This window comes from Globicephala melas, chromosome 6, assembly GCF_963455315.2.
Source record: "Globicephala melas chromosome 6, mGloMel1.2, whole genome shotgun sequence".
NCBI lineage: Eukaryota > Metazoa > Chordata > Mammalia > Artiodactyla > Delphinidae > Globicephala > Globicephala melas.
Window position 1 is genome coordinate 107911863 of NC_083319.1, and position 142414 is coordinate 108054276.

Consider the following 142414-nt stretch of genomic DNA (forward strand, 5'->3'; position numbering starts at 1 on the left):
TGCTAGTTCTGGGAATACAATGATAAACAAGGAAACTTCTGTACTAGTAGGAGGAGGCGGGCTTGTTACAACAGAGTGTTAGAAGCACTTTAGTAGGTTATTGTAAAGTGCTTTTTTGTGGGGGGGGCGGGGGATTGGATAGGTGACTGCCTGTCTGTGTTCTAAAAGTTCCAGTACAGTCCCTATTTCAAGCCCTGATACTTAATAAGAAGTAATGGAGACTTCTTAAGTGGCAAGTACTGTGCCAGGTACCCTGTTTAGACACTGTCCCTGACCTTGAGGGGTTCAAGGTGAGGTGAAGAGTCAGACAAGGGATAATTAACATACAGAAAGTTCAGGATGAGAGTGACCGCTGAACATCATTGAAGTACTGAGGTTTGTGGAAATAAAGACCACCAAAATAAGAATAAGCAAGTGAGGCCCTTTATTCAGAGCTTGCTATAGCAAGGGCATCAGCCCCCACCACTTGCATGTGGCAGAAACTCAGAGGCAGGCAGGGAGTGGGAAAACTTTATCAAAAAAGAAAAAATGAACTCATCATTGTGCTCTGATGGGAGGAAGTTGGCAAGGGGATGCTGGAAGCAGACTAACTCGAAGTGGGCTGTCTTACGTGATTGGTTTGGGGAGCATGTTTGGCTTTCTGTGGTTGGTCCTGAGTTGGAAGTGGAGGCAAAGAATACAGAAGCAATTGATCAAGACCTGACTATTCCAGGCCAGTTGGTGCAGAGGCTGTGGGACAGAACTGTGATACTGTATATGGTCTGGTCACTGTCTGTCTGTCCATTCCCACAGTCTCTGGCTGGGCACCTGGACCCGACTGCGGAGCTGAGGGAGGCTCCAGCTGTGCCTAGTAAACAGCAGCACCGTGCCAGATGCTTCTGTCTCTCCCTCTTTGGGAGGGAGATGGAACCTCACCTACTTTGTCTCTGTTATTTCCAGTGTCTGCCACATTGTTGTCGGTGCTCAGTGGGTGTTTGTTAAATCTGAAGAACAGATAAAGGAGAGGCCAGGGAGCTTCAGAAGAGGGTTCCTGAAGCAGGGGAGTCCACCTGAGCTGTAATGAAGGCGTGGCAGGTAACTTGGTGAGGACGGAGGAAGGGCATTCAGGGCAGGTGAATTACTTGAGTCCTGGGGTATGAACTACTGTGGCCTGTGTGGTGAGTGCTGCCAGGGCTGGATCAGGGTTTGAGAGTTGTCGAGTGACTGAATAGGAGGCTGAAATCCAAAGGGAATGTAGGTGACAAATGATGGGAGGATTTTTATTCTATGCCAGAATTCTCAGATTTTATCTTGAAAGGCATTTCCTTTGTGCAATTTAAAATAGAAAGAAGGGCATGTTTTTTCTACAGGGTCCTTTTAACAGGCAGGGGAGTGCTAAAACTCTTAGCTTTATGTCTTCTGGCCAAAAGCAGTATGCAAGTAGAGATATAAAGTTATAACTTGACAGAGTTTAAAAAAGGACCAAACATCAGATACAACGCAAAGAAATTGTAGGTAAATGAGTCAGTTCTCAGCGAAGCTCCCTTCAGTCTGTTTTTCTGTGTTGCCAGACTGGACTCGTGGAACCAAAGTCAAGAAGCCCACAGGGTCTCACCTTAAGCTAATTAAAATCATAATACCTTATAAAATAAAACTGAAAGATTGAGATTACTCAAGCTGTTACATGGGAATGGATAGAGAGAGAGAGATGGTAAACTGACCTGTAACAGTTTGAGAGAGAAGGTGGGGCTTGAACCTCGCCGGAGCAGAGAGGAAAGATTAAGAGGAGAGATGTTTGTTTCTTGGATTCCAGAGAACTGTTGAATGACTTACAAAGGGCAGGTGTAGGGAGAGAAAGGAGGAGTTAGGGATGACATTTGGATTTTATAATTAGGCAACTGGGAGGCGGTTAGTGCCATTCACAGGAGAAGCAGTCTCAATGGGAGAGAGAGTCCAGTTAGGGCAATGTTAAGTTTGCAATGCTGAGGGGACATCAAAGAGTTGCACTGTTCTGGAGGCTTGGGGGTATGTGAGCAAACAAAACAAAGTCTGTCGTCATTGAACTTATATTCTAGCAAGGAAAAACAGACACTAAACATCGTAAGTAAACTATGTATTTTATATCAGAACGTGATCAGTGCTGAGATAGGCTGGGACCTGAGACCCTTTCCTGTAGTGCTTGCACCCGGACAAATGAGCAACAGAATACAAAGAAACTATAAGGGACTAAAAATAACTGCGTGGGCAGTTGGGGCAAATCCTGAACAATAAGATACAAAAAGACCAAAACCCAACTGGCACTTCTGAGGCGCCAGGAACAAAAGCAGGTACTACATGATCCCTGCACACAGTACCACCGAAGGGGTGGGCAGACCACCTAAGCCGCCCCTCCGGCCCCACCCACCACCCACTGATCTGCCTCTACCTCCCCCCCATTTAAGGAACAAGCTCTCCCCCCTTCAGAGAGTGAGCAGGGGTACCGGTTACTTGTCTTCACTCCTTGGAGTCCCAGTAACGCCTTGCCTGAATTCCTGATCTGGCTTCATCAATTTCTATTGACTAAAGAGTCCAAAGACCTTAGTAACACTAGGACGGGAAAGACTAGAGCAGGCCGGGGAGTCGGCAGTGGTGAGGGTGGGGCAAGCTGTAGTATAAAACAGTGTGATGGGATGGGCCTAAATGAGGTGAGGGTTCAGCGAAGACTTGAAGGAGGCGAGCGAGTTAGCCAATTGCATATCCGGGGGAAAAAATATTACAGGAAGAAGGAAGTGTAGACAAGTCCTGGGGCCAAGGAGGGAGGGGTTTGAAAATGCAGGTGAGACGTAATGGGGATGGAGGGCTATTCGTGCAGAGCTTTTAGACCCTCATGGGGACTTTGGCTTTTACCGAGTAAAATGGACAGATACTGCAGGGTTTTTAGGCAGTGATGAGAGCTGCCTTAATTTTTAAAAGGATCACTGATTGCGGTGTTAAAATAGATTTGGTGGTTGGGGTAGCACGTGTTTTTCCAGGGCTTGTGAGTGCTCTAGGATCGAGATAAAAATTTCCACATCACCCTTTGATAGGCCGTAGAAACGCTTCAGATCCTTTTTTGGGACAAAATTTACGTGCTCGAAGCCTCAGGCTGATTGCACCCATTCGAGGCGCGGCTGTGAGCCGAGCGCGTCCCGGAAGAGCTAATCTGCCTGGCAGGACAAACACGTGGAGGGCTTAGCGGGCTCTGGCCCGCTGGGCTCTCAGCTAAAGCCCGTTCGGAGCCAGCCTCCCACGCACTGAGCTCCACCTCGGGGGGCTTCTCAAAGTCTCGGTTCGCTCCTCCAGCCCTGCACTGGGAAAACAGAGGAAAGCAAAGGCCCGCCCCCATTAGGAGCACCAATCCCGCTCGCCTGCCTCTTTCTCTCCCTCCAATTAGCTTCTAGGATGTGGTCCTCACGCCAGACACATCCCGCCGCCGATTGGCCGGCATCTTGCTGGTGCGAGCGGCCCAGGCCAATCAGCGCTCGCCAGTCCACCCCGCGAGCCCACGGGCAGCGACGCGAGAGACCGAGGCCAATTGAAGTTGGTTGGGAAGTGGGCGTGGCGCCGCCGCGCGGGGCTCGCCTTCGCCGCGCTGGGCCCGCCTCCGCCCCGCCCCAACCGCCGACTAATCCTTCTTTGGTTGCGGGTAGGGGCCATCCCGAGGTATCCGCGAGGTGAGCTCCGAGGTCCGACAGTTCGCCGCAGCCAGCATGGAGTTCGTGAAGTGCTTGGGGCACCCCGAGGAGTTCTACAACCTGCTGCGCTTCCAGATGGGGGGCCGGCGGAAGGTGATGCCCAAGATGGACCAGGTGGGCCGAGCATCCCTGCATCCCGGCGGAGCCGGGAGGCTGCGCGCGACCGCCGGCTTCTGGGCCTGGCCGGCAGGGCCCAGAATCGAGGGCCAGGGTTGCGGCCAATGGGTGCCAAGCGCCTCGGGCTCCCTCCTTCCCTCGGGGGAGCAACCCCCTGACCCCTGTCAGGCGGCCCTGCCCTTCCAGCCTGGTTCCCCTCTCCTTAATCAGATGTCGGGCCCAGCTGCCCTTGGTCTCCTAGGCATCCGCCCCCATCCCCAAGTTGTCTTGCTGCCTAAAATGTTAATTTTCGTTCACGACATTGGTTTTCAAGTAGTTTTGCTTCATATTGCGTTCTGTCCCTGAGATAGATGTTTTTCTGGGTTCTAATATGTGGGTTACAAAACTGAGACTGCATGGGTAGATTAAGTGGGAGAGGACGTGTGAAAGAATTTTGTGAACGTAATGAACTATGCAAATGTCACGAATACCTTTTCTGGAATGAAACCTTACTCATCCTTCCAGTTTTCAGTTACACCACCTCCATAAGCTTCTCCCCCTTTCCTGCAGTCTGATCAAGCCCTTCTTCCTCAGTGCTCCCTGAGGTTTTTAGAATACTTGTCTACTTTTGCAAGTTCTTATTAATTTTCTCTATATCTGTCGATTAGTTACCCTGTTGGCTGCTTGAAGGCCAGACTTGGTTTTATTTATATTTCACCTTCCTCACTCCTGTACCCTTTGTTAAATGAATACTTACAAAGGTATTTATTCCAACAAGAAAATCATTAAGTGATTATTGAATAAATAGACACATTCAACTGAATTAGTGGGGTTATATCAAAAGTTCTAAATTCTTTTCCCCAATGGAAGTAACACAAAACCGTCCTGTGTTTATACTCTTAGTTGTTGTTCTTTATTAAAACACTTCAGTTTCTCATCAGAAAGAAAAGTTTTCCCTTTGCCTTATAACTCAGAATCCTTCTCATCCTTCAAGGTCTGGCTTCTATGAATACCACCTCTGTTGACCATTCAGCAGATATTTATTAAACATCTGTTCTGCTTTAGGCTTTATACTGGGTGCAGAAGGGCAGGATAACATGTATAGACAAATAAGACACCCAAAGAGCTCATTGTCTTGTCAGGTCGATAAAATGTTATAAAATTGTTCATAGAAAGCTTAGGAAGTCACCATAACGAGATGCCTTTTAATGTTACCTGTGACCCTCCCTCGACCATTTTCTCTAGCACTGTTTCACCTTATATCAGTCCCATAGTCTTGTATTGCTGTTATTTGTCTATGGGTTTTATGTTCCCAAAGTACCTTTCAGATTTAAGATTCTATGTTTGATTCTGGACTTTAAGCTATTTGAAAACAGGAGTCTTGTTTGATGTACCTTTAGTGAATTAATGAACAAAAGGTGGATGCAATGCCCTCAAGATACCTCTAGGTTTTTAAACAAGAGAAACTTAAGTAACTGTGGCAGAATATAGTAAATGCCATAAGGAAATTCACAGAAGGGAAAAATCACCGCTGGCTGGGATAGGGGATTAATCTTTTGAGGGATGCCTAAAGGAAATACAGCCTTAAATTTCTCCTGTGTCTTGATCAATAGATATTTGTTTAATTAGGAGATTCTGGCTAAGAGTTCTTACTTGGCCCTTTCCTGAAATTATTTGCAGATACTTATGTTACTGTATATTTGTGTGTTTTGGGGGAAAAAGAATTCTGTTCACTATTATTAGATGCTTCCAGGGATCTGTGACCCAAAACAGAAAAATAGTCACTGCTTTACAATCCAGGATATACAGTTTCCTGAACACCTCCTGTGACAGGTAATTCACTACCTCTGGAGACTGCCCATCTCCAGAGAGTTCTGGTTTTTAGGAGGTGTTATCTTACAGTGAGGGAGGGAGCCTGATTCCTCCAGCTCCATTTTTCTTTCTCAAGATTGCTTTGGCTATTCAGGGTCTTTTGTGTTTCCATACAAATTGTAAAATTTTTTGTTCTAGTTCTGTGAAAAATGCCAGTGGTAGTTTGATAGGGATTGCATTGAATCTGTTGATTGCTTTGTGTAGTATGGTCATTTTCACAATATTGAGTCTTCCAATCCAAGAACATGGTATATCTCTTCATCTGTTTATGTCATCTTTGATTTCTTTCATCAGTGTTCTACAGTTTTCTGAGGACAGGTCTTTTGCCTCCTTAGGTAGGTTTGTTCCTAGGTATTTTATTCTTTTTGTTGCAGTGGTAAATGGGATTGTTTCCTTAATTTCTGTTTCTGCCCTTTCGTTGTTAGTGTATAGGAATGGAAGAGATTTCTGTGTATTTTGTATTCTGCAACTTTACCAGATTCATTGATTAGCTCTAGTAGTTTTCTGGTTGCATCTTTAGGATTTTCTCTGGATAGTATCATGTCATCTGCAAAGTGACAGTTTTACTTCTTTTCCAATTTGTATCCCTTTTATCTCTTTTTCTTCTCTGATTGCCATGGCTAGGACTTCCAAAACTATGTTGAATAATAGTGGCGAGAGTGGACACCCTTGGCTTGTTCCTGATCTTAGAGGAATTGCTTTCAGTTTTTCACCATTATGAATGATGTTTGCTGTGGGTTTGTCATATATGGCCTTTATTATGTTGAGGTAGGTTCCCTCTATGCCCACTTTCTGGAGAGTTTTTATCGTAAATGGGTATTGAATTTTGTTGAAAGCTTTTTCTATATCTATTGAGATGATCATATGGTTTTTATTCTTTAATTTATTAATATGGTGTATCACATTAATTGATTTGTGTATATTGAAGAATCCTTGCATCCCTGGAATAAATCCCACTTGATCATGGTGTATGATCCTTTTAATCTGTTGTTGGATTCTGTTTGCTAGTATTTTGTTGAGGATTTTTGCATCTATTTTCATCAGTGATATTAACCTGTAATTTTCTTTTTTTGTGATATCTTGGACTGGTTTTGGTATCAGGGTGATGGTAGCCTCATAGAATGAGTTTGGGAGTGTTCCACCCTCTGCAATTTTTTGGAAGAGTTTGAGAAGGATAGGCGTTAGCTCTTCTCTAAATGTTTGATAGCATTCACCTGTGAAGCCATCTGGTCCTGGACTTTTGTTTGCTGGAAGATTTTTAATCACAGTTTCAATTTCATTACTTGTGATTGGTCTGTTCATATTTTCTATTTCTTCTTGGTTCAGTCTTGAAAGGTACTTTTCTCAGAATTTGTCCATTTCATCCAGGTTGTCCAGTTTATTGGCATATAGTTGCTTGTATAGTCTCTTATGAGCCTTTGTATTTTTGTGATGTCAGTTGTAAATTCTCCTTTTTCATTTCTAATTTTGCTGATTTGAGTCCTCTCCCTTTTTTTCTTAATAAGTCTGGCTAAAGGTTTATCAATTTCGTTTATCTTCTCAAAGAACCAACTTTTAGTTTTATTGATCTTTGCTATTGTTTTCTTTGTTTCTATTTCATTTATTTCTGCTCTGATCTTTATGATTTCTTTCCTACTACTAACTTTGGGTTTTGTTTGTTCTTTCTCTGGCTGCTTTAGGTGTAAGGTTAGGTTGTTTATTTGAGATTTTTCTTGTTTCTTGAGGTAGGATTGTATTGCTATAAACTTCCCTCTTAGAACTGCTTTTCCTGCGTGCCATAGGTTTTGGGTTGTCGTGTTTTCATTGTCATTTGTTTCTAGGTATTTTTTTTATTTCCTCTTTAATTTCTTCAGTGATCTCTTGGTTATTTAGTAGCGTATTGTTTAGCCTTCATGTGTTTGTATTTTTTACAATTTTTTTCCTGTAATTGATTTCTAATCTCATGGTGTTGTGGTTTGAAAAAGATACTTGATACGATTTCAATTTTCTTAAATTTACAGAGGCTTGGTTTGTGACCCAAGAGGTGATCTATCCTGGAGAATATTCTGTGAGTACTTGAGAGGAAAGTGTATCCTGCCACTTTAATTATATAAATATCAATTAAGTCTGTTTGGTTCATTGACTTTTTTAGGCAGTCTCACCATGCTGTGGACTTAGAACCATGGTCAGCCCAGATCCCTTCAAGGTCTGTTCTTCCATCTTGATGTCCTCCTGAAAGACTTTTTAAACCTAGATCTTTACCTTTTAGGTAAAGGGTGTCATAATAATGGCTAACATTTATTGTGCTCTTACTGTGTGCCCAGTGCCTCCTAACGTGTATTATTTAAACCTTCCAGTAACCCTGTGAGGAAGCTACTATTATTTTTCCTGTTTTTATAGATGAAAAAAAAGGCACAGAGAGGTTAGTTATTGCCTGAGGTCCCACAGCTGTTCACTGGTGGAGACTGCCTTTGACCCTGGCAGTCTGAGTCCAGAGCTCACTCTCTTGACCCCATCATGCTGCTGGTCATTAAGGTGATGGGCCAGAGAGTCACATTAAGCAGAGGGTCGTCCAGATTCAGCTAAAAGCTGAACACGCTTTGTGTGATGGACACAGACTGGAAACCGTGTATCCTCAGTCGGTTCCCAGCCTGATGGAGAGCAGGTGTACAAAAGATACCTAGGAAGTGCCAAGTCATCTTAAGTACATTGAGATTTCAGGAAATTTTAGTGAAGTAGAACTGTTTTACAGTGAAAAGTTTTTAAAAAACACAGAAGTGCTTTGCAAAGTGTAGGGCCTTGAAAAGAGGTATTAGATTTAGATTAGTGGGGGAGGATCCTCTGTGGGGAAAGCCAGTATGAGCCAGTCATGTAGGTAGGACTAAGCACAGTGTGTGTGGCTGGAATTGAGTGCAAAGTGCAGTGGGTACATGTGGGAGTCCAGGAGCTGAGCTGTATTCCGTGAAGCAGGCAATGGTCAGATGCACCTGTGGCACTATGAAAGCAGTAGTTTTGGAACAGTAGTTTGGCAGGTGAATGGAATTAGGGGATTAAACTGTGAGAATAATCAAATTAATAACGATAATAGTAATATTAATAGACAGCATTTATTGAGTTCTGTGTTCCAGGCACTGGAGAAGCTCTTGAAGTCTGTTATGTCAGTGTTATCAGTTAGCTTTCGTTGGGTAACCACCCCAAAACGGAGTGGCTTAATTCTGGAGACTGGGTGCACAACAGTGTGACTTAGCACTCCTGAAGTGCACGCTCACAAATGGTCAAGATGGTCAATTTCATGTTATGTATATTTTACCACAAGTAAAAAACCAAACTCAGTGACTTAAAATAACAACTGTTACTTAGTTCACAGTTCTCTTGGAGAGCTGGGGTGTCCTGGTCTGGGCCAACTTGAGTGATTTCTACTGGGTTTGCTCAGCTGGCTGGTTGGCATGTGGCTGGACCATCTGATTAGCAGGCTGTAGGCCGGAACATTGAGGGGAGGCTGGGCCCTGTGTGTCTCATCCAGCAGGCTAGCCTGGGAACTCTGCTCTATTGACTAGAATCATGCAAACCCCAGTGTGCACGCACTCTTCCGCTTTCTGCTTGACTCACAGTTGCTACTGTCTTCTTGGCTAAAAAAAGTCACAAGGGGAGCCCAGGTGCGAAGAGGTGGAGATAGACTCCACCTCCTGATGGGAAGAGCCACAAACTTTGGCCATTTTGTAACTTACCATACTTAGTCGATCTTGATGACAACGCTAAAGAGGTAAGTGCTATTGTTACTGCCAGTTTACACATCAGGAAACTGTGGCGTAAAGGAGTTGAATTTGGAAGCTCTCGAGTGGTGGTTCCATGATGCCATCCCTGGCCTGTCTGAAGACCTTCATGCTTCCACTCTGGAGGCCACCCAGAATAAAGAGCACAGGCTTTGACTGGTCCCAGAGAGCTGATCACATTCCAGTGCTGTCACGTGTGCACCAGACACTTCACGGGCACACAGCAATTTCTGGCTTCTATCTGCCCTTCCCAATTCTGTTGTGCATTTCCTCCCTCCCTCCCTCCTTCCTATCCTTCCTATATTCATTTAACAAACATCTGGCCGCCGGTTGCATGCTTGATATTATTCTGGGTGCTGGGATAAAACGGTGAACCAAATAGGTGAAGACCTTGCTTTTGCGAATCGTACATTCTAATAGAAGAGAGAGAGAAGGGAAAAAAAAGCAAATATACAATATTTCAGGTGGAGAGAAGTACTACAAAGGAAAATGATAGAAGGGCAAGGGAGCTGAGTGTCTGAAGTCAGGGGACACAATTTATAGGGTTGTGATTTGGGTCCAGAGACTTCTCTGTGTCACATTTTCTTCTCTATGAAATAAGACTTGGAAAAAATGGTAGCATTGGATACCTCTAGAGAGGCAAATGGGTGGCCACAGTAAGGGGTAGGGGTAAGACTTTTCACAGTATAATCTTTTAAATTTTTTAAAAAGTGAGACCTGGGCTATTTCCTCTCCTAGCTCTAAGATTTGATGAGCAATGCAGTACAGTACTATTTTGTTAGTTGTAGTTTTCCTGAGCCGTTTTTAACCCCCATGAACCATTTTTAAAATATAGCTGAGTATACCTCTAGTTAGAGGAAACATAGGAAAAACCATTTTCCTTCACTTAACATTACCTTAGTTTCTCTCTTGGGTAACGAAGAAGCTGGGGGAAAAAAATTACACTTAGCAGACATGGAGGGCTGAGATTATTTCAGTCACAGAAGGATTTGGCTGTAGGAGTTCAGGGTTCCCTAAATTGACTTATCCTGAATTTTTAGGAGCATATAAGTAAATCTGGCATCATACTACCACCTGCAAGTTATGTGACATCACTAAGAGAGCACATAATGGAAAAACTCAGTGTTTTGTAATCATGCAGTTCTGGCTTCTATCAAGTCTAAATCCTATTACTTAGACTAATGTCTATGAAGTTTAATCCTGACTCTATTCCTTTTGGTGATTTAACGTCCAGCAACAGGTTCTTCCTCCGTATAATAGAGACAGTGGATCACAATCTGTCAATCACAATTTCCCAACTCCAAAATGGTCTGAAAACAAAGAGGTTTTTAATAAGTCTGGCTCAAGGTCACTTGGCAGTACAGTGTGCTCTGATATATGATAAAGTGATCCCACTTAGTATAACTATTCAAAATGTTTTGCTGAGGAAGTGTCGATAATCAGTTACAGGGAGCCATTCCACAATGACAGGCTGTATGTGCATTTCATTGCCTGTCTTCTAAAACACTCCAGATTCTGAATTGTGCTACACATCTGGCCATGAAGACCTTGGGTGGACTGCAGGTCTGTATCACGTCATCTTTAAAAGGTTGCGTAATGTTTGTATTGTGCTTGGCATGTAGTAGCTGCCCAGCAAGCGGCAGGTATTACTCTTGCTGTACGTAACTTCATTTCTCAAGTTTGTGAGGTTTTCCCTCCCTTCTCAGGGAGCCTGTGTTACTTAATCTGAATGGAAGGCCGTGGGGCGGGTTGGTTTCCGTCCACTTGTGGAACTGTCTTTCAGGTGGAGCCCCAGTCGTGGGAGGACAGTCCTGTCCTTCTCACCACTGCACACTCTTCCTCTCAATGCCCTTCATCCCTGTTTTCTCTCACTGGAGAGTTCTTGTGAGCACGCTCATCTCAGCAAAGAAAAACATCAGGAGGCTCTAGGGACAGGCCACAGTAGCTTTAGCTTTTTATTTAAAAAATTTTTTTTTCCGTTAGCTCATGGGAAGCAAGCAATGGAAATATTTTTAACAGTGGTGTTTTCCATAGTGTGTTTCATAGTTATATCTCCCTGTATGTTCTTGGCAATTTGAGGAAATTATTGTTACAGAATGAGGTATTGACACAAATAGGTGCCAGGAAAAAAGAATGATGGGGTAAGGAGATGCGAAGTGATTTCGTGACCTCGCTCCAGTGGTTAAGAACCCGCCTGCCGATGCAGGGGACATGGGTTCAAGCCCTGGTCCGGGAAGATCCCACATGCCGCGGAGCAACTAAGCCCGTACGCCACAACTACTGAGGCTGTGCTCTGGACCCTGTGAGCCACAACTACTGAGTCCACGTGCCACAACTACTGAAGCCCGCGCACCTAGAGCCCGTGCTCCGCAACAAGAGAAGCCCCCGCAATAAGAAGCCCGCGCACCGCAACGAAGAGTAGCCCCCGCTCATCGCAACTAGTGAAAGCCTGCGAGCAGCAACGAAGAGCCAACGCAGCCAAAAATAAAATAAATAAATTTATATTAAAAAAAAAAGACAAGGATGACTGCTTTAAAAAAAGAAGAGTGGAGAAGGTGTGTTGGAAAGGAGGGGGGACACCTTCAAGATTGTTGCTCTTCAGAACGAGTGCGACGATCCTTTTTTTGTTAATATGTAAATTTATTTATTTATTTTTGGCTGTGTTGGGTCTTCGTTGCTTCGCGCGGGCTTTCTCCAGTTGCAGCGAGCAGGGGCTGCTCTTCGTTGCGGTGCGCGGGCTTCTCATTGCGGTGGCTTCTCTTGTTGCAGAGCACGGGCTCTAGGCATGGGGGCTTCAGTAGTTGTGGTGCGTGGCCTCAGTAGTTGCGGCTTGCAGGCTCTAGAGCGCAGGCTCAGTAGTTGTGGCGCACGGGCTTAGCTGCTCCGTGGCATGTGGGATCTTCCTGGACCAGAGCTCCAACCTGTGTCCCCTGCATTAGCAGGTGGATTCTTAACCACTGCGCCACCAGGGAAGTCCCAATGTGTGATGCACCTTTGACATCAGCCCCCAAACCCTTAGTTGTATCCGGGGATTAAAACATTTGGCAGTGCAGTGAAAGGAATCATTGTGGCCTGATAACAACAGTTGTATGTGAAGAGCTGGCTTAGAGGTCAGAAAAGAGCTGTTATTCTGTTCCTTCTATTTTATTGTGAAGTCTTGCCTCTCCACATTTTGATAGGGAAGGAGTTGGTGAATTGTTTTTAAATACTCTTTGAACTTATTCATTTACTCATCCGACCTTCACTGAGTATTTTTATATGCCAGACTGTATGTACGAAATGATTTTACTAATATATGGTGCTTAGTAAATGTTAATTTTTACTATTTTTTTAATTGAACTTGGCAATAATTTCTCATGGTTATGTGATTTAAAAAGAAAAGCTTTATTCTCTTGACAGAAGAACATGTATCCATGGTAGGAAATAAACACATATGAAAAGAAGATAGTTCACCTGGACCCCAGCAGGGTCCCAAGGTTCACTGTTGACATTCCCAAGTGACTATGGGATTTCCATATACATACATATATATATGTATATATACACATGTATATGTGTGTACATATATTTATTTTAAACCATCCCCCCTGTTGTTAGATATTGCAAATGTTTCCCGCTTCTCTCAAAAAGAGAGTGGGGGAGACTTGGGGGGGTGGTATATGGGGACTCTGTATTTTCCACTCAATTTTCCCTGAACCTAAAACTGCTCTAAAATATAAAGTCTCCATAAAAAAATATACAAAACAGCCAGCAATTCTTTCTGATATGCTTGCATATCAGAACATGGCTTTTTTTTTTTCTGGAAAAACAGTTTTTGTCTTCCTTAGGGAAGAGTTAATAAGATTCATAAAGATCGTTACAGCTCACTGATTTGAAAGGGAAAGATGATTAGAAATCTTAAAAGGAATAGCTAGCTTTCCAGAGGATAACAGAGGTTTAACAGGTGTTAAAGGAAAACCAGAACTGGACAGTAGTTAAAGGGGTGAAATCAGATTTCATTCAGAAAAGCAACTGCAATAGAGGAAAGAGACCTCAGTATAGAACTGGGCTCGGTTCCGAATACAACAAGGAGCAGAGTGTGGGTGTGGGTGGATGGAAAAGTACTAAGAGGAAACCTCTGGGGTAAGGGGCATTCTGCTGAAACGACCTACCGGGATTCTTGCTGGAGGCAGGTCAGGGCGCCGGGATGGTGGGGGAAGAGGAACGGGTCAGATGGTGCAGTGATCATACATGACGGATGAGGGATTCTGGCTAAACCAATTTAGCAGAGTTCTTGCTAAAGCTGAGCGACGCAAAAGATAAACATAGAAGTACAAAGGTGGAGGATTGAGGAGCCTGACTAAAGTTTGGCCGAGGAGAGATTGGGGTTCTGTCAACAGCCTGCGGGTTCTGGGCAGAAGGGGAACAAGGTGAGGAAGGCGCGGGTGGTGAGCCATAGGCCGCGAGGCGGGGCTGGCCGCGGGGCGTGTGGGGCGGTGCTCGGCTCGCACGTGGGCGGGCGGGGCGGTGGACGTCAGCTCACTGCTCCGCCTCCCCAAGCCTATTGCGGTGGAGCAAGAGCCGGTCCCGCCCTTCGGTGGGCGCCCCTCCGCTCCTCTCGGGTCTATGGAGGAAAAACGGCGCTGGCCCCGCGGTTCCCATGGCCGCAGTCGCCTGCGGCACCAAGGCCATGTCCCTTTTCAAGCGGACCTTGGTGCTGAGCCCCGGCGCGGCGCCCAGGGGCGCGGGCACTCCGCCGCGCGGCTGCCCCTTGCCCCCCGCCGCTTGGCCCACCAAGGACCGGCCGCGGGGAGAGGGCGTGTGCGGCCGGCTGCGGAGCCCCGCGGTAGCCGGCCGCTCAACCCAACCCCACTCCAGCCCCTCCGCGTCTCCCACCGCCGTGTGTCTCCTCTGCACGCAGGACTCGCTCAGCAGCAGCTTGAAAACTTGTTACAAGTACTTGAATCAGACCAGTCGCAGTTTCGCAGCTGTTATCCAGGCGCTGGATGGGGAAATGCGGTGAGTGGCGCAGGCAGCTCTTTGTGACCTGGGGGAAGAAAACTGCTACGGGCCATTCGAAGCCACTTTTTGACACGGCCCCTCGCGTGGCTGTCGCCGTGCTTGTGGCGTAGCCTGAACAGGCCCCGGTGGGTGAAGGAAATGTTCGGGGTTGAAACACGCCTGTGTTTACTTTAGAATGCCCTTCCAGGCACCTGGCCATCTCATAGCTTCCCTGCAGGCCCAGCTCTTTCAGGGAGGGGGAGGGGATGTTTATTAACTTTTTTTAGTGCTGGCAGCTGGACCTGTCTCTAAGCGGCTCATGCATTTTCCTTGGCTTCGCTTATGCTACTTTGCATTTCTAGTATATTGGGTTAATTCTTCTGAAGTTGCCTCTGTGCAGATTATGTATATGACTTAGCCGTTAGGTATGATAGTATTGATAGGGAGAAGTTATTGTGTCTTTTGACTTTATTTTATCTGCAAAATAATAGTTCCTTCCAAATGGTCTGCTGGTCTTTCTACAGTTGTGCTGCATTAGTTAAATGTTTACTCATTGTGGGAGTAGTAGTGACGTGCAGCTGGCAGGTTCTTTCTTTATTTTTATAAATAAACTACAGAAGTCCATTGCTCCCATCTGAGAAAGAGAAGCCAAGAAGTTGCATTAAGTACGAAAAGTTTTGGATATCCTTTCATAGTTCTGTAGAGTTAAGGGTGTAGGAGGGTTTAGAAAATGGCCCAGCAAAAATGAGATGTGATTTTAAAACAAATATCTTTGAACGTTTGTTCCAATGTATTGATAGTTATTCCTTTCTTACAGCCATGCAGTATGCATATTTTATCTGGTTCTCCGAGCGCTGGACACTCTGGAAGATGACATGACCATCAGTATAGAAAGAAAGGTCCCCCTGTTACACAACTTCCACTCGTACCTTTATGAGCCCGACTGGCGGTTCACGGAGAGCAAGGAGAAGGACCGACAAGTCCTGGAGGACTTTCCAACGGTAGCGGGACTAACGGGATGCAGTCGTGCGCATGATTGGTGGGGTGGCCGTCAGCTGGCCCGTGTGCCTGGCGGGAACTGCAAAACCATCAGTTTCAGGGCAGTGTAGCATAATGTGGCAATGGTGCGTCTCAAGCCAGACTGCCTGGGTTGGCGGCCCCATGCTCCCACTCGTTAACTGGTGCTGCATTACATAGCCTGCCTGTGCCTCTGTTTCTTCATCGGTAAGACAGAGAGAATAATGGTCCCTGCCTCCCAGTGTGGTTGTGAGGATGGAAAGAGTTAACGTAGGTGGAGCTCTTAGGTGTTAGCTGCTACTGTCATTACCAGGATGTTGTTGGGAAGTCCAGCCTTCCTTCCTGTGGAAAGAGTACTCCAGTGCCAGTGTCGTGAAAGATGGGTTCTCCAGCCAGTGCACCCGAGAACGCAGCCTAGGTGTGTCGCGCTGCTGGCCTCTGGGGCACCCTGAACCTGGTGGTGTGCTGTGCAGCTGCAGCTCATGATGGGTGGCAGCTGTGGGGTAGGGCGTGGGCTCTTCACAGCTGAGCTGAGGACTGAAGCAGGATGATCTCTGCCACCCGCAGCTGTGTGAGCCTGGACACACCCCTTAATTTCCTTGTGCCTCAGTTTCCTCATTTGTAAAGTTAGAGCTGCGAGGCCTGAATGAGTTCATACATGTAGAGTACTTAGAATAGTGTTCTGTAAATATTGGGTATTTAGTCCACTCAGTTGGAGTTAAGTGGGTTCTAATTAAAATCTTGAGCTTTAGAAGATCCCACAAATTCCGGTTGCTGAGGGTTAGGTGTACAGTGAGTGGGTTTGGGGCGAGGGCCTCCCTCACACAGCACTGCTCTCAGATAGGGGCAAGAAGGGCTCTTCCCCCTCCCCTCACTTATTTATTTTTCTTAAGTCCATCTTTTTTTTTTTTTTTTTTGGCCGCGCGGTGTGGCATGCGAGATCTTAGTTCCCCAACCAGGGTTCGAACCTGTGCCCCCTGCATTGGGAGCCCAGAATCGTAACCACTGGACCGCCAGGGAAGTCCCTTCCTGCCCCTCACTTTAGAGGGCCCCCCTCTGGGCCACCTCACCCTCAAGGGGGGCCGTGGGAGCGTGCCTGCCCCGAGCTTGTGCAGCTCCCCTTGTAGACCATCTTCTGGGGGTCTGGGGTTGCGTGCCCCTAATTCCCTGAGACACCCCACACACACACCGACTTGCAGTCCATTTCCTGGGGCCCATTTCCTCCAGGGTGTACTGTGCACCAGTGACCGTGACCCTTGGCCTGAGGGTGGCTCTTCAGGAGGGTCGTGGGTGAAGCTTGACCCTGCTGTCTGGGGTGTCCTTACACACGAGTGTGAGATTCCTCCTCCTGGCAGTCTCTGCACTATTTAATTTTGGAACAGAAGCCTGAGGGGCCAAGAATTGTAAATTCACACCCGAGTCCTCCAGGTGGTTGTGAAGGTATGTTTGTCAGGGTGGGAGAAGAGAACATACTGCACTTGGTAAGTTACTAGCTCGCTTGATGGTTTAAGATTTTGAGCCACATGGCGTGTGGCCACCGTTGTGCTCTTGCCCCAGGCCCGGTGGAAGGTGGGGCTGAGCCTCCACGGGGCCTTCTAACCGAGTGAAGCGGCTGAAGGCTTCCTCTGGTCAGCATTGACATGGGACCTGGGGCTGTAATAAGGCTTCAGTGCTCATTAGTTGATACCAGGCTTTCTAGAACACTCATTGTATATTAGGGGTTAAATTAGAGTGCATCTTTTTCACCTGGTACTAGTGGAGACTGGTAGTCTTAGAGATCTACCTCCAAACACAGCTTGAGAAATAAGAAAGGGTTACTTTTAAATGATAATGGCAATAATAGCGTACATTTATTGAGTTATGAGTTACGAAATGTATTTCGTTATTGGTTTATCATTTGCTTTATTTAATATTAATATAGTTTTAACATGTAATGGACGTGATACACTGTTAACCACGTGTGTATAGATAAGGAAACTGAGACATAGAGATTTAAGCCCCTTGCCTCAAATCACCTGTGAAGTTAAGTGGCAGAACCAGGATTCAAACACAAAAGGCCTACATCCAGAACCCTTGTGCTTAATCCCTGGCACACTCTACTGCCCCTTTAAAAAATGGTTAAAAATAAAACTGCATATAGGTGAAGGTAGCATCACCCAGTGTTTTGGTGGTTTTTTTTTTTTCCTTTGGCTGTGTTGGCTCTTCATTGCTGCGCGTGGGCTTTCTCTAGTTGTAGCGAGCAGGGGCTACTCTTTGTTGCTGTGCACGGGCTTCTCACTGCGGTGGCTTCTCTTGTTGTGGAGCACAGGCTCTAGGCACACGGGCTTCAGTAGTTGTGGCTTGCAGGCTCAGTAGTTGTGGCACATGGGCTTAGTGGCAGTTCTTTTAATATTAGGAATATTAATTCTTTATCTGCAGTGTAAATTCCAAATATTTTTTCCACCTTTTCACCTGCCTTTTTTCACCTTAAAAGCACTTGGTTCTAGGAAACCATTTTTTTAAAAATATTTTTTTAAACTAAATAAATAAATTTATTTATTTACTTTTGGCTGCGTTGGGCCTTCATTGCTGTGTGTGGGCTTTCTCTAGTTGTGGCGAGCAGGGGCTACTCTCTGTTGCGGTGCGCGGGCTTCTCATTGCGGTGGCTTCTCTTGTTGAGGAGCATGGGCTCTAGGCACACGGGCTTCAGTAGTTGTGGCACGCGGGCTCAGTAGTTGTGACTTGTGGGCTCTGGAGCGCAGGCTCAGTAGTTGTGGTGCACAGGCTTAGTTGCTCTGCGGCGTGTGGGATCTTCCTGGACCAGGGCTCTAACCCGTGTCCCCTGCACTGGCAGGTGGATTCTTATCCACTGTGCCACCAGGGAAGCCCCACCCAGTGTTTTGATCATAACACCCCAAAGTTTATAATCAGGGAGATTTCTGTGTACATGCTCCCCTTGCCCCTGCTTCGGGGCTGGCCTTTCTCCATTGTACCAGTGGACTCCCCGTGGTGTCCTTCCTTCTCGTACTTGGAATCACTAGAGAGTGACCCCGGGACCTAGAAGTGTACTGTAGCTGGGAAACAGAATTCCCTGGAGGGACAAGGAAAAGCCCCTCCTGGCTGACCTCGCGGGCAGAGCTGCCTGGGGGAGTCGGGCCCCTCCCTCCCCACCCTCCCTCAGGTTTCTGGGAGAACGTAGAGCTCTTCATGGTCACTCCTCCCTAGATATTTTTGTTTTCATGTTTTGAATTATATAATGATGTAGTAAGTACCAAGGAGTTGAAGTTGGTTCACATCCAGCAGTGAAGTGTTTATTTTGGAGCCTTTGTTTTCAAGCCTGAGCTGCTCCTCCCCCAGCTCGCTGGCCTTTCCCCTCTTATAAATAGAACTGACCCAGCCTGGGATCTGTTGAAAGACCAGGTCCTTGGGAGATTCAGGGATTCACATGACCTTTGGTAGAGCTGTTCGTTTGCTTCAGTCCACGTGGGAATTACCTTTTGGCTCTGTCTTGGAACAGCTGTTCTGTAGAGAAGAGTTCTGGAGAGATCAGTTTGGTTTTATGGAATTGGGGGGTTTAACAGTTTATGTTTATCAGAATAATCCTAAAGGATCTTAGACTTCTGAACCCCTTCAGTGCCCTGCAACCCTCTGGGTTCTCTCAGGCCCTTAAATTTAGGTGCTCCTTGAGGGAGTTTTTCTAACCTTTCTGTAAACATAGGCCAGGTATTTCTCACACTGCGGAAGCTTAGCAACGTCTGTTCACTGTTCGCAGTATTGTGTGTTGATAGCATGTTATTTGAGAAGTTTCATGGTGTTTTATTGGGTTGGCTAAAAAGTTCGTTCTGGTTTTTCTGTAAGATGGGATGAAAACCCGAACAAACTTTTTGCCCAACCCAGTATATTCTATTTTGATAACCTACAGACACTTCTTTGAACTTAAGCAAGATACTTGTACAGTAGCAGTGACTTTTAAGAACATCAGTAGTACTTTTCGACATTAAAGCTTGGGCTATGAAAAATAAATGTTGGATAGCCTGCTGCAGATTGAACGAAACTGAGTTGTTTAAGGAATTAGAAAGTGTAGCCTTATAGTAGGGAGACACTGTAGCTTCATGGTATGAATTCGGGAACTGAGGATAGACAGTGGTTGGCTGGTCTCCTTGCTAGAACATAAGCTCTGGGGGCGGAGTTTCTGGTCATCTCCCGGCTGTGCATTCCCAGTGCCCACAACAGTGCTTGTTGCATAGGAAGTGGCCAAGACATGTTTGCACAAATGAATCTTCATTATCATGAGGCTTGTCTGAAAATGAGGCATTCTTCCTAAAATTCTTACACATATGTCCAGTTTTATGTTGAATTATCTCATTGCTCATTAGGTGGGAAGATGAGCGTATAATAAGACTATGAATCTTCTTTTTTTGGGGTGGGGGGGCCTTGCCCCGAGGCTTGTGGGATCTTAGTTCCCTGACTAGGGGTTGAACCCGGGCCCTCAGCAGTGAGAGCTCAGAGTCCTAACCCCTGGACCACCAGGGAATTCCCTGAATCTTATTTTGAGTCTAGAAACTTTAGCATTTCTGTACCCTTCTATTTTAATATTTATGAAATTTGCCGAACTTATTCTATATGTAGAAAGCTAGCATAACCTAGATGTTAGACTTACAGCTGGATCGTTTGGGAGTCTTCCCTAACGCGTTCTGTTGGTGCTTTGCTTTATGATCTGTAGGTACCCTGTTGGTGCCCAGTTTTAATACGTGTTTCAAATTTTCTGTTTTTTTATGACCTCCATTTCAGATCTCCCTGGAGTTTCGAAATCTGGCTGAGAAATACCAAACAGTGATTGTTGACATTTGCCGGAAGATGGGATTTGGGATGGCAGAGTTTCTGGATAAGCGTGTGATGTCTGAACGGGAGTGGGACAAGGTTAGTGTCCCTGTGGAGCCTTGTCGGTGTGAGTGGCACTGATGAACTGGCAGTGCTCACCATGACATTCGGGCCGAGGGACAAGGGATGGTTTCACAGCCCAGCTGTAATGTCTCCACATAAACACTTAATAGGGGCTTACGTGTCATCATACCTGGAATAATCGTTGCTCTGGGGAGTTTATTGTCAAGTTAGGCCAGGGGTCCCCAACCCCTGGGCCATGGACCGGTACAGGTCCACAGCCCGTTAGGAACCGGGCCACACAGCAGGAGGTGCACGGTGGGCGAGCGAGCGAAGCTTCATCTGCCGCTCCCCGTCGCTTGCATTAGCCATCCCCCACACCCCCACTCTGTCCGTGGAAAAACTGTCTTCCACGAAACTGGTCCCTGGTGCCAAATAGGTTGGGGACCACTGAGTTAGGCCAAAGCAGATACAACTCGTCCCAGAGGTGCAGACATTAAGCTGATGAAAGTGTCTCTGACTTGCTGTGAAATTTGAGGTTAATGACCAAATTATTGCATGTAATATAGAGACATCAATAGTTTTCACATCTTAAAATGTGTCTTCTATGTTTTTTTCCTTTACTGAGCACGTGTGTGTGTTTCTGAGTCATTTCCAGTTCCTTCATAACACAAGCTTACTTTTTTTTAAATGAAATTTGGGTTTCTTTTCGGTTTTTTGGGTTTTTTTTGTTTTTTTTTTGTTTTTTTTGAGGTACGCGGGCCTCTCACTGTTGTGGCTTCTCCCGTCGCGGAGCACAGGCTCCGGATGCGCAGGCTCAACGGCCATGGCTCACGGGCCTGGCCGTTCCGCGGCATGTGGGATCTTCCCGGACCACGGCACGAACCCGCGTCCCCTGCATCGGCAGGCGAACTCTCAACCACCGCGCCACCAGGGAAGCCCCTCTTTTCGTTTTTAACATTTCTTTATTTAGGCTGTGCTGGGTCTTACTTGCGGAATGCTGGGTCTTCAGTTGTGGCATGCGGGATCTAGTTCCTCAACCAGGGATTGAGCTCAAGCCCCTTGCATTGGGAGTGCAGAGTCTTAGCCACTGGACCACCAGGGAGTCCCCACGAGCTTACTTTTAAATTCAGGGCCACCTTGGCCCCATTTACTTAGGAGTAGGTATCAGACTGTTAAATTGTATTCTGTGTCTGTTTCCTCAGAAACAAAACGGTTCACGAGGATCCCAAGGCATTAACTTGGATCATAGTTGCATTACGCTGAGGAGTGAGTGCCTTTCTAATACCCACACCTCCTTCCCCATCATCTTTTCATAGAAATAAGATGATGCGAGAGGTTCCAGGTTTCTCGACGTCCACCTACCTCTTCTTATGGTGCTTGTAGATGCACATACATGGAGGTACACGAAGGAGCCCTGGGGGGGCCCAGGTTGTCTTCCTCTAGGGACAGAGCAGCTGGAAAGGGCTGTGAGAGCAGATGATGTGGCAGATACAATTATACTGGCTTTCATTTGGCCAGAGGTTATCCCTGACCAGCAGCTGTGAAGGATGTTGGCCAGGGGTTGGGGAGAGCTTGCTTCTGTGGACAAAGTGACGTAATTGACTACGGGGACTAAACTTGACTCAAAATACAAGATAGGAGGGGAGGGGGTCTTGCCCATTTTCCATAGGAATGGCCTCTGTGAGACTTACTCATCACCTCAGTGGAAGCAGAGACATTTTAAACGTCTAAACTGCGTACATATTTTGTGTCTCTAATAGTGTTTAGGTTAGGATCCCAAAAGAGATGCTACTGCATATTCATCGAGTGAGTGTAGGTCCAAGGTCTGGCCTCCTCATTTTTCACGACTCAAAACTTGATGACAGCATCTTTGGAACTGGTGGTTTATGCTCCACAAGTTAGTGTGAGTGTGGCTGCTGCTAGAATATCAGTTTATGAATTTAAAGTTAAAGCTGAAACTCCTGGCCATGAACCAGCGCTGGTTATCAGCACAGTAACTTCCTTTTCTGCCATGCAGATCTATTCAGGAAACTTAATTACAGGCTGTTGAGTAGAAGTTCGGATCAGATAAAACTGAATACTTGTAAATATTTTTCTTTTCCTTCAACTTGAGAGGAAAATGAATACCTCCATTCTAGGAGTATTTCTACCCAAAGAACTGTTATCTTAAAATATACTTTTCCTTGGACAGCAATATGGATGTTGTAATGTAATATGTAATGTTTTTTATTAATTTCTAATAAGTCTTTTAAAAATTTCTTGTAGTTGTCCACAGCTGCTTTCTCTCTGATTTCAGCATATCTTTACTCTTTCCAGATCCTTCCTCTCCTGGAACATATTTCAAGTGCTTTTTCTACCATTTCATCGTACCCCTTGATTAGTCAGTGACTTTGTATTACTTTCTTTTTTAAAAAAAATTAATTAGTTACTTAATTTTTGGCTGCGTTGGGTCATCGTTGCTGCGCACGGGCTTTCTCTAGTTGCGGCGAGCGGGGGCTACTCTTCATTGTGGTGCGCGGGCTTCTCATTGCGGTGGCTTCTCTTGTTGCAGAGCACGGGCTCTAGGCATGCGGGCTTCAGTAGCCATAGCACACGGGCTCAGTGGTTGTGGCGCATGGGCTTAGTTGCTCCGTGGCGTGTGGATCTTCCCAGACCAGGGCTCGAACGCTTGTCCCCTGCATTGGAAGGCAGATTCTTAACCACTGCACCACCAGGGAAGCCCTGTATTACTTTAAACCAGAGACACTCTCTACTCTGGTCTTCCCCTAACTCTGCTGCAGAGGGTACCTTCATTAACTCTTCTTCACTTCTTAAGTTGTCTAGTGGACATTCATTTTATAAACGTATTGCTTTAAGTAATACAATATTGTAAATCAACTATATTTCAATTTAAAAACAAAGAGTATTCCAGTGAGTTGTCTTGGAATACTCTTCTCCGGGGAGGACAGCTTTGACAAACCACTTGTATAGAAAGAAACTTCTCTGACAATTAAGATTTACATTTACTCAGACTTCATTTGAGAGAAAGGCAGAGTTTTAGCAAAGTTGTTCAACCTGCCTCTGAAGCCGTATGGCTTGGCTGAGAATCCCTGGCCTCTGACGCGCCAGATGAGTGATCTTGTGCAAGTGAAGTGACGTCTCTGTGCCTCAGTTTCTACATCTGCACAATGGTGATAATTAGTGAATGTGCCCCAGAAGATGTTTGTGAGGACCGAATATGCAGCATGCTTAAAACACATCATTGAGGACTTCCCTGGTGGTCCAGTGGGTAAGACTCCGCGCTCCCACTGTAAGAGACCTGGGTTCGAACTCTGGTAAGGAGCTAGATCCCACATGCATGCCGCAACTAAGAAATCTGCATGCCTCAACCAAAGATCTTACATGCCACAACTGAAGATCCCGAGTGTCGCAACTAAGACCCAGCACAGCCTAAATAAATGAATTTAAAAAACTTTAAAAAAATGAGTGAAAAACTTAGGAAAGTATATTTAAAAAATAAATAAAACACATCCTTGTTATGTAAAAAAAACAAAGTAGTACCACTACGTTCTTTTACTTAATGAGGATTTTGAGACACTGCAAGATCTTAAAATGTCTTCAAGATTAAATTCTGCTTGGTATTCTAGTTTCTGTTAGAATATTCCTTATTCCCTCAAGGCCTTCACTCCCAATTTGGGATATCAAAAAGTTTACTGTACTAGTTTATTTTTTCAATAACCTTTTATTCTAGAAGCAGTGCATGTGCATTGTACAGATATAGAAAATACAGTAAAAAATAAAATAAAAAAAATAGAAACATCACATGAGCCAGAGATCACTTTTGTTAAGTCTTTTGTGCACATCCTTCTTGGAATGTTTTTTGCTCTTTACATGTACATGGTGTATAATGTGGTTGTTTTAAGCAAAATGAGATCTTTTACGTTCTTTTTGGAACCTGGTTTTTATAGCTAATCTGTAGCATTTCTGTTTTAGTAAAAGTTTCATTATTAAAGTACTTGAAAAATCATCTTTTACAGTACTGTCACTATGTTGCTGGGCTGGTGGGAATTGGCCTTTCTCGTCTGTTCTCGGCCTCAGAGTTAGAAGATCCCTTAATTGGTGAAGACACAGAGCTTGCCAACTCTATGGGCCTGTTTCTGCAGAAAACAAACATCATCCGTGATTATCTGGAAGACCAGCGAGAAGGAAGAGAGTTTTGGCCTCAAGAGGTAATAGGTTCAGGGGATTTGGGGAGAAATAATTTTGAATGCTCTCTGACAACAAAACATTAAACCCTTTTGGTTGCAAGTGACAGAAACACAAATCAAGCTCCCTTAGACAGCATAGGAGACGGTGTAGACTAGGTTAGGATTTAGTTTGCTTCAGGGGGACGGGCTGCATCCAGGGATTCAGACTGTGTAATAAGACTTTGTCCCCTTTCTACCTCTTGGACAGGCTTTGTCCAGTGGTGGGTATAACGTCCCATGACTCACTCATAGGCTTGGTTCCTATGCCCATCCTTTAATCAGTTAGTAGCCAGAGCGTTGAGCACTCAGTCTAGACCTGGAGTATGTCTGCCCACACATGTAGAATGGATTTCCTCCAAGAAAGAAGGACTCGGTGGCAAGAAGGGGCACCAGATGGGCACCCACTACAGATGTTCATTATCAGAGACAAGAGTGGATCTTTGACTTAATTTAAAATGGACAGGGAAAGGAAGGGCTTTGACATTGATTTTATTCAGAAGGAAAGCTAGGAAATCTTATGACTATCTCCTGATTTTACTCCAGCATTTACCTTTTGTTTTAATCCATCAAATGGTATCCTAGGGACTTCCCAGGTGGCGCAGTGGTTAAGAATCCGCCTGCCAGTGCAGGGGACACGGGTTTGAGCCCTGGTCCGGGAAGATCCCACATGCCGCGGAGCAACTAAGCCCGTGCGCTACAACTACTGAGCCTGCGCTCTAGAGCCTGTGCTCCTCAACGAGAGAAGCCACCGCAATGAGAAGCCCACGCACCACAACCAAGAGTAGCCCCCGCTCTCTGCAACTAGAGAAAGCCCACGCACAGCAATGAAGACCCAACGCAGCCAAAAATAAATAAATTTATTTATTATTTTTAAAAAAAGATAAAAAAAACGGTTTCCTAGAACCAAGTGCTTTTAAGGTGAAAAAAGGCAGGTGAGAAGGTGGAAAAGATATTTGGAATTTATACTGCAGATAAAGAGTTAATATTCCTAATATTAAAAGAACTGCCAAAAGTTAAGTAAAAGACCAGCTGCACAGAAAAAATGGGTAAAGGGATAAGAACAGGTAGTTCACAGAAAGAAAGATGGAAATGATCCTTAAATATCTGGGAAGTGATCAACCTTACTCCTGATAGGTGAAATTCACATTAAACCTCCCCTGACCTCAGACATCATAGGTTTTCAAGCCTCCCAGGTGACTGTGGTGTGCAGCGAGGTCGAGAAACAGCTCTTGACGACCCTCCTTTGACACCAAGGCTCAGAGAAGGGAAGGGGCTTGTCTCAGGACTCCCAGAAGGGGAGCTTCTGTCTCCTGGGTCTCAGCCCGGTGCCTGTCCAGGAAACCACACCGCCTTTCAGACGAGGCTCTGCATCCCTGCAGGTGCCTCACTGCCCACTCTTCTGTAAAATAGAATAGTTTATACCACCAGGCAGTGGTGCGAATAAAATGAGAAAAACTTCTAGCGCAGAGTGCTTAGTAAACGTCAGTTCAAGCAGCTTAACGACCACAAAAAACAGTCGTGAGATACTATTTCCTGCATCAGATTGGCAAAGTGTCGGAAGTTTGGTAAGCCGTAAGCCATGCTGGGGAAATGGGTGCTCCCGTGCGGGTGGTGAGCGCAAGCTTGGCCAGTGACGGCTGTGGGAGGTTACTGACCGCAGCCACTGTTTGTAATAGTTACGTTTATAAACAACTCAGATGTCCGTCCGTACGGGACGGAGGGAATGAACTATGGTCTATCCACGCAGTGGAGCACCAAAAGAGCGATCCTCCTGTGGAGTGAGCTCCAGGTTATATTACTAAGTGAAAAAAGCAAGGTGCGTAACAGTATGTGTAGTTCCAAAGGAAGGATAAACCAGAAAGGAATAAAGTTTTCAGTAATTATATTGTGAATAATAATATTGAAACTATTATAGAAACTTTACAGCTTAAAGAAAATAGGTAATTTTGTTCGTATCATTAGGAAGCAAGATTTTCAGTCTAAAATAAAAGTTGCAAAGATAGAAAACACTGAAGTTAAGCAAAAACTCCAGTGATCCTAAACTGGATTGGAAATACCGGTATGAACTCATGATATCGTTTCTCTTAGAAAATTCTAGCTCCATCCACTAAGAGTTGTATTGTAGAAAGAGGTTCAAGTGGCTCCTCAGTCCCCTTGATGGGACCCTAATAGTCTTTGATAGCTGCCGTGCCATTTGGTGGTATGTCAAGATGTTCCAAGCTCATTTTGTACATTTTTTGACTGGGATTTGGACTCACCCAGCTCTTCAGGAAGCCTAAGCTTTCTGTTAATGGGAAATGGGGCCTCCAGACCACACTTGGGCACTCGGGGTGGTCATTGCTCTTGGAGTAGTCGTCGTGTATATTTAGTTTTAAATCTAAAATTTTTACCTTGTAGTTTATATTGATATTTCCAATTCAAACTCAGGACTGTTACCTAGTCTCTTCTGTATTACATCTCTACCTCTTCCTCATCCACAGTCGTATTTCTCAAGGAAAATAGGAGATGATAGAATTAGTATATCCCATAATGACTCACTTGCTTTTTTCCCACATTACAGATGTAATTACACATTACCGCAGTCTCTGAATAGTGACTCTAGTGCTACTGCTACCAAGTGTGACTACTGAGCACAGTTGAAAATATGTTTTCGCATATGCTAGCTAATTCCCTATTTTTATATTGTATTTATATCTAAATTGTCAGATCAGATAGCCATTAAGACTGGACTTCCCTGGTGACACAGTGGTTAAGAATCCACCTGCCAACGCAGGAGACACGGGTTTGAGCCCTGGTCCGGGAAGATCCCACATGCCGCGGGGCAACTAAGCCCGTGCACCACAACTACTGAGCCTGTGCTCTAGAGCCCACGTGCCACAACTACTGAAGCCTGTGTGCCTAAAGCCTGTGCTCCACAACAAGAGAAGCCACCGCAATGAGAAGCCCACACACCATAATGAAGAGTAGCCTCTACTCATTGCAACTAGAGAAAGTTGTGGCTCACGGGGTCTAGAGCGCAGGCTCAGTAGTTGTGGCGCACGGGCTTAGTTGCTCCGTGGCATGTGGGATCTTCTCGGACCAGGGCTTGAACCCATGTCCCCTGCATTGGCAGGTGGATTCTTAACCACTGCACCACCAGGGAAGTCCATTAATATTTATGAATTTTGAAGAAAAAAAAGAACGATACTTCCCTATGTTTATACATGTTGGTAATAGTTTGTCCTTTATACTTCAAGGTCACTTTTTCTGGATGTAAAGTTTTTATCTCACATTTTCGAGTTTCTTAAACGTGTTACTCCATGTTCTCCCTCTTTAGGACTGGCTGTTGAAAATCTAATTCTTTTCCGTATACGTTATGGGTTCTTTTTCTCCTCCTTGGTGGTCACTGCCTAGATCCATTATCAATGGAGATGCTAAATGGTGCTATCTTAATTCTGTCATCCTTTCTGCATTTATTAGCTGGAATTTTGGATTTTGCAAAACTGTGATGATGGTAGCATCATAGTGTTTGGATTTTCCCAGAGTCTCACCCCCCCAAAAAAAAAAAGTGACAAAAACTCAACCAAAAAACTGAAACAGATGTATCCAAAACAATGGATAGCATGTCCAGAAGCACAAGTGACAAAGCACCCCCAGGAACTCCAAAACACAGATGGGTGCAGACAAAACAGCAGCTCCAAAAACAAAACCTGCAAAACCTGTGCAGGACAAAGCCAAGGTGCTACAGGTGTCTCAGACCCGAGAGCGGGAGTGGACAGTGGGATGGACCCATTTGAGAAGAGCAGGTGAAACAGGAATGGGTGTTCCTTCTCTGGCTGTGGGTGAGTCCACGGGGGCCAAGGGGGAGCCTGGAGGAGCTGGAGTGCATTGGCCCCCTTGAACTGGATGTGGACACAGACCAGTCAGGATTCTCTTCCAGGATTGGGCCCACCTTGAGGGGTGAAATAAAAACTGAGCAGCGAGACCTATGTGACATCAACCAGATGCAACATATGAATCTTGTTTAGGTACTTACTGGAAGAAACCAAGTGGAAAAAAAATTAGTGGGATAATACAACTGCTAATTGGATAATTTGTATTAAATATTTATCGTTAACTTTTAGTTGTGATAAGATATATGTACAAGAAAGGTTCCTAGTCTTTTAGATATTCATAATGAAGTATTTGTGGATAAAATGATATCTTAGGGCTTTAATTTAGAATAATTTGGGGGCTGGGGCCATATAGCTGGAACAAGATTGGCCAAGTGTCAGTAACTGTTGAAGCTGGTGGATGGATATGTAGGCGCCCATTAGCGTTTTTCTCCAGGTTCTGCAGGACAGTCTAGTACCAGCAATCTGAGTGGGTTTAGGTGCAAATTAAGAATGGATAGCAAACATGACTTACCATAGAATCTCTGAGTCCTTTTAGGCCTAGTCATTTATTTTGGGGAGTGTATAAAGTTACAATAAGCGTTATTCTTTAGGAAGCTTAAGAATACCCAAGGATAAAAGTAAGTTATTTGCTAGCTTCAGAGAATCCTCTAAATACTATTAAAGATCATCAAACCAATTCTGTTGTTGGAGTTGAGGCTGTTATTTCATTTTCAGGTCACTAAGGTCAAGGAGGTAATGTTCTTACAGTAGAGACTCAGCTCATTTCCCCAGATACGCTTGTTCAGCAGTGTTCTTATCAGAACTGGGAATGTAATGTTAATCATTAATTATTTTGACGCCTTGGCCATCTTGAGAATGTTTAGTGTTCAGCTTGTAGTGCTGTTGTAGCTGATTTTGTTAAAGCTGGTTATCTTTACAGGAACAGACCCATGCCTTGCACATAACAGGAGGCCTCTTTGGCCTGAGGTCATCAAAGTATTGCTTAGTACATGCTGCACTAATTGTCCCAAAGGGACACTTTCCCAAATACTTAACTGACTCTTGATTATGACTAGATCTTGATTGTAGTCATAATAGACATTGCATAGAGGTTAAAACGGACTTGGTCTTGGTGAAAGATGAGGCAGCAGCTAAGAAAGGCTTTGTATATCATAGTTCTTATACACAAAGATCCTTTCATGTGACTTGTACACTGTTCCCCTGTGCATGTGCTGACTCGTCTTTCGATCTTATCTGCCTAGGCTTGGAGCAAGTATGTGAACAAGCTGGGTGACTTTGCCAAGCCAGAGAACATGGACTTGGCCGTGCAGTGCCTGAATGAGCTCATAGCTAGCACGCTGCACCACATCCCTGACGTCATCACTTACCTTTCACGACTCAGAAACCAGAGCATATTCAACTTCTGTGCTATTCCACAGGTGTGGATCAGGGAGGCCGAGGGGTCGGGGTGGTGTGCTGGGAAGGGCATGCCTGGAATGCGTGTACTGTTTTGGTCTGCGTATTCCGGAATGTGGTTCCTCAAAAAAATGACTCTAGTGTATTTTCTTCTGCCAGGGGCAGGCACGTTCACAACACCTCCCCTCTGCCCCATGGCCATCACACTCAGGTCAGCCTTGAGGTTAAGCCTGCTTCTTTCCAGAACCTTCTAGAACCCTTTTTTCTAAACGAGCTAGTTTGATGTTTATCCTCACAATTAAATCTAGGGCTTTGAGTCAGATTTATGAGGAGTGCTGGGTGAAACACAGGTGAAGCTGTTACTAAAAAGTCTTATTTAAGCACCTAATTTTGGCTCTCCTTTCCCAGATCTTGGGATAACAGAACCTGGTCCTGTGGACCTAGGAGCTTATACTTTTTAAATGCCTTTACCAGTTATTTCCGTTTTTAACTCAAATAAAATGAAGAAAGTTACAAGATTTAACTGATTTGGAAGCATGGTTTCGTCTTGTTCTAATGACCAATCTGACCAGTTGACGGAACTAAACTCTTTATGCCAGACTTATGTTTCCATCTATCCTAGAAATAATTTACCTTTGAGCATGGGAAACTACACGGCCCCCTTTCTTTTGTCCCCTGCCACCCCCATGCTACTTTTTTTTTGAATGTATAATGATTATGTTCATTGTAGGAAAAATGGGGAGAAAAAACAAAATAGATATTATTTTGGATATTTCCAGATATTATTTTGGAATATCTGTTGTTCAGACCTAATAACCTATTGCCCCAGCATGGAAAATGTTACATTGGCTTGTGTTTGTTTTTTCCAAATAAAAAGGAAATACCGTGACTAAACTATAGAATTACTCAAGACTGCAAAGGGCACTTGATTCTGTGTTTTGCTGAGAAGGGGAAACATGGGAAAGGGAGAGGTCTTGACATGCTTTCTTTATGGGTCTTTTCTCTTGGTTAGTTGCATCTTAGCCCTTCGGCACTTTCTGCCGAAGGTTCTCTTCCCTTCTCATGATGATTGCTTACCGTGCAGTTTCTCACTTCTTTTCATGAAATGAGATGAATTAGTGTTTCCTCTCTCTCTCCTTATCTGTAGGTCATGGCCATTGCCACTTTGGCCGCCTGTTATAATAATCAACAGGTATTCAAAGGGGTGGTGAAGATACGAAAAGGGCAAGCAGTCACCCTGATGATGGATGCCACCAACATGCCCTCTGTAAAAGCTATAATACACCAGTACATGGAAGAGGTGGGCTTTCATTTAATAATATCACTATTTAAACATTTCGTATTTGGATATTAGATGATCTTAACAGCTCACAGTGTTACGGTACGGCATTGGTGTTTGACGGGTTGGTGTCCTTTATTTGGAAGAATAGGCACAGAGCGCCGAGTGTTGGGAGCTGCCCGGTACCCTGGTCAGAGGGGATAAAGGAAGCCAGGCCTTAGGATGGAGCTCCCAGGAGAATCCTATTTTTCGAGCTGGAAGATGAAGTTAGAGGCCAACCAGGCTTCTTGTCTCACGGCTGAGGCGTGTGAAGCCAAGGCTGTGGCTGCTGACGCAGCATCTGACTGAATGGATCCAGGACCCCAGGCCACACTCCCGACTCCCGGTCCAGTACTTTCCACTATGGCAGGGACCTCAGTTGAGAAACCATTGTGGGGGATTCAGCAAAGGAAAACCATCAAGCTGCAACTGTTTCTAAATTTTCTAATGCAGATCCCATTTCAGATGCCCAAACCCATCCTGTAAAACAACATGCTTGTTCTAGTCAAATCTCCAACTCTGGAGGGTGTAATCCATGACTTGGTTCAAAAGAACTTTTTCTTAGAGCCTAGAACTCTACTTGCCAGGCCCTGGAGTAAGGCTTCTCAAATGGAGGTGGTCTGGCTTCCCCCTCCCCTGGGGGACACTTGGCAATGTGTGGAGACATTTTTGATTGTCACGCTGGGGTGTGAGTGGCTACTACCATCTGGTGCGTAGACACCCGAGATCCTTAGGTTGTTTCTTAGTGATGACACCCCCCCCCCCCCACCGCGCACAGATCTCATGAGCACTTTCTTTACTCTTCGCTGATCCCACTGTATCCACTGTGGGTCTCTCTCCTTGAAGCCCTTTCCTTTTTTGGCTTCTGTGACACTTGACCCCAGTTCAACCTCTTACCCCTCTGCCTGCTCCTTTCTCCTCTGGCTCCTGGTGCTGGTGTTTCCTGGGGTTCGTTCTTGATTTTCGTGTTTCCTCACCACATAAGGGCTCTCCAGCTCCCCCAGCTCTGGCCTTGGTCATTAACTTCTTTTTGCTGTCTGATGACATTACCTTTCACCTAATCGTGGAATCCAGGTAGCCTGGAGGCTGTTGCATGTCCTCCTCTGTTCTCCCTAACCCGCCTCAGGAATCTCCACGTCCTGGCTGTTCTGGTTATGCTTTCATACTTGTCACAATTTTGTGCGCATTACCCTCTGACCGAGCACTTCTAGAACTTTACCTACAAAAAAATAACCAGAAAATGTGCAGCAATGCTTATTGGAGCATTTTGTCCTCATGCCTCGTTGGGAATGAATTGATTAAATTGTACATTCATACTATGCAGCTTGTGTTTAAAAAAAGAATGACATAATTTTGTGGGTGCTAGCGTTAAAAAATGTCCATAAAAAATCGTGTGAGTGAAGGAAGTCAAATTATAGAACAATATGTTTGTAACCTATTAATTTAATAGGTTTACAATTTAAATAAAATTTAAAATACGTATACAATTTAAATAAAATTGTGTGTATGTATAACTTAGTATGGATAATATAGAATGATATATATTTGTATATCATATAATCATATATAGTACGTATAATATATAACACATCTCTATGACATTTTGTGTTTGTATAGAGGCTTATATGGGTGTAGCAAGAGGTATAAAAGGAACTACACCAGTATATCATATTACATTAATGTATGTATTAATATGTGACGGTTTGTACATTTATATGTATAGGCTAAGAAGGACAAAGCGAGGGGGAATAATGTAAGGGAATTTTGATTTCTTTATTTTTGTTTTGCCTATTTTTATAAGCATAATTCCATCATCTACAATTTTTTCTTTTCTTTTTTTTTTTTTTTACTCTGTTTCATTAACTCTCTCTTCTTTTCCCCTCACACCCCTACAACACCCCTTATTCTAACCACCATTTGCACAGAAAAATACCATGAGTATTCTTTCTCCTGCTTTTACAGCAGAGGTTAATAAAATGTCACGATTACAGGGTATTCCCAGCTGATACTGATGAGGCAGGTACAGAAGTAAACTATTGGGTTATTTCCTATAAAAGCACTACTCTGGGGTAAAGTAGATTTAGTTTTTTCAAGCCTGCTAAGATAGAAGTTGCGGGGTGGGGGAGGACAAAGAATAAAATAATTAAACTATAAACAACTATAGGATTGTTTTTTGGTTTTTTTTACATCATGCAATAAGTGTTTTTTTTTAATTAAAATATTTTTAAATTTTATATTGGATTATAGTTGATTTACAATGTTGTGTTAACTTCAGGTGTACAGAAAAGTGATTCATTTATACAAATACATATATCCATTCTTTTAGATTCTTGTCCTATATAGGTTATTACAGAATACTGAGAAGAGTTCCCTGTGCTATACAGTAGGTCCTTGTTGATAACCTATTTTTTTTCAGAGATTATTTTTTTAACATCTTTATTGAGGTATAATTGCTTTACAATGGTGTGTTAGTTTCTGCTTTATAACTAAGTGAATCAGGTATACATATACTTATGTTTCCATATCTCTTCCCTCTTGCGTCTCCCTCCCTCCCGCCCTCCCTATCCCACCCCTCCAGGCGGTGACAAAGCACCGAGCTCATCTCCCTGTGCTATGCGGCTGCTTCCTACTAGCTACCTCCCTTACGTTTGGTAGTGTATATATGTCCATGCCTCTCCTTGCTTTATCACATCTCACCCTTCCCCCTCCCCATGTCCTCAAGTCCGTTCTCTAGTAGGTCTGTGGCTTTATTCCTGTCTTACACCTAGGTTCTTCATGACATTTTTTTTTCTTAAATTCCATATATATGTGTTAGCATATGGTATTTGTCTTTCCCTTTCTGACTTACTTCACTCTGTATGACAGACTCTAGGTCTATACACCTCATTACAAATAGCTCAATTTCATTTCTTTTTATGGCTGAGTAATATTCCATTGTATATATGTGCCACATCTGCTTTATACATTCATCCGAAGATGGGCACTTAGGTTGTTTCCATCTCCGGGCTATTGTATATAGAGCTGCAATGAACATTTTGGTACGTGACTCTTTGAATTATGGTTTTCTCAGGGTATATGCCCAGTAGTGGCATTGCTGGGTCATATGGTAGTTCTGTTTGTAGGTTTTTAAGGAACCTCCATACTGTACTCCACAGTGGCTGTATCAATTTACATTCCCACCAGCAGTGCAAGAGGGTTCCCTTCTCTCCACAGTCTCTCCAGCATTTATTATTTCTAGATTTTTTGATGATGGCCATTCTGACCGGTGTGAGATGATATCTCATTGTACTTTTGATTTGCATTTCTCTAATGATTAATGATGTTGAGCATTCTTTCATGTGTTTGTTGGCAGTCTGTATATCTTCTTTGGAGAAACGTGTATTGAGGTCTTCTGCCCATTTTTGGGTTGGGTTGTTTGTTTTTGTGTTATTGAGCTGCATGAGCTGCTTGTAAATTGTGGAGATTAATCCTTTGTCAGTTGCTTCACTTGCAGATATTTTCTCCCATTCTGAGGGTTGTCTTTTGGTCTTGTTCATGGTTTCCTTTTTCATGCAAAAGCTTTGAAGCTTCATTAGGTCTCATTTGTTTATTTTTGTTTTTATTTCCATTTCTCCAGGAGGTGGGTCAAAAAGGCTCTTGCTGTGATTTATGTCATAGTGTTCTGCCTATGTTTTCCTCTGAGGGTTTGATAGTTTCTGGCCTTACGTTTAGGCCTTTAATCCATTTTGAGCTTATTTTTGTGTATGGTGTTAGGGAGTGATCTAATCTCAAACTTTTTACATGTACCTGTCCCGTTCTCCCAGCACCACTTACTGAAGAGGCGGTCCTTTCTCCACTCTACATTCCTGCCTCCTGTATCAAAGATAAGGTGACCGTATGTTCGTGGGTTTATCTGTGTGCTTTCTTTCCTGTTCCATTGATCTATCTTTCTGTTTTTGTGCCAGTACCATACTGTCTTGATTACTGTAGCTTTGTAGTATAGTCTGAAGTCAGGGATCCTGATTCCTCCAGCTCCGTTTTTCGATCTCAAGATTGCTTTGGCTCTTCGGGGTCTGTTGTTTTTCCATACAAACTGTGAAAATTTTTGTTCTACTTCTGTGAAAAATGCCAGTGGTAGTTTGATAGGGATTGCATTGAATCTGTAGATTGCTTTGGGTAGTAGAGTCATTTTCACCATGTTGATTCTTCCAATCCAAGAACATGTTATGTCTCTCCATCTGTTTGTATCATCTTTCATTTCTTTCATCAGTGTCATAATTTTCTGCATACACGTCTTTTGTCTCCTTAGGTAGGTTTATTCCTAGATATTTTATTCTTTTTGTTCCAGTGGTAAATGGGAGTGTTTCCTTGCTTTCACCTTCAGATTTTTCATCATTAGTGTATAGGAATGCCAGAGATTTCTGTGCATTAATTTTTTATGCTGCTACTTTTCCAAATTCATTGATAAGCTCTAGTAGTTTTTTGGTAGCATCTTTAGGATTCTCTCTGTATAGTATCATGTCATGTGCAAACAGTGACAGCTTTACTTCTTCTTTTCCGACTTGGATTCGTTTTATTTCCTCTTCTTCTCTGATTGCTGTGGCTAAAACTTCCAAAACTGTGTTGAATAAGAGTGGTGAGAGTGGGCAACCTTGTCTTGTTCCTGATCTTACTGGAAATGCTTTCAGTTTTTCACCATTGAGGACGATGTTGGCTGTGGGTCTGTCATATATGGCCTTTATTATGTTGAGGAAAGTTCTCTCTATGCCTACTTTCTGCAGGGTTTTTATCATAAGTGGGTGTTGAATTTTGTCGAAAGCTTTCTGTGCGTCTATTGAGATGATCATATGGTTTTTCTCCTTCAGTTTGTTAATATGGTGTATCACGTTGATTGATTCGCGTATATTGAAGAATCCTTGCATTACTGGAATAAACCCAGGAATCAACTACACCAGTATATCATATTACATTAATGTATGTATTAATATGTGACTGTTTGTACATTTATATGTATAGGCTAATAAGGACAAAGCGAGGGGGGATAATGTAAGGGAATTTTGATTTATTTTTGTTTTTCCTATTTTTGTAAGTATAATTCCATTATCTACAGTGTTTTGAGAAGACACTATAGTTTCTCTCCGTGTGGTCTTCTCTCTGTAGCTGTGCTTCGTAGTACCGCGTTAGATGTTAGATGTCATTGGCGTGTTCCTGTCAGCATGTTCTTTTATTTCCTCGCTATACTAAATTGTAGCTGTGCTTTTTGGGGTTACGGGGGCAAGAATATAAGAGAACGTTTGTGGGAAAAACATACCCATTGTGTAATGGAAAAATTGAAGATAATAATTTTATAGATGCTTGCTCTGTCCTCTTCATCCACTTTGCCTCCGTCTGGGCTCAGGTCCCCATCGCTTCCCACCTTAATGACCTCTGGGTCGGTTGGTTTGAGGCAGGAAACGTTGATCGAGGGCCTGCTCTGTGCCGGGCACAGGGCTGGGCCGGAGATGGAAAGGCAAGTAAGCCACGGTGCCTTCAGGTCTTCGGTCCATTTAGGGCGACGTGCAGATGGTGGCCCGGCGTGGGCGACGGGGAGAGAGTATATACCCGAGGGGGCCCTCAGCCCGACCCAGGCATTCGGGCCGCGTGACATGGAAGACAGCTACCTAGGCCGAGACTTGGGTGGAGGTGGGACTCAGCCCGGCGACGGCACGTGGGAGGAGCGTTCCCGGGGGCAGAGGGAATGGTGTGAGCGGGGAGGGAACAGAAACAGCAGCATCGCACACGGAAGACGATCACCGGCAACTGTTGCTGGCATGCGCGGGGTCCTGGGCAGGGCCAGGTGCACGCTCAGGAGCTCAGGCCTCGCGCGGCCGGGGATAGGGAACCCCCGAGGCTGTCACGCCGAAGGGGTTGTGTGTCTCTTTGGTGACAGCGTGGTGGGGCAGGTGAGTGGCTTTAGGGTTCGAGCACAGAGGCAGGAGCTCGATTTGGAAGCTCCGGTGGGAGGGCCTGACCTAAGCAGGAGCAGTGTTTGCAGGCCTGGGTTCAGCGCGGATTCTGGAGCTTTCGGAGGGGAGGGTGTGCAGGGACTGGGAGGCCTCCAGGGTGACTCTCGGGGGCCCTGCTTTGTTCTCGCCTGCTGCGCACACCTCACGGTCCATCGCGTTCTCCTGAGTGCCCGTGCCCGGTCTCTGCAGTGTGTTTCCTCCTCCGTGTGGCTCTGCTGTAGCCTCAGCGAGCAACGTGGATGTCACTGGCTCTGCGAGGTTCTGAGGGTGGGGCTCTTGGGGGCCACCCTGCTGCTCCGGGATGGCCCGTGGGATCACACAGGCCCCGCTGACATCCTGCCTTATTAGTGGAGTGACTTGGGGTTATTGCTTTTGTGTTCTCTGAGCCTCAGTTTTTCTCATTGGTAAAATGGGCGTAAAATGCCTACCTGTTTCAGGTTGTGGTAAGAAGTGAACAGAGATGTTTATAAAGTTCCTAGGACTTACTATTTTCTTCTCTTTCTTCCACAGATTTATCACAGAATCCCCAACTCCGACCCATGTTCTACTAAAACAAGGCAGATCATCTCCACGATCAGGTCACAGAATCTTCCCAACTGTCAGCTCATCTCTCGGAGCCACTACTCACCCATTTACCTGTCGTTTGTCATGCTCCTGGCGGCCCTGAGCTGGCAGTATCTGAGCACCCTGTCCCAGGTCACAGAGGACTATGTTCAGACCGGAGAACGCTGACTGGGCTTGGTCGGGAGACAGAACACCCTGGGGAATGGACTGACCTTCTCTTCAGGGATGGATGTGGGCTTCCCCCCTTTTTTCCCTCCTGCTTTAATTCCTCAAGGAACTCTGTGGGCCTAGAACTTTAGAAACTGTGACATGTGGTGAAGATAAGATTAAAGGGAAAGGACACTTCAGCCTTGGCCACCTGTGTTCACCTGTGCCCACCTGGGCGGGGTGACTGAGGGCTGAGCATCCACTGCTGTGGGTCACAGTCAGGGCTGCATCCAGGCCTGCAGAGAGATCATGCTTAATGTGAATACGGGCTAGAATTAAATGTATTTAATTTGAAGCAACCTTTGAATACCTATCCTAGTAGAAAGTGAAGTGCATTTTCTTTCTGTTCTGTTCCTGTTTTTCTCATCCTTTTGTTTTCTTCAGTGGACTTGAATGTAGTAGATGTGAATGTTTAGAGTTCTAGGAATATTCCCCCGTTTCCTAAGGATGCAGACTGTCTTCCGCACGTGAAGGCTAGGAAGTAACTTCTGGGTGGGGTTAGCATTATTTCCTCATTTAAAAGTTGAGGTTTCAGGATCGCCTTTGGTCCCATCGTAGCAGGTTGGTTTCCAGTTCAGGCTGACGTTTTTGAGACTTTTATAATAAAGAACTGAATTACTCGGCATTTGTCAAGGGCAGTTCACTTGAAGCCTGGGTGAGCGTGGCAGGTACGGAACTCCAGGCTGGAGTTACTGGTTGAGGGACGGTGGCCACTGCTGCCACTGGGAAGCAGGGACCCGGCCTCCCCACCCTGCGCTGTGCCTGCCGGGAAGGGAGCAAGGGCATCACCTCCGCCAGCCTGCTCTACTTCTAGCTGATTCTCTTAGCTGCATTCAGAAGTTTTATTGCATTCGGACGGTATTTTCAGCTTTGGGGGTTTTTTCTGTTTGTTTCTCAAGAAAGGCAGATGTTTTCGGGTGATTGGCTTGAAAGCCAAGTGGCACTTAGCCCAGTTCCCCCAGCACGGTGGTCCACCTCCCTCTTCCCCCCAGCATCGCCGAGGTTTGGGCTGTGCCCACCCAGTGACTCCCTAAGAGTCTCAGCTCAGAGGGGTGTTTGAAAAAGCCCCTCGGGCCGAGAATCCCTGTCGCAGGGCATTACAGTACTTTCCCGAAGCTGTGCTCTTGGTGTGTAGTGTATTGTCAGTCCTCTTTTGCTGCAGCTGTGTGTGACTTAGTCACTGAAGGAGCTATGTTCCAGCAGTAACGTTGGGTTTGCACTGTGACAAACGTACCCACACTGATTGTTCTCGTGTGGGCCGCCGCCTGACCGTGGACTGTTTTGGTTCATTTGAGACTCAGTCCTGGATGAACCAGTCACCACATTGAAGCCAAAGTCACTTACCACTTAGAGCCCAGCTGTAAGCCAGACTCAGCAGTGAGTAATTTAAGCATCAAAACTTGGTTTGCGATTCCAAGGTAGGTGTTAAGATTTGTGTGTTGAAATCTATTAGTTCTGCTGCAGTTCACGTAGGACACGGGACAACCCGCTGGAAAGAGCCTTGGTCTGAGGTGGATGCGTTGGAAGCTTCTCTCCTGGCTCAGCTGTGGGGCTTTCTGAGCTTCTGGTGGTTTGTATGATCTTTTAGGTCCCTCCCAGCTGTAAAGCTATAAAGGTCTTAGCTCGCATGCCCACTCCTTTGGAAGAACATTTCCCTTCTAAATGTTTTCTCTACTGCAATTGCCAGATAATACAGGATACCCAGTTAAACTTGAATTTCGGATAAAATGGTTTTTTAGTATAATTATGTCCCAAATACTGCACAGGACATATTTATACTAAAAAATGACTTCTGAAATTCAAATCTGATTTGGCATCCTGTATTTTTTTTTTTTTTTTCCTTTTTGCGGTACGCGGGCCTCTCACTGTTGAGGCCTCTCCCGTTGCAGAGTACAGGCTCTGGATGCACAGGCTCAGCGGCCATGGCTCACGCACCCAGCCGCTCTGCGGCATGTGGGATCTTTCCGGACCGGGGCACGAACCCGTGTCCCCTGCATCGGCAGGCGGACTCTCAACCACTGCGCCACCAGGGAAGCCCTGGCATCCTGTATTTTTACTTGCTTAATCTGGCAACCCCACCGTCTACTCCACACTTTTAAGGTAAGTAATTAAATGTACAGCATCCCTGGCATAGTCTACGTGACTCATACAGTGGGAGATTTTAAGTTTTCCTCAGAGGAATATCTGACCTATCTGAATCCAGGGCTTTAAATCAAGAAACTTAACAGAGCCCAACCCCATTTGGGGAACTTTCTCTGGAGCCCTAGCTGAGACCTGCACACACACCCACACCCTGCCCTGGGAAACAACTACCTGCAAGCGCCACTCTTCTATCTACTGAGCCCCTTCTCTGTGGCCGCGGGTGTAGGGGGAGGAGGAGGGGTGGCTAGACATTTGTTAATTAACAGGCATTCTAGATTATTCTTTTTTTTTTTAATTTATTTTTGGCTGCATTGGGTCTTCGTTGCTGCGTGTAGGCTTCTCATTGTGGTGGCTTCTTGTTGCAGGGCACGGGCTGTAGAGCGCAGGCTCAGCAGTTGTGGCGCACGGGCCCAGCCATTCCGCGGCATGTGGGATCTTCCCGGACCAGGGCTCGAACCTGTGTCCCCTGCATTGGCAGGCGGATTCTTAACCACCAGGGAAGCCCTAGGTTATTCTTAGTTTTGGAAACAGAGCTCTAAGGCTGGTTCTTAAACTTTAGTGAACTGCTTGAAGGTTCCAGATTGCTAGATTTCTCAGTGGATCTGGGGAGGTGCCCCTAAACCTATGTTTTTAACAAGTTCCCTGGTGACACAAATGTTGCTGGTCAGGAGACCAGCTTGGGAACCACTGCTCTAAGGCGTTCCTCAAACCATAGTGAACGTGTCACCTGGAGTCTTGGTTAACTACAGATGCAGATTCAGGTCTGTCCCCAAATTGTGCATTTCTTGCAAGAACCTCGGAGATGGCAATGCTGTTGGTCCATGGACCACTCCTGAGGCTCCCAAGTACAGTTTCTGATGCCTATTAAAGGAACGGGAAAGGTTGGACTACCTTTGCTCACCCTTCTAAATCTGAACAAAAATACGCCCTTCTCCATGTAAACGAAAAGGCACTGTCACTTCCAACTGTCATCTTGTTTGGGGGCACCCAAGAAAAACTTCCCACCTACTGAACTGAGGCAATGAGGTGGTGGTAGTGGGGTAGTGTGTCCTGAAGTAGTGGCGGCAATCCCAATCGTAAACATTGCTTTCTGTTTTCTAACAGACTCCTCAGGCCAAGCACGAAGATGCCCCGAGGTCCAGTTCGGTTCACTTAGTGTATCTCTGCTGGCATTCGGGTGAGGATGGAGGTGGGTAAGGGGAGAAAGTAGTAATTGGAGGAAGTAGTAAACAGAATTATTCAACGCAGTTTGGGAGTGGGTAGAAAATGTTAGGACTTCACTGAGCTTATGAATGTATCCTAGCTGAAATTGTACAGATACTGCAACGAAGAATTTGTAGCTTTAACCCTTGTTAAACATTCTGTAAGTACTATGAGTTTCACCAGTTTTTCCTGCAGTGATGTTCACCAGGTGTTCAAGAGCGTATCTGAGGTAGTTCTGATCCTAATTTCTGGGGCACATCGGAAGTTAAACCTCCTGTGCTTCTGGAAAGAGCTGGTTCCACTCCCAGTTGTGGAAGGGAAATGACTTGGGGTATTGACAGGCCGGGGTGCGGGTAGAGGTGGAGATTCAGCCTCCTGTTCCCTGGAGAACTAACTGGGGTCCTCCCGTTGTGTACGGGTAATTAGGATGATGCAAAGCAGCAGTTCTTAACGAGCGTCCCAAGAGGCAGGAGCTCATAACTGCACACGGGCTCTGCCCCGACCCGGGAAGCTGGTCTTCCAGCAGGACTGGTTACACCACCAGCACACCACGCCTGCAGGAACCCTCAGGTCACTGCTGGTGTGCAGTTGGTAAAATAAAAAAAAGAGGTAAGAGTTCTTACCTCTTTAATTAAGCAGGCACAGAGTTCATCGAGGGTTGGGGCAGTGTGGGGCGGTAGATTTATAGAGAAGGGTTGTGAGAATGACAGGAAAGTAAGAAGAGAGGAGGTGCTGTGGTTTGAAGGTATGGCTGCAGCAGTGAAGTTAAAATTAGGTATTTATTTTGTTCCACTCAACCCAGGCAAGATATCCCTGGTTAGAGGTTCAAGGGCACCCAGATCCATGAGGAGAGACAGCAGCTAAATGTCTACAGACAGTGACAAACAATCTTCGAGATGCCACCAGGACGCAGACTTCACATTGAAGAAGAGGCATTTTATTGGCAGTCATTCTTTTCTTTGTTATATTAACAGGGTGAAGCAGTGATTTCAAAACAGTAAAAGCCGGCTTCTCCCCAGACTGTGGCATCAGAGGGCTATCAGAGAGCAGCAGGTAAGAGAAATCTCAACCACTGAGTTTGAAGGAGACAATCTGTACCACTAGTACAGCTCTTCCAACCAGCAGACTCTCATCCACCTGATCAGCCGAGGAGCACACAACAGAAAACCTAAGACTCATGCCAAGGACAAGACCGGCGAGGGTTAGCAGCGCTGCAGACCTCGACAGACGCAGGGGCCCTGGGAGAACGTGGCTTTCTCCAAAGGGCTGCCCCCACTATCTATCTATCTCTTCTCAACCTATTCCGGATCCAGAAAGCTGCCTGCTTGGGTGGGAATCCATCTAGCTAGGAGAGCGCTGCTTCCCACTCCTTTGGGAAACTACAAACCCTTCCGGTCTGTCCTGCTCCCTGGTGACGCAGAGGCGGGGGCAGCAGGCACTACACAGCTGGTCTACAGCAGAGGCTCGCTCTGCTTCGGCAGACGCTTACTTGCCTAAGTGCTTGCGTCGTGACAGCAGCCCGTCCGCTGGGCTGGCCTTGGCTGCGTCTCCTTGGAAGACAGTGCGGATGGCAGACATGAGGCTCGGCCTGACCCAGTCCTTCAGGCCCTGGCTAAAACTCAGACATTCCTACCCCTGCATCTCATCCCCAGTCTGAATGGCGGTATTTAGGGAAAAACTGCCCCAGGGCCGGCGGACAGGCCCACAGGAGTTACATCTTCTAGTACTGACGAGTGCATGGGATTCCAGCCACAATTTCCGATTCGATTCCACAGTGATCCTCTCCTCTGAGGATTTTAAAGAAGCCTAGAGAGCAGAAGACGCCTTTAGAGAGTGCTTGGCTTTTGCCGACATATCCAGACCCACCCCTGAAAAACGGGGAAACGGAAGTCACAAACCAGCCCCAAAGCTGTCACCAGCCGGCCCACAAGGTGCTCTGCCGGCTTCCGTTCAGCCCGCATCCGGCCCCTGCACCTGGTGCCATGGGGACCCAGGCCCAGCACACACCCTCCCGGGATCAGAGGCTGCCCTCGTGGAAGCCCCGGCTCCCTGGCACCTGCGCAGCTGGCGGAGCAGGACAGGACGCCCGCTGTGCCCTGCTCAGGGGGCCCTGCTCTCAGCAGGAAGGGGCTGCGCTCACCATTGTCACCCCAGTCAGTGTTCCAGGAGTTGCCGACCAGCCAGTAGGGGGTGCCGTTCTCCACTCCCCAGCCCAGGATGCGGATGGCATGGCCTCCCATCATCTCTCCTGTGACGTGCTGGTACACCCCTGGGAAAGGAGACAGCGCTCAGGCCGGGCAGCCGCCCCATCTGCCACAGCACCCCTCCAGCTCACTGGTCACCCCGGGCAGGACGGACGGGGCCGGAGGAAAGGACCGGCCCTGGCGTTCCACAAGAAGCTCCAGGGGTTCCCACAACATTTTGGAATTACTTATTTTGAAAGCCTAACAAACACACTATAGGAGGTAAATATTAAGATGGAGGCCAATCAAATGTGTTTGTTGGTTCCCTTTAAAACTAAAGTTGTAAATTCTAATAAAAATACCAACAGTTAACTGTGTTACATACAGTGACTTCACGTAATGATGTGTCGAAAGGGTTCCGTGGCTTAGTTTCACTGCTGCTCTGGGGCACACCCTGCAGAGGTGCTGTGGGAGAGGGGCTGGGCTGGCAGTGCTGATGACCCAGAAAGATGCTGGCTAAGGTGCTCTGAGGACCCCCAGGCTACCGCCTCACTGGTGAATCACTTCGTCGAACTGGAAATGCGTCCTCTCATATAATACTGGTGGAGACTGTTAAGAACTACCAACTTTATCATTTTTCTTGCCAGGCACCTTGGTTTTTTTTCTATAAGATTGGAGAGCTTTGGAGTTTTCGATCTAGCAGCATATAAAATGAGACAGAAGCCCTCAGCACAGACTGTTCGTCTGGAATGGGGGATTTCTAAGCTCTCAGGCGGGGACCATCCTGTCCCCGGCCGTTTGAATCCCCACAGCAAGGTGCTCCCTCTTTCCTCATCCACTGGGTGCTGGGCATGACGCTTAGACTCTGCCAAGGCCAACGTGAATGCGATGAGGAAGCAATGGAGGCGGGGATGGAAAGGCTCCCCAAGGAGAGATGTGAGCTGGCCTTTCCGCTGCGGAGAGCTCTACCACCAGCCAAGGAGCAGCCAGGGGCGTGTGGCCCCACCTCCGCCTGGAGGCCCACCTCCCCCCAGGAGGTCCTGCCAGCCGGGAACCCAGCCCTCCCTCCCCCTCCAGCTGCCACCAGGGGTCGAGACCCACCAGACTTGTACAGCAGGAAGTCCGAATACACAGAGAAGGCCCCCTCGACTGGGCCGTTTTTGTAGATCTCCGCCATGATCTCCTTCTCGCTACCGGAGACGCTGTAGGAACTGCATCCTGCAAAGAGACCGGCCAAGTCAGGCAGGGCGCCTCCCACAGAGGGTCGCACGGGGCCTGAGACCCTGGAAACAGGGCAGGCAGCACCCAGAAGGATTCTAGGGCAGACTACTCCCCCCATGAAATGAGACCTTTGGTCTCTTCCTTCCTAGGCTGGAGTTCTAAGACACCATTCCGCAGACTTCAGGGTGGAAACGGGCAGAATGCAGTGTGCTGCTCCCTCCCGTAAGATAGGCCCCATTCTGTGTTCCTGACCTAAGACCCCAAAGCCCTGGTCTTCCCTCCTTGGCTTCCCCCGGCCGGTGCACTGGGGGCGCCCGCCCCGCTTACCAAAGTGCTTGTCTTCTTTGTAGGATGGGGTGTAGCCGGGCTCACAGATCTTGCTGCACTTGGGGGTGTCGCCCTCCCCCGTGCACGGGGGCCGGGAGCCGTTCACGTGGTGCTCGCAGGGGGGGATGGAGTAGGGCCTGCAGCCTGAAGGGCCAAGGACAAAGGTGGGTGTCAGGAGGAGGCCCGTCGAGGCCAGAGTGAAGAATCGGGGCGACGGCTCGCGGGAACAGAAGCCTCAAGTCTGCGGCACTGACCCTGTCCTCCTGTTGCTAACTGCCATACACAAGGCTGCCTTGTCTTTCGACCTGGATTTTCAGCCCAGCATTCCTGCCCTCAACCCTTAACCTCTAACTTTATAGGGGAAAATGAGACCACTATTATTCCTGCATATAAAATCTATCTGGCCAGATGGGGGCTGAGGGCAGACACTCACCCACATGTGAGTTATAGAGGCCCCCGGACACCAGGCCTTGTTTCGTCCAGAAGTTCCAGGCTCCAGCGGGGAAGCCGCCATTACAGCTGAGAAAAGAACCACTGGTTAAACTTATGGTGAGAGTGGTTCTCGCTGCTCCCAGACCACAGCCCAGTGCACCACCACTGCCTTTGGCAACTGGCGCGACAGTTCTCCCAGACCCCCAAATGCCCCATTCATCCTCCCGACAGCCACTTGTTGCAGGGACTCGCCCCCAGCAGACAGGAAGTACTTTCATAATCAGGCTCTGTCTTCTGTCTAGACAGCGGTTCTCGAAGGGCAGTACGTTAGAATCCCCTGGGGCTCTTACAGAACACCAATGCCAGGGATTCCCATTTCATTGCTGTGGGGTGAGACCTGGGCATTTTTTTTTAAACTCTCAGGTATTGCTAATCCGCAGCCGCATCTGAGAACCACTGTTGCAGAAGCAAGGGCAGAGTTGGCAGAAGACAGGATCTGGTTACGAACGTGGCTTATCTGGGAGCCCACCACCCTTAATTACAGAGGAGACAGGCCCCAGAGACCACTACATTTCCTCAAGCAGGAAGGGAACCAGCACGACAAAACCCAGAAGCTAAGCCGCCTGTGCGGAGAACCTGTGTCTGGCCCCCATGGCCCACACCCAGCTCTGCGCGGCCGGCCTGGTTTCCGACGCCCCGGGTCCCCATCGTGTCTCAGCAGAGGCGTCATCCTGCCTGAGGGAGCGGCGCTCCCACCCGCAGGGAGCCCCCCGGCCAGCGCCCACCCGCAGGTCTGCTGGGCGGCTTCGAGGGCCTCCGACTCACCCCTCCCCACACTCGTCGCCACAGCAGGTCAGCATGTCCTCGGCGGACACCTCCACGTTGACACGTCCATTGCTGCGGATGCAGAGCCGGTCAGAGATGGCTTCCACCGCCCCGAACGCCTGCAAGAACCGGCACACTGAGCCCCATCCTGCACTGCGGGCCCTCCAGCCTCCACCCGGGGGGCGACGTCAGGCACCCCGTGCCTTCCTGGTGGCTGGTCCCTCTCCACGGCAGCGGAGGGGCCTGGTACTCAAGCTGGGCATTAAATCAAGAGACAAGTCCACCCCAAACCTCTACCTGGGCATTCAGTTCGCTGCTGAAACATGCGGTCTTTGGTTTCTGACATAAAAATATAGCTTGTACAAAGGACGAATACTGTATGAATCTACTTACATATGAGGTACCCAGACTAGTTAAAATAGTGAGAGACCAAAAAAAAAAAGGGGGGGTGGAGCACAGAGCTGTTAGCGTGACCGATTCCCCCTTGGGCCCTTACAGTTCCTCCGATTCTTCTGCTGACCCTACCCAGGAATGCACGGTGCAGTCAATCACTTCTGTGTCATCAAAGGTTTTAGTATTTACTAGATTTTAATAATCACTAGGGCCTGGTAGCCTCTATGTTCTGTTAGTCCCCAAACGATGATGAAAACCTTCGCTGACATATTCCTGGTACCCACGAAACAGACCAGTTACCCATTCATGAATCTTAAGAATGTACTTTCCCTTTCCAAGCACCTACCTACCCCCCCATACCCTGGGTGAGCTATAAAACTGTCCCAGGGAGGGGCTTCCCTGGTGGCACAGTGGTTGAGAGTCTGCCTGCCGATGCAGGGGAACACGGGTTCGTGCCCCGGTCCGGGAAGATCCCACATGCCGCGGAGCGGCTGGGCCCGTGAGCCATGGCCGCTGAGCCTGCGCGTCCGGAGCCTGTGCTCCGCAACGGGAGAGGCCACAACAGTGAGAGGCCCGCGTACCGCAAAAAAAAAAAAAAAAAAGTCCCAGGGGCTCCTCAGCAGTGCAGAATGTGACTGTACATGCTTCCGGACTGCCGTCCCCACTCAACCCCTCCTCCCAATCCCACCCTGCGAGTTACCCTGGAATAAAACCACAAGAGACAGAAAGCAGAAGAGTGGTTGTTGAGGGTTGGTGAGAGGGGAATGGGAGTTAGTGTTTCGTGGGGACAGAGTCTCAGTTTTGCACAATGAAGGGCTCTGTGGACAGAGGTGGTGATACCTGCACAGCAACCCGAATGGACCCAACGCCACTGGGTGGTACATTTAATGATTAAGATGGTTAAATTTATGTCGTGTATTTTACCCAAACAAACACAATTAAGGTAGCCATTGATACAGATGGGATGCTTCTTCAAAGTTAATGGTATTTGCTGATGGCCTGGGACAGTGTGTCAAACAGAAATAAAAACTGCTTCACAACCCATACGTGGGACACGCCCTGTACAGGGCATTCTGCATGTACTGATTCTTCCGCCTGGTCCTGCAATGATTCACGACCTTAGGGATCCTTCTTGTTTTTATACTGGTGGAGATTGAGACTTGGGAACCTTCTGTGACTTGCCTAGTCACAGCTGGTCTAACCTCAACTCCCCTGGTCTCTCCCACCCCAACCTGTCCCCTGGCCCCAGCCCTCCCGGCCAGCAGGGTACTCACCCAGCAGGAGCCACAGGAACCCTGGTCTCTGATCTCTCTGATGGTCGGGCAGTTTGGCCACTGTTCCCGGGCATCGAAGCTTTCAGGCAGAATCATGCCCTCAGCAAAGGCAGCTCTGGAAAAAGGAAGGTCTCTGTCACAAGCTGTCACCTTAGAACCCACTCTCCTATCCCCGCAAAGGTCACCTAGAAGGGGCCAGGCACAAGGACATGCAAAGGAGGGCGTATGCAAGGGTGTCCCCTTGGAATTTTATTTATTTAAACACAATTTTTTTTTTTTTTTTTTGGCTGTGCCGTGCAGCTTGCAGGATCTTAGTTCCCCAACCAGGGATCGAACCCGGGCCCTCAGCAGTGAGAGCGTGGAGTCCTAACCACCGGACCACCAGGGAATTCCCCCCTTGGAATTTCTAAAACAAAATAGGTTCTACTGCTCCACATAACTTACTCTTCTGTACGTTTCTTACTACACCCATTTTATGGATATCTTTGAAGAGTTTTCGCCACAGGGTCCAGATAATTGTATCTCTTGCTTCCCCAACCCGACCCCGAATCAAACATCTGCCCAGGTTCATCATTTTTTAAATACCTTCACAACTGTGTAATGATCCCCATAACGTAACTATCCCATCCTATTAGGTTTTTCTAACACTTCCTTCAAGAGTAGTATCTACATGAAAACAGAAACTGCAGACTTTTCCAGAAAAAAAAAAAACATTAACAGCAGATCATATGGCTTTTCTTAGATTTTCCTTAAATTATTCAAGATTGGGTCCATTCAGATCTTGGAGACCCAGACCTGGGGCCTTTCCCACTGCAGCTGGGACGCCTGGAGAAGCACCGTAGGCAACTCTGGCATCGGTGGCTAGCCCCTGTACCTCAGGCAGAGTCCCTGCAGCTCTGGGGGCAGTGAGGCCTACAGATGCCAGGGAAGCCTTCTTGCCTCCCCCTACCCTCTGTGCCAAGCATCTCTGCTGCCATGGCAGCAGTGCTGGTGTAGCTGTGCGTCCTCCCCAGTAGTGGGCACTCACCTCTGGGGCAGCTTGGGCCCGCCCAGGAAGGTGCCACACAGCTTCTTCACGTAGCTCAGGTCCACGTTGTAGAAGTTGTGTCCAGCCTGGAAGACAGCCGCACCCATAGCAGTCACCCACCAACACGGGGCGGCAGCGGGGTGGGGATGTTTCCAGAGACGGGGTGGAGCACGCACACCACCCACACAAGCCCTGACAAGGCCGGGGGCCCCTCCACCTCCGCAGAGCAAGGGGGTTGGGGCACTGCTACAGAACAAATGTGTGTCCCCCCCAAAATTCATGTTGCAACCTAACCCCAATGTGATGGTGTTAAGAAGTGGGGCCTTTGGAGGTGCTTAGGTCATGAGGGCGGAGCCCCCATGAATGGGATCGTGCCCTTTTATAAGGCGACTCCAGAAAGCTAGCTTACCCCTCAGGCTAAGTGAGGGCACAAGAGGTCAGCCACCTGCAACCCGGAAGAGGGCCCCCCCCAGAACCCGACCGTGCCAACACCCTGATCTTGGACCTCCAGCCTCCAGAACTGCAAGCAACACATTCCGGTTTACAGGCACTGACCTCTGCGCTTTTGTTACAGCCGTCTGAATGGATTAAGACAGGCATCTGCAGAGCAGGCGGGGAGCGGCCCAGAGTGACCGCACGGGCAGTGGGCAGCTCTCAGACCAGTGGGGATCTCCCCCAAGCTGTACCACTTGCTGACGTCACGAGAGACCCTCCAATGCCCTGAACATGGCTTATCCCTCATCCCTCTGTTCCTGTAGCCTCGGGCCTCAGGGCTGGGCAGAATCACGGAGTTGGTGGTACTGATGGGCTGTGACACCTACCACGGTGGGGTTACAGTGTCTACCCGGTGGTGAACTCTTCCAGAGCTGGTTTTCCCCCATGCACCTTCACACACTCTCACACACGGACAACACATACACCAGGGAAGGGGACAGGGCGGTGCGCGTGGGCCTCAGTGGCCAGGTCTATGAATCAGATCAACTGTCTAGGACACGCTGTCCCGTGGGCCACAGCTGCAGCCCCTCCCTCAGGAGTCAGAGTACACAGAAGGGGCTCCCAGCCCACCTTCCACGTAGTGTTCTGCTTGTTAACAAAGTTGACCAGCTCATCTGACAGAGGCGGGAAATGCACATTGCTCCAGGCACTGGTCAACACCACCAGGCAGCTGAGTGTGGCCAGGAGCCGCCACATTTTGGAAACTGGATCCTAGATTAACCTGGGAAGGAAAGGACACAAGACATCAGGACGCTTCTTCCCTCAGTTCAAGTGCTTGACACACACAGGGTGTCGCCTCAGGTAGCACTGTTCTGGGGCCACAAACAACCCAGTGGTCAAAGGGATCCCATTCCGTCCTGGCTCTACCACCTGCCCCCTTGTGCTCCTCAGTTTCCTCTTCTGGAACTGAGGTGTCAGCAGAGAGCCTTCAAGCCTCGGTGACCATGTGCTCTCAGGCCTTGTCTCAAAGTCCCAGCCCCTGCCCATAGCATGCAGGACTGTGAAATGGACTCATGTTTGTGTCCCACGCCCCCAAATTCAAGTTGAAATCCTACCCCCCAAGGTGATGGTGTTAGGACGTGGGGCCTTTGGGGAATGATGAGGGTGGAGCCCTCATGAATGGGATTACTGCCCTTATTATAAAAGAGCTCCTACAGAGCTCGCTGGCCCCCCTTCCTCCATGTGAGGACACAGGGGAAGTCTGAGCAGGCAGGGGGTCCTCACTGGCCGATGCTGGCCTCTGATCTGGGGCTCCCAGTCTCCAGAACTGTGAGCAGTAAGTTTGTTTGGAAGCCACCGTCTGTAGCATTCTGTTGTAATGGCCTGAATGGCTAAGACAGACTGTGTGCTTCTCCTCCAGGTGGCTGGGAGCATGCACGAGAGAGAAAGCCAAGAAAGGGCTGTGCTGTGTGCGTGAGGCCTCCTTGGATGCTGGCAGGACGCCACGTCACCCGGTCTCTAGAGCTGCTGCAGGGCCAGGGCAGGGCTCACAGTCTGAAATGATGCTGGTCACTGCATGGTTTGTAGATCAACTATCTCGTGAGCTGGGAGGTCGGGGCCGAGGCCGCTCTGCTATCTGTCAGAACCCACCCCAGGGCCCAGGCGACAAGCACTTTCAACAAGTCCATCCCAAACAAATGGGCAAACCCGGACCTTCAGGCAAAGTCGAATCCAGTGCCCTCCCCACTGTGGTCAACCTGCCTCTCCATGGGTTCCTGGAACAACGTTTGTGACTTCTCCCAAGTTTGTGCTCCCAAGGAATAAATAGCCTTTCCCCGTGATCATGTCTCAAGTGGAAGACCAGTGGGATGACAAACACGCGAGAGAAGATCGATCTCATGAGCCACATTCTGGACACCAAACAAGCAAACACAAGCCCACCTCCAGCCCCGCGCGTGCCGTCTCGAGAGCTGGGAAACAGCTGCTTTGGCCGGTGGCACAGGCCTCCCGGAACTGTCCGTGGCTTTTCCAGTCAGCCAAGGGCTCTGCTTCGAGTTTCAGAGACGGGGCTCCCGAGAAGGGAAGCCATCCCATCACCACCAAGGCCTTAGCTCTTGGATTGGCCTGCAGGTCAGGAGACTGCCAACTTCCAGCTCAGCCTCTGAGGCACACTCTTAGGCAAGAAGCTCTGATGAGAGCAAGAAATGTGACCTGGGCGCCACGGCACTGCAGGGCCTCGTGAGATGCCCACTCAGTAAGCGAGTGAGAGAGAGAGTGAGAGAGTGTGTGTGTGTGTATGCACGCGTGCGCGTGCTGGGATCTCCTGTCCCTGACCTCGGGCTGGAACAGCAGGGTCACTGGGTCACCTCGGGTCACAGGTTTTTGTGAGGGGTACATGAAGATGACGTAGGTGACAGCACTGAACATGCTGCCTTCCACACAGTGATTTATATTCAGGGGAAAACCTAACTTAATTGTTGCTTAAGCAACAATTAACTTGGAGGAATCCATGTGTGAAGATAGCCAGACGGTTCTGGAGAAGAACAGTGATGGAGTGATGGGAAACGTACGATAAACCCTGGGTGACGCCAGCCCAGGAAGAGCTGCATCAACTAAACGGGCCATTTGGAAGCACATCCTACGAGGGAGGAAACAGCACATCTTGGTGGATGATGCCTGCACAACTGGCTGTGCATTTTGGGGAAAAAACCCCAAAAGACTCAATCTTTAGCCTCAAGTCCTTACTATACAAAAAGTGCTACATGAAACAAAGATCTTGAATAAGAACAGAAGTTGTATGAAGAAAATAAGGGCACTTTTAAAAATGTAACATTGGCGTGAGGAATGCCTAAGATCGACATCAAATAGAATCTTAAAGGGGAAAATGATTACATGAAAATAAAGCCTCTCTTCTAGAAAAAAACAAAATATAAAGTGACAAATGGACAAAAACCAGTCCTTACAAATACTTAGGGTTCTGTTTCCCTAATACGCAAAGGACTCAAAAAATCAGAATAGAAAAAGCATAATAGAAAAATGGCCAGAGGACATATACAGTAAATGTACAGAAAATACTATAGAAGGCCAACAGATACTTTAAGATGCTCAACAAAGAGGTATGTATCTTTCAGACTGGCAAAGGTGGCAGGGGTGGAAAGTTTTCAGCTGGGGTTAGACATGTAGAGAAAACAGACGCTAACGCTGATGAATACCCAGTGGTAGGTATGACCCAAACTCTATCAATTCTCCTAACTGCATGCCCTTTGACTCAGCAGTTTGACATTTAGAAATGTATCCCACAAGCCTCAAGACGAAAGATACCGGTATACGGGTGTTCACTAAACATTCTTGGTGTTCGCAGAAGACCGGAAAGAAAGCAACTAATAACATTAACTGTCACAGCTGTGGTAAATGCTTAAATAACAGAATACAAAAGCAGCCATTAAGAAATGAACTAGTTGAAGTGAATCACACTGTACTGATAAAAAAGACCAAAACAGCCAGTAAGTGAAGGGGAGCAAAGCAGCAGGTGAGTCATGGCAAGTGTGAGCCCATCAAGCCACGTACATGTTTATCCCTGTCATTCATGCAAAACATTGAGAAAAACATACACAAGTCCCAAGAAACTGATTTTCACTATATAGCCGCCTTTTTTTTTAAACGAGCATGTTACATATATATATATATATTTTTAAAATGAGCATGTTATATTTGTGGGTTTTTTTTTTTAAGGAAGGATAATAGCTGGTGCTACCAAAGACCCGGAGCCACCCACCTGAAAGAACACTTGTTCTGATGAGCCCCCAAACGCTCTGTTTCCAATCAGATGCCTTCTCCCCAGTGACTTCCTGCTCAGAATGCTTAACCTTCCCATTTTCAGTGACTCATGGGGAAGCTGATGCTCACGTGACCCTGTGTCAGGAGCCTCCAAACTGTTAGGAAACGTCTTGCCGTGTCCGCGTGTGGCAGGAGGGGCGACAGAGCTGTCCGGGGCCTGTTTTAAAAGTCTTCTGGGCAGAGACGCAAAGCAGAGGGTTCCTTTATATAGACACCCTGACTTACCCCTGGCATCTTAACACTGCCCCAAGATGGGAAGTGTGCTCCCCACAAGAGGGCGTCTGGACCCACCAGGCAGGGGGAGGCCTGGCTGATGGGCCCGTCAGAATCGCACCTGGAAGGGTCGCCACCCTAGGCTCTCACCACTACCTGTCCAGGTGTCAGGAACATGGCAGGGTCCTCAGGAAATCAGAGGCCATCCGCGCAGAACACTCCCCGTGTGTCAAACAGGAGCGTCCCCAGGGCCCCCTGCGGACTTAGCCGGCCGCTCACGTGGAGCGTGGGACCCCTCCACGCAACCGGACTGCACAGATCTCTGGTTTCTAGAATTCCCTGGCGGTCCGGTGGTTAGCTCTTGGCGCTTTCACTGCCGAGGGCCTGGGTTCGATCCCTGGCCACCCCTGGTCCGGGAACTGGTATCCCGCAAGCTGCGTGGCACAGCCAAAAAAAAGACGAAAGGATTCTCTGGTTTCGCGGGGGCGGGGAACATGGGCAGCTCCCATTTGGTTCTCAGTTGCCGTGCTGACAACTGCCCCACAGTCCACCCTCCTTTCCTGCTCCACGGCTCCTGCCAACTGTTCTCTCTGCTCATCCCTGGCCTCAGTGAGAACCGGGCCCGTGAGCCTGGGGTCAGGGTGCAGTATGAATCACCACTCCAGTCTGGTCATGGGGCCTTCCCTGCAGCCGCAGCCCGCCCGCCGGGGCCACAGCATCACAGGAGAGCATCTGGGCTGGAGTTCAAGTGGTCAACAGCCGCCGGAGCCGCTGGAGAGGATGAGAGTGGGGCTGGATTCCGCTTACTTCACAACTGTGTACCCGCCTTCACTGAGCCTCAGTCTCACCACCTGTGAAATGGAGCTGGTGAGCACTCGTGTCCCCGGGTGGAAGTCCAGAGTGAAAGGAGGGTGCCTGCCAGTCAGAAGGCAGCAGAGGCCCCACCCTTCTCCTCCTCCCTGTCTCCTCTCCTCTCCCCACTTGCAGTCCATGCCAGACAAGTCCAGTTCACTCAAACCCGCCCAAAATACCTCCACATCACAAAGAGCCCCAATTAAAACTGAGCTTTTAACTCCAATCAATCTCCCAACGGACCTCTCCTTCTAAGGGTCCGGAGGTTGCTGAGATGCCAGAGAATACGGAATCAGATTTCTCCTCCTGTGGGGACAGACAGATGCCCCTGCATTCCAGTGAACACCACCTCTTGCTTTCTGTCCACATCCACATGCATCCTGAAACAGGACAAACTAAGTACAAATGGTTTAAAGCATGAGCTATGCTGTTACAAAGCCAGTCACGATCCCACTCGTGGTCTCAGCATGAAACACCACCAGCTTCCACTTCCCCTCTTTTGAACAAACACTTCCCTTTTCTCAATTCTGTGGCGGTTCTTCTCCCCTTAAAAACCAGAGAGAAAGAACAGAAAGTCCTTACTGTGAGGGAAGAGGGCCCCAAACAGGATTAGGACACCTGCAAGTCACCAGATCCCCATCAGGGTGTGGACAGGAGGAAGGGCGGCTGTGGGCAGATGTGACTTGCAGCCCTCAGTCAGCTTACTTCCTGGGAAGACCTTGGGATCCATTACACCCCCTGGCCCTTTTCCAAGCTACTCTCTGGCTTTAAAAAGGGGGCTCTTGGGCTTCCCTGGTGGCACAGTGGTCGAGAGCCCGCCTGCCGATGCAGGGGACACGGCTTCGTGCCCCAGTCCAGGAGGATCCCACGTGCCGTGGAGCGGCGGGGCCCATGAGCCATGGCCGCTGAGCCTGCGTGTCCAGAGCCTGTGCTCCGCAACGGGAGAGGCCACAACAGTGAGAGCAAAAAAAAAAAAGGGGGGGGGGGAGCTCTGTCACTTCTTTCCACTCCAAATCCTTAGAGCACTTGACTGTTTATATGAAAGCACATTCCGCTCGAGCTCCGCAGAATGTTGTCCTGGGCAAACTAGGGCCTGCGTCCAGGTGACGCTGTGAGCCTCCCCTAAGAACAGAGCTGCTCCCCACACCACGCTGAATCCAGTCCTGGGACCACCATGGGCCTTGGGGCTCAGGAAGGAGGGAAATGAACACAGGCATCCTGACATCCCAGGGACACACAGCCAAGCTTTTTTTTTTTTTTTACATCTCTATTAGAGTATAATTGCTTTACAATAGTGTGCTAGTTTCTGCTTTATAACAAAGTGAATCACTTATACATACACATATGTTCCCATATCTCTTCCCTCTTGCGTCTCCCTCCCTCTCACCCTCCCTATCCCACCCCTCTAGGTGGTCACAAAGCACAGAGCTGATCTCCCTCTGCTATGCGGCTGCTTCCCACTAGCTATCTACCTTACGTTTGGTAGTGTATATATGTCCATGCCTCTCTCTCGCTTTGTCACAGCTTACCCTTCCCCCTCCCCATATCCTCAAGTCCATTCTCTAGTAGGTCTGTGTCTTTATTCCTGTCTCACCCCTAGGTTCTTCGTGACATTTTTTTTCTTAAATTCCATATATATGTGTGGGCATACAGTATTTATCTTTCTTTTTCTGATTTACTTCATTCTGTATGACAGATTCTAGGTCTATCTACCTCATTACAAATAACTCAATTTCGTTTCTTTTTATGCCTGAGTAATATTTCATTGTATATATGTGCCACATCTTTATCCATTCATCCAATGATGAACACTTAGATTGTTTCCACCTCTGTGCTACCGTAAGTAGAGCTGCAATAAACATTTTGATACATGACAATTTTTGAATTATGGTTTTCTCAGGGTATATGCCCAGTAGTGGCATTTCTGGGTCATATGGTAGTTCTATTTGTAGTTTTTTAAGGAACCTCCATACTGTTCTCCATAGTGGCTGTATCAATTTACATTCCCACCAGCAGTGCAAGAGGGTTCCCTTCTCTCCCCACCCTCTCCAGCGTTTATTGTGTCTAGATTTTTTGATGATGGCCATTCTGACTGGTGTGAGATGATATTTCATTGTAGTTTTGATTTGCATTTCTCTGATGATTAAGGATGTTGAGCATTCTTTCATGTGTTTGTTGGCAGTCTGTATATCTTCTTTGGAGAAATGTCTATTTAGGTCCTCTGCCCATTTTTGGAGTGGGTTGATTGGTTTTTTGTTATTGAGCTGCATGAGCTGCTTATACATTTTGGAGGGTAATCCTTTGTCAGTTGCTTCATTTGCAAATATTTTCTCCCATTCTGAGGGTTGTCTTTTGGTCTTATTTATCGTTTCCTTTGCTGTGCAAAAGCTGTGAAGTTTCATTAGGTCCCATTTGTTTATTTTTGGTTTTATTTCTATTTTTCTAGGAGGTGGGTCAAAAAGGATCTTGCTGTGATTTATGTCATAGAGTGTTCTGCCTATGTTTTCCTCTAAGGGTTTGATAATTTCTGGCCTTACATTTAGGGCTTTAATCTATTTTGAGCTTATTTTTGTGTATGGTGTTAGGGAGTGATCTAATCTCATACTTTCACGTGTACCTGTCCAGTTTACCCAGCACCAATTATTGAAAACGCTGTCCTTTCTCCACTGTACATTCCTGCATCCTTTATCAAAGATAAAGTGACCATATGTGCGAGGGTTTGTCTCTGGGCTTTCTATCCTGTTCCGCTGATCTTTCTGTTTTTGTGCCAGTACCGTACTGTCTTCATTACTGTAGCTTTGTAGTATAGTCTGAAGTCAGGGAGCATGATTCCTCCAGCTCCGTTTTTCGTTCTCAAGATTGCTTTGGCTATTCGGGGTCTTTTGTGTTTCCATACAAATTGTGAAATTTTTTGTTCTAGTTCTGCGAAAAATGCCAGTGGTAGTTTGATAGGGATTGCATTGAAGCTGTAGATTGCTTTGGGTAGTAGAGTCATTTTCACAATGTTGATTCTTCCAATCCAAGAACATGTATATCTCTCCATCTATTTGTATCATCTTTAATTTCTTTCATCAGTTTCTTATAATTTTCTGCATACATGTCTTTTGTCTCCTTAGGTAGATTTATTCCTAAATATTTTATTCTTATTGTTGCAATGGTAAATAGGAGTGTTTTCTTGATTTTACTTTCAGATTTTTCATCATTATTGTATAAGAATGCCAGACATTTCTGTGCATTAATTTTGCAACCTGCTACTTTACCAAATTCATTGATTAGCTCTAGTAGTTTTCTGGTAGCATCTTTAGGATTCTCTATGTATATTATCATGTCATCTGCAGACAGTGACAGCTTTATTTCTTTTCCGATTTGGATTCCTTTTATTTCCTTGTCTTCTCTGATTGCTGTGGCTAAAACTTCCAAAACTATGTTGAATAAGAATGGTGAGGGAGGGGAAGATGGCAGAAGAGTAAGACGCGGAGACCACCTTCCTTCCCACAGATACACCAGAAATACATCTACATGGGGAACAACTCCTACAGAACACCTACTGAGCGCTGGCAGAAGACCTCAGACCTCCCAAAAGGCAAGAAGCTCCCCATGTACCTGGGTAGGGCAAAAGAAAAAGTAAAAAACAGAGACAAAAGAATAGGGACAGGACCTGCACCAGTGGGAGGGAGCTGTTAAGGAGGAAAGGTTTCCACACACTAGGAAGCTCCTTCACAGGCGTGGACTGCGGGTAGCGGAGGGGGGGAGCTTCGGAGCCGCGGAGGAGAGCGCAGCAACAGGGGTGCGGAGGGCAACGCGGGGAGATTCCCACACAGAGGATCTGTGCCGACCGGCACTCACCAGGCCGAGAGGCTTGTCTGCTCACCCACCGTGGCAGGCGGGGCTGCAAGCTGAGGCTCGGCTTCGGACGGCAGGGAGAGGACTGCGGTTGGCGGCGTGAACACAGCCTGAAGGGGCTAGTGCACCACGGCTAGCCGGAACGGAGTCCGGGAAAACGTCTGAAGCTGCCGAAGAGGCAAGAGACTTTTTCTTCCCTCTTTGTTTCCTGGTGCGTGAGGAGAGGGGATTAAGAGCGCCGCTTAAAGGAGCGCCACAGACGGGTGCGAGCCGCGGCTAAAAGCGCGGACCCCAGAGACGGGTGCGAGCGGCGGCTAAAAGCGCGGACCCCAGAGACGGGTGCGAGCGGCGGCTAAAAGCGCGGACCCCAGAGACGGGCATGAGACGCTAAGGCTGCTGCAGCCGCCACCAAGAAACCTGTGTGCGAGCACAGGTCACTCTCCACACCTCCCCTCCCGGGAGCCTGTGCAGCCCGCCACTGCCAGGGTCCCGGGATGCAGAGACAACTTCCCAGGGAGAACGCACAGCGTGCCTCAGGCTGGTGCAACGTCACTCCGGCCTCTGCCACCACAGGCTCACCCAGCAACCGTACCCCTCCCTGCCCCAGGCCTGAGTGAGCCAGAGGCCCCGAATCAGCGGCTCCTTTAACCCCGTCCTGTCTGAGCGAAGAACAGACGCCCTCCGGCGACCTACACGCAGAGGCGGGGCCAAATCCAAAGCTGAGCCCCTGGGAGCTGTGAGAACAAAGAAGAGGAAGGGAAATCTCTCCCAGCAGCCTCAGAAGCAGTGGATTAAACCTCCACAATCAACTTGAAGTACCCTGCATCTGTGGAATACATGAATAGAAAACGAATCATCCCAAATTAAGGAGGTGGACTCTGAGAGGAAGATTTATGATTTTTTGCCCTTTTCCTCTTTTTGTGAGTGTGTATGTGTATGCTTCTGTGTGAGATTTTGTCTGTATAGCTTTGCTTCCACCATTTGCTAGGGTTCTACCCGTCCGTTTTTTGTTTTTAATTTTTTCCTTAATAACTATTCATTTATTTTAATAACTTTATATTTTATTTAATTTTACTTTATCTTCTTCCTTTCTTCTTTCCTTCCTTAACTCCTTCCTTCTTTCCTTCCTCCCTCCGTCCCTCTGTTCCTCCCTCCCTCCTTTCCTTCCTTCCTCCTTCCTTTCCTTCCTTTCTTCCTTCTTTCCTTTCTTCCTTCCTTCCTTTTTTTCTTTCTACTTCTACTAATTCTGTTTTCCTACTTTTTCTCCCTCTTATTCTGAGCCATGTGGATGAAAGTCTCTTGGTGCAGCAGCCAGGAGTCAGTGCTGTGCCTCTGAGGTGGGAGAGCCAACTTCAGGACACTGGTCCACAAGAGACCTCCCAGCTCCACATAATATCAAATGGCAAAAATCTCCCACAGATATCCATCTCAACACCAGCACCCAGCTTCACTCAACGACCAGCAAGCTACAGTGCTGGACACCCTATGCCAAACAACTAGCAAAACAGGAACACAACCGCACATGTTAGCAGAGAGCCTGCCTAAAATCGTAATAAGTCCACAGACACCCCCAAACACACCACCATATGTGGACCTGCCCACCAGAAAGACAAGATCCAGCCTCATCCACCAGAACACAGGCACTAGTCCCATCCACCAGGAAGCCTACACAACCCACTGAACCAACCTTAGCCACTGGGGACAGACACCAAAAACAACGGGAACGACGAACCTGCAGCCTGCAAAAAGGAGACCCCAAACACAGTAAGATAAGCAAAATGAGAAGACAGAAAAACACACAACAGATGAAGGAGCAAGATAAAAACCCACCAGACCTAACAAATGAAGAGGAAATACGCAGTCTACCTGAAAAAGAATTCAGAATAATGATAGTAAAGATGATCCAAAATCTTGGAAATAGACAAAATGCAAGAAACATTTAACAAGGACCTAGAACTAAAGATGAAACAAGCAACGATGAACAACACAGTAAATGAAATTAAAAATACTCTACATGGGATCAATAGCAGAATAACTGAGGCAGAAGAACGGATAAGGGACCTGGAAGACAAAATAGTGGAAATAACTACTGCAGAGCAGAATAAAGAAAAAAGAATGAAAAGAACTGAGGACAGCCTCAGAGACCTCTGAGACAACATTAAACGCACCAACATTCGAATTATAGGGGTTCCAAAAAAGAAGAGAAAAAGAAAGAGACTGAGAAAATATCTGGCGAGATTATAGTGCAAAACTTCCCTAATATGGGAAAGGAAATAGTTAATCAAGTCCAGGAAGGACAGAGAGTCCCATACAGGATAAATCCAAGAAGAAATACGCCAAGACACATATTAATCAAACTGTCAAAAATTAAATACAAAGAAAACATATTAAAAGCAGCAAGGGAAAAACAACAAATAACACACAAGGGAATCCCCATAAGGTTAACAGCTGATCTTTCAGCAGAAACTCTGCAAGCCACAAGGAACTGGCAGGACATATTGAAAGTGATGAAGGACAAAAACCTGCAACCAAGATTACCCTACCCAACAAGGATCTCATTCAGATTAGATGGAGAAATTAAAACCTTTACAGACAAGCAAAAGCTGAGAGAGATCAGCACTGCCAAACCAGCTTTACAACAAATGGTAAAGGAACTTCTCTAGGCAAGAAACACAAGAGAAGGAAAAGACCTATAATAACGAACCCAAAACAATTTACAAAATGGGAATAGGAACATACATATCGATAATTACCTTAAATGTAAATGGACTAAATGCTCCCACCAAAAGACACAGATTGGCTGAATGGATACAAAAACAAGACCCATATATATGCTGTCTACAAGAGACCCACTTCAGACCCAGAGACACATACAGACTGAAAGTAAGGGGATGGAAAAAGATATTCCATGCAAATGGAAACCAAAAGAAAGCTGGAGTAGCAATTCTCATATCAGACACAATGGACTTTAAAATAAAAACTATTAGAAGAGACAAAGAAGGACACTACATAATGATCAAGGGATCGATCCAAGAAGACATAACAATTGTAAATATTTATGCCCCCAACATAGGAGCACCTGAATACATAAGGCAAATACTAACAGCCTAAAAAACGGAGATTGACAGTAACACATTCATAGTAGGGGACTTTAACACCCCACTTTCACCAATGGACAGATCACTCAAACGGAAACTAAATAAGGAAACACAACCTTTATATGATACATTACACAAGATAGACTTAATTGATATTTTTAGGACATTCCATCCAAAACAACAGAATACACATTTCACTCAAGTGCTCATGGAACATTCTCCAGGATAGATATCTTGGGTCACAAATCAAGCCTTCGTAAATTTAAGAAAATTGAAATTGTATCAAGTATCTTTTCCAACCACAACACTATGAGACTAGATATCAATTACAGGAAAAGATCTATAGAAAACACAAACACATGGAAGTTAAAAAATACACTACATGATAACAAAGTGATCACTGAAGAAATCAAAGAGGAAATAAAAAAATACCTAGAAACAAATGACAAAGGAGACAGGACGACCCAAAACCGATGGAATGCAGCAAAAGCAGTTCTAAGAGGGAAGTTTATAGCAAAACAATCCCACCTTAAGAAACAGGAAACATTTCGAATAACAACCTAAACTTGCAACTAAAGCAAGTAGAGAAAGAAAAACAAAAAACCCCCAAGAGTAGCAGAAGGAAAAAAAAATAAAAATCAGATCAGAAATAAATGAAAAACAAATGAAGGAAATGATAGCAAAGATCAATAAAACTAAAAGCTGACTATTTAAGAAGATAAACAAAATAAATAAACCATTAGCCAGAATCATCAAGAAAAAAAGGGAGAAGACTCAAATCAACAGAATTTGAAATGAAAAAGCAGAAGTGAAAACTGACACTGCAGAAAAACAAAAGATCATGAGAGATTACTACAAGCAACTCTATACCAATAAAATGGACAAAGTGGAAGAAATAGACAAATTCTTAGAAATGCACAAACTGCCAACACTGAATCAAGAAGAAATAGAAAATATGAACAGACCAATCACAAGCACTGAAACTGAAACTGTGATTAAAAATCTTCCAACAAACAAAAGCCCAGGACGAGAGTGCTTCAAAGGCGAATTCTATCAAACATTCAGAGAAGACCTAACACCTATCCTTCTCAAACTCTTCCAAAATATAGCAGAGGGAGAAAGAGGCCCAAACTCATTCTACGAGGCCACCATCACCTTGATACCAAAACCAGACAAGGATGTCACAAAGAAAGAAAACTACAGGCCACTATCACTGATGAACACAGATGCAAAAGTCCTCAACAAAATACTAGCAAACAGAATCCAACACAGCACATTAAAAGGATCATACACCATGACCAAGTGGGGTTTATTCCAGGAATGCAAGGATTCTTCAATACACGCAAATCAATCAACGTGATACACCGTATTAACAAACTGAAGGAGGAAAACCATATGATCATCTCAACAGAGGCACAGAAAGCTTTCGACAAAATTCAACACCCACTTATGATAAAAACCCTGCAGAAAGTAGGCACAGAGGGAACTTTCCTCAACATAATAAAGGCCATATATGACAAACCCACAGCCAACATCGTCCTCAACGGTGAAAACCTCAAAGCATTTCCACCAAGATCAGGAACAAGACAACTTTGCCCACTCTCACCACGCTTATTCAGCATAGTTTTTGGAAGTTTTAGCCACAGCAATCAGAGAAAAAAGGAAATAAAGTAATCCAAATCGGGAAAGAACAAGTAAAGCTGTCACTTTCTGCAGATGACATGATACTATACATAGAGAACCCTAAAGATGCTACCAGAAAACCACTAGAGCTAATCAATGTATTTGGTAAAGTAGCAGGATACAAAATTAATGCACAGAAACCTCTGGCATTCCTATACACTAATGACGAAAAATCTGACGGTGAAATCAAGGAAACACTCCCATTTACCACTGCAACCAAAAGAATAAGATATCTAGGAATAAACCTACCTGAGGAGACAAAAGACCTGTATGCAGAAAATTATAAGACACTGATGAAAGAAATTAAAGATGATACAAACAGATGGAGAGATATACCATGTTCTTGGATTGGAAGAATCAACATTGTGAAAATGACTCTACTACCCAAAGCAATCTACAGCTTCAATGCAATCCCTATCAAACTACCACTGGCATTTTTCGCAGAACCAGAACAAAAAATTTCACAATTTGTATGGAAACACAAAAGACCCCGAACAGCCAAAGCAATCTTGAGAACGAAAAACGGAGCAGGAGGAATCAGGCTCCCTGACTTCAGACTATACTACAAAGCTACCGTAATCACGACAGTATGGTACTGGCACAAAAACAGAAAGACAGATCAAAGGAACAGGATAGAAAGCCCAGACATAAACCCACACACATATGGTCACCTTACTTTTAATAAAGGAGGCAGGAATGTACAGGGGAGAAAGGACAGCCTCTTCAGTAAGTGGTGCTGGGAAAACTGGACAGGTACGTGTAAAAGTATGAGATTACATCACTCCCTAACACCATACACAAAAATAAGCTCAAAATGGATTAAAGGCCTAAACGTAAGGCCAGAAACCATCAAACTCTTAGAGGAAAACATAGGCAGGACACTCTATGACATAAATCACAGCAGGATCCTTTTTGACCCACCTCCTAGAGAAATGGAAATATAAACAATAATAAACAAATGGGACCTAATGAAACTTCACAGCTTTTGCACAGCAAAGGAAACGATAAATAAGACCAAAAGACAACCCTCAGAATGGGAGAAAATATTTGCAAATGAAGCAACTGACAAAGGATTACCCTCCAAAATGTATAAGCAGCTCATGCAGCTCAGTAACAAAAAACCAATCAACCCACTCCAAAAATGGGCAGAGGACCTAAATAGACATTTCTCCAAAGAAGATATACAGACTGCCAACAAACACATGAAAGAATGCTCAACATCCTTAATCATTAGAGAAATGCAAATCAAAACTACAATGAGATATCATCTCACACCAGTCAGAATGGCCATCATCAAAAAATCTAGACACAATAAACGCTGGAGAGGGTGGGGAGAGAAGGGAACCCTCTTGCACTGCTGGTGGGAATGTAAATTGATACAGCCACCGTGGAGAACGGTATGGAGGTTACTTTAAAAACTACAAATAGAACTACCATATGACCCAGCAATGCCACTACTGGGCATATACCCCGAGAAAACCGTAATTCGAAAAGAGTCATGTGCCAAAATGTTCACTGCAGCTCTATTTACAATAGCCCGGAGATGGAAACAACCTAAGTGTCCATCATCGGATGAATGGACAAAGAAGATGTGGCACATATATACAATGGAATATTACTCAGGCATAAAAAGAAACGAAACTGAGCTGTTTGTAATGAGCTGGATAGACCTAGAGTCTGTCATACAGAGTGAAGTAAGTCAGAAAGAGAAAGACAAATACCGTATGCTAACACATATATATGGAATTTCAGGGGAAAAAAAAGGTCATGAAGAACCTAGGGGTAAGACAGGAATAAAGACACAGACCTCCTAGAGAATGGACTTGATGTGGGGAGGGGGAAGGGTAAGCTGTGACAAAGTGAGAGAGAGGCATGGACACATACACACTACCAAACGTAAGGTAGATAGCTAGTGGGAAGCAGCCGCATAGCACACAGAGATCAGCTCAGTACTTGGTGACTGCCTCGAGGGGTGGGATAGGGAGGGTGGGAGGGAGGGAGATGCAAGCGGGAAGAGATATGGGAACATATATATATATATATATATATATATAAATATATATATAACTGATTCATTTTGTTGTGAAGCAGAAACTAACACACCATTGTAAAGCAATTATACTGCAATAAAGATGTAAAAAAAATGCCATATAAAAAAAAAGATTGGTGGGAGTGGGCAACCTTGTCTTGTTCCTGATCTTAGTGCAAATGGTTTCATTTTTTCACCACTGTGGACGATACTGGCTGTGGGTTTGTTATATATGTCCTTTTTTAATGTTGAATAAAGTTCCCCCTATGCCTACTTCTGCAGGGCTTTTATCATAAATGGGTGTTGAATTTTGTCCAAAGCTTTCTCTGCATGTTTTGAGATAATCATACGGCAAGCTTGATTTTTAAAACAGCCTTCTTACACAGTTAAGAATCCTCTGTAGACTGGTTTCTAAATCTGATCTAAGGAGACAGGACATGTACCTGAAATTTCCAAATCAGCCAGCTGCAATCTTCTGACTAATCCAGAAGAAGATGGATGCATGTCCAGCCACAGTCTTTCATCAGGTCCTCTGCTCTCCCTTACCCACTGCTGCCGCTTAAATACTGCTGACCCCTTTCACTGTTGGCTCTAAAGAACTGAGTGCCTTCATTTTGCCAATAGCCACAAATTAAGGTTGTTTCTTACATGTCAGCAAAGTGGCTCTAGGCGGGGGGAAGGTGGAAGGGCTGGAGGGTTGTGAAGGTTCAGTGGGACCTTGCTACAGCTTGTGTTTCTCTTCCACAAAGGCTGCTCTTGCCCCTTGCTGTCACCGCGGCACTGGCTCCGGGAGCCTGGGCCATTTCAGCGCACCCACACAGAAGCAGGCAGGCCTGCGCTTCCCCTCCATGTCATCCGCCCACTTACACCTCCATGTTGGAGCGGTACAAGCGACCCAACCTCAGATGTGCTCTGATCGACCCGAAGGACACCCAGGACCTCTCCTTGAGTCCGAAGCACAGCCTTGACGTGGTCTTTCTATTTTACGTCTTGGTTCCTAATGGAAACATGTGAAGCTACTTTCTGGCTTATAATCTTTAAATCAAAACCAAAACCAAACAAAAACAGCTGCCAGTCTTCATCCTCACAGCTTTAAGGAGACAGATGGCCAGGCATCGCTGGCTCTCCAGCCCCTACAGCCCGGCTCCCCACAGCTAAATGCGCCCAAGCAAGCACTGTGTGGCCCAGAAAAGGCACCCAGCGCGTCACTGCAGGCTCCAGGAGCTGCGAGAAGGCCCCACCTGCCTCCGGCACCTGAACCCTTTCGGACACTCACAGGGACTCCCCTGCTCCCCGTCTGCCAGTTGTCTGCCTGAAATAAGTGACTGATTCCCACCAGGCTCAGCAGGGAGGCCTCCTCGAGCTGCTCTCCCATGATGCCTGGAAACCGCGCGGCTACACTGCCCACAAATGGGACACTGCTTAAGGTCATCCACAGCAGCTCATAACCTGCACACTTAGAAAGTTACTCTCCTAGGCCTAAAACCATGGATCCCCCAAGAAGGCCCTCAGCGGTCAAAACATTTTGTAGTTTTGAGAAACATGACCATTTGGGCAAAGTTCTGGAAAGTTCTGGAGGCTTTTGCTTGCTGGATTGCTCCCCGACGCTGACCCTGACTTAGTGTGATGCTGAAGAGGTGCTTCATCCCTGTGTCTCAGCTTCTAAAACGGGCGTGCTGCCTGGATCTTGAAGGACCTTGGGGCTACTTCATGAAAGCTTTCAGAAATCCCTGGAGATTCAAATGAGATGAGTGTGCCATGCCTCTCCAGCCCGCGGGAACACAGCAGCTCCCTAATTCAATCCCAGGCTGGAGTACATCTCCCTGCTGGCTGGGCACTGCTGGGGGGGATTGGCAGACACAAGAACAAGCAACAGAAAGGCCTCGCCTCTCCGGCTTGGTCTGGGTTTCCTCCCCTGGGGCCCTGGGAAGATACATTCCCCTCACCAGGCTGCTGGGAGATGGAAGGAGACATCTTCCCTGCAGCCTGGCTGGGTGTGGACAGCCCTACTGCCACCAGAAAACAATCCCTCACGCACCAGCGCCAGCAGCGCGAACATACAGCTCCCCGTGCACAGGCCGGTTAACTCCTGCCATCGCAGGGTAATTCTTTCTATTCTCGGTTGTATCCCAGTGTGGAAGAAAAATCAGGATCCCCCTACTCAGATGATGGTTTATCCTGCTATCTTGACCACCAGAACAAAGTACCCCCCAAATACCTGCAGGGCTAAGTATTTGGAGAAGGGGGGGCTGACTGCTCCCAGCTGATGTGTGACAAGGCCTGTACCCTGGAGCAGCTGAACCCCTTGGGCAGCATCGCCTTCCCAGGTCTTGCGCAAGCCCAGAGGCCATGTGACTGGTTTGTTCCAGTGAGCACATCCTGCCCCAGTCCAGGTCAGCAGGTCAGGGGGTCACGGAGAAGCTCAGCCCCGCGGGGTCTCTCGGCAGAGTAGCTGGTTTCACACTGCTCTATACTGGATCAGTTCACTATCTAGACGGTATCTGTCCCATCCTCCTTGCCGCATCCGTGCTGGTAACTCTAGGTTATCTTGATGACCAGACTAAGTGAGTGATTTGCCCCGTAGAGACAGGTAATACAGTCAAGACTGCAGGCACCATCCTTCCCAGCACCCAGCATTCATAAGATGGTAGTGATGGAAAAGGGCCTCTGGTCTTGATTAAGGTTTTTGTTTCCCAGGTGAGGGGAACTGAAGCTTAAGAAAAGACCCAAGGCAAGCTCTGGATGGTGTACCTGGGTAGGGACAGAACTGCCAAGAGATGGAATTGTAGAGATTCCTCCACAATTATCTGCGTGACACCTGTCATGTCACAAACTCGCAGATGCCTCAGTTTTCTCACCTGTGAAGTGGAAGAGTCAGACTTCCAGTACCCAAAACCCACACGCATCCTCAAAGTTAAAAAATCAGAAAATATTATCTAATTGCAGACAAGTCCAGATACCTAGGTTAGGATCAAAAGAAGCCTTCTTAAGTTCTAGCTGTGGACAAACACATTAAAACCCACAAACTATCACTGATCAACAACAAAAATAGAAAAACCTCATCAATGATTTCCTAGAGCAAAGAATTAAATTTGACTTCCCAGTCATGCAAATCAAAACAAGGACAGCATTTCAAACGCACCAGACTGGCAGAAATTAAAGTCCGATAATGTCTGGTGTTGGTAAATATGAAAGACAAAAACCCTCAAGGCCACTGGGAATATACGCTGGTAAAACCTCATTGGACAGCACTGTCAGCATCTAGAAAAATGGAAGGTGCACACACCTTAGGACCCAGCAACTTACTGACTTCTGCTTCTGCCCTAGAGAAACTCTTGCAAGTGTCTGACAGACACAAGGATACTGCAGTGCTGAGAATAGTGAAAAAGCAAAACTAATTGTCCCTCAGGAAATAAATACACCGTGCATTTCAGATGAATGAACTGGACCTGCTATGTATTAACCTAAAGCAATCTCACAGACACAAGTGGAAAAAGGACACATGCAGTATAATTAAAGTGTGTTAATTTCAATAACATTATTCACAAATTGATACAAAGTATTAAAAGAACAAGGAGAAAAAAACCCAACCAGGCAGGAGAATCATAAAGAGAAGAGCAGATAAGAGTTACAAGGTCCCTCAGACACCAGTAACAGATTTGCAGAGTGAAGAAGCTGGAAGCTGCTGTCTGCCCACGGGGGCCATGACCAGCAGGGGAGGCACTGACTCTAAGACCGACCACACACACACACACACACACCTCTGAGATAAGAAGCTGTGGGTGCTGCAAAAAGCAGGTGGGGATGAGGCCTGCGCTTTAAAACGGGACTGAAGTCTAAATGTTTAATGGTGTTTGATCCCTAGATCCCCCTCCTACCCAAGCTAGGTTGGGATGTGAACATACCAGGCATGGAGGGACTCGGGAGTCATCTCCCAGGCACCCTTGCTGAGGCAGCTCTGGAGTGTGCGCTGAGCGTGAACCAAGAAAAATGAAGACACGGGACGAGGGGTGGAATGCCGACAGCCTCCCAAAACCCAGTGAGTCCAACACACACCTGCGTGTGCTTCAACTAGATTCGTCAATTTACCGTCAATCCTGACCACCTCTACACGTGAGGCTGAACCATATCCAAGTGCCTGACTGCAATCCTCCTTGATGTACAAAAACTACCATTTCATATAGTTCAGCCTCACATATTTCCAACGCTTTCCTTATGCTAAACTGCCCAAAACAGGCGGCAGACACTGTGGGTCCTCACCCTTAAACGTTTCAGTTCTTCTCTCCCGAGCACAGGGATATTCAATACAACCCCAACTCATCACCACATTTAAGAAAACCACCCAAGAGACATCCCAAGGCTCACCTGAAAGCACTCTTCCTTCACTTCCCAATCCAGCTGCCAATGGTAACACAAGGTATCTCAGCCCTAAAATGTATACCACGTCCTACTCCAACTCCCAGCGCCGGCAGCTGGGGAAAGAAAGAGCCCATCTACAAGGAGGGCCGCAGCTCAGGCTGCTGAATTGGCAGCACACAGGCAGGTGCTTCCTGGAGCTAAAGGGCTTCCACACTCACTGCCTGGCCAGTTCAGAAACAGGCTGTCCAGACCCAGCAGCAGGGGAGCTCAAGTGGAGCCAGGGCTGTGTCTGGCGCAAGTCGCCTTCCCCTGGGCCTGGGACGCCCCCAGATAAGGGATCTGCACCCTTCCACTTGGCTGCACCCCAGCTCTGGGACAAAAATGCCCCCAAAGGTTTGAGTGAATCCATTCTCCAAGGTGCCTTCAACTCGTTGGGAAAGCCACACAGGTTGGGGGCAGCACAGCCCCTTTCTCTATGAAGCTCAAAGGCGCTAAGTCACCATCCCCAGTGCCAACAGGAAACAATCCTCCAGGAAGTTAAGGATGTTACGAAAGAAAAGGAAAGTAGCCTTTACCAAAGAAGACGCCCTGCTAAGGCTCTTCCTCATATCACCCTGCATCTATAGATTCAATTAGATGAACGCACCTCAGCTGCATTCGCCTCTAGTGAGGCACCTGAGGGTCAGTTTTTCCAAAGGTAACCAAAGGTTCTAGGCCTCCCTTTGAACCCCTCCTCCCCGCACTGGGTACGAGTCTCTCCTGGGTCAGAGGGAGGGAATGTGGAGCCTGAGCTACTGTCCTTCTCCCCGTGCCAGCCTACTGGCTTCCTCAGTGCCGGGGGAAGGGGTTGACCGAGGCCCACGAAGAAGACAAATCCAATTCACATCTACCTGGACAGCCGGCGGACCCCCAAACTCGGTCACCCCACAACGCTCCCTCTCCGAGGCCTCCACGGTCATCAGCTGAGCGACAGGCGATGCCCCCGGGGCTCTGCTCTGCCTTCGCCTCTCCCGCAGCACCCTGGGCCCAGACCGGCTCCCTTCCTTAGCAAACCAGGGGTGGGCCCAGCCTCTCCCTCCCCCCACACTCCCGGGGCTGGCACCCCGGGTCCTACAGCCTCCTGTGCCCCCCTCTGCTTAGTTTCTCCTCCCATCTGTGGATTTAACTCTTTCTGTGGGTCCCACCTTCCTCCACCCAGTTCCAGGTTCCTGTTTTCCAATTTGTCTTCTGGGGGTCCCCGGACTTGGGTGTGATTGTGTGCAAGAAACTGCCCGGGCAAACCCTTTAGAAAAAGAATACACCTAAAACTGATGCAGGTAAATATTATCATCCCAGCAATTTACCGAGGAAACTGAGGCCCATTAGCTCAAAAGGGGCTGGGGAGCCGAGCTGCCGCCGAAGTCAGCGGGGCCCGGGCCAAGCTCTTCCTCGCAGGCTCCTCCCTCGGATCCCACCGCCCGGCCCTCCCCGGCCCTGAAGACGGCGGACCGTGGGGTCTGGATGACCCAGCCTGGGGTCAGAACACGACTCGGGGACTGGGGGCTGCGGGGGGGGGAACACGAGCCTCCCAGCCGGAGTGGGTGGGAATGGGGGAGGAGCACCGGCTACCCGCGCTGGGATTCATTTTTGCTTTTCTCACCACAACGACGTCCGGGAGGACGCCGTGCCGCCCCGGCTCGCCCCGGCTCGCCCGGCTGCGACTGCCCGAGGGTCCCCCTTTCCGCCGGCCAGGGACGCCGGTCTCCCCATCCCCCCGACCCGCCCGCACGCACTCACTCACCGCGCTCCGCCGCCGCCGCAGAGGGCCTGGGCCTGCAGCGTGAGACCGCCCTGGCCGGCGCTGGTAATGGTGCCGGTGCCTGAGCAGCAGCTGTAGCTCCTCAGGGTCGCCCCCGCGCTAAGTAGAGCGCCCGGCCCCGCCCCGCGCTCGACTGACTCCTCACGTGACCGCCGGCGCCCCGCCCCGCCCCGCGCCCGGCTGACTCACCACGTGACCGCCGGCGCCCCGCCGCCGCGCCCGCCCGGCTCCCGGGCCTCCAGCCGCCTGGGAAGAGGGGTTCTGAGCGCCGCCGGCTTCCACCCTGCGCGCTGGGACCCGTGCGGAGCGGAAGGGGGCTGGAGGCGGCCCTCGGGGCCTCACCCCGCCTGGAGAGATTCCCCGGGGCCCACCCGGCCGAGACGCAGCGCATCAAAGCCAAAGCCCGAATTCCTACTTAAGGGAGGGGACAGCTGTTTCTTATTTCGTTGATCCAGAAACAACTGCCAGAGATGGGGGTATCGAGACAGCAGGCTTCCCAGAAAAGCCTTAAAAGGCTGTTAGCTTTACTATTCTGAGACTGTGCCTATCAGATCGTCCAGCTATGTAAGAAAAAAAAAAAGGTAGTAGTTAATTACCACTGAGTACTAATTTCAGGAGCTGCATCAGGATTTCTATAGAGAAGCACCTGAGAGGCAAAAATCTGTTTGGAAGAGTGGTTGCCAGGAGGCCGGTCCTGAAGAGGTCGTACACAGCAAGCACACTGTTGTACCTGAAGTTTACTTGGGGGTGGGGGTCCCTATGGAGGCTGATGGAGGGGCTCAAGTCCCACTTGGTTCCATGATTCCCCGGATGTTTTTTTAAAATAAATTTATTTATTTATTTACTTTGGGGCTGTGTTGGGTCTTCGTTGCTGCGCGCGGGCTTTCTCTGCTTGCTGCGAGCGGGGGCTACTCTTCATTGCAGTGTGAGGGTTTCTCATTGCGGTGGCTTCTCATGTTGTGGAGCACGGGCTCTAGGCGCGTGGGCTTCATTAGTTGTGGCACGCGGGCTCAGTAGTTGTGCCTCACGGGCTCTAGAGCGCAGGCTCAGTAGTTGTGGCGCACGGGCTTAGTTGCTCCGTGGCATGTGGGATCTTCCCGGACCAGGGCTAGAACCTGTGTCCACTACATTGGCAGGTGGATTCTTAACCACTGCGCCACCAGGGAAGTCCCCTGGATGTTTCTAACACGCATGACAATCTTGCGAGGTTGGTATGATCCCAGTATTATTCAACGGGCTCAGAAAAGTCTGGTATTTTATCCTGGTGCTCCTGTAGTAAGAAAGCTGTAGATCTGGCCAACTCCAGGAGGCCCTGGATGTCTTCTGTGTCCTGCAGATGCCTGGCCATGAGCTGTGACACAGTCCCTGTGCATGCCAGGGCCCTTCAGAGAGTCTCCGGACACGTGGTCGCACCTGTTTGGTCCCAGTTAGGGGTAAGAGTGGAAGGAAAAAAGACTCAGTCCACACATGGTTGCTGCATCCTCAAGTGTGTGGAATATCCAAGGAACTTACAACAGCAGTTGTAAGCAGGGGATCAAGAGACTCCAGCCTTGGACTCCAGACTGCAAGTCAGTGTTTTGCCAAGTCACCTTCATATGACATCAGTCATTCTTGAATTCCATAATAGTGCTCGGAAGAGGCACAAAGTAGGAGGACAAGCCCATGATCATGATAAATCTCTCTCCCTCTCTCTTCTTTATAGCATGACAAGAGGAGTGCCAAGTGCTTTTCATGCATTCTCTCAATTTTACGGGATTTTGGATGGGTGCCATTATAGAGATAGAAATCCCTTTTGAAATAGAGCAAAAGAAAAATAAACAGGTACTACTAGAGTAGAATTGAACCATTCCTGGGAGATCCAGGAGTGCTTCGTGGAGGAAGCAACATGCCACAGGATCTATGTTACTTCCCTCTTTGCTCTCACTGGTTCTTAAGCTCCAAGAGGACCAGGATTTTGCCTGTGTTGTTCCCTCTGCGTCCCCAGCACATAGTAGCGTGCTTGGCACCTAGTAGAGAACGAACACTTGTTCACTGAGTGAATTCATAAATGAATGAAATGGACTTTGAAGGTTAATAGAATTTTGGCTTAACTTGCCAGGTTTGGGACCAGGGAATAGCTCTCAGAATGTACAGAAGGGCCTTGGCCTGTATGTGCAGAAGATGTTTGCCTGTTGAGCTTCTGGAAAAGAGGCCTAGGTATACAACCAAAAGAGATAAAAACATATCCTCACAAAAACTTGGATTCAGATGTTCATTGCAGCATTATTCACAATAAACAAAGGGTAGAACCCAGTGCCCATCCACTGATAAATTGATACACAATACGCCATATGCCCATATAACAGAATGGTACTCATTTATAAAAAGGAATGAAATATTGGTACATACTACGGCATGGATAAGCCTTGAAAACATTTATGCTAAGTGAAAGAAGCCAGTCACAAAGACCACATATTATATGATCCCATTTATATGAAATGTCCAGAAGAGGCAAATCTATAGAGATTGAAAGTAGATTAGTGATTGTCTCAGGCTGGGGGGGCAGACAGGGAGATGGGAGATTTGGGAGGTGATAGCTAAAAGGTATGGGACTTCTTGAGTAATAAAAGTGCTCTAAAATTGATTGTGGTGATGGATATATATGTACCCTATGACCATAGTAAAAAAAAAACCATTGAATTGTACACTTTTAAATGAGTAAATATTTTGGTATGTCAGTTATATCTCAATAAAACTATTACAAAAAAATTTTAAAAGAGGGTTGATTAAGGAAGTACTGGAAAAGGCTAAAGTAGAAACAACCCTCCCCCCCCCCACTTTTTCTGGCCGTCCTTTAAAAAGTCCCTTTCCTGAAGAAATATCTGATCTGTTTCTCTCTCTTTTGTAAACACTTGTAAATTCATTTTCCACTGACCTCTTTCTGCCAGCTTCTAAATCCAGAGGAGTTAGGCTGGTGGTGGAGAGATTTTTAATGGATGGTTTGTCGATATTTACTGGGCTCTTTAGTAGCTGACAGTGGAGTCTGACGGTTTGGGCATCAGCTAGTTCTTCCTCCCAGGTGTTAACCCAACAGAGTGACAACTGATAAGAGCGAATCCTCTCTCTACCTTCTTTTTTTTAATATTTATTTATTTATTTGGTTGTGTGGGATCTTAGTTGCAGCAGGCGGGCTCCTTAGTTGTGGCTCACCAGCTCCTTAGTTGCAGCATGCATGTGGGATCTAGTTCCATGACTGGGGATAGAACCCAGGCCCCTTGCATTGGGAGCGCAGAGTCTTAGCCACTGGACAACCAGGGAAGTCCCACAGATAAGACCTTTTGAAGGTCTCCTTGGGCCCCTAATTCTTACTTTAGTCCTTTTATGAGCCTGAGAGCGTGATCTCCTGAGACCTCTAGCAGGTGGAAGGAAGGAAGTATTTGAAGGAGGATTTCTTTCCCCCATTATGCCCTGCCCCCAGTTCACTCAAGCCTACAGGGCCAGAAGCACTGGATTCTACCACGAACCAGAATCTTCTGAGCTTCCTGGAGGGCTCTGACCAATGGGAAGAGTTGACAATAGTCTCCTGCACAGAGATCTTGTTCCCTGAAAGCTGGGTTCACCTCTTGGTGGATGTTGAGCCAACAGACACAACCAAGTCAAAGATCACAAAGAGAAGGATGTATTATTACTTGCAGCAAGGAAGGAGAACACTGGGGATCTTTCCCAAAGCAGTGTCTCCCCAAACAGCAAAACTGGGGAAGGTTTAAGCTAAGGGTACATACATATTAATGAAGGGGCTTGAGCAGAGGACCATTAGCACAGAATTGGGGCTAAGCTGACTGAAGTCGGGAGGGTCAACGTCATCATTCTGTCCTCCACCTGGGTAGGGACCTTTTTCCCGCAGAACTCTAAGATATATTGGTGGGACTTCCCTGGTCGGGGAACTAAGATCCCACATGCCATTCAGCCACAAGAGATAAATTTTTTAAAAGGATATATTATTATGTATACCCCTTGAGGAGAAACTAGGACTCTGCTTTATCACTGCACTATTTGACTGCCTTTTCTCTGTTCCTGCGTTCCTTTGTTCCCTTAAAATCATTAATTACTGAGACCTACTCAAGGGCAAGCATTGTGGCCAGGCTTAGATCACAAAAGGGCATAGGCCAAAATGGGTTCTCTTGTACCAAGAAAACCATTCCTGGCTCCCTTTCTCCAGGACCCCCTACCCTATCTGCTTACAATCTCCCTTATCAACACTTTTTTCCCACTGGTCCTAGCCAGGGTAGGAAAAAAAAAAAAAAAAAAACAGAGCCAGAAAAACCTGGGTTTGATTTCTAGTTCCAAAGTTTCTTCACTTTTCCCAGCCTCTAAACAGGTTGTTATGAGGGGATAATTTAAGTTAGATTCTGTGTAGTGCACCAACCACAGTGCCCATGAAACCGAGCAGGACACTATGGGGCCTTCCTGGTGACAAACTCCCGCCATGTTCCCCACCTCTTGTTTGTAAAAAACCTTTAACTTCCTAGGTCTTCCTCAAGTTCCAAACAGCAGATTTAATCAGAGAAATTTAAAAATGCAGAAACAAAGGAAAACAGTGAAACAAGACAAAATAATAATAGTTTAGCCATAAAACAGAGTCAAGGACCTTTAGTTCCTCCTCAAGGACTATAGATAATATCCTGAACCATATCCTTGAGTTGTTTTGCAGAGACAAAACCCCCCCATCAGGTGGAAGATGCTAACTACATTCGGACCACCAGCAGCACTTAGACGCCAGACCGGCTGGAGCCAGAAAACTGATAATTGAGATCACCTTGTTACCGCCTCACCAACTAATTACAAGGATGTCCATGAGTTGATCATGTACCCCAGACCCTCCCTCTCACTTTGTCTTTAAAAACCCTTCCCTAAAAGCCAGTGGGGAGTCCAGGTCTTTTGAGCGTGAGCTGTCCATTCCCCTTGCTTGGCCCTGCAATAAATGCTGTACTTTCCTTCACCACAACCCGGTGTCAATATATTGGCTTTGCTGCACATCTGGGTGAGCGGAACCAAGTTTGGTTTGGTAACACCCACAAATACACTCTTCAAGTTTACAAAGCTCCTCCCACTTTCTAATGGCCAGAGCAAGATATATAGAAAGTTCTGGTCTTAAAACATGGACGATACCAAATGTTGGCAAGGATTTGAAGCAATGGGGGTTCTTTTCTTTTTTTAATTAAAAGTAGAGCGAGAGAGGAAGCAAGCTCTCTGGAGTCTCTTCTGATAAGGGCACTCTCAGGACCTCAGCTAAACCTAGCTAATTCCCAAAGACCCCATCTCCAAATATCATCTCACTGGGGGTTAGGGCTTCAACATGTGAAATCTGGGGGGACACGATTCAGTCCGTGGCAGGGAGTTAATACATGTAAGGCACCAAGCGCCCAGCACAGGAAACACACTCCAGATCAAGAGTGCTGACCACACATGTGAGTATGTTTGTACTCATAGCTCTTTACAGTTTGCAAAGCAGTCTCACCCTCATAATCTTTCCCACTTGGAGCCTCTTAGCCGCCCTCTGAGGTAGGCTTCTTCCAGATGAGAAAACCCAGGAGAGGCTGGGCCATTTGCCAAAGTCACGTGCCCTTAAGTCTCCTGCCTCAGCCCATGTGTTTCCTGTCTCTTCTTCTCAGGTCACCGGCACCATCTTTAGCAAAATGTGTCCCCTTGGACCCACTCCAAGGCTGCCTAGGAGCTCGCAAAGGGGTCTGAGTTACAGAGAATTGACGAGTCCGCTTTCGGTCCCATACTTGGGGGTCTTCTGGAATGTGTCAGACTTGTTTCTGTCCTAGGTACTAAGTGTCCCCTAGAGACAGATCTGTTGACTTAGCTCTCTGTGAAAAAGCAGCTCCATGCCGTCAGCAGTGAATACAGAACATACAATCAGCAAAGTCATCAGGAAGAGTGACAATAGGGAAGTACCCCAATTCAGAGTTCTCCATCATCTGGGGCTCAAATGGGAGAAAAGTTTTATTACCGTACACCAGCAGAAATCGTTTCTGAGTATGAGATTCTTTTTGCTAAGGGAAGGTAAAGAGTAAACTGTTCCCATTTAAATGCATAGTCATTGCTCCGGCTCATTTTAGAGACCAGTGAGGTCATCATGGACAGATGGTGTAATTTCTCTATCGATTTCAGAAGGCTTGTTTGCTGTAGATGGCCAATAAGTACTTTTCAAAAATCAACTAATCTTCAGAGAAGATCTTTTATTTCTCATGAATTCTTCTTTTGCTTGAGGATGTCTTTAGATTTTAGAAGTCCATGGTGAGGAGACTTCCCTGGCAGTCCAGTGGTTAAGACTCCATGCTCCCACTGCAGGGGGCACGGGTTCGATCCCTGGTCAGGGAGCTAAGATCCCACATGCTGCACAGCACAGCCCAAAAAATTCAAAAAAAAAAAGAAAAGAAAGAAAAGAAATGCATGGTGAGATATGAAATCCTTTGTTTTCTCCAGATGTCTGCCTGTGTGAGCTCCCATCCTCATCTATTTAGTCTATTTATGTTGGGTTCTGTGGAGGTGAGAAAACCTCCTCTAATTGGCATTGGTCTGTGACTGGATGAATAAAGTATCTTCTGATTGTTAGTCATCTAATTTGCGTGTGTGTGAAGGGAAGGAGTGGATTAGTCATCAGGGAGTAGGTGGGGGAAGTTGGTGAATTTGCAACAAGAGCTGAGAAGGGAAGAAGCCCAGAATGTGAGTTTTGCAACCCACAAACCTCATGCCAGATTCAGGCTCTGCCACTCACTCACTGTGCGAACTGGGACAGGTTAACTGATGTCCATGAGCCTCGATTTCTTCTGCGACATAATCAGAGTGGTTATAAGGGTGAAAGGGAGTATCCCAGGTACATTCGTCTGCTCAGCCTACTGCAACAGAGAACCACAGACTCGGGGGCTTCAACAACAGAAGTTTGTGTTCTCACAGTTCTGGAGGCTGGAGGTCTGAGATCAAGGCGTCAGCAGGGTGGTTTCTTCTGAGGCCTCCATCCTGGACTTGCAGAGGGCCGCCGTCTCTCTCAGCCCTGTGGTGGTCCCTCCTCTGTGCTTGAGCACCACTGGTGTCTCTCTGTGTTCCAGTTTCACCTTCTTATAAGTACACAGGTCAGGTTGGATTAGGGCCCATCCTCAAGGCCTGGCTTCATTTTAAGTTAATCACGTCTTTAAGGGCTCTATCTCCAAACATAGTCACATTCAGAAGTACTGGGGAGGGCTTCCCTGGTGGTGCAGTGGTTGAGAGTCCACCTGCCGATGCAGGGGACACAGGTTCGAGCCCTGGTCTGGGAGGATCCCACATGCCGTGGAGCAACTGGGCCCGTGAGCCACAACTGCTAAGCCTTCGCGTCTGGAGCCTGTGCTCCGCAACAAGAGAGGCCACAACAGAGAAAGGCCCGCGCACCGCGATGAAGAGTGGGCCCCCACTCGCTGCAACCTCGCACAGAAACGAAGATCCAACACAGCCAAAAATAAATAAATTAAAAAAAAAAAAAAAGCACTGGGGATTAGGGCTTCAACATATGAATATTGGGCGGCAGGGGGAACACACGAGTCAGCCCATAACACCAGGGAAAGCTTCTAGCCAAGTAATGGCCTCCACAGATCCTCATTATTATGAGACCCTGCCATTTCTTCCCCCAGCCTCTTTCTCCCTGCTCCTAAATCTGGAATGTTTTTGTGCTTTTGATAATTATGCAGGGGGTGACAGTAGTATTTTTCACAGAGCTTAATAGTAAAAACTAATCAATGGCAAGAAGAGAGGAAATGTGAAAAGCGTGCTCAGCATTGCTTTACAGTCTACCCTCAGGGACTTCCCTTGGGCTAGTCTTACTAGTAGAGAAATTGTCGCTGGTTCTGAATATGTGGAAAATGTGTTACTCCCAGGTCAAAAACATGCTGGTGGTTACAAACGACCTCTTGTGCCCTTTGTGATGGGGTGTTTGCTGCATAAATGAAGAAAGGGTGTTTAGAGGATATTTCTACATCCACATTAGTGGAGCTTTTTTGGTGAGGTCTCTCTTAGTAGCATTTTTTTTTTTTTTTGGCCACATTGCATGGCATGTGGGATCCCCAACCAGGGATCGAACCCATGCCCCCTGCAGTGGAAGCGTGGAGTCCTAACCGTTGGACCACCAGGGAAGTCCAGTAGCATTATTATTTATTTTTGTTGTCCTTGAAAAAGTCTAAGTAATCTTAAAATTGAAAGGCACCTCAACGTGACTGAGGGCCTTGTACGTGCCAGGTACTGTCCTGGATGTTGGGAATACAGAGAGGGTCTCGACAGGCTCTCTGTTCTCCCGGAGGTCAACTGTTTACAATAGCCCATACATCCACTGCCAAAGGTTACAAGGCAGTAGTACTTTCTATAGGTAACTTGAACCCTGGCTGGTGGTCACTAGCCTTGTGCCTGAACAGCGAGGGTGCTAGGATGCTTGCTACCTCACCAGGTCTCCCTGACATCTGAATACGGAGTTAGATCTCTGTCTTACTCACCCCGCCCCCCCAGGTTCAAGTATCACTTTCTGCCCAGGTGAGGCCGCCACATCCTTTGATTTGGGCCAAATGGCCTCGATTCCATCAGCTCATGCTCTTGGGATTCGGTTCCCAGACCTGACCTCATCCTGGTCGGGTTTCTTACCATTTACCACTATCTCCCTGAAAGCATGGCCTCCAGTATGGACCCAACGCAGAACAGTGCAGTGCCTGGGGTGGGATGGGGGACAGCCCTCCCCACCAAGACCCAAGGGCCATTTTCTCCACAAGCAGTGCGCTCATGGATGGTTTCTCTAAAGGCAAGAGTCTTTTTTCTCAAATTCCTAATGTCCAGACTCTTCATTAAATCACTTGACTTTCTCCCTTCTCTGCATTAGGGTTGGGTTAGGGCTACACAATCAAGTCACCTGTCTCTCATCCCCTTTATTGTGATGAATGATAATGTTCATTTATTTATAGTAATGTTGACCAGCTATGGTGTAACAAAGGCCTTGCCTTAAATATTTTATGGATTTCTAAAAGCCTGACCTGTGGTTTGAGCTGCAAAGAGGATGACAGGTATGCCTTTGTCTTTCCAGAACACTCCCAGGTCGCTGTGAGCCCAAGGACAGGCCAGCCTCTTCTGCTCAACGGCAGTCCTTGAAGCAAATTCTTATCTCTGGGTTCCAGGGGAAAGGGACTTTGGAATTCGCCAAGACAGATTTTAAAATATATGTTATACATACACAACAAGTAAATATAAATGATCATAGTAAGGAATTCCCTGGCAGTCCAGTGGTTAGGACTCCGCATTTTCACTACCAAGGGCCTGGGTTCAATCCCTGATCAGAGAACTAAGGTCCTGCCAGCAGCGAGACAGGGCCAAAAGAAAGATCATAAGAGTCTACGTGCACTTTCAGTGCACAATGTCGTTCAGTCTTTACGTCGACCCTGTAAGATCTTTTAACAGATTAGGAAACTGAGGCAGAACAGTGAGGTAACCTGGCCAAGGACCCAGAGCCAGTCAGCACTAAAGCCGGGACACGGAATCTGCTCATTGGCTGCGATTCAGCAAATCAGTCGGGAGCAGTAACCAGCGCCGCCAAGGGCCCTCCCAGAGCCAGGTGCCGGGGGAAGGTGGCGGGCAGAAAGCAGGGGGGCCCCAGAGCGCAGCCCAACCGGCTGGTGGCATTTTACTGGGGAGCCAGATGAACTGTACTTCAACACACACAAATACACACGTGTACACACACACCGCAAACACACACGTCACACACACACACACACACACACACACACACACACACACACACGTCCGTGTCCGGCAAAGGAGGGGGAGAAAGAGAGCAGGACGGGGGTTCTGACTGAGAGAATCTGGGACAGCTTCACCAAAGTGACCTCGGAGTTAGACTTTGAGAGACAGTAGAGTCTGAACAGGAGGAAGGGACTTGGGGAGCAGAGGCCCCAGATCCCTCCAGTCAGGGAACAGCAGGAACAAAGCTTTGGGCCGAGGGACGAGGCAGGCACATCTTGAGGAGGGCTGGGTGTGGCCAGGGGCCTGGGGGTGAGGACTCAGCAGGGGAAGGGCTGGGGTGATGGTAGACCCAGCACGGCTCCTGTTTCGAAGAATTTCTACATACGCTCTTTCCCTGTCGTGCCTTTGGAACTTGGAATTTGTCTTCGCAGCGCCCTCTGCTTCCAATGGTCTCCCCCTCTTTATTTCCACCCGAGTTCCAGGCTAAGAATAAACGCGATTCTTCCCTGAAGCGTTTATTGATCCCGTGGCGGGAAGGACCTCACCCTCCTGAGTTACTGGAGCTAATGGCTTGTGGTCATTCGGGGTAAGTACACTGGGAGCCCTGGGAGGGAGGGACGGTGCCCTGCTCACCTCTGTCCCTTTCCAGGACCCCGTTTCTGTCCCTGCACGTGGTGCTCATCCCAGCCCCTCCTCTGAATAAGTCCGTGGACTTGCCCCAGGAGCCCCCTGGCCGCTCACCCCCCGGCCCCAGGCCGCAGCACTCACTGTGCAATAAGCTTCTCTCCTCCGGGGGCAGACGGAGCTAAGCTGGACCCCTGTCTAGTCTGGACCCTCACACGGTTTGCGTTCCCCTTTCCCAGCAAACGTGCCAGGCAGAGAAGGGGGAACGCCTTGCCTCCTGCCGGCAGATCTCTTGCAGGAGCGCCTCTGGGTCTACAAAGTTCACTGGCATTTTATTGTTTCTGTTGGACAGTTCAAACCCAGGACACTTGCCCTTCAGTATCACAGATGCAGCAGAATTACGGCAGCGCATCTCTGTGGGCCCCCTTCCTGCCCCAGGGGAAGGACAGAGGGGCTCCAAGCCACTCTCCAGTGTGCTGCCCCTGAGTTTGGCTGCAGGTCCTGGGCGCCCATCAAGGTTCACCCTGTGGCCCAGGGAGAGTCGGGAGGTCAGGAAATAAAGGGAACACAAAGCCATTTGGTCTCTGTCTCTTACTGTCCAGAAACTTGCTTCTCACTGTGACAGAAAGTGTGGAGGTGAGGCCTCACCCAGGGCGGCCAGTTGTGCCGGACTCACTCCCGAGTCTGGAGGCCTCCGCGGCGCCAGCCCCTGCACGAACAAGGGCAAGGTGCACATCGCTAACCTTGCACATCAGAGGCCACCTGATGCTTGCTTTGCCCCTCCCCTCTGAGCTTCACGCACTTTGGTGAAAATGAAAGGAGGAAGGAGTTAAAGGCCTTCACTTCCTTCTGTGCTTTGCCAGCCCAAGGCCTCCTCATTCCTCTTCTCTATCCTAGTAAAGCTGAAAGGGCTCCTCTGTCAGCCTTAGTGCACTTTGCCAGCCCCATGTGGGGGCCATTGTCCGCTGGCCACATCTGCATCCTTCTTGCTGTATCTTATCTTTCTCCAGGATACACTGAACAGCTGTGCAGACTGTTCACTGCATGACCCTGGGGGGAGCCATTCACAGACATGAGGAGGTGAATGCACAAAGGTACACAACCACGTCGTGGGCCCCCTTCTGCATTTCATACACTGTCTTTGTCACGTCAGAGTCCATCAGAGGCTTCCCTGAGCTGGCGGCTCTGAGGTCCTTTTCCCGTTTTTGAGAAGAGTCTGGCTCAGAGAACTATTTCTCTATCAGAAGAAAAAACAATTCAGGGATTATGACGGAGTGGTAACTAATACTTGGCCTCAGTGTTGGGGAGAAACTAAGAGGGTGGTGAGGAGTTGGGAGAAATAGAGCATGTAAGCCTTAAAGAAAGGGATAACTTCTGCTCAGTTCTGGAAGATTCTGGCCATAGAAGTGAGTGGTTCTCATCGCCCACACAGAGAAAGAAAACTGTCATCAGAGTGATGGAGACATTCTTTCGGGCAGCAGAATGCAGTTCTGAAGGCTGTCTGGCCGGGCAGCACCTATGGGACCTGCAGGATTTTCCTCTAATGATGGCGCCATCCTCCCTGCTTTGGTTCCATAACGTCCTTTTTTTTTTTCTTAAATTTATTTTATTAAAGTATAGTTGATGTACAATGTTGTGTTAATTTCTGCTGTACAGCGAAGTGATTCAGTTATACATATGTATATACATTATTTTTCAGATTCTTTTCCATTATGGTTTATCACAGGTTATTGAATATAGTTCCCTGTGCTATATAGTAGGACCTTGTTGTTCATAATTTCTTTTTATTTTTTAATTAAAACAAAATTCTAACCATTTTTTAAAGTTGAAGTATACTTCACTTGCAATGGCGTAGTTTCAGATGTACAGCAAAGTGATTCAGTTACATATATATATATCACAATTTCTTGATGAACACATTTTTGTCCTCACAGCAAGGCTGGAACATTTGATCTCAGGGATGAGCCCGTCTGGGGACTTCCCTGGTGGTCCAGTTGTTAAGGCTCTGTGCTTCCAACACAGGGGGCGTGGGTTCGATCCCTGATTGGGGAGCTAAGATCCCACATGCCATGCAGTGCAGTCAAAAAAAGGAATGAAAAAAAAAGGGGGGGCTTCCCTGGTGGCGCAGTGGTTGAGAGTCCGCCTGCCGATGCAGGAGACACGGGTTCGTGCCCCGGTCTGGGAAGATCCCACATGCTGCGGAGCGGCTGGGCCCGTGAACCATGGCCGCTGAGCCTGCGTGTCCAGAGCCTGTGCTCCACAATGGGAGAGGCCACAGCAGTGAGAGGCCCGCATACTGCAAAAAAAAAAGGGATGAGTCAGTCTGGATGCAGTGGTGCCCTTACTAGTCCTCAAGCAGTGAGCTAGTTCTTGGTGGTAAAGAGAAGGGAGACCAGGAGGGTGTGTCCTTGGGGAATCCCATGAAGAATGCATTCCAAGGAGCTCTACACAATCGCTTGCCGCACAGACCTGCGGGGTGAGGGTCCCTGGTGGGCCAGAGAGCTGCACGGAGCTGGGGGCCGCATTCAGCAGCAGTTCAGGGAGGGCCGGGGTGTGAGGGGAGCGGCCCCTACGAGTGAGTGGGAATTTGTGGGTGAGGATAAACAGCTGTCCAGAGGTGTCCCCTGCGGGCCCCGGGCACTGGGGCTGACTTCCAGAGTACGCTGGACTCTCCCCCAGGGGAAGGGTCTTCCCTGAGCTCCAGGGCTGCTGGTCCAGCCATCCTGTCAGGCAGACGCTGGGGCCGGGGTTCTGGTGAGAGCCAGGGGTGGTAAGGGCTGCGAAATGAGGCCAGGTCCCCGCTATGGGTTGAATTGTGCCCCTTCCCAAATTCATCTGTTGAAGCCCCGATATCTCAGAGTGTGACCATATTTGGAGATAAGGTCTTCAAAGGGGTGACTGAGTTAGAATGAGGCCTTTAGGGTGGGCCCTCATCCAATCTCACTGCTGTCCTTATAAGAAGAAAAAATGTAGAGACCAGGTAGAGGACTCAGAGGGGAAAAGACCACATGAGCACACGGTGAAAAGGAGACTGTGACACTGTGATATATAAAAACTACATATTTGGTCACCCAGATGACCAAAATATATTCCTCACATATATTTGGTCTCTGTCCCTGACTCACAGCTCCCCAAACCCTCGGAACTTCCTAAGGGTTGAGAGTGATAAATGTGAATGAGGTGACTTTTGGATCCCACCTAAGGATGGGGGATGGCTGCCAGGGAGACCAACCAAGTGACTAGAGGGTTGGAACATTCAGCCTTGCCCCCAACCCCTGGGGAGGTGGGTGGGGCTGGAGGTTGGATCAGTTGCCGTCACCAATGATTTCATCAACCGTGCCTAGGTAATGAAGTATCCAAAAAACGCAAAGGGATGGAGTTTGGAAAGCTTCTGGGTTGGTGCACACGAGGAAATTCAGGGAGAGCCGTGTGCCTGGAGAGGGCATGGAAGTGCCCCATCTCTTCCTATATACCTTGCCCTGTGCACCTCTTCCACCTGGCTGTTCTTGAGTTACATTCTTTTGCAATAAGCCAGTCCTCTAGTAAGTAAGATGTTTCTCTGAGTTCTGTGAGCTGCTCTAGCAAATTAACTGTGTCTGAAGTGGGGGAGAGGGGCAGTCTTGTAGGATTGAATTCTTAACCTGTGGGATCTGATGCTATCTCTGGGTAGACATGTTAGAATTGAGTTGAATTGTAAGATACCCTGGTGGTGTCTGAGGATTGTTTGTTGGTATGGGGGACCACCGCCCCCCCAATTAGAATTGGGTTCAGGAACCTGATTTAGTGACCATCCGTAAGCCAAGGAGAGAGGCCTCAGAAGAAACCAACATTTCTGACACCTTGATCTCAGAGTTCCAGGCTCCAGAACTGTGAAAAAATTAATTTCTATTGCTTAAGTCAAGAAACTGAGGGTGGCTTCCAGCCAAAAGCCAGCTAGGATCTAAGGCCCTCATCAGTCCAACAGCCCCAAAGGAACTGAATCCTGCTGACAACCACAGAAGTGAATTTGGAAGCGGATCCTCCCTGAGCTGAGCCTTCAGACAAGACCTCAACCTTGGCCAACTACAGCCTTGTGAGAGACCCTGAGCAGAGGACAGCAAAGCTGTGTCCAGATTCCTGACCCACAGCAGCTGTGCGATAGTAGATGTGTTTTAAGGAATGGTGTGCTAATGTTACTTGGCAGTAGGTAAATAACACAATCCTGAAATAGCTCTTTGAGATGGAGGCTGGAGTTTATTCTGGGCCCAGTTAACATTGGCCTGAGGCAGACTCCTTGACTATACCTGGAAACTGGAGTCTCCTGGGATGAATCACCTTTCCACTGACTCTCAAATTCCTCATTGATGAAATGAGAAGTTTGGACAGATTTCCAAGGTCTCTTCTGGTGCCAACTTTCTACGATATGATTAAGAGGCAACAGCCAGCGCACTTGGGTTGGTTGGCTTGTGGCAGCCCATTGACACCTTGCTCAAAAGCCAGTGTTTGGCATTTCAGAGTTTTGAAGAAGGCAGCTGGAGTGGGTCAAATAGTATCTCCCAAAATTCATGTCCTTCCAGAACCTCAGAGTGTGACCTTATTTGGAAGGAGGGTCTCTGCAGATGTAATTAGGTTGAGATCCTACTGGATTAGGGTTGCCCCCCCCCCAAATCCAATGACGGGTGTCTTTATAAGAAGAGGAAGGGAATTCCCTGGTGGTCCAGTGGTTAGGACTCGGTGCTTTCACTGCTGTGGGCCTGGGTTCGATCCCTGGTCGGGGAACTAAGATCCTGACCGTACCACACAGCCGCACCACACAGCCAGGAAAAAAAAAAAAGAAGAAGAGGAGGACACACAGAGACACACTGAGAAGAAGAGGATGTGAAGATAAGAAGGCAGAGGCAGAGATGAGAGTGGCCAGCTACAAGCTGAGGAATCCAAGACTGCCAGGAATCACCAGAAGCTACGAGAGAAACAAGGAAGGGTTCTTTCCTAGATCCTTTGACGGGAGCATGGACCCGCTGACACCTTGATTTTGGACTTCTGATCTCCAGAACTGTGAATGAATAAATTTCTACTGTTTTCAGTCCAGTTTGTGGTAATTTGATATGGCAGCCCTAGGAGACTCATACAACAGCATATGTATTTTCTTTTAAATTTAAGTATACTATACAGAAGTCATTGATATTCTTGGAATTTTCATTAAGTAGAGATATTCCACTATGTGGCCATGAAGAAGGATGACTTTGAAGATTTTCAGGTACTATTATAAACAGTTTTCCAAATTAAGAACAGAAAGCAGAATTATGTACAGTGTGATTATGATCGGGTAAAAAGGAGACCCACTGCAGAGGGAAAGCTGAAATAGTAGGACTGTGGAAGACTTTCTCCCTTTTAAGTTTTCAAAATTCCTTAATATGTTTATATTCACTTCTGTGGAAAATATTATAGGAAAATTGCATAGAAGGAATCCAGATTTTAAGAGAGTACGTGGAACACGTAGGTGATGGAACACGATAATGACGTGAGTTTGTGACCCCGCTACCCACCCAGGAGTAACAGTGTTAGCCATGAAAGTGCATCACCTGTATACTTTTTCCCTATCTACCTCCTCCCTCTCAGAGGTAATAAATATGCAAAGTTGAACTTCTATCACTATTTTACCTTTTTAAAAAGAGTATTGCTGTGAATTATGAATCTGTAAATGGTAATTGTTCAGTCCTATTTATTTTGAGGTTTATTAGAATGGTGTACATCCGAGTTTTGGGACATATTTTTTGGTTCAATGTTATACGCCTAACGCTGACCCATATTGATTTATATAGCTGTTCTGCACTCAGTTTCGTGGCTGTATAGCCTGCTTTACAAATGTATTCATTTATGGCTTTGTCCAGGTATTTGGGAATAAAGGAATACAGGTGGGGAAAAAGGAAAATAAGATTTTGAGACAACATTTTCAGAGAGCCAAACTCTGCACACAGGGACATGTGGCATGATTTGACCAAGTCATGGTTGTTTTCTTTCCTCTTTCCCTCCCCGTTTGCGTATTTCCTCGCCTGCTGCCAGGACATGATTTCAGAGGGTTGCGCGCTTACCGGACCTGAGCCTGCCCAGCCCGGCTCCCATTTCAGGAAGACCCGAGGGCAGAGCCCCTGGACGGCTCAGGGCAGGGCGCAAACCTCACAGCGCAGCAAAACTCTGCTGCTTTCTTCGGAAGTGGTTAGGAAGGGTCTTTTATTTTTGGCATTTTTGCTTCCTCTCTGTATCTTTGGCCCATGCAGTGACCTCAGCGTCTCCTGACTGTGGAGTCACATGCCTTTCTCTACCTTGGAGTCTGAGCTTTATAACGCCCCAACTCTTTGGCCATAGGTAACGTGTGGGCCCGAGGTCAGCAGTGTGGACAAGTCTCTCCGCCGCTCTCCATCCGTCCACGTGAGTGCAGTGACTCCTGGGGCGCCCCAATCTGAGCCTCCCTAGAGGAACCCACAGCGCACACTGTCCTGAGACAGGCCCTGACCCGCTAATGACAGCCCTCACGGGCTGCTTTGGTTTACGAAGCTTCTCCAAACACACTCCCATATGATTCCTGCAGCAACCCTGCGGGCAGGCACTCCAAGTCCATTTGACGGAGGGGATGGTCCACTGTCAAGTGGGACAATGGGGTGGGAAAAGTGTGGTCAGAGAAGACGCTGGTATTTATTTATTGACTCTTCTCTGGGCCTTGCCCGGCACTGGGTGCTCTGTACACGCTTGACCCTTTAAACAAACTTGTGAGGCAAGTAGGATTTTCATGCTATTTTTAAAAGACAACTCTTATGTTCCTCCCTCCACCCCCCAAATTCATATGTTGAAGTCCTTACCCCCATTGGATGTATTAGGTGGTGGGGGTCTTTGGGAGATAATTAAGTTTATATAAAATTATGAGATTGGGGCCCTAATGATGGGTTGAGTGTCCTCACAGGAGAAAGATCAGAACTCTCTCTCCAGCACGTGAGGACACGGTGACAAGGCAGCTCTCACCCAGACACTGGATCTGCTGGCACCTTGGTCTTGGGTTTCCAGCCTCCAGAAATGTGAGAAGTAAATGTTGGGTAAGCTACCCAATCTACGGTATCCTTGTTATTGATTCTGAATTGACTAGGACGATAACCAGGCTCAAAGTGTAGAGTGACACAGAACCAGGGGAAGAGCAGGAACTGAAACTCAGCCCTGGGTCTCAGGTTTAGTGCTTCTGCCCATCGCCAACTACAGTGTGAGCAACCGATTACACCAAAACTAGTACAGGCATACTTCAGGGTACTGTGGGTTTGGTTCCTGGCCACCACAATAGAGTGAATACTGCAATAAAGCGAGTCACATGAATTTGTATCCCGGTGCATATAAAAGTTATGTTTATGCTATACTGCAGTCTGTTATGCGTGCAACAGCATTAAGTCTAAAACAATGTACAGGGAGTTCCGTGGCGGTACAGTGGTGAGGATTCTGTGCTCTCACTGCCGGGGCCCTGAGTTCAAGCCCTGGTTGGGGAACCAAGATCCCACAAGCCGTGCGGCTCAGGCAGAAGAGGAAATAATAATAATAAAATAAAACAATGTACATACCCTAACTAAAAAATACTTTCTTGCTAAAAAAATGCTAACCCTCATCTGAGCCTTCAGCAAACCACAATCTTTTTGCTGGTGGAGGGTCTCGCCTCAATGTGGGTGCTACTGACTGATCAGGGTGGTGGGTGCTCAAGGCTGGGGTGGCCGTGACAACTGCTTAAAATAAGACCACAGTGAAGTGTGCCTCATCCATTGCCTCTTCCTTTCATGAATGATTTCTCTGTAGCAGGCAATGCTGTTTGATAGCATTTTACCCAAAGTAGGACTTCGTTCAAAATTGGAGTCAATCCTCTCAAACCCTGCCACTGCTTTATCAACTAAGTTGATGTCATATCCTAAATCCTTTGTTGTTGTTTCAACAATCTTCACAGATTCCATCTCAAGAAAACACTTTCTTTGCTCATCCATAAGAAGCAAATCCTCAGGGCTTCCCGGGTGGCGCAGTGGTTGAGAATCCACCTCCCAATGCAGGGGACACGGGTTCGATCCCCGGTCCGGGAAGATCCCACATGCCGCAGAGCAGCTAAGCCCATGAGCCACAACTACTGAGCCTGTGCTCTAGACCCCGCGAGCTACAACTACTGAGTCCGCGTGCCACAACTACTGAAGCCCGTGCGCCTAGAGCCTGTGCTCTCCAACAAGAGAAGCCACTGCAATGAGAAGCCCGCGCACCACAACGAAGAGCAGCCCCTACTCGCTGCAACTGGAGAAAGCCCGTGCGCACAGCAACAAAGACCCAACTCAGCCAAAAATAAATTAATTTTTTAAAAAAAGCAAATCCTCACCCATTCAAGGTTTATCATGAGATTGTAGCAATTTAGTCACATCCTTAGGCTGCACTTCTAATTCTAGTTCTCCTACGTTTTCCACCACATCTGCAGTGACTTTCTCCACTGAAGTCTTGAACCCCTCCAAGCCATCCATGAAGGCTGGACTCAGCTTCTTCCACACTCCTGTTCATGTTGATATTTGGACCTCTTCCCATGAATCATGGATGTTCTTAATGACATCTAGAATGGTGAATCCTTTCCAGAAGGTTTTCAATGGACTTTGCCCATAGATAGAGGAATCTCTATCTATGGCAGCTATAGCCTTATGAAATGTATTTCTTAAATAGTAAGACTTGAAAGTCAAAAAGACTCCTCAGTCCATAGTCTGCAGGCATTGTGTTAACAGGCATAAAAACAACATTAATGTTACTGTCCGTCTCCATCAGATGATGGGTGACCAGGTGCATTGTCAATGAGGAGTAATATTTTGAAAGGAATCTTTTATTCTGAACAGTAGGTCTCAACATGAGCTTAAAATAGTCAGTAAACCATGCTGTAAACAGATGTCATGTCATCCAGGCCTTGTCATTCCATTTATAGAGCACAGGCAGAGTAGATTTAGCATAATTCTTAAGGGTCCTAGGAATTTGGGAATGGTATATGAGCATTGGTTTCAGCTTAAAGTCACCAGCTACATGAGCCTAACAAGAGAGTCTGCCTGTCCTTAGAATCTTTGAAGCCAGGCATTGACTTCTCCTCTCTAGCTATGAAATTCCTAGGTGGCACCTTCTTCCAATATAAGGCATTTCGTCTACACTGAAAATCTGTTCTTTAGTGTAGCTGTTATGGATTCCAAGCTCACACTGCATTTAGGCCCCCACAGGACAATGACGGAAAGGAAACCGCCCTGCCCTGGGAGCGGCTCCTGGCCCACGCTGGGTGCCCTATTGGGTCTTAGATCACGATACCAGGCCAGGTCCCTGTGTCCCAGGAACTAACACAGGATTTTCTAATTGATCCCTACAAGGAGGGGGAGCCAGTACCACAGCTTCCTGAGCCCCAGTGTCAGGAATTGGGGCTGGATGGGAATGAGAGGCAGTGGGAGGGGTGGATATATTGGCATAACAGCTAGAGCAGCTGGGACAGCCAGCTTGGCCAGAGGTTGGGGCACCATATCCTAAACGTTGTTCCCTTTCCTTTCTTCCTGTATGACAGATTTTCCCTTGGGTTTCTTCTACCATAAGGTGACAACTGTCTGACATTTTCCCACCCTGATATAAGAGCACAAATGCTTTCTCATAGAGGATTTCATCATTCTTCCTCACGTCCTCACAGAACAGCTATAGAGCCACTCAAAGGCCACCGTGAAACCATAAATAGCAATTGATCATCTCTAACCATTCATTAAAAGGATGCCTTTTTGCCTTGGCATCAACCAACTGGGCTGAATTCTGGGATGGGGCTTTTGGTGATTTTAGGAACCAAGTGGAAGCTTTCTCTTTTCCCTGGGAATGTCCCACTTTGGACAAGAGCAGACAGGTTTTTTTGGTTCTTTTCCTCAATTTGACATCAGTCTGTAAATGGAGAAATGGTACCAAGACAAAATGAAATGAGAAACCCAAAGAACAAACAGAAAACCTTAAATAAACCCTCAAGTTTTGTCTCGGGGTTTTACATATCACAAGAACCATCAACCCAACCCCCATGCAATGTGACTCCTTGGCCAGGCCAATGATACAGGAGACCACAAACGATGTAATTAACACAGCAAGGGTGACAGTACATGGTGCACACGGTCCCAAGATAACCCTGCCTAAGCCACTCCTGGAGACCCTAACAGGTACTGTAGTCACACATTGTTACAATAAAATGTCATCTTCCTGTCAATCATGGGTTCATAGCTGTAATCAGACCACTTATCCAAAATGCACCCCAGAGGACTTTCTTTAGGGTTAGCTGAAACATTCCCCAATTTTTAAAGACAGAAATACCAGACAAACAAAACACAAATGGCACACACAAATGCTAGTAGCATCCAAAGAAACAAACGAACTGGTTCACAGATCAGGTACAAGGCTAGCAACTCATTCCTCTCTCCAACAGGGTACCCCACTCAAATACAAAGCAAATTGGCTTATTCTGGAGAAAAAAAAGGCCAAAACAGAGGAAATAAAATTTCTGGCTGTACACCAGAGTGACTTACCCTACTGTATTGAGCCTGTCAGCTCCCAGATGTCAATTCCCTGCTCCATTTGCCAAGGGGCAGCCAGTGCTGCTTCAGGGAATTTTGAAGGAAAGAGTCTCAGGACAAGTGTTCCAGCAGCTGCCCGGGCCTTACCAGAATATCCCCCAATCTGGGGCCCGGCGGGCCACAAGCAGCAAGGCTCCTGGCTGGCTTCAGAAGATGGTAGACTCGTGTCCCAAGGAGCCATCTTCCCCTATTTAGAATTCAGACTTCTTTTATACTGAAAGGGGTGGGAATAAAGTCCTGGTTCAGTCAGCCTCCAGAGGGGATAGGTTAATTTCTTCCTTCCTGCAGCCATTCACACGTGGGCTGGGTCAGGATGTTTCCTGGGAGCTAAACACAGGTAGTTTAGCTGAATGCTCACTACCTGGGGGGCAGGGTTCCCAGAGATGGGCCCTTATGTATCATTTAAGCTTCTGGGAAACATCCTTTTAGTGATGAACTTGTAATAGAATACAAAGGGTCTTCCTTATTACACAGCCACCTTCGTGCACGATCTGAGCTGGATCTCTTGGGTTCTACAGCTTCTCCATCAGCACTTGCCGCTTCACTCTGCACTTTTACGTGGTGGAGACGGCTTCTTTCCTTCAACCTCATGAACCCGTCTCTGCTAGCTTCACTTTTCTTTGGCAGCCTCCTCATCTGTCAACCTTCAAAGAAATGAAGAGAGTTAGGGCCTCGCTCTGGATTAGGCTATCAAACAGCATCAAGGGAATGTTGTGGCTGGTTTGATCTTCTATCCAGACCACTAAACGCTTTCCATATCACCCATAAGGCTGATGAGTTTCAACACATGCCTACCTTGGGACTTCCCTGGCGGTCCAGTGCTTAAGACTCCACACTTCCAATGCAGGGGGCACAGGTTCCATCCCTGGTCGGGGAACATACTTCCATCCCCCCAAAGTTTCCTTGTGCCCCTTTGTAATTCATCTCTACTTTCCCCCTTGACCCCAGACAACCACTGATAAGCTGTTTGTTACTGAGCATTTTCATTTTTGAGAATTTTAGATTCCTGGAACCACACGGTGCATTCTCTTTTATGTCTGGTTCCTTGCATTCAACATAATGATTTTGAAAATCATCCATGTTATTATGTGTATCGATAGTTTGTTCCTTTTTAAAAACACTTTTTTAAATTGAGGTATAGTTGTTTTACAATGTTGTGTTAGTTTCTACTGTACAGTGGAGTTCCCTGTGAGTTTGTTCCTTTTTAAAAATTAAACAATATTAACAGCTTTACTGAGGTACAATTGGCATACAATAAACTGCATGTATTTAACGTATACACTTTGATAAATTTTGACCCATGAATATGCACAATGAAACCATCACATTAATCAAAATAATGAAAACATCCATCACTCCCCAAAGTTCTTGTGCCCCTGTGTAACCCCTCCCTGCTGCTTTTCTCTATACACCACCCCCGGCCCCAGGCAACCACTGGCTCTAACTATGGATTCAACTACATTTTCTAGAATTTTATATACGTGGAATCATATAGTATGGGGTCCTTTTTGTCTGGCTTTTTTTTTTTAAATAAATTTATTTATTTATTTTTGGCTGCACTGGGTCTTCGTTGCTGCGCGCGGGCTTTCTCTAGTTGCGGTGTGCAGGCTTCTCATTGTGGTGGCTTCTCTTGTTGCAGAGCACGGGGTCCAGAGCACAGGCTCAGTAGTTGTGGCTCACGGACTTAGTTGCTCCGGGGCATGTGGGATCTTCCCGGACCAGGGTTCGAACCCGTGTCCGCTGCACTGGCAGGTGGATTCTCTGCACCACCAGGGAAGTCCCTTGTCTGGCTTCTTTTATGTCGATTTGTCTCTGTAGGTACATGCTCACTTTTTTTTTTATTACTGAGTAGTATTCCATTGAATAGACCACAGTTTGTTTTATTCACTCACCACGGATGGAAGTTTGGGTTGTTTCCATTTCTTGGCTATTATAAAGAAAGCTGCAATGAACACTTGAGCGCAAGTCTTTGTGTGAATCAGTATTTTAATTCCTACTGAGTAAATACCTAAAAGCAGAATGGCTAGATCGCCTGTAGGTGTACGCTGAATTTTTCAAGCAATTGTCAAACTGGTTTTCTAAGTGGTTATACCTTTTTACACTCCCACCAGCAGTGTGTGAGTTCCAGCCCCTCCGCACCCTCACCAGCACCTGCTGTGGTCATCCTTTAGTGTGACAGGCCAGTGGGTAGGCAGCTGTATCTTATCATGGTTTTAATTTGCTGCTGACTAGTGATGTTAAACACTTGTTATGTTCTTATTGGCCATTCATATACCTTCTTTGGTGAAGTGTGTATCCAAGCCTTTTGCCCGTTTTTGAAATGGGGCCATTTGTCTTCTTCTGAGTGAGTGAAATGCAAAGTCTAGAGAGTGCTACAAACATGTAAATTATTTGCACAAGGACAGTGCGCCCTGCCTAGTTTTCCTTCTGACTTTTATAGCTTGCTGCCCACATCAAGTGGTGGTGGTGGTAGAGGGGAACTATAAGGACCTGGGCAAATGCAGCCAACAGGGTCACATGCAGAGCACGGGGGTGCGGTGAGGTTGGCGGGCATCTTACGGCATCGTAACCTCTGAAACAGGGTCCATGTATCTGGAGAGGTCACTGCGTCTGGGCACCCCTTCCCACTTTTTTGATCCCAGCCCCTATATGGCTCCAGGTTGAAATCCCCTCAAACTACGGACATACAAATTACCAGGAAATGTGGCTGCAAAGTGCAAACACCAGAGCTTAATCTTATCACCAAACTGACGTCTGTGTAAAGCCGAAGCAGCCGGGATGTGGGTTTGGTGGTCTTTGCTCTGCTGCCTCAGGGAGGTTTTGTGGATCACAGGGCAACGATTTGCCAGTAATGATGACTGGGGTGAGGATATTAATAATTCTTTACACTTACTGAGCACACAACGATTTAAAAGTCTGTCCTTGCCTAGTGTCCTTTTCCCCTTTGAGATGGGCAGGGCATTGGTCAGTGTGCCCATTTTACAGGGAAACTGACCGAGGGTCAGGCTGGGAGTGATGGAGGCAGGACTCCTTCTCCAGCCCAGAGAGACCTGGTGGAGTCATTCCCAGGGCAGCCTCAGCATCACATGGCTGTGACCTCTCACACAGTTTACCTGCTTCAGGTGTACCTTATCTTCTCTCTTTTCCCTGTGGATCCCGCCTTCCCATTTTTATTTATTGAACAAACATACACTGTTCACCGAACAAAAAACGAAATGAGAAACAAGTGTACTTACTGGACTCCGGAGCCAGAGAAACCCGAGTAAATCCTATAATCTCAAGGGACCAGTTTCCCCGAGACTGCAAACAGGCCACCGCCGTTCGTGCCCTCTCGTCGTACGTAGATTGGACAGACCCTCTTCTGGAGCCTCACGCTGAAGCCAGCCAAGAGCTGGCGCCCGGGGTTTGTATTCGTTTCGAATTCAGACTGCGGGTGGGTCCCTGGAACCCCACGAGCCTCGGTCTTCCCGGCGGAGCTCCAGGATCCACGCCCAGCCCCAGGCCGCCTCTCCAGCCGCTGCGAGCCCGCGGCTTCCTCCGTTACTGCCGACAGCACCACCCAGCGGCTCACCTGGGAACAGTCGCCACCGCCCGGAGAAAGGGAGGGAGCTTCCGGGCGCGGAGCGGTGGGGAGAGCCCCGCTTTGTTCCCGATCCGCTGGGTCGGATGGAAACCACCCCAGGCCGTGGGGGGCGGCCTTCTCCCCGTGGAGGACGGACGGCGACACACAAGCCAGCTAGGGCCACCTCCGTTGCTTCTGCTGCCGTGACTTAAGGTTTTCTCCTTTTCCCGTCCCCGGAGTGGGATCTGTGTGTTCCCAGGGCTGAGACTTGTGGGGAGCCCTGTGCTGAGTCTGTCGGGGTGGGGGCGGCCTCCCGTCCGCACCTGCAGCATTTCCACAGATGCACGCGGCGCGCGGGTTTCAGTTTTCGCCTTCCCCGCAGGCCTCCTGGGAATTCCTGTCCCCTCCGGTTCCTCCCCACTCCTTCCTCTTTTTCATTAAACGCCTCCGTTTTCTGTACACGCAGGTGTCTGCCGCTGAGTGACCCAAGGCGTGCAGTCAAGGGACTTGGGACCCAGACACAGCTGTGCCCCATGGGAGAATCTTGACCTAGGGCACGTGGGGCAGGAGAGGCTCACGGTCGAAAACAGAGCTTCCTTGATTGGCTCGCACCCTCCAAGCTCTGCTGGAGCCCCCTGAGCCTGTAGGTAAGGGATCAAAGCCCGCCCCCCCCCCCGCCCCCGCAATCCCAGACCCCATCTTCTGGCTCAGCCTACTCCTCCAACAGGTGGCCTCGCTGTTCCCCCAGAACATTCCCATAATTTCCCACTAGTGTCTCCCCCTGGAAGGCAGCTCAGCTCCCTTGGCCTGAAATCTGCACATCCACACAGGCTCTGCTTTTGCTCCCTGAGCCTTTGACAAGTCTCTGCCACCCGAGCTCCAGGACGAAAAGCTCATATTGGACGTGTGGACACGGTTTGTTAATTATCTTAATGTTCTTCTAATTAGAAGGGTGATATGTGTGCTGTTCTGTACAAAACATTTCAAGAAAAAGTAAGAATCACCCATTAAACCACTACCCTGATATAACTACTATTAATTTTAATTAGTACATTCCTCTAGACTTATAATTTTTTCTGTGAAAGTACATGTATTTTACAAACATAAGATCATATCTATGAACCATCTTTTTTTTTTTTTATTTGTTTGCATCAGGTCTTAGTTGCAGCAGGCGGGCTCCTTAATTGTGGCTCGCCAGCTCCTTCGTTGCGGCGTGCAAACTCTTAGTTGTGGCATGCATGTGGGGTCTAGTTCCCTGACCAGGGATCAAACCTGGGCCCCCTGCATTGTGAGCATGGACTCTTATCCACTGAGCCACCAGGGAAGTCCCTTAACAATCTTTTAATGTGCAAAAGTTATACTTCTGAAAAAAAATTATGCTTCTGAAGCTAGTTATTGAGCTTCCAGAAAGCACAAACTCCTACTCACCCTGCAAAGCCCAGCCCATGTCACTCCTGTCTGAAGGACTCTCTGATTCGCACAGGCAGTGTTAACTGCTTTCTCATCTGGGTGTTGACGACAGCTTGACCATACTTTATGTCCATATTTATTATATTGCATTTGACTATTATTGGTTTAGGCAACTGATTTCCCACCTTGACTGGAACTCTTTGAGGCTGGGACCCTGTCTGATAGATTTTTGTATTCCTACCTATAAAGAGAGATTATTCTGATACTTGTGAAAATGGTAAGAAAAACTAACACAACATTGTAAATCAACTATACTTCAATATAAAAAATGAAAAAAAAGGTAAAAAATACTTTATTCAAGACTATTGCAAAGGGGGTTATGACTCTGGCAGTAGGAGGAAGAGATGGGGTTCAACTCCTACTACAACAAGGACAAGTTGGGGGGAATCCACACTTCCACTGCAGGGGGCACGGGTTCTATCCCTGGTCGGGAACTAAGATCCTGCAAGCCATGCAGCGTGGCCAAAAAAAAAAAAAAAAAAAAAAGACAAGCGGGGATTTCTAGTCAAGGAGCAGAGTGGGGGTAATGGATGGAAAATTACTAAGAGGAAATGTCAAGGGTAGGGGAGAGTCTTGCTAAACTGATCTAACAGGATTCTTGCTAAAGACAGGACAAGGACTTAGATAGCAAGGGTGGGGCATGAGGAACTTGATCAGATACCCAGGGTGATCAGATATCAGGGTGATCAGTTATCAAGGGTGGGGGGATTCTTGCTAAACTGAGTCAAGCGGCCTGGGGACAGGATGGGGGCCAAGGTCGAGACACAGTTGAGAGGAGGGCTCAGAGGAGCCTGACTGTAATGTTTGGTCAAGGAGAGAGTCTTTGTCACAAAACACATCCACTGAGTATGTATGTACTGAAGTAAATATCACGCACATAATTAAAAACAAGCCACTGGGGCTTCCCTGGTGGCGCAGTGGTTGAGAGTCCGCCTGCCGATGCAGGGGACACGGGTTCGTGCCCCGGTCTGGGAAGATCCCACATGCCACAGAGCAGCTGGGCCCGTGAGCCATGGCCGCTGAGCCTGCGCATCTGGAGCCTGTGCTCTGCAACGGAAGAGGCCACAACAGTGAGAGGCCCGTGTATAGAAAAAAAAAAAAAAGCCACTGAATTTTAAACTACCCTCTAAGAGCAAAACTCATAATTTCCTCTCCAGAGTTTGTAAACTTGAAAAGAAGGAGTTTGGCAACATGCATCACATCACCCTTGATGCCAGAAGCCCTCTGTAGGACACAGGAACTTTATGAAGACCCCCCAGCCTGGCTTCTATCCTGGTATCTCATACCCCCCAAATCCATTATTTATTCAAGAAATATTTATTGAACGCTCATTACGTGACAGATACTATTGTAAGAACAAAACAGATCCCTGCCAAGACTTCCCTGGTGGCACAGTGGTTAAAAATCCGCCTGCCAATGCAGGGCACGTGGGTTCGATCCCTGGTCCGGGAAGAACCCACATGCTGTGGAGCAACTAAGCCCGTGAGCCACAACTACTGAGCCCATGTGCCACGACTACTGAAGCCCGTGCGCCTGGAGCCCACGCTCAGCAACAAGAGAAGTCACTGCAATGAGAAGCCCGCGCACCGCAAGGAAGAGTAGCCCCCGCTCACCACAACTGGAGAAAGCCCGCACGCAGCAACAAAGACCCAACACAGCCAAAAAATAAAAATAAAAAAAATTAATAAACAAACAAACAAAACAGATCCTTGCCTTCTTTGGCGCTTACATTTTACTGGAGGGAACCGACAATAAGCCAAATAAACAAGTAAAATATATACTGTATCAAATGGAGAAAAACAAAGCAAGGAAGGGACAGTCCCATCCCTAGACTGAGCTAGAAGGACCCCTGCCCTAAGCCCCACACTTTAGAAGCCTGCCCGGTCTCCTCCAGGGGGAGGAGCTTGCCAAGCCAAGGAGATGCACCCCTGGGAGCCTGAACCCCCTTTGTAGAGCACACCCTGGTTACCCAGAATCTCAAAAGTTCCTGCCCAAATGGCGCAGAGTCCACATCCAGGGCTTGTATGGCTCTCCCTGAGGTCTGATCTTAGCAGGTAGAATGGAACACAGGTGTGTGTACCCCCTAAGTCCGCGTCGTGATCGGGAGGTGGCTGCTTGCTGGGGACACAGCTGGGATGCTCACGTGTGTGGGTGAAGATCTTGAGGGGCCAGGTGGAAATGGGGGTGGGAAGAGAAAGGAGGGGCTATATTTTGGGGACCACCGTTTTACTCTTGCTGCAGGCTCCACAGCTGTTAGGGTCAGGCCTGGGAAAATAAGGATAGGGACTTTTTGGGGGGAAGGGAGCCTCACTGCAATTTTAGATCAGATGTCAGGAAGGCATCACCGAGAAGGTGATATTTTACTGAAGACCTGAGGAAGATGAGGGAAGGAGTGATGTGACTATCTGTGGAGAGCATTCCAGGCAGAGGGAAAAGCAAGTGCAAAGGCCCTGTGGCAGGCGTGTACCTGGCATGTTCAGGAAAAGACACCTCAGCCCACGGGGACCTGCCACATTTGTGTTTGTGCAAAACATAACAGGCTGCCCATAAATGTCATATACATATGATATATATATATATATTGGCTGTGCTGTGCAGCATGTGGGGTCTTAGCTCCCCAACCAGGGATTGAATCCATGCCCCTGCAGTGGAAATGTGGCGTCTTAACCACTGGACCACCAGGGAAGTCCCCATAAATGTTATTTCGAGTAAATGAAGGGGTCAGGGTCTTCCTTCCCTGTCCTGCACCAAAGAGTGTTCCTGGGCCAGCTCTGCTGTCATTCTGATGACCAGGGACTGCTACTCTTCAGGCCAGGATTTCCCCAAACCTGCTGTTTTCAAGTTTGTTTTTCCATTTCCCTTGAGACTCTCTCCTTATCACCTCCACCTTCCTGTTTTCCTCTCCCACCCTCACCCTTGATCTCCCCAAGGTCTCCCCACACGTCTGCCTGTCCTCAGGGACACCCGGGTGTCGGATGTGGCTGCAGACACAGGGCTGAGATGGGGGGTGCAGGGGGGAGGCCGTGCCGAGGAAGGAAAGACTCAGAGGTCGCTGGACCTGGTCTCAGCTAAGGGGAACGGGGGAACGTGTGTGGGTACTGACACAGATAAGAGGAAAAGGAAAAAAAAAAAAAGCCTATCTGGGGGGACCAATCCTGAACGTTTCACCTGACAGGGAGCCTGGGTCTCAGATTTTCAGCTGGTGGCGTCTCAGCGTTGCTGTCCCTGCTCTGAGCATCCACCATCCTTGTCGCTGGAGAGGGCCGTGGTCCCTGGGAGGGGGAGGGGGCTGGCCCCCTTTCAGATAGTGGGCCAGCTCCACCCCCGGGCCCTCCCCCGTCTCCTACAGCACAGACCGGTCCCCTCACAGGCCCTTGCCACCCTCCTGGGCCCGGGCAGCACTGCCTGTCCTCCTCTTCTGGCTGGCGAGGTGGTGGAACACCCTCCCCCGTGCTCTAGAGACCCTGCACTTCTTCGCTTGGTTGCCCTGACCCCTGTGGCCCTGTGAGCTGTGTCTTCCCTTGGTGGCAGAGGCCTAACACGGGGCCAGACACCCAGTGGACATCCAGAGTGTCAGTTCAGTGAATGAACGGGTAGGACGTGAACCCTGAAACAGGCTCCCGGGGCAGTTCAGTACGTCTAAGGGTGGAGCGGATGCCACGAGAGGGGACACTTATCGCGTTGAAAATGGGGATGGGACTCGGATTTGGCCAGCATCCTCCATGCAGTCTCTGGAGGTCCCCGGAGGGTCGTGCCGGCTGCCTGGGTTGGCAGGGAGGAGCTGGGGAACAGGAGGGGAACATAACCCGCGTTATAAAATGCTTTAGCTACAAGGAGCTCAAATTTACCATCTAGCAGGAGGTCCTCCCCTGGGAGGTGGGTGGGACAAGGATCTCAGCACAGATGCAGAAACGGAGGCTCAGAGAGGTTACCTGACTTGCTCAAGGTACCCTTGTATCTAAAGGATGTGGGATCTTCCTGGACCGGGGCACGAACCCGTGTCCCCTGCGTCGGCAGGTGGACTCTCAACCACTGCGCCACCAGGGAAGCCCCTGACTGACCTCTTGATTGCAGCCTTCTGAGAGAAGCTGAAGCAGAGGACTCAGGTCAGCCGTTCCTGGACTTCAATATACAGACACTGTGAGATAATAAATACATGTCATTTTTTTTTAAGTCCCTAAGATTGTGATCATTTGTTATGTGGCAATAGGTAGCAAACACTGACGTACGTCAAATACCATGAAAAACTATGGGAATCATATTATCCAGTTAAGTTAAAGATTAAGATACACTACTTTTAGTTTTAAACATCTTGAACGAAATCACAAAAACTGTCCTTTCAAAGATGTACGTAGTTAACTGTCTTTAAATAGTCCTCTGAGACAGACAGAATGTTCTTTGGTTGATGGAAACCACCGTTCATTAAATGAATGTTAAATAAGTTCAAGACATCAGGCCATAGCAAATTACTGATAAGTTATTTGGGCCAAATACCACCACCCCCCCCCGAAAACAACAAATTCTGGAATGAAAAAAAAAAGTCTTAAAAGCATTTAAGTATGGATATAACAGCAACAAATTATCAGGTCAAAACTGAAGTATAAACAAGTACCTAGAGATGTAAGCAGAATCTGGAAACAACTTTTGCCTTGAGGGCATTTGCTGATCCTGGAAAATCTGGACTTTCCTTTGACAGTCTCATGGGTTGGATGATAGAGGACAGGAATAAAAGTCCAAGCCCATGTAAGTTGGAAAGTCTAATAGAAAATTCCTCCCGCAATATGCTGGCATCACAAAGGGCTACATCCCTAGAGTAAGGGTGAACTTGATGTACAGTCATCCTACTGGGGGTTAGAAATTGCATTCCCATTGTCTGGGTGGTCCAAGGAACCTTAAGCTTTGAACTTAGTTTAAGGCAGCTCTGGAGGTGCATAGCCCCTACATACCTGACAGAAGCAAGCAAAATCCTCTTTGGAGAATGGTAGTTTGACCCCAGATCTTAAATTATTGCTATAAATATTTTTTCAAGTACAATGAGCAGCTCACAATAGAAGATAAACTGGCACCAAAAGAAAACAAGGTACCATGAGGAGAACCAGCATAAATAACAGATAATAGAAACAGATATACAAATACGTCGCTCTCCTCTCTGTCTGAATATTCCAAGTGTATCCCCACAAAAAGTATACTAAATACGCTTAAAGAAATAAAAGAGAAGCTTGAAAATATCTGCAGGAAATTTTCCAAAGTGACATAACAGATCTTAAAAGAACCAAACAGAACGTTTATGAATGAAACATACAGTAACCAAAAATTAAAAGTTCAGTGGCTGGAAATAACAGTCCATTAGACACAACTAAGTAGAAGAACAGGAAATTAGCCAGAAGAAATCATCTGGAATGAAACACAGGGAGACAAAACAATGGAAAATGGAGAAGAAAGGGTGAGCCATATAGAAGATAGAATAAGAGGGTCTAACATATGTATAGCTGGAGTCTCAGAAGGAGACAAGAGAGAATAGAAGAGAGACAATCTTTGAAGAAATAATAGTTAAGGAATTCCCAGAATTGGTAACAGGTCCCAATCCACAAGTTCAAGTGTAACAGAATAAATCCCTAGGTGGATGAAGAAAACATATATCCACACTAGACACATCTTACTAAAACTGCAGAAAACCAGAGACAAAGAAAAAAAAATCTTAAAAATCACCAGAGGGAGAAAAAACAGAGATGATCACACCAGTAATAATGGAATCTAGGAGGTAATCCAATATTTTCAATGTGCTGAAAGAAAATAACTGCCGATCTAGAATTCTATACAGTACATTTTTTTTTAGGAATAAGAGCAAAATTAAGACATTTTCAGATAAATAAGACCAGAAGAATTTTTCAATATTAGACCCATGTAGGGGAATTCTACTGACAGTAAAACAATCCCAGATGGAAGGACTGAGCTGCAATAATAGAGATCCAAGCAGGTGAGTGAAAATATGGGTAAATGTAAATGAACATACACTGTATCAAACAAAAATACTAATTTGAAAGAAGAACTGGGAAACCGGACATATATAGCAATAGCACGCCAGCTGGAGGGGTAAGTGGAATTAAAGTGTTATAGGTTGTTATACTGTCTGGGAGTGGAATAAACATATTGTTCAACTTTACACTTTGATAAGTAGTTAACTCTGCATGCTGTGATTTTCAGGGTAATCATGATAAAAATAGGGCTTATAACTTCCAAGGTGGTAGAGAGGGGAAAAAAAAAAAGGAATGATAAAATTAATCAAGTCAAGTGATGCCCAGAAGAGAGAGAAAAACAAACTTAGAGCAGCCAAGACAAAAGAAAATCACAACAGAAGTGGTAGATGTAAACTCAAATATGTTAGTAATCCCATTAGATGTAAATGCACTAAATGCTCCTGTAACAAAGGTTTTAAGTCGGTGTAAAGTAACTCTGTGTGGACCAGAGAGAGGAAACTAACTTACCCAAGTTCCCAGGGAGTCCGGGGGCAGGGGGCAGCACCCTGCTTCCTAGTCCTGTGTTCTTCCAGCCCTACCCAGTCCAATCAAACCCAGTCTCTCAGTACTGAGCAGCCCACTGCGTGCTGGGTGGTGTCAGAGTTTGGAACATACAGATGGGTGAAAACAAAGTTTCTATCCTTACTTATCCTGAACAAGGAACAAGTACGTTTCAGCAGGAATTCTTGGATACATCCTTTTTCTAGGGGTTTGGGGTCACCGCACAAGTTCATGGTGGTGGTGGTAGGGGTGAGGACAATTTTGAGGACACTTGTGAAGAAGGTCCCGCCTGTGAGCCCCGAATGTCCCCTGGAGTGGGACCTCGGGAACACAGGGGGGAGGATGGGAGGGGGCACTTTTCTCAATGGAAATTCATCAATGTGTTTCTGTCTGCCCCAGTTATCAACGTTGCTATTTCAGTGAGGAGCCGTGGAGCCTCCGCCGGGCTCCTGCCAGACGCTGGGGGTGGGGATGCAGGGCAGCGATACGGCGGGGTCCTCTCTGTCGTCAGAAAACATGAGCTCACGCCAGGGTTTCTGCAGGTCACCGAGATAGCACTGGCTCCCTGGAGACAGGCGTGACCCTCAGGTCGGCTCCTGGTCATTGAACTAAGTGGGCCCAGATAAGGGCCGGATAATGGTAGCCAAACTCCCACGGCCTGGGCAGGCTTCCCCCAGGGCCCTGAGGCCAGAGAGGGGGCAGGTCAGGGAGGGGCCAGCAGGAGGGGGTCCTCAGGAGATCCCACAGGGGCCCAGGCTTCCAGGGCTCAGGGCCTTACTGTTGGTCCGAGCCCCTGCCTCTAGGCCAAACAGTTGTTAGGACGCACGGACGTGTGCTGGGCAGACCACTGGCCACAGTAACTCCTGGGAAGATGTCAAACTGGCAGCACTTCCTTCCCTGGACTTTTTCTTGTCTCATCGCAATTTGCTGTATCTGTTGGCAGATTTTAGTATGTGGGGAAGTAGACTCGGGCATTTGTTACCGAGTCCAAGCTCGCTCTGCTCGCCGCTCGACAGGCCAATAAATCTGAGACGAGGTGTCGAGGCAAGGGGACCGAGAAGATGGCAGACTAAAGTCTCCAAATAACCATCTTACCGGGGTTTGGATGTCAGTTTCTTTTATAGCACGGAGACGGGGAGGAGATGAGGAAGTTAAAGTTAAAAGGCCAGTAAGTTTTGCAAATATCCTCTGGAATCGCCAGCCTCGGGGAGGGGATGTGTTAATTTCTTCTTTCTTGCTGCCAGCCCCAGGTGGAACAGTGTCCGGATGCTTCCCTGAACAAAGGCACTTTGGTTCAATATTCAGGCAGAGGGGCAGGGTTCCCCGAGGCAGGCCATTATGTATACACAGTATCTTTTCAGTGAACAAAAGCAGCGGAAAGCAAAGGTTAAAGTAAATGAACCAGATCCAGCATGTAGTCCGATTTGTCTCTTTCGTGTTCAGGGCCCTGCTGTGGATGGGGTGGGACGGTACCCGGGGCTAATCTGGGCGGTGGTTTCAGGAAAAGCCAAGGCCTGATCACGCTCCAAACATTTTCTCAACCTCTGTGCTCTGACCCTGAAGCCGCCACCGAGAAGGTTTCATCTCAGCTAAGCCTTCCTGGGACTCAAGCCACAGCCACTTCAAAAAGAAAATGATAAATAGAAACCCGTGTAACCACGATGGGAGATGGTCACGGCCCGGGCCTGCGAGTCGCTGGGGGCTGCTACACAGCACCTGGGGAGGATGGGAGGTGGATTCGAGCCGGAAGGACCCCCCAGAGCTCATCACCTCTGGGATGGCGAACACCGGGCTGCAGGCGGCCAGTTCCCCTCTGTCCTCGTGCATTAGGGAATCTTTCCTTCCTCTGCCCAGAGCAGCCCCCAGGGAGCCTCTATCAAAGGACCGGAGTGCCTCAGGGAGATGCAGCGATTTGCTACCACTGATTCTCGGGGTGGGGTGAGGGGGTGGTGAGGGGGGTTTGGCACCGAGGCCCAGGGACCCAACGTGCCTGCCCAGGTTGGCGCTGCTGAAAGCATTCTGCGCACCCCAGAGCTCACAGGCCTTCCCTCTAGGGAAAGAACTGAAAGAAATCATCGGAGGTCTCACTGCTTACGGTTGTGCCGCTCCGGTATCTTACCTGTAGACAGCTTCCAACTGCAAACGAGAGTTGAAACTTGCGCAGAAGGAAATCCCAAGCCCGGCACTGAGAGCGGAGAAACCGGATCCCCATGACTGGAGCGCTAGCGACATCTACCGGAATTTGTGGGCAGTGCATGTGCGCCGGGCAACGAGTCGTCCCTTAATTCCAACAGTTTATAGTGTGTAAAAAAGTGTAAAAGCATGCAATTCATATGTTATTCATGAATATAAGCACATGCAGAAAAAGTATAAAATATGCCTTCAAATGACAAGCATACATTCAAGATAGAACTTACCTCTGGGGAGGGTAGAGATGGAGAGTGTGGTAAGGGTTTTAGCTCTATATGTAATAATTATTTTTTTCCTTTAAAGAAATCTGAAGCTGATATGAAAAAGTGCCAACATCAATTAAATCTTGGAGGAGGTAATAATGGAGTGTTTTTCTGCACTTATCTCTTCGTTTAATATAGGTTATAATAATAGTAATGATTATTATACAGTATATGTTTATTGTACTATATTATATAGTAAAGTTATATATTCACGGTGTATTGTATAATTACATGTATGTAAGGACAATAAAAAATAAGAATGTAAAATTTGGGGTCCAGGTTTTTGGCACTGATGGCAGCAGAGCAGCTTAAATAGCAAAAGTTGTTAATACTTGCTGGCTGCTATTATTATAATTAACAGGTTTACCGCAGTTGATGCAAATAATTGAATAGCAACCAAAGACTCATGTATGGGCTAAAGATGAATGGCGCTCTTCAGTAGAGGTGACGAGATGAAGATGATACATGCATTTGCTGGTTTGATACTGGACAGACTCATTTCTTCGTTGTTGCTGAAGAATGGTCCAGTCTCCATAAGGAGATGTGGTGTAAAACGTCAGAATGTTACTGGCACCGAATCTGGGATTTGCACGTAAGATCTCATGTAGGAGGCTGAAGGAGGTAGTTACAATTGACAGTCAGTACTATCTCCAGATTAACGTTGCAGCCTAGGGATGATCACAGACCACAGCTTCCCACAGTTGGGACTATAACCCAGAAGTCGCCTAACAAAGTCAGCAGGGCTGGGCTTCCCTGGTGGCGCAGTGGTTGAGAGTCCGCCTGCCGATCCAGGAGAACCGGGTTCGTGCCCGGGTCCGGGAAGATCCCTCATGCCGCGGAACCGCTGGGCCCGTGAGCCATGGCCGCTGAGCCTACACATCTGGAGCCTGTGCTCCGCAACGGGAGAGGCCGCAACAGTGAGAGGCCCGCGTACCGCCAAAAAACGAAAACAAAAACAAAGTCAGCAGGGATCACCATATTTTGACAATTCAGGTTCACCTTCAAAATTTTTTACATGTTTGGCTACCTCTTGTAGTTTATTTACACAGTATATTTTTATTTACATAAACTCACTTTTCACTACCAGAGATTTGAATGTGATTGGTCTGGTTGTGTCCTGAGATTTTTTAAATGTCCCCAGTTGATTCTCTTATAAGCCAAGGTTGAAAACCACTTCTTCAAAGCAAGAAAGGGAAATCCCAAGTTTCTGGGGGTGAAGAGGGAATAGAAAGCCAGAGTGTTGGTGTGAAAGCTGGTGCTGTGGGCCCTGGAGCCTGGGTGGGTGGATTCTGACCAGGAAATGGATCTGATTGGCTAAAGGCTTGGGTTTCAACATTCTCACAGGGACAGGTGATGAGGCCCCAGGCCTGTGAAAAAGGGGAGCTGGACTTGAGACCCCTGCTCAGTGAAAGGGGGGGACTAGAAATCGCCTACCCACTGGTGAGGGAGACTTTGTGTGCCTGGGGCTCTAGGTGGGAAAACATCTCCCAGGATAACCCAAACTCCAGCTGAGAAATTCACTTAAAAATCAGTTCCCAGCAACTCAACTACCATCCATGGATGAATGGATAAACAAAATGTGGCATATACATACAGTGGAATATTATCCAGCCTTAAAAAGGAAAAAAATGCTGTTTATTTATTTAAAAAATTGAGATATAATCTATGTATAACATTGTATTAGTTTTAGCTGTACAAGGAATGAAATTCTGACACGTGATACAATGTGGATGAACCTTGAAGACATTACACTGAGTGAAATAAGTCAGTCACATAAAAGACAGATATTGTGCGATCCTACTTCTGTGAGGTACCTAGAGTAGTCAAATTCATAGAGACATAGAGTCAAACTAATAGAATGGTGTTTACCAGCAGCAGAGGGGAGGGGAGAGCAGGGAGTTAGTGTTTAATGGGGACAGAGCTTCAGTTTGGGATGATGAAAAAGTTATGGGAGATGGATGGTGATGATGTCTTCACAACAATGTGAATGTACTTAATGCCATTAAACTGTACCCTTAAAAATGATTAAAATGGTAAATTTTATATATGTATACTTTACCACAATAAAAAAAAATTGGTCCCAAGTTTATGGTATCCCTGGAGCATTTGGCAGAATCAAATAAAATTCTACTTGGAGGAACCATCCTCTTCTCAGAGTGTATTGGTTCCCACAGTAGAGTGGAGAGACAGGGTATGGGGTAGGGTGAATCCTCACTGAAAATAGTTTCATAGTAATAAATTACAAAACACAGGAAAATCACCTACCTCGATAGAGAAACAGCAGGATTACCACCCAAGAGAGTGAGATAATGGGACAATCTAAAAGAAAATAAATATCTTAGAGATGAAAGAAGAACTAGAAACCATTAAAACATACTATATACAGAAGAATAGCAGTTTAGATATGGCTAAAGAGAAAATTAGCAAATGAGAAAACAGGTCTGAGGAAACTTTGACAAATGAGGTCCAGAACAAAAAAGAGATGGAAAATATAAAAGTGAGTTTAAGAGGCATGAAAGATGGAATGAGAAGTTTAACTATAAATCTGAAGATGATGTTGGTGGTGCCCTGCGCTAGTCCCTGGACCCACCTGATTTAGAGCAGTGGTGGTGGATAATTCCAAGCCCAGTGCCAACATCCTTTCTCAACCATGTGCCACTTCTCTGTTCTGAACCTGGGCTTTCACCAACACTGCAAAAGCCTACTCAGTTTACACGTAAGCACAGGCTGGAAGTTTGAAGGTGTTAACACTTCCAGTAGCAGCCCTCAGTCAATGGAGGATGAGAGTAAGTAAATAAATGTCTCAATTAAACTGTCCTTTGTTGAAACAATTGGGGGTATATGCTATAAAGTTCTCTAAAGAATCTGCTGCAGGATTGAGTCCCAGTTGGTCACAATGGTAACTAGTTCAGACGTTTTTGAATTTCCTGCTTCACTCTCCATACCTCACTATTTCTGGTCACTGAGATCACTTCCAGAATAAACTACTTGCACCTAAACTAAAGCACAAGGAGGGAATGCAAAAAATGCATTATTTGAAGAGGCAATATTGGAACGGGTAGTATCTAAGAATTTTCCAGAATTAATGAAAGACAAGTAGCCTTAGATTCAATAAACACAGTCCTAAACAGGATTAAAAAATAAATTTAGGGCTTCCCTGGTGGCACAGTGGTTAAGAATCTGCCTGCCAATGCAGGGGACATGGGTTCGAGCCCTGGTCTGGGAAGATCCCACATGCCACTGAGCAACTAAGCCTGTGCACCGCAACTACTGAGCCTGTGCTCTAGAGCCCGTGAGCCACAACTACTGAGCCCGTGTGCCACAACTACTGAAGCCTGCGTGCCTAGAGCCTGTGCTCCGCAACAAGAGAAGCCCATGCACCGCAACGAAGTGTAGCCTCTGCTCACCACAACTAGAGAAAGCCCACGCGCAGCACCAAAGAGCCAACGCAGCCAAAAAAAAGGAAATAACTTTTGCACGGTCAAGGAAACTATTAACAGTTGAAAAGGTAGCCTACTGAATGGGAGAAGATCTTTGCAAATCATATACTTCATAAGGGGTTGATATTCAAAATATACAAAGAAGTCATACAACTCTATAGAAAATAACCCCAAACAACCCAACTAAAAACTGAGCAGAGTACCTGAATAGACTTTTTTCCAAAGAAGATATACAGATGGCCAACAGACACACAGAAAGGTGCTCAACATCACTTATTATCAGGGAAATGCAGATCAAAACAACGAGATACCACTTCACACCTGTCAGAATGGCTATCATCAAAAAGACAACAAATAACAAGTGTTGACAAGGATGTGGAGAAAAAGGGAACATTTGTGCACTGTTGGGATTGTAAATTGGTATAGTCACTACGGAAAACAGTATGGAGTCTCCTCAAAAAGTTAAAAATATAACTACTGTATGACCTAGTAATCCCACTTCTAGGTATTTACGCACCGAAAACAAAAATATTAATTTGAAAAGATATATGTACTCCAATGTTTATTGCAGCATTATTTACAATAACTAAGATATGGAAGCAACCTCAGTGTCTATTGATAGATGAATGAATAAAGAAGATGTGGTACACACACACACATATATGCGCGATGGAGTATTACTCAGCCATAAAAAATGAAACCTTGCCATTTGCAACAACATGAATGGATCCAGAGGATATTATGCTGAGTGAAATAAGTCAGACAGAGAAGGGCAAATACCACATTATCTCACTTACATGTGGAATCTAAAAAACAAAACAAAGAAACAAAACAAAAAGACTCATAGATACAGAAAATAAACAGGTGGTTTTCAGAAGGGAGGGTAGTGGGTGGTGTGTGTGAAAGAGGTGTAGGGGAATAAGAGGTACAAACCTCGAGTTACATAATAAATAAGTCATAGGGATGTTAATATACAGCATAAGGAATATGGCCATTAATATTGTAATACCAGGACTTCCCTGGTGGAGCAGTGGTTAAGAATCTGCCTGCCAATGCAGGAGACACGGGTTCGAGCCCTGGTCCGGGAAGATCCCACATGCTGCAGAGCAACTAAGCCCGTGCGCCACAACTACTGAGCCCGTACGCCTAGAGCCCATGCTCCGCAACAAGAGAAGCCACTGCAATAAGAAGCCCATACACTGCAGCGAAGTGTAGCCCCTGCTCTGCAACTAGAGAAAGCCCGCGCATTTTGTATGAGGACAGAGGATTACCAGACTCACTGCGGTGATCATTTCATAATATAGGCAAATGTCAAATCATTATGTAGTACACCAAAAGCCAACATAATACTGCACATCAACGATATATCAATTTAAAAAAATGATAACAATACCTATATCTTCATCCTTTCACCAAAACCGGTTGTTTTCATCTTTTCAATGTTTTCCCTGACGCTGTTTCTCACTACTCTCCCACTTCTCCATCCCTTTGTGCCATCGGCCTCTCTTCCGACACACCAAACACAGACACACTTCAGAGACTCATACTTTGTATTCAAGTCATAAAAGCACACAAACGTAATCCATATGGTCAGAAGTCATGGAGTGAAAATCACTCAAACAGGCATCCACGGAAATTTGTCAAATCACACACACACGTCTTCACACACAAACGCAATCTTCTTTCCAGTCAAGATAAGACTATTGGTGGGAAAAGTGCCGCAAACTATCTCATTTCCCCGTGTGGGCGTCCCAGATAAGTGGCCTCCCACATCTGGACAATAATACTCCAGCTGACAGCTTCTCTGCAGCCCTCAGCCTGCCCGTCCTGAGAAGCCACCGTCGTCACGGCTGTGCCTGCGGCTGGGTTGGGCCAGCAGCTCTGAGCAATGAGCAGGCGGACAGCAATGAGGACCTAGGAGCAGGGGTCACAGCCACGACTGCGGCGTGGCTGGGGATGCCCGGGTGCCCAGCATCACCTGGGAATGGCAGCAGCCAATCGGAGTAATGAGAGTAACCCCAGGGGCCCACATTATCACTGTGGCCTGGAAGGGAGGATGCAAAGTGGCCAAGCTTGAGGGGTGCGTCCAACAGGTGTGTGAACCTTCCTCCGCTCTGTCTACCAGGCACTCTGGGTGGGATGGCCCTGGTAACAAGACTCCCTCTGCTGCCAACATTCCCTCCTTTCCCAGCCCTGTCAGCCTCTACGCTGCGGCTTCTGCAATAGGTTACTGAGTGCCAGGGACTCTGCTCGTCCTAAAGGAAATGGAACACAGTTAAGTGCTCACTTCTGCCCTCAAGTACCTCATGGTCTGGAGACGTGTCTCAGATCCCTCTGGCATTATAATTATTTTATAATCCTAGACCATGTCTCCCTGCCCCGTGTTCCTTGCTGCTGTGTCCAACGTTCATGGTCTCGGTGCCACTGATAGATCAGCTGCTCACAATGCCTGTTTTGAGTCCTTACTGCTATTTGTGAAGTAAAAGCCTGGAGACGGGCACATGGGAGACCAGCAGCGACGAACCTGAGGCCAGAGGAATACACGGCTCCACCTCCCCGCATCCAGGGCTCAGAAGGAGAAGCTGGAGCCGGAGAGACTCTGCTTGGAAGCCTGGAGATGTTGTCAGGCTGTGCAGAGCGTGAAGGTGGCCCGTCCTGATGATGTCTGGTCCTCCCACTTGGGCGGGAGGGGCAGGGCTCCTCACATCTGCTACAGGTGAGAAACTGAAGCCTGCAAAGGTTAAATGACTTGCCCCAGGCGGCACAGCTGGGAAGGGAAGAACCCACGTCTCTGGACTTGAGGAATGCGGGCCCAGCCACTGGTCACATCCACGGGAGCTTGGCAAGCGCCCTCTCGGTGGACGAGGTGGGGGTATCCCTTGTGTTCTCCTGGGGCCCAGGCCCCTGTGTGCATCCATAGGGAGACGGGAGACAGAGAAAGTCACATTTATGCCCTGCTCAGCCCCCAACATGAGCCTCCAGGTGTAATAAGGTTAAGAAGGGGAAATTAGACATTAAGGGCGGGCTTGAGGGGTTTATGGGCTGGGTGTGTGTGTAAGCCTAATATTCCCAGCACTAGTTGATGAAGCTGCTGGCTTTTTCCTTAGAAATAGTCTGAGCCTTTTGTTCTCCAGTCAGATTGAAACCCCAAACCCTCAGACTTTTTTACTTGCTGATTTACCGCACATCGGCCTCCTGACCCCAGTGACAGCCGTGTGACGGGGCCCTGAGCTTGGATGTGAGGGCCACAACTTGCGCAAGTCCAAGCACAGCCTGTCTAGACTGGGAAGAGTCATACACTGGGGTCCACGGCGGAATTCTATAAAAGAATCTAGGGTTAAATATCAAACAGCGGGAAAACCCAATGCCAAACTGGGCCAGAAGCAGGAGTGAAGCTTTAATGTGGAGCTGGGATTAGGAGCTGGGTCAAGAAGAGGTTTGGAAGCAGAAGGGAGGGTCAGGGAGAAGAACTGCAGTATTTGGGGGTCATGGTTTTAACGTGTTTTGAACCGTGGAGTCCCATCTCCCCCCAAAAAAGGTTGTTTCAATTTTCACTGCTCCCAGCAAGGGGTGACAGTTCCTGTTGACCAGCACTCTTGCCCATACGGTCAGTCCCTTACATACGAACGAGTTCCCTTCCAAGAGTGAGTTCTTAAGTCCAATTTGTTTGTAAGTCCCACAAAGTTAGCCTAGGTACCCAACTAACACAAGCGGCTATATAGTACTGTACTGTAATAGGTTTATAATACTTTTCACACAAAAAATACATTAAAAAAACACAAAAAATAAACATTTTTAATGTTTAAAACTGTTATAACTGTTTCTCTTACAATACAGTACCTTGAAAAGTACAGTAGTACCAGGTACATCACTGCTGCTTTTACTCTTGCTTCCAGACATCCTGGGTTTGAAATAAAGATACTGTACTACTGTACTCTATAGAGTCCTGTACAGTAAAGTACACAAAAGCACAACCACTTGTAGAGGAGGCACGCCCCGTGACACGGTACACCAGTCACGTGAGCTAACTTAGGTGATGGCATGTGAGTGCACGTTCGCATCTTTGAAAGCTCGCAACTTGAAGGTTCGTATGTAGGGGACTTGCTGTACTTGATATTACAACTAAAAAAATGGGATCTCATGAGACTATAGTCCTGGAGGGTCTTACTGTCTGGGGGAATTTAAGTGCCCAGCACGTGGAAGACCCTCAGTAAGTATTAGCAATTCACGGTTATCACCCGGATGGGGGGGAGGGTTTGTGGGCCTGGGAGGGGAATCTGGAGGCCAAGCCTTAGGTGTCCTGGCCCCGCCATCCCTAAAGGAGGGAGCGAGCCTCTTCCCTGGGGGCAGCCGGACAGATACAGGCCTGCTCTTTAGAACCAGAACCAGAAGGTCCAGATCCTATTCTCGAACCAGCTGTGTGACCTTGGGCAAGTCACTGGCTCTCTCCTTTCTCAATGTTCTTGAGCACAAGATAGAGACGGAAAAACCACGTTTCCAATACGTGGAGCTGTTGTCGGGGAGATGAGGTGCATTCAATTCAGGTAGGGAAAGATAAAAGTCTCACAAAAATGCAGGAAGCTATCGGAGGTATTAAGAGGGAAATGGGCAACAATGTGAGATCTGGGTGGCACGTGGGATGAGAAATACTGTTCTAGGCCCCTTGTGCTCCCTGACCATCTGCCCTGCATCCAACCTCTAGGAGGGAGGTGCAGGGTTTACCTGGGAGATGACTCCTGGCCAAGAAGGGACACTCAGAGTCTGCCCAAACGTTCGTGAGAGTCGACTGGCCTGGTGCTTCCAGAAGGGCACAGGGAGCGAGCAGAAGGGAGAGAGAGGCCCTGGGATGTGTACGGGTGGCACATTCTCCATCACCGGCACCTCACCCGTGTGGGGCGGGGGAAGGCACGGTGCAGTTCTCCTCTCATGTGTGACAAACGTCCCCTTCTCCATCTAGCGATTCCTGAAGTCAGGAGGTGGCTGAAGTGCCCAGGCACCGGGAATCACTGTGTGTCCTGGTCTCGGGGGAGAGGTTGGAGCCCTGTGATCCAGCAAGAGGGGGGCCCGGGGGCCCCTGGGGGGGAGTTATAGAACCCTCATTTGTACACCTGAAGGTGGTGCAGGCAGACTGTTGGGGGCTGAGGGAGCCCGGCAGGGGCAGACCACCATCTCTCAGAGACAGGGGACGAAAAGAACATGTTTCTTGAGTGTTTGCTGCCCGCCGGGCATGAAGTACTAATGTATTAGTCTATTTGGTCCTTGCAACATGCTCTGAGGAGTAACAGTTACACTCCCATTTTATAGATGTGGCAACTGGAGTTTCAGGGAACTGTCTCTACTTCAGGGCACATGGCCGTGGGAAGCCCAGTTCCAGGCCTGTCCTCCGGGGGTGACAAGGCGAGCCCCACCTGGCCAGGGCAGAAACCAGCCCTTGCAGTGCTGGACCAGACTGGAAACTGACCCCAGCTGTGAAGCCAGCAGAGCAGTGACACGGCCGTTCCCCTGGGCTCCCCCAGCTCCCCACAGCTCTCTCCATAGACCCACACGACACCGGAGGAGGACAGTGGATGCTGAGCCTGCACCGTGCCGGAGACTTTAATTCCTGAGCTGGATGAATGCCGCGCTGGGCTGGACTGAGACGGCCAACAGGGATGGAAATAAATGGCCTGGGTCGTGGGGACCTGGGAGCAAGCACGGACTTTTATTTCAGGGGACAAGGGGAGACTCCCTCTGCCCTTCTGTGCCTGGCTAAGTGGTGGCTCTGTTTGCAGCTGGCCTTGTTCCCAAGTGCAGCTTGGAGGGGGGTGGAAGCTGAGCTAGGAGAGGCGGCCATGTGCCCTGATGGCCGGGGCAGCAGGAACCCCCAGAAAAAGGCCGGGGCCACGTGGATTTGAAGGCTGCGGCTGACAGTCCGCAGAGGCTCAGCCTGTGCCAAAGTAACCAGAGCTCGGGCTGTCCTTTGCCTCCAGGCTCCCTCCCCTCTCCGGTCCCAGGGAGGCCGAGCTGATAGGAGCTGGGTTCTGCCATGAAGTCATCTGTTTTGGTGCCAGGGAAGGGAAGGGCTGGGGGAGCAGGCCGAGGGGCCACAGGGCCCCTGCTCTGTCTGCCTTCCCCAGGCTGGCGCCACGGGTTGGAAAGCCTGAGTCTTATCTAGGCAGTGCCCGCTGCGGGGAGGTGATGGTGGGTGGGAATGGGGGCCCTAGGAGGGCAGGGGGCCCGGTGGGAAGGCCTGTGTATTGTCAGCAAATCTGGAAGAGAAAATGAGAGTTTGGTGGAAATGTCAGGGATCGGGGCATTTGTAGGTCTCTGCAAAGTTTGTCTAGCTGATACCGGGAATGATTCAATCGGGATCTGATGTAAGCACTCCTTTGACCATGTGCCACTCTACAGAAGAAGGAAAGAACCTAAAGGACATTCCAAAGTGCCGAGGTCGCCGGGAAGCGGTGGACCAATCCAGCTCTCTGAGAGGGGGAGGGGCGTCCTGGAGAGACGGTGCTGGAAGTTACCTCCTCGTGCCTAAATGAAGCAACAGAGGATGTTGCAGGGCAAAGTAACAAGGGTGACAGAAGTGTGAGCCCACTCAGGGCAAGGGCACCCATGGGCGTAAGACCCAACCAACCAAAAATCAAGACCAGGAGAATGAGCATCTGTGCCCCAGGGTCCAGGGCCCAGGCACAGTGAAGGATGTGTCTCTTAGGGGACAGAGAGGCCGGAGACAAGCCCTGGACGGAGGTGGACAAAAGCAGGCAGAGCCTTGGAAGCAGAAGCAAAGAGCCTCAGAGGAACACTCACCATGTCAGCCATTATTCTTGATTAGTGGAGCATGAGGGAAACTGAGTCCAGCGCTGGGTGGGTCTCTTGGACTGGACTGAAGGCCCATCTTGGGTTGCTTCTCCAGACAGAGAAAAACGTTGTGCTCTTCCTCAAGCATGGGATACGATGCGCATGTACTCAGGGGAGGGGTCAGAAACAGAGGGAAGCTGAAAGCCCGGAACCCAGGGCCTCACACCCTCTGATGTGGTCTGTGTCCGCCCCCCCAGATTCACACGTTGAAATCCCAACCCCCAAAGGTGATGGTGTTAGAAGGAGTGGCCTTTGAGAGGTGCTTAGTTATGAGGGTGGAGCCCCCAGGAGGGGGGTTAGTGCCCTTACAAGGGACCGCAGAGAGCTCCTTAGCCCCTCTACCATGTGAGGACACAGCAAGAAGGTTGTGAGTTAGGAAGCGGGCTCTCACCAGACACCCAATCTGCTGGCACCTTGATCTTGAACTTCCAGCCTCCAGAACTGTGAGCAGTGAATTTCTGCTGTTTGTAAGCCACCCAATCTGCGGTATCTTGTTAGAGCAGCCGGTATAGGCTAAGATGTCAAGCTGATGCCCTTAGCCCTGGGCTGGGCCTGGGACAGCACAGCCTCACCAGGATACCAGGAAGGGTGGGGCCCCAGGATCTGGTTCTGTGCTCCCTGTGGACCACCCAGATCCAGAGCTGGCTGCTCTGTGTTAGTATGTAGAGCACAGCAGGAGAGGGAGCCCATCCCTGATACGCCCCTGAGCCCGCTGCAGAGCCCACCTGACAGTTACAGACCAGGTGGCCCTGGGGCCGCTGGAGGAGGTGGTGCCACCAGTGCCCAAGTGCCAGGCATCCTGCTAAGGTGTGGCTGGTAAGCAGTGGAAGGGCGAGCCTTTAGGCGAGGCTCGGGGCAGTGCTCTCAGGTGTGGCCCTAAAGCTGTCTTTACCTTTTTCAGCTGCTCTTGACTAGTTGCAGCTGATGTGCTCTTTAAGTGATACCCAGCCAGCTGACAGTGACTATTCTCAAATTAGAGCTCCATCATTATTTTGAAACACACCTTCAAAAGTTAGAGCATCATTCTCTTGGAATGTTTCCTATGGAGTCAAAAACCTCTGCCGCCCGCCCGAGTGGGAAAAGCAGGTAAGCCGCGCCCCCTGGTGGTGATTTTTGACTCCATAGGAAACATTCCAAAAGAATGATTTTGGATTTTTTGTTCAACTAGTTGAACATTATATTGTGAAATAAAAGGAAGAAGTATACTGAAGTATAAAAATGGATATGAAAAATACATATTCAGAGAACTTCAAAGGTCATATTAAAATTAGAACTATTATATAAGAAAACACTGATGTACCTTGGAACATGCCTCTTCTCACCTCTTGTGAAACAGAATTTGGGTACAGATCTGACCCGTGTCATTGATTCTTATTATCAACAAATAGATACCACATCTATTGACTCATACCATGACACGGTGCCAACCGCATGAACTTATGTATGGCCTCTTGAGTGATTATTATTTTCCATTTACATATGAGTAACTGAGGTTCAATGCTTTTCCTAATATCACTCAGCTAGTAGGTGACACTTGGGCCTGACGCAGGGAGGCTGCATCTGAGTCTATAACACTTCAGTGCTGTTCTCGTCACTGACTCTCTATTACATTTGCTCTGCCTTCCCCTTTTCCCCCCAAATTAATTTCTTTCCTTTCATATACATTTTAACGTACAATTAAAAAAACTTCACCTCCAATTGATACATCTTATCAATTTATATTTGCTAATGATTTCCATGTCTTAAACAGTCAGAAATTGACTTTCGTTACAAAACTGGAATACTCTCCCCTTCCAATCCCCTTTCCCCTCCCCGCAAAAAAATTCCCCCCAAACCCCAAAACCAAACAACGTACAATTTCATTTCTCTGGTTCTTACTGTGTGATGTGAGGTTATATCCAAGTTCACACTCTTCCAGTTTTCTGTCCCACTCTTTCAAAAGTTGTTGAATGTTGCCTCCTACAGGTGGAAAAGTGGCGAGAGGGGTCGTCTGGGCTCTGCAAAGACCGCCGCCCACGGGGATGGGAGAAGCGCGCACACCTCAGCCGCAGTCCGAGCGGGAAAAGCAGGTAGGCAGCGCTCCCTGGTGGTGAGAACAGGCTCTACCTGCTCGCCCGCCGAGGGGTGGGGATGGGGTGGGCGGGGTCTTCCCGCCCACGGGGATGGGAGAAGCGCGCACACTTCAGCCGCCCGTCCGAGAGGGAAAAGCAGGTAGGCAGCGCTCCCTGGTGGTGAGAACAGGCTCTACCTGCTCGCCCGCCGAGGGGTGGGGATGGGGTGGGCGGGGTCTTCCCGCCCACGGTCACTCACCTGCTCAGAGCAAAAGCTCTTAGGGGCTTTTCAGCGACTCGAGTCCCTTTTGGACCATCATCGGATGCATTTAATTTCGGTCCAATTTATTTCTAGTCCTACACAAGTTGGCACGCATCAATTTTCCCAAACAGGCACGGTTAAAAAGATTTAAAAAATGTAAATGGTGGCCCATCATTTTGACCAGCTCCTTCCCTAAATGCACGTGGTGTGGAGCAGGGAGCACGGGGCTGCCTCTCAGAGACCTGGGGCCTTTCCTGGGTTCTGGCCTCACTAGTGGCTTCCCTTCCCCTCTCTGGGCCTCCGTTTTCTCATCTGTGGTGATGATTTCTAAGGGCCTTTCCAGACCCAGGCATCGGTGCGTGAGTGTTTTCAGACAAGAGGGGGCTTCCTCACTGGCCTGTGCTTGGGTCAGACCCAGCAGGGCAAGAGCCTCAGCCCGCTCTGCTCCCTCCCCCAACCCACGGTTAGGACACTAATGGCTGTGGTCCTTGGCTTAAATTTTCATGTGGGGTCTGACTCTCACTTGCTGTGTGGCTGGGACCCTCGTTTCTGTAAACTGTCATGTTCTGTAAACAGAGCCCTCTGGAAAGTGGACAGCATTGCGGAGAAATCACTGCACAGAGGGGGCTCTGCTTCCATTCATCGATTGTGCTTTTGATCGAATGCTGACTCTATGCCCAGTATCGCGCTGACCATGAGGACCTTAAAGGACACGAAGGAGCTGATTGTTAAGCTGGACGTTGGAGAAGACGTCCTGCGGTGGTCAGCGGGTGCTCCCGGTGGACTCTTAAGTCGGAAGGCTGCGGAGGGAGCAAAACAGGCAGAGTCTGCCGCCTGGTGGCAGGAAAGAGTACTGCCCCATACGGGGTGCTCTGTGCAGCTACCCCCGAACAAGCAGGACAGAAAGGGAAGAGCTGGCTGGCCACGCGTCTGGTACAGAGAGCAGAAGGCACTGTTCCATAAATGAAGTTGTTTTTGCCTTGGTACGGACTGATTTCCTTCAGCCCCGTGATCTATTGATATTTAGACTTGGTCTGTAGGACAGGTCACGATTATTTATTTAATCATAACGAGAGGTGATAAGCAAGTAAGGTACATCCTCCGGGACCTGGTCCAGGGTGACAACTCAACTGTTCATTGTTTTAAAAAGGAACAATTTAATAGCATTTTGTGGCGCTCATTTTCCCCCCACATCCCCTCTCATCTTCCCCGTATCAAGTTTGCGTGTATGAACATTACAATACTCCGAGGAATAGGCGACACAGTGGAAGTTAGGAGACCCAAGCTCTTGTCTGGGCTCCGTCATTAACTTAGTGATGTCCTCATGGCTTAGCTATGGTGCCAGGGCTGTCCAGCTCGATTTTAAAGCAGATAAAGATCATTTCATTACTGTCGACATATTTGTCAACTCAAATGTTTTATAAGTCCTACAAATCAATAAAAAAATGACAAACAGCCCGATAAAAGATTGGCCAGAGGTATGAACAGGCACTTCATAACTCAGGCTCTCCAGGTGGCCAATAAGTATGTGAAAGATGCTCAGCATTATGCTTATTAAAGACATGCAAATTAAAATAACAAAGAGACGGTAGACACGTCCACCAGAATGGTGAGAATGTAAAGACTGACAATGCTAAGTGTTTGTGAAGATGCAGGGCAACCTGAACTCTCACACGTTGCTGATGGGAGTTAAACTGGCACAGCCAATTTGGAAACTGTCAGTATTCATGAAGAAATTGGTATATAAATACACGGTGGCACCTGCACAGTAATAAAAAAGCACAGACTACTGTTACATGTAGCATAGTGGATGGATTTTATAAACATTGTGTTGAATGAAAGTCAGGCACATAAGACTGCACACAGTATGAGTCCATTTACATGAAGTTCAACCATAGACAAAACTAACTGATGGGAAAAGAAGGGGTTATTGACTGAGAAGGGGCAAGAGAGAATCTTCTGGAGGTGGTGGAAATATCCTATATCTTGATCTGGGTGTGGTTACATAGGTTGTGTGCTACGCATGCACACTTATGTATATATGCACATACACACATGTATGCATGTATGTACATATACATATATATTAATGTGTCCCTACACCCTTCCTTCAAAGCAATTACCATTTTTGTGATTTTTTTGGTAACTGAGTAGATAATTTCACCAAAATATATTTTATTAGTACAAGGCAATAGTAATTTTCACTTCAACTTTGTGAGAATTGGTGAAGTCATATAAGCTCCATTAAAATGTTTGGGGGAATAGATTTTTATAAAGACAATTTTACTATGATTTTCCTATAGAATCTAATGATTAAGGCAACATTTTAAAATGATAACCCAGTAAACATTTAGAAAGATATGAAGTAATCATTTTGTGATTATTGATTTGCTTGCTTTTTTATTTATTTACTTTTGGTTTATCCCTGCTAGTATGTTATAAATTCAAAGAGGATGGTGATCACAACCCTTTGTGTGTGTGTGCCTATTCACATAGTAGCCAAGAATTTTATTTTTGTTAGATGAATAAATGAATACAAAAAACGAATGAAGACACGAATGAGTTTTTGTATTTTGGGATGCTTCGTTCTTGCCCTGGAAGGAGTAAACATGACTCAGAATTGCATAGAATGGTCAGGAATAGCGTTTATAAGGAAGGTTTTTTTTTTTTTTTAATTTATTTATTTATTTATTTATTTATGGCTGTGTTGGGTCTTCGTTTCTGTGCGAGGGCTTTCTCTAGTTGCGGCGAGCGGGGGCCACTCTTCATCATGGTGTGCGGGCCTCTCACTGTCGCGGCCTCTCTTGTTGCGGAGCACAAGCTCCAGACGTGCAGGCTCAGTAGTTGTGGCCCACGGGCCTAGTTGCTCCGCGGCATGTGGGATCTTCCCAGACCAGGGCTCGAACCCGTGTCCCCTGCATTGGCAGGCAGATTCTCAACCACTGCGCCACCAGGGAAGCCCAGGAAGATTTTTTGAATCGATGTAACTATCACTTATTAAACATCTAATATATGTCAGGCCCTGTGTCTTGAAAATGTCTCATTTAAACTTAATAAAATCCCTTGAGATAAATATTATTTTTTTGACATTTAAATGTTTTTAATCCCAAATTGACATTTTCAGTACACATGAAGCATTTGTCCGTGCTTTAGTATTCCAGTCGTGGCACTTGAACTTTTTCTTTGCTGAATAGTTCTGACTCCATTGCACCCTAATAATTTTTTTTTCTTAACTAGGAGGAGAAGCTGAGGTTTGGAGTTCAGTGACTGGTCCAAAGTCACACTGATGGATAAAGAAGGAAGGTATATGGGGCGACTTGGGGACCTTGCTTCTTCTTGCTGTTGTCCTCTACTCTCTTGACCATGTGATCCCTGACATAGCCCTGGGGTAGAAGTCCAGAAGCCTTGCTCACTCAGCCAGTAGTGGGAGGAGGGGCTCCAAGGGCAGTGCTGGGGCTCCACCTCTACGTCCCCCACAGGCTAGCACAGTGCCCGGCGCATAGCAGGTCAACAACAGATATTCGAGGAGCGAATGAAAAAGCAGCGGTGATACTGATAGATACCATGAAATGTTTCCATTCGTGTACTTATTCATCTATCATGAATACATGTAGATTATAAGCCCCTTGAGGGCAGACACCCTGGCCCAGGCTCTCTGGCCCTCGGCACTTCCCGTGGCTTCCACAGTCGGCCAAGGGGCTGAAACATCCCCTGGAGCAGAGCTTGGCCAACCAAGCCCTGTGGGTGGAATCCTACCCACTGCTTGTTTTTATAAATAAAGTTTTATTGAAACATGCTGCTTTCACACTGCAAAGGCAGAGCTGAGTAGCTGTGACAGGGATCACATGGACCTAAAGCTTATACATTTACTTATTTTTTATTTTTGGCTGCGTTGGGTCTTTGTTGTGGTGCACGGGCTTCTCACTGCAGTGGCTTCTCTTGTTACGGAGCACGGGCTCTAGGTGCGCGGGCTTCAGTAGTTGTGGCAACTGGGCTCTAGAGCGCAGGCTCAGTAGTTGTGGCGCATGGGCTTAGTTTCTCTGCGGCATGTGGGATCTTCCCGGACCAGGGCTCGAACCCGCGTCCCCTGCATTGGCAGGCGGATTCTTAACCACTGCGCCACCACGGAAGCCCGGACGTAAAGCTTAATACGTATATTCTCTGACCCTTCCAGAAAAAGTGTGTTGAGTCTTGAAGTTGAGATTCCCTTTATGGAGTCAATTGCCTTGGACACTCTGGGATGAACTCTGCTGAAAGTGAGGCAGTAGGTGGTCTAGCAAAGGAGAAGGAAGGTGACAGCAAAGAGAAAGATGGAAGGTTTCAAATACGAACATCCTCTGCCTCATAATTTGTTCATTACTGCCCTGAACGTACACTCATAACAGAAGGCAAGGATCCCAGGAGTGGAGTATGGGGCGCAGATGTTCCCTGGGCCTGGTCTGTGGCGCCCTGTTTTCCTGGGGGAGGTTTCAGACTTGACCTGCCCCCCACCCCACTCCCCGCCAAGAGCTTCTTGCCTTCTGCCAGGGTGGCAGAGTCTGGATCCGGAAAGATCTCAACAGACTGGCGTTGAGAGGCCAAATCTAACAAAACAAAGGCAAACTGGAATAAATGTAAGTTTGTGCCCTTAGATTAAAAAAAAAAAATCCCTGATTGGCTCAGTGGTTAAGAATCCACCTGCCAGTGCAGGGGACACGGGTTTGAACTTTGGTCCGGGAAGATCCCACATGCTGCAGAGCAACTAAGCCCGTGTGCCACAACTACTGAGCCTGCAAGCCACAACTACTGAGCCCACGTGCCACAAGTACTGAAGCCCGTGCACCTACAGCCCATGCTCTGCAACAGAGAAGCCACCGCAATGAGAAGCCCGTGCATCGCAACAAAGAGTAGCCCCCGCTCGCCGCAACGAGAGAAAGCCCGCGCACAGCAACGAAGACCCAACGCAGCCAAATTTAAGAAAAAAAAAATCAGTGACACAAGTATCCGTTTTGGGAGGATTAATTACAGCATCAGAGAAAAAGAAAAAGTGCCTCCTGTAGATGGAGCATTCAAACTGGTGGTCACCGATTCTTGCAAAGGGAATTTGGTTTCAGGCTGCATTCATGGGATTTTGGAATCTAGAATCAGGGAGGGGAGGCTGCTGGTGTCTCTATGCTGGCCAGAGCACGCCTGAAAAACTGTGCCTGGGACACCGAGCTTTAGAGCAGAGCAGAGGTTCACAGGGCTCCGACCCACGTCCTGTGGCTCAGAGCAAGTGAGCTGAGCAAAATAGTAAAAATGGTGATGGATAAACAAAACAAGACAAAAGCAACTCAAACTTGTGTAAATCTTTCAAAGGCTTGCATGTGCAGTATCTTGGTCAATACTCACAAGTGTGTGTGCTGTGTATTATCCCTATTTTATAGCTGAGGAAACTGAGGTTTCAGAGAGGTTACCTGAGTTGCCCAAGGTGGCAGAGTTGGTATAACTAACATTCAAGCTTTTGTTCTCTTTTGCTGGTCAGGATTCCATGCCAGGTACAGAGCCGGGAGGGAGCACAGCAAAGGTGAGGGCAACTTAGGGCTTTCAAGGTTGAGGCTCTCAAATCTGGGTGATCTCAGTGGTTGCAGTGGGCCGGGGGGAGACGTCAGCAGCTGGGGCACAGAGAAAAAGAACATTATTCTAGACAGAGAGGGGTGGGGGTTGACAGGGAGCATTTTAGGAAATCTACAGGCTAGGAGATGGGAGCTGTGGATCTAGGGCAATAGGAGTGGTAGCCCCTCCCTGTCCCCAGAAGTGTTTTATCATTGGCATTGTTTAGAATTGCTGGCATGTGGTGATAATAGAGAGTAGACTGGCTGTTAGTTGGCTTTATAATTGTTTTTATTTATTTTTGTTTTTTGATGTGGACCATTTTTAAAGTCTCTATTGATTTGTTACAATATTGCTTCTGTTTTATGTTTTGGTTTTTTGGCCGCAAGGCATGTGGGATCTTAGCTCCCTGACCAGGCATTGAACCTGCATCCCCTGCATTGGAAGGCGAAGTCTTAACCACTGGACCGCCAGGGAAGTCCCTATGATCGTTTTTAAATCCTCTTCAGACAGTGCACCCTCCCCTTAATGCCTGCTGAGGGGATGTGTCCACTGCCTCTCTGCCCTTGGTAGGACGCTGCCCAAGGGACACTCCGTGTGTCTGTGATGCCAGCAAGCTAGTCATGAACAGTAGCATCTGCTACTGTCTCCAGGCTGCTTTCTAGACTGGCACCCTCCTCCATAGGAAGAACCATGGTACATCCAGCCCACCCTTCCTAGTGCAAAGAGTTGAAGTGATGTGTCCAGGGTCATAGAGATGGTTAGTGTATGAGTGGGGAAAATCCCAGCTTCCGGGCTCCCAGGCCAGGACTTCGTGTGCAAATCGTGTGGTTTCCTAGTAGGCAGGTGGTGAGGGTGGGGTGTGGCCATGGCTGGGGGAGACGTGCTGGCTGTGGGAGTATCTATCTCCCCAGCAGCTGGACCACAAGGCTGTCCTCTCCAGCAGTGGGTACCTCTAGGAATAAATCATTCTGTTAGTGAGTTGTAGGGGCTTCTGGGGGCTGCTACCCTGATCTACTGCCCTGTTGCAGTGAGAAGAGAACTTGACAGAAATCAGGGGGCAATGGGCCAGCTCCAACACTAATAGCAGCAGCAACAATAACTAATCTGAAAAAAAAAATTAGTCCCTATTGAGTGCTTACCTAGGGGTTAATAATTATCCAGTGTTACTGTGTGCCAGGCTCTGTCTTAAGAACTTTTTAGCTTACTCAAGTCCCCAACCATCCTATGGAGTAACTTCTCTTATTATTCCAATCTCTTCTCCTCCCCTTCCTCCTCCCCTCCCCCTCCCCCTCCTCTTCCTCCTCCCCTCCACCTCCCCTCCCCATCCTCCTCCCCCTCCCCCTCCTCCCCTCCCCTTCCCCCTCCCCCTCCTCCTCCCCCTCTCCTTCCTCCCCCTCTCCTTCCTCCCCCTTCTTATTCTTTTCCCTTACTACTCCTTTCCCAGGGAAGAGAAAATGGAGGCTAACAGAAGTTAAGTGACTTGGTCAAGGTCACCAAGCTAAGATGTGGTTCCGGAAGGACCCAGATTGAAATCCAGGTTGTCTGTTACTGAGGCCCATTCTGAATGAGTACACAACCCTGCTCCCATTAATGAGTCCTGATGGCATCAGGGCCCCTGATCCAAGCCAGGTGGCCGGCGGCCCCAGGAACATCATGAGTCCTTATGCTTGAACTTGTCTCACTGCCTCTCATCCATTCTGTCATCAGACTCCTCTCGGGTCCCATCCCAGGTGTCCTGTAAGCCCTGATCGAAGGTGGGAGAAGCAGTCCCCGTGTGGTAGTTCACCAACGGCAGAAGCAGAAAGTCAGAGTGTGACCATGATCTTCCAGAATAGCTCAGGCCAGCCCTGGCCTTAGGTGACCTTGGGCCAGCCCTGGCCTTAGGTGACCCCAGGCCAGCAGAACCCAGGATTTATTAATAATTACCTTGTCTCCTCCCAAGATTCTGCTTTACCTAGGAGAGAGTGGGCCAAGAGTAGAAGGAGAAAAAGACAGAGAGAGACAGGGAGAGACAGGGAGACAGAGCGGAGAATCTTCATGCCTGGAGCAAGAAGGTTTTAGGTCAGGCACACACCCGAGCAGACCTTCACTTACAGGTGTGAAGGGGAAACATCACCTCCCTCAGTTCAAGTTTGACGGATTCAGTTATTTTCCATCTTCCTGTGAAGCCTTTTCCCCCGAAATAGTTGGAATAATCCTCCCACTCATTAGCCTGTGAAATTACTCAGCCCATAAAAACTAACTATGCCATATTTTGGGGCCTCTCACCTTCTGAGATGGGCCACACTCTGTCTGTGGGTGTGTTTCTCTCTAAATAAATCCACTTCTTACCTATCACTTTGTCTCTCACTGAATTCTTTCTGCAACAAGACGTCACGAACCTGAGCTTCACTAAGTCCTGAGACCAGGTGTGTGATCTCAATTAAAAGACCGTGGATTCATGTCCCAATTTGGATTTTGTCTGGGTTTGAGTTCTGGCGCGTGGGTTCAAATCCCGATCTGAGTTGCAGTTTCATATCCAAACCAAACCACCAGCATATGCAGGAGGCACTATTGTCTCAACAGGTTGATTCCAAGGTACTTCACGTCTTATGGAGTCAGAACCTCTCTGCTGGCGGCTTGTGGAGAAGAGCTAAGAAGCAGAGGCTGCCACCTGGACCTGGCAGGTGGAGCTCACTGCTGTTCTGCTGTCACTCCGGAAGGGGAAGAGGGTGGGGAACGCAGCCCCGGAATGGCCCAGCCCCGTGACACCCCATCATACCGCACGCAGTCCTGTCTGCTAGGGTCTCTGGGCGTGTACCCAGCATGACCGGCCGTTCTCGTGCAGACAGAAGACATGTGATTCCTGCCAAAGGTTGGTCTGGGGCTTCTGCTCTTCGGCTGGAACTCTGAGCACCCAAGGGTAGGGAGCACATCGTCTTGCTCATAGAATGCTTCCTTTTTCAGAGTCTGGCACAATCCCAGTGGTGGTGGATATAATAAACACCTCAGGGGGACGCTATGACCCGGTTCTGTTGTGCGGAGTTCTGACTCCTGGACCCGACTGCTGGCCAGAGAGAGGACACGAGAAGGATGCCACAGAGGCGCCTCCTGATGCAAAACTGCTCCCCGCCTTTCCAGTCTCGCACCCCACTTGCCCACCCTACCAAGGACAATTTCTCCCAGTGTGGTTTTTGGAGCCCCTGAGATACAAAATTGGGAACTGGGTAGTGAAAGAGAAGATGGGAAGCCTCGGGTGGATAAATTAGGAGTCTGGGATTAACAGATACACATTACTATATAGAAAATAGATAAACAGCAAGGACCTACTGTATAGCACAGGGAACTATATTCAATATTTTGTAATCTATAATGGAAAAGAATCTGAAAAATTTGTATATATATGTGTGTTTATACATATATACACACACACACACATAACTGAATCACATTGCCGTACACCTGAAACTAACACAACATTCTAAACCAACTATACTTCAGTAAAAAAAAAAACATCCAGTTAGATTCCTCTACTTAGTAATTGAAAGGTGGTACACGTTAATAGTGTAGACACTGGATCAAGACAGTCTGGGTTCAAATCCAGTGCTAACTAACTCTTACTAGTTGTGTGATCTTGGAAAAGTTTCTTCATCTGCAAAATGGGAGAAATAATAGAGTTTTGGGTGAGGATTAAGTGATTGAACACGTGTAAACCACTTAAAAGTGGGACTGGCACATGGTAAGCTATTGTCATTAGGCTCAGTGGATGTCATCTCCTTGGGCCTGTGGTCACGTATTGATCAACTGATTCTGAATGGGACATAGGAATTGTCGATTGGAGACTGGAGGGCAGAAAGTAGAACAGGAATGCCTTTTGCCATGATGCCCTTTAGGAAAACACACCTGGAATTTCGCCAGTACCTTGGTTAGCATCTGGCGCCCGTTTGCTGCCCATAGCTCGTCCACCATGCTTACGCACAGTTGCTGCCCATAGCTCGTCCACCATCCTTACGCACAGTTGCTGCCCATAGCTCGTCCACCATCCTTACGCACAGTTGCTGCCCATAGCTCGTCCACCATCCTTACGCACAGTTGCTGCCCATAGCTCGTCCACCATCCTTACGCACAGTTGCTACCCATAGCTCGTCCACCATCCTTACGCACAGTTGCTACCCATAGCTCGTCCACCATCCTTACGCACAGATTGGAGGTCTTGTCCATTTAGCCATCTGCGTATCCTTTTAATGTGGACCCATGAGGTGAGGCTCATGGTTCATTGGCCTGAGGCGGAGGATGTTTCCTCAGTTTTAGGCAACAAGACAATACATTGTGACAGTAGGCAACCCATTTCCATCCTATTCTACAGCCGAAGAAACATCTGCCCCCAAGCGCAGTGCAAGTACGAACTTCCACTCCATCATTTCCAAACAAGCCGTTCCCTGAAGGGAAAAACACACACACACAAGAAAGAAAAATCAGTCCTCAAGAGGCTGGGGGAGATCTTAGGGCTGTCCTCTCTTTCCTGGTGAAGGACTCTACCCTCTCACCTGCTGTTACATTTCGGCGAGGGCCGCTGAGTCCAACGCTCATCAGAGGAAGTTGAGGGAAACAGGAATTTGGATAGCTGGAAAGTGATCCCTGCATGTGGTGAAATGGGCTCCCGTCTCTTAAGCTTTGGCAGGTTTTCAGGATGTAGTGACAGAGGAGCAGGGCAGGGGTCGAACACCACTGACCCACCTCTTGCCCCTAGTCTGCTGATCTGATACTGGTGTCTCCCTGCTGGGCTTACACCAATAGGGCTTTTCAAGTGCCTCAGTCCTTAGAAGATCCTCATTTTCATGATCAGACCTGTACCCATCATCTTACCTGAAGGCAATGAGATCACAAAGAGGAAGAGTAACCCAGAGAGACAGAGCCTCATCGTTGAGCAGGGCACAGAGCTGCAACTGCCTGGGGGTGGCTGTCTGGGAGCCTCCTTTATAGTGCTGGGCAAGGCTGGGTGGGGCTGGACGCTGGCCTCATTCTATCTGGAAGGACACCCAGGGGAGACAGGCTTCTTCAGGGTTAGAGGAAAAAGAGTCCCTAGGCCATTCGGCGCTACTTCCTCTTCTACAAATCATGGGAGAAGAAGGGACAGTCAAGGCAGAACAGGAGCAGAGACCAGGCATCCTCACGCTCAGGCCTGGGCACTTCCCCTGTAACTTCAAATGTACACTGATGGAAAAACGGCAGGAAAATGTCTGCTCGTTTTTCCGGTCCAACTGAGAACACAGGAGCCCAGAGAGGTGATGTGATAAAATACAGGCTTAATTTCAGGCCAGAAAGGAAGTCGGCAAGAACTTACAGTGTTCCAAGAAGCAAAGGATCTCAAGGTGTCGTGGCCTGACCAAGAGCTACGTAGGTGTTCAGACACAGTGGAGAAGGGAAAGCCTTCTCTTCACATGCGGATTTGTTCTCCTGTTGGAGGCCCACGCTGCAGGGAATCTTTCCCCCAGGGAAGTTCGCTGAGGGTCTTCGTTTTCCAAACGGTTGATATAAAATGTTGGCTGGAGTTTGGCAACCTTGAGCGTTCTGAGAAAGATTCTCTTTTTGGAGTGGGTGGGTTAGAGCCCTCTCCTGGCCCTTGACAGGAAGAGCCAGTTCAGTGCTACGTTCAGGATTGGCTGCCCTCTGCCGGGAGTGGAGTAGAACAACGCTTCCCCGGAGCTGCAGGGACGTGGATCTGGGGAAGGGTCATTCATTAGGTCTGCCTCCTTGGAGGGATGGTGGGGGACCGGGAGTTGAGAAGACACGAACTTAGGGTTTATTCTTGCCCCTGAGGCAGGCTTGTACCCGAGTGACCCATGACTGTAGGATTCTGAGTCTGTAAAGTGGCAACAGAGCATAGTTTTATTGATTACACTCCCTTTTTACTGATTAACAGGCCCTTGGATAAATTAGTTAGCATCTCTGAGCTTCAGCCTCTTCTTTTTTTTTTTTTTTTACTATTTTTAAAAATTGAAGTATGGTTGCTGTACAATATTATGGAAGTTACAGGTGTACAATATAGTGATTCACAAATTTTAAAGGTTATACTCCATTTATAGTTATTATAAAATAATATATTATATATATTATAAAATATTGGCTAGATTCCCTTTGTTGTACAACATCTTTGTAGCTTATTTTATACCTAATAGTTTGTATCTCTTAATTCCCTACTCCTGTACTGCCCATCCCCTCTTCCTTCTTCCCAGTGGTAACCACTAGTTTGTTCTGAAAATCTGTGAATTTGCTTCTTTTTTTGTTATATTCACTAGTTTGTTGTATTTTTTTTAGATTCCACATATAAATGATATCATACAGTATTTGCCTTCTCTGTCTGACTTATTTCACTTAGCATAATATCCTCCGCATCCGTGTTGCTGCAAATGGCAAAATTTCTTTCTTTTTTATGGCTGAATAGTATTCCATTGTATGTATATATACAACACATCTTTATCCATTCATCTGTTGATGGACACTTAGGTTGCTTCTTGGCTACTGTAAATAGTGCTACTATGAATATGAACTCTAGGGTGCATGTATCTTTTCAAATTAGTGTTTCTGTTTTTTTTTTTTTCAGATAAGTTTCTTTTTCTCTAAAAGTGCATTGTAAGAGGTTTTTTTTGGATGATGAAATGAAATAGAGCTTGAAAAACGCATCACGCTCATTCTGGTATAGATTTCCTTCTTCTCCTCTCATCTTCCTCTTTCTGCTACTCTTCGTGCTTATTCTGTATTAAATCCCACCACCACTATAGCTGTATTTCTTTCTCTTCTGCAGACCCTCTCCAAGAGACTTCTTAGTGAATGCAAAATGCTGCTGGGAAAGTTTTATTCTGGGTTCCAACAATGCGTATGGTTGAGAGCACGGCTGTAGGTTGGAATGGGAGTGGGAGAGAAATGGTGGGCTAGTGGACTAGAAATATGGAGGTCGGTGCTAGATCAGGGCTGAGCATTCCCTTGCAGTCCCCAGGAAAGGCTCCCAGGAGACCCTGCACTGGGCATATGATTCCCGCCCACGGAACCCAGGCCATATGCTCACCATCTGCTGCCATAGACACAGCGTAGGCTAGTAGTGACACCTTATTCTTTTAGAGATGGAGGAAACAAGGCTCAGATTGGTGAATGGGCTTGCACAAAGGAAAGAAGCAACCTGTGGGCTGTGCTGGCATCAAATGTTCAGCTGTCTTAATACTCGGTTCGGAACTCTGTCCTCCATATATTTGAGATTGTTCAATTGTGCATTAGGGAATATGGGAACTATGAACTTAACATTTTCTAAATACTTCTGAGTCCCTCCTACACACAGTTCTGGAAAAGCAGATCTAATATGTGTCTGGGGATCAGTATGTGTTCAGGACAGACTCTTTCCTTTCCACCCACAGATGTCCTGATTAAATTACTGTCCTGACCTTCGGGCAGGAGTTTCTCCTAAGTGAGCCAAGTGTTCCAACCTTCTTTCCCAGGTCTTGTTGGGCTAAGCTGCCAGGGAAACACAAATGGATTTAGTGTTGCTCTGTTGGTGCTTTCTTCCTTTATCTTAATTTGCTGGAATTCTCATGCCCTCCTTATTATCGTCCTTACCTTTGAGAAAAAAACATCCACTGCACATCCTATGTAACCCTAAATGAATTACCCTGTTTAAGGAGCATGCTTCATTTTCAGTTGCCTCATTCACTAGTCAGACCCTTCCTGAGTGCAATGACTTAAACTCCATTTTAAAATTATGCTTTTTTTTCCCATTATGGTTTACTACAGGATATTGAATATAGTTCCCTGTGCTATATAGTGAGACCTTGTTGTTTATCCATTCTGTATGTACTAGTTTGCATCTGCTAACCCCAAACTCCCAATCCATCTCTCCCCCACTCCACCCTTGGCAATTACAAGTCTGTTCTCTATGCCTGTGAATCTATAAAGTCAATTTATTAGAGCAGTTTTAGGTTCACAGGAAAATTGAGTAGAAAGTGCAGACAGCTCCCTCCTGTTCCCACACGTGTACAACCACCTCCATTATCGACACCCTGCACCAGAGTGGTACGTTTGTTACGAACGATGAACCTACACTGACACACGGTATCCCTCAAAATCTATAGTTTACACTAAGTTTCACCTGTGGTGTTGTATATTCTGTGAGTTTTGACAAATGTATAACATCTATCCACCATTGTAGTATCATACAGAATTGTTACCCTATCCTAAAAATCCACTGTGCTCTGCCGTGGTTCTTATTTTTAAACTTTTAACATAAATTATTGATAAAAGATGCAGTTTAATACACATAAAGAAAAATAAACAAATCACACACGCAGCTTAGTGACTGAACATACAGCAAACACTGTGTAACCACCACTCAGATCAAGGAAACAGATGTTCTCCAGCACCACCGACGGTCCTAGTGCACCACTGAGTAACCACAGCCCACTCCCTCCCTCATAAGGGGATTTTGAGTGCACGGTCCGGATGAGCCGGTGCAAACGTCCACCGGCGCAGCACCTGCTTCCGCTCCTGGCGGGGTGGAGGGGTGCAGGTGCCACGGCGGCCAGCGTGGGTGCGCTCAGCGGCTCCTGGCCCTGTGCGTGGACTGCAGGCTGGGGTGTCTGCAGAGGCTGTACGGCAGGGTGAGGGATACCCTTGAGGTGGACTTGTAAGGTGCAGCAGCCCGAGGAGTAGCAGTAGCACCAGCAGCACGAGGTGGTAAGTTCTGCAAAGCCGGGGGACCGCCTCCAGACGGGCAGCTATCAGTCACACCTCGCTAGGCAGCGCTAGCCACCGAAGTCCATAGCCAAGCAGTCCGGGGCACTCAGACCCAGATGCAGCCAGATGGCGAAGAGCTGGATGAGGCCCAGACTGGCATATAGCACTTGGCATTCCTTGGAAGCCTTGCTGCCAGCGTGGATTAGGTCTCATCTGTGCTAGATGGTTAGGTGTGTAACACGGAGGGCTTCCCTGAGCCTGTGGAACCGCTGGCACAGAGTAGCCCCCAGCTGCAGGCTGGGACTGCTTTAAGTTGGCATTGGTGGAGAGCACTCTCATCCCTGCCACCCGCTGTGTATACTAGTTGGGCAGGTGAGCCTTTCTCTGGGCCAGGGTGACACACAGTGGCTTGGAGCCCACGATGCATCCGCTCAGTGACTGCTCTGCTTGCCTCTTGGGGGCATGTGGAGCAGACAAAGTCAAACCCTTGCTTCTCCCCACCCTCCTGCGCCCCCCTCGGCACTGGCGACTGATCCAAAAGGAGAAAACTCTTACTGAACTTCTCATCACCACTGGTGTCATCCAAGTTCTTAATGTAGAGATTCACCCCCTGACAGTGACCAATTCTCTCCTGTTTCGCCGGTTCAAATTTCCACTTTAACGGGGCCTGCCGATTCACTTTCTTCTGTGCACAGCGGAGGAAAATGACTTTCCCACTGATCGCTTTTCCATTTGTCTCTTTCAAGGCCTTGTTGGCATCCTGGTGTTTTTTGTGTCTCACAAAGCCAAAGCCTTTGGATTTCCCCCTGAGATCTCTCACTTACCTTGACGCTTAGGGTCTTACCAAACTGGCTGAATAGCTCTTTCAGTCTCTCATCATCCACCTCTTCCCCGAAGTTTTTGATGTAAACGTTGGTGAATTCCTTGGCTTTGGCTCCAAGCTTGGCTTCCCGCTCTTTTCGAGACTTCAATCTGCCCACAGACACTTTGTGGTCACTGAGGGTCATGCCCTTCATCTTCTCGATGGCTTTGTCGGCAGCCTCTTTGGTCAAAGGAATAACCCTTAGGGCCGGTCTCATCACACCCTACCTTGCAGGACAGAATGTTTCCAAAAGCAGAAAAAGAATCACGAAGTGCCTTGATACGTATAGATTTGTCCAGGTTCTTCATGAAGACGTTTCCCACACCAGATTTTCTCAAAGAGGGATCCGCTGAGGCCACGTGATACGGGTCAGCTTTCCCTTACATCAAAGTTTGTGGTCTCCAAGGCCCGCTCAGCCGGCTGCTGGAAGTGGACGCAGGCAGAACCCAGGGAGTGGCCCACACAGACGGACAGCACAGGCGCCCCGCAGGGCTGAACTTTGCTCACAGCGAGGCCTCAGTGATGTGCGAGTGCAGGTTACCCACACACGGGGGGCCATGGGGTAGCTGCTGGCAGCAGCGCTCATCTCCCCAGCCCCGACCACTCCCAGACCTGCCAGGAGGACATCTTAGCGGGACCACACAGGACAATAGGGGCTCTGCTTGGAGGCGTGGTCTGAAGCTCAGAGAAGCTGGAGGGGGCTCCGAGGGCCAGAGAGAGGAGTTCGGGGCTGGCTCCCAAGAGACTACCAAACCACAGGCTCTCAAAGCTCATATGGCCCTCCCTGGGAGTCTGTTAATTTTCAGCTGTCCTGGTCTGAAGCAATGGACAAAGGATTAATCTCCAAAATATACAAACAGCTCATGGAGCCCAATATCAAAAAAACAAACCACCCAGTTAAAAAAATGGGTGGAAGACCTAAATAGACATTTCACCAGAGAAGACACACAGATGGCCAAGAGGCACATAAAAAGATGCTCAGCATCACTAATTATTAGAGAAATGCAAATCAAAACTACAATGAGGTATCACCTCACACCGGTCAGAATGGGCATCATCAAAAAGTCTACAAACAATAAATGCTGGAGAGGGTGTGGAGAAAAGGGAACCCTCTTGCACTGTTGGTGGGAATGTAAATTGGTGCAGCCACTATGGAGAACAGTATGGAGGTTCCTTAAAAAACTAAAAACAGAACTACCATAAGACCCAGCAATCCCACTATTGGGCATGTACCCTGAGAAAACCATAATTTAAAAGAACACATGTACCCCAGTGTTCATTGCAGCACTATTTATAATAGCTGGGACATGGAAAGAACCTAAATGTCCAATGACAGATGAATGGATAAAGAAGATGTGGCACATATATACAATGGAATATTACTCAGCCATAAAAATGAATGAAATTGGGTCATCTGTAGAGATGTGGATGGACCCAGAGTCTATCATACAGACTGAAATAAGTTAGAAAGAGAAAAACAAGTATTGTATATTAATGAATATATGTGGAATCTAGAAAAATGGTACAGATGAACCTATTTGTAGGCCAGGAATAGAGATGTAGATGTAGAGAACGGACATGTGGACATGGGGGAGAAGGGGAGGGTGGGACGAATTGGGAGATTAGGTTTGACATACACTACCATGTGTAAAACAGATAGCTACTGAGAACCTGCTGTAGAGCACAGGGAGCACAGCTCAGTGCTCTGTGACCACCTAGAGGGGTGGGCTGGGGGGGATGGGAGGGAGGTCCAAGAGGGAGGGGATATACATATACCTGATTCACTTCACTGTACAGCAGAAACTAACACAACATTGTAAAGCAATTTTACTCCAAAAAGAAAAAAAAAAAAAGAAATGAAAGAAAATGTACCACCTGAGATCAGGAACGATTATCTTTCAAGTCTCAAGTGAAATGCCATTTCTTCAGGGAGCTCCTTCCTGATCAACTTATATTATTAACCCATTTGACTATCCGTTTATATTGCTGTTCTCAAGGTCCCAGAATGGAGTTCCTCTTTCCCAATGACTTCACAGCACCCTGTAATCACTGATCAGAACGAGGACTCCCTCCTCTCGTCCCTTGTCTCCATTCTCGTTCCCTCCCTTCCATTCTAATGTGTCTGGTATGTCTTTATATATGAGGGTGGCTTTTAACAAGATGTAGCATTGTTTTCCTGTGTATTTAAAAATTTTAATAAATGTCATTATGCGTTGAATCACACACACACACACACACACACACACACACACACAAAATTAAAACGGGGACTCCCCTGCAAACGACACAAATACTTCCAAGAGGCGACCCAAGGGTACGCACGGTGGCCTCGACAAACACATTTCTGTATAAATACAGGCCTCGGGCTCCCGGGGTTTAAAATTACAGCAGCCCGGGTAAGAGGGAAACCAAACATACGTACATACCAACTCGGCAAAGGCAAGCCCTGGGCGTATCCGCCTCCCACGCCGAGTAGAATCAAGGCAGCGCTGAGGCGCGCTGCGCGGACAGGTGGCGGGCGAACACGTAGTGGGCGAGCGCCTGGTGCGCAGACCGTGGTGGGGGCACACGTAGTGCGCGGAACGTGGTGTGCGGACACGTGGTGGGCGGGTGTCTGGTGCGCAGACGCGTGGTGGGCGGACACGTAGTGCGCGGAAGCGTGGTGGGCGGGTGTCTGGTGCGCAGACGCGTGGTGGGCGGACACGTAGTGCGCGGAAGCGTGGTGGGCGGGCATCTGGTGCGCAGACGCGTGGTGAGTGGACACGTAGTGCGCGGAAACGTGGTGGGTGGACGCCTGGTGCCCGGACACGTGGCAGGCGGACGTCTGGTGCGCAGACGCGTGGTGGGCGGACACGTAGTGCGCGGAAACGTGGTGGGCGGACTCTGGTGCGCAGACGCGTGGTGGGCGGACACGTAGTGCGCGGACGCGTGGTGCGCGGACGTGTAGTGGGCGGACAGCTGGTACGCAAACGCGTGGGCGGACACGTAGTGCGCGGAAACGCGGTGGGCGGACGTCGGGTGCGCAGACGCGTGGTGGGCGGACACAGTGCGCGGAAGCGTGGTGGGCGGGCATCTGGTGCGCGGACGCGTGGTGAGCGGAAACGTGGTGGGTGGACGCCTGGTGCCCGGACACGTGGTAGACGGACGTCTGGTGCGCAGACGCGTGGTGGGCGGACACGTAGTGCGCGGACGCGTGGTGCGCGGACAGCTGGTGCGCAGACGCGTGGTGGGCGGACACGTAGTGCGCGGAAACGCGGTGGGCGGACACGTGGTGGGCGGACATCTGGTGCGCAGACGCGTGGTGAGCGGACACGTAGTGCGTGGAAACGTGGTGGGCAGACGTCTGGTGCGCAGACGCTTGGTGGGCGGACACGTATTGCGCGGAAACATGGTGGTCGGACTCCTGTACGCGGACGCGCGGTGTGCGCTGGCGAGGGCGGCGGGCGGAGGCGCGTGGGCGCGGGCACGCGGGCGGCTCACCGCTAGCTTTCCGGTTGGGGACCAATGGTCGCCCAGGTTCTGGAAGTCTGCGAAAGTGACTTCCCCGCGGGTTCTTAGGGGAGAATTCGCTCTTCCGCCCCCGTCTTTTTTTAGATTTTAAAGCGTTTTAGGGTTTTTAAAAAACCTTGTTTTCTTTTTTTTATTTTCAGGGTGCTAGGCGTGAAAGCAGCGGAGGCTGCCGCGACCGGGGGTGGAGAGAGCAAAGTATACGTTATCAGTTATTTGCTATTATTGTCTGCTACGGAGGGTGACCTTATGTTAGAAATAAATATCATAGGGTAGTCACCCTACGCAGGAACAAGAGAAGGTTTTTGAAGACAGGTAAGCGGTTAAAAAAAAAAAAAGGCGCATAAAGTAAAGAAGCCATAAAAGTTGCATGAGGTTTGTGGCACGGCAGAGCTTGAGGCCCATGAAAGACGTGGAAATCGAGTCTCGTTGGATGGGGAAGCTCAAACAAAACTCACTCTGTATGTGGGGTCCCATACTTAAATTGGGCGCTCCAAATGGGAATAAATGAGATAGAATGGTTTCTTTTACGATTCCTACCCAAACTTTTGTACCGGTGTAAAGGCAGGCCATGGATAGTGGAAAGAACACAGAAGCAAGGAATAGCTGAAAATCTGGTTGTTCTAGCAGGCACACAGCTTTTTTTTTTTTTTTTTGCGGTACGCGGGCCTCTCACTGTTGTGGCCTCTATCGCTGTGGAGCACAGGCTCCGGACGCTCGGGCTCAGCGGCCATGGCTCACGGGCCCAGCCGCTCTGCGGTATGTGGGATATTCCCGGACCTGGGCACGAACCCGTGTCCGCGGCATCGGCAGAAGGACTTTCAACCACTGCGCCTGCAGGGAAGCCCAAGCACACAGATTTTTCATTGGAAAAAGTTTAGGTGAGGGTCAGGGATGGATTACCCTCAGAAAATATCTTTCCCAGGTGTGCTTCTGAGGGTACTGCTTTGCCAGGGCTCCCCAAGGGATTCCGTTCCTATTTCAACAACAGAACCCTTATGTTGCTACAACCTTGCTTGTTTGATGGTTCTCTTTTGTGATGTATGATCTGCTGTACACCTGCCTTCGTGGACTGCAAAATGCTCAGTGTATTCATGTTATAATGAATACTTTACCCAGAATCAAGTTGGAAAAGATTCTGTTTCCTATAGTGAAAAATCCCTGGGATTAAAAAAAAGTCCTCCTATCTCACTAATCCCGGAAGATACCAGTGGGCACACAGAGCTCCTTTCCTTTTAACTTCTGTGGTTAATCTCTGGGGCTTAGGAACGCGGGAGTAGGGAGGGATGGTGCCTGAGGTTTTGACCGGGAGCCCAAGGTTTCACAACAGAGCACTGGATCGCAAGGTTTAAAGATTCATTTCCCTAGACCAGCCTCCTCTTGCAGGATCTTTGCCCCACATCCAGCTCATCCCTGGAGAATCCGTGGAGATGTCAGTCTCAGGGAAGGCCTGAGACCTATTCCCGTGGCCCAGCTTAACTTACACCCATCCCCTTATCTGGAAGCACACGTGTCAAGAGGAAGATCCGGGTCAGTGCAAAGAGGTGCCCTCCCATATCTGATGAAGGTTCAGACACTAGAACTTCCCAGTGGAAGATGGGGAGACCCTTGTTTCAAGCTGGGCTGGACGGTTGGGGCTTCAGTATGACCCATTCTGCCATATAGAGCTGATAGGAGACTCCATGGAAGTCAGAGGGTAGGAGTGCATTGCTGCCGTCTCCTTAGCAACTGGGGGACTTCAGACTCTTTCTTTAGGCTGGTAGGCCCAAAAGCAGCGGAGGCTGAAGCGACTGGGGGCAGAGGAACAGGAACAAATGGTCTGAGCACAGCAGCTCCTCTGATTACTGGCAAAACTTGACCTAAATCTTGGCTCTCCTAGGGCATGGTCCAGAACCTTCCACTCTTTTACCCATGTTCTTCTAACTGTTTGCTGGGGCAGGACTTAGAGTGAGGATTAAGATCATAGTTTCAGTGTCTCTAACACCCTGCAAGCTCTGAGAGACAATTTCAGACCAAAACCCAAGTCCAAACCCAAGTAGGAAAATCCAGCTGGCTACACATAACAGCTCCTTCGACTTCGACTGAAATCACTCTCTGGACCTGGAGAAGTTCAGAGAGGAAAGTGGGGTCTGGTTGTCCCAAGTGATCAAAGAGACACATCTGCCTGGAAGGGGCTGTGTGATCAGGTGAATCAGTTTATTGCCTTTAGCAAGATTTGATTATGTCTGGAGTCTTAGGACATTCTGTGAGGAGATATTGGCTGGGAACTGGTCCCTGGCCACACGCAGGGAAGAATGTTCTCAGTACCTTCTTTCAAGATCAGATGGCCTTATGCCACTGGGACTGATGCCCAGAAGTCCCCAGGGCTAGTTTGCCTTCTTCCTTAGCTTCTGCTAGATGGCCTAGAGAACATGATTTTTTCCATTGGGCATTGAAGTCTCTTCCCCGTCCTCAAATTTCTTAGCACACTTGTAGCTAACTGGGCTGTCCGTATCCCCAAGGATTTCTATGAGGGGCTGTGGAGAAAGGCAGTTCTGCAACACTGGTCATGTGCCTGGTATGTGACACATATTCAGCCTTACTCATAAGTATGGGCAGATCAGCAGCCCACCCTTCCCTTACTCAGGCTCATATCTGTAAGAAGTGAGGCACAGACCCAATGTGGGAAACTACGGAAGGGCCAGGATCACTGTGGGTGTGGAGGAGACATGTAGCATGGCGCGTGGAAGTAGAGCACTCAAGAGAGCAGGAAAAGGGGGAGATTCAGTTCCGTTCCATTCACGTGGCCACTGAAATTAGTGGCACTTTATGCCGGGCACTGTTCTGGGTTCCAGGGACGTAAAGAAGAGAGAAAACGCTGCGCTCACAGTTGCATGGGCCATAGGTTATAATTTTAATATGATGAGGTAAAAGCTGTGCTACAGGATTTATGTACAGGGTGCTATGGAAACTTGGGGCATGAAACTGAGCTTTGAGGGAAACAGGGAAGGACTCCTGGAGGAGATGATACTCTGGAGTAGAATCTTTAAGGGTAAGTAGGGATTATCCAGGAAGTACAAGAAAGAGGGCTCTAGGAACAATCAGTAGATCCATAGGCTCGGGGGAGAGAGGTATAGAAAAGTTTGGTGTGTGCCGGTATGAACACACATTTATGTATCACTAGAACATGGGGGGTGGTTACAGATAAGGCTGGAGAAGGAGGTAGAGCCAGGTTACAAAGGACCATGAGTGAAAATTTATTTAATTTTATTTTTTATGGAAGTACAGTTGATTTACAGTGTTCCACGTATACAACAGAGGGATTCAGTTATATGTATTCTTTCTCAGATTCTTTTTTTTAAACTTACTGAAGTATAGTCGATTTACAATGTTTCAGGTATACAGGGAAGTATTTAAGTAATACATAAATGTATCTATATGTCTATTCTTTTTTTAACATCTTTATTGCAGTATAATTGCTTTACAATGGTATGTTAGTTTCTGCTGTATAACAAAATGAATCAGCTATATGTATACATATATCCCCATATCCCCTCCCTCTTGCGTCTCCCTCTACCTTCCCTATCCCACCCCTCTAGGTGGTCACAAAGCACTGAGCTGATCTCCCTGTGCTATGTGCCTGCTTCCCACTAGCTATCTATTTTACATTTGCTAGTGAATATATGTCCATGCCACTCTCTCACTTCGTCCCAGCTTCCCCTTCCCCCTCCCTGTGTCCTCAAGTCCATTCTCTTCATCTGTGTCTTTACTCCTGTCCTGCCGCTAGGTTCTTCAGAACCATTTTTTTTTTTTTTAGATTCCATATATATGTGTTAGCATATGGTATTTGTTTTTCTTTTTCTGACTTACTTCATTCTGTATGACAGTCTCCAGGTCCATTCACCTCACTACAAATAACTCAATTTCATTTCTTTTTGTGGCTGAGTAATATTCCATTGTATGTATGTGGCACATCTTCTTTATCCGTTCATCTGTCAATGGACACTTAGGTTGCTTCCATGTTTGACCTATTGTAAATAAAGCTGCAGTGAGCATTGTGGTACATGACTCTTTTTTGAATTATAGTTTTCTCATAGTATATGCCCAGTAGTGGGATTGCTGTGTTGTATGGTAGTTCTATTTTTAGTTTTTTAAGGAACTTCCATACTGGTCTCCATAGTGGCTGTATCAATTTACATTCCCACCAACAGTGCAAGAGGGTTCCCTTTTCTCCACACCCTCTCCAGCATTTATTGTTTGTAGATTTTTTGATGATGGCAATTCTGACTGGTGTGAGTTTTCATTTGCATTTCTCTAATGATTAATGATGTTGAGCATTCTTTCATGTGTTTGTTGGCAGTCTGTATATCTTCTTTGGAGAAATGTCTGTTTAGCTCTTCTGCCCATTTTTGGATTGGGTTGTTTGTTTTTTGATATTGAGCTGCATGAGCTGCTTGTATATTTTGGAGATTAATCCTTTGTCAGTTGCTTCATTTGCAAATATTTTCTCCCATTCTGAGCGTTGTCTTTTTGTCTTGTTTATGGCCTCCTTTGCTGTGCAAAAGCTTTTACGTTTCCTTAGGTCCCATTTGTTTATTTTTGTTTTTATTTCCATTTCTCTAGGAGGTGGGTCAAAAAGGATCTTGCTGTGATTTATGTCATAGAGTGTTCTGCCTATGTTTTCCTCTAAGAGTTTGATAGTATCTGGCCTTATATTTAGGTCTTTAATACATTTTGAGTTTATTTTTGTGTATGGTGTTAGGGAGTGTTCTAATTTCATTCTTTTACATGTAGCTGTCCGGTTTTCCCAGCACCACTTACTGAAGGAGGCTGTCTTTTCTCCATTGTATATTCTTTTCTCCTTTATCAAAGATAAGGTGACCATATGTGTGTGGGTTTATCTCTGGTCTTTCTATTCTGCTCCATTGATCTATATTTCTGTTTTTGTGCCAGTACCATACTGTCTTGATTGCTGTACCTTTGTAGTATAGTCTGAAGTCAGGGAGCCTGATTCCTCCAGCTCCGTTTTTTGTTCTCAAGATTGCTTTGGCTATTCGGGGTCTTTTGTGTTTCCATACAAATTGTGAAATTTTTTGTTCTAGTTCTGCGAAAAATGCCAGTGGTAGTTTGATAGGGATTGCACTGAAGCTGTAGATTGCTTTGGATAGTAGAGTCATTTTCACAATGTTGATTCTTCCAATCCAAGAACATGGTA

General features: G+C 47.5%; 3 protein-coding genes, 2 long non-coding RNA genes and 1 pseudogene across 10 annotated transcripts; 3 read left to right on the forward strand and 3 right to left on the reverse strand.

The window, feature by feature from the left end:
* Positions 1–3594: 3594 nt before the first annotated feature.
* FDFT1 (farnesyl-diphosphate farnesyltransferase 1) lies at positions 3595–38466 on the forward strand. Of its 4 annotated transcripts, XM_030879191.3 has the most exons (9): positions 3671–3806; positions 7661–7707; positions 14313–14410; positions 15210–15393; positions 20180–20308; positions 24289–24480; positions 29615–29791; positions 30916–31068; positions 37581–38466. In XM_030879191.3, the coding sequence occupies exons 3-9, from the start codon at positions 14406–14408 to the stop codon at positions 37800–37802; spliced, it is 1062 nt and encodes a 353-aa protein (XP_030735051.2). In that variant the 5' UTR covers positions 3671–3806; positions 7661–7707; positions 14313–14405; the 3' UTR covers positions 37803–38466. The 4 variants fall into 4 exon arrangements, with proteins under 4 accessions (XP_030735052.1, XP_060157312.1, XP_030735051.2 ...); XM_030879192.3 differs by lacking the exon at positions 7661–7707 and having other exon boundaries at positions 3595–3806; XM_060301327.2 differs by lacking the exons at positions 3671–3806; positions 7661–7707 and having other exon boundaries at positions 12259–14410.
* A 1485-nt stretch (positions 38467–39951) lies between these two features.
* On the forward strand, positions 39952–46625 carry LOC132597512 (uncharacterized). Its single transcript, XR_009564431.1, has 2 exons — positions 39952–41172; positions 42161–46625. It is a non-coding gene; the product is annotated as an uncharacterized lncRNA (long non-coding RNA).
* CTSB (cathepsin B) lies at positions 42102–95468 on the reverse strand. Of its 3 annotated transcripts, XM_060301331.1 has the most exons (11): positions 95215–95468; positions 91931–92622; positions 49934–50084; positions 48869–48954; positions 47842–47956; positions 46175–46293; positions 45351–45436; positions 44918–45061; positions 44471–44587; positions 43327–43455; positions 42102–42992 (listed from the first exon to the last, which is right to left on the reverse strand). In XM_060301331.1, the coding sequence occupies exons 3-11, from the start codon at positions 50057–50059 to the stop codon at positions 42907–42909; spliced, it is 1008 nt and encodes a 335-aa protein (XP_060157314.1). In that variant the 5' UTR covers positions 50060–50084; positions 91931–92622; positions 95215–95468; the 3' UTR covers positions 42102–42906. The 3 variants fall into 3 exon arrangements, with proteins under 3 accessions (XP_060157314.1, XP_030735055.1, XP_060157313.1); XM_030879195.2 differs by lacking the exons at positions 91931–92622; positions 95215–95468 and adding an exon at positions 70998–71139; XM_060301330.2 differs by lacking the exons at positions 91931–92622; positions 95215–95468 and adding an exon at positions 53079–53229.
* A 116-nt stretch (positions 95469–95584) lies between these two features.
* Positions 95585–98663, forward strand: LOC132597513 (uncharacterized). Its single transcript, XR_009564432.2, has 3 exons — positions 95585–95753; positions 96007–96187; positions 98168–98663. It is a non-coding gene; the product is annotated as an uncharacterized lncRNA (long non-coding RNA).
* A 29733-nt stretch (positions 98664–128396) lies between these two features.
* On the reverse strand, positions 128397–129051 carry DEFB136 (defensin beta 136). The gene is made up of 2 exons (XM_030879256.1): positions 128997–129051; positions 128397–128569 (listed from the first exon to the last, which is right to left on the reverse strand). The coding sequence occupies exons 1-2, from the start codon at positions 129049–129051 to the stop codon at positions 128397–128399; spliced, it is 228 nt and encodes a 75-aa protein (XP_030735116.1).
* A 3403-nt stretch (positions 129052–132454) lies between these two features.
* On the reverse strand, positions 132455–134299 carry LOC115864993 (polyadenylate-binding protein 4 pseudogene; annotated as a pseudogene).
* Between the last annotated feature and the right edge of the window lie 8115 nt (positions 134300–142414).

What these genes read in the sequence shown, in the direction of transcription:
- FDFT1 (XM_060301327.2), top strand. Translation starts at nt 14,052, where the DNA reads ATGGCCGCAGTCGCCTGCGGCACCAAGGCCATGTCCCTTTTCAAGCGG. An exon ending in GAGAGTTTTGGCCTCAAGAG is followed by an intron (nt 24,481 to 29,614) that starts GTAATAGGTTCA and finishes TTATCTGCCTAG; the next exon opens with GCTTGGAGCAAGTATGTGAA. An exon ending in TACACCAGTACATGGAAGAG is followed by an intron (nt 31,069 to 37,580) that starts GTGGGCTTTCAT and finishes TTTCTTCCACAG; the next exon opens with ATTTATCACAGAATCCCCAA.
- CTSB (XM_060301331.1), bottom strand. Translation starts at nt 50,059, where the DNA reads ATGTGGCGGCTCCTGGCCACACTCAGCTGCCTGGTGGTGTTGACCAGT. An exon ending in GGCGACGAGTGTGGGGAGGG is followed by an intron (nt 45,437 to 46,174) that starts GTGAGTCGGAGG and finishes TTCTTTTCTCAG; the next exon opens with CTGTAATGGCGGCTTCCCCG. An exon ending in CACTGACTGGGGTGACAATG is followed by an intron (nt 42,993 to 43,326) that starts GTGAGCGCAGCC and finishes TCTGCTCTCTAG; the next exon opens with GCTTCTTTAAAATCCTCAGA.
- DEFB136 (XM_030879256.1), bottom strand. Translation starts at nt 129,051, where the DNA reads ATGAGGCTCTGTCTCTCTGGGTTACTCTTCCTCTTTGTGATCTCATTG. An exon ending in TGTGATCTCATTGCCTTCAG is followed by an intron (nt 128,570 to 128,996) that starts GTAAGATGATGG and finishes TTTTCCCTTCAG; the next exon opens with GGAACGGCTTGTTTGGAAAT.